The 144,179-nt window shown below is 36.3% G+C and overlaps 1 long non-coding RNA gene across 1 annotated transcript; it reads left to right on the forward strand.

The window, feature by feature from the left end:
* Positions 39,240-94,003, forward strand: LOC102159520. Its single transcript, XR_002337935.1, has 5 exons — positions 39,240-39,346; positions 86,801-86,869; positions 89,776-89,967; positions 91,215-91,437; positions 93,841-94,003. It is a non-coding gene; the product is annotated as an uncharacterized LOC102159520 (long non-coding RNA).

A 144,179-nucleotide genomic window follows, 5' to 3' on the forward strand; every position in this document is an offset into this window, starting at 1 on the left:
AAATTCATATGCTCATATCTTACACCCCTCAAATTCAAATATTGAAGCCTTAACTCTGAATATGATGAAATTTGGAGAAAGGGTTTTGGGGAGATAATTGAATTTAGTTGAGGTCAGGAGAGGGGTTCCTTCATGATGGATTAGGGCCCTAAAAGAAAAGGAAGAGACAAGAGAAATTTCTCTCCTTGAACATGCCCTAAGGAAAGGGTATGTGAACATAGAGCCAAATGCCACTCCAACCAAGAAGAGACCCCTCACCAAGAGCTAATTTTATTGGCACCTCGTGAGAAATAAACCTCTATTGCTGAAGTCACCCAGTCAATGATATTTTATTACAGTAGCCTGAGCTAAGAACTGTGCCCCCTCTTTCATAATTAAAAAAAATTTTCCAAACAATTATTGTAGTCTATGTACATACTCTCAATTTTAAGCTAGAATTTCTAATTCTTTCAACTGCTATTCATCTATAGTGGCTTCTCGCTCATATCACCAATTGCTCACATTGACTTCTACTTTACCTACTGTCTCTTCAAGACCTGCCGTAGAAGGATATGCAATAGCCTAATTGTTGTCTAACGAATATTAGTTACACGGGGGATATTGTCTTGCTTGATCTGGACATTTTATTCTTAATGGAGGCTGAGATCTCATTAGATTCACTGGCAATTATGCCACACATTTGGAGACATGTGTATCTTGCCAGACACAAGTGAGAAACAGAGTAAGACCTCCAGGTCTTTTTTACATGGAGCACTAATAAACCAGATCAAGCCTGGTCTGTATATGAATAACTGTGAATGTGTCTAACAGCAGAGTTTAATATTTATTCCTATTAAGTCACACTAAAGGAACTTCTGGAAACAATGCTTCAACCTATTGTTCCAAAACTTTTTTTCCCCTCTCAGTACACATTAATGATGATATTCACATGAGTACAAATGCCCAAGGGCACACCCATGATTATTTGAAATTTCCATCTGCCAATTTTAACACCACACTTTACTCTTCTGTGCAAAAAAAGCATATCAGAACTTGAGTGAGTAAACCAAAGGACTAAATGTGAAAAGCAATAGCCTAAAGCTTTTGGAAGATTACATAGATTAATATCTTCATGATATTAGGAGAGAAAAGAATTTCTTGCACAATGTCAGAAAGAAAGCAAGCTTAAGTAATAAAGGAGGAAGTTGAGATACTTGGCTTTGTTAAAACAAACAAACAAGTCACCAATCCCCATAAACAGAATGAAAAATATTTGCAATACATATATTTGACAAAAGATTAGTATATTCCCTTAAGTTATAAAGAATTTTTATAAATTTTTTTTTTAGGGCCGCACCAGCAGCATATGGTGGTTACTAGGCTAGGGGCCCAATTGGAGCTGTAGCTGTTGGCCTATACCAGAGCCACAGCAACATGGGACCCAAGCCACATCTTCAACCTACACCGCAGCTCACGGCAACACTGCATCCTTTACCCACTCAGCAAGGCCAGGGATCGAACCTGCAGCCTCATGGATGTTAGGTTCGTTAATCACTGATTCACAATGTGAACTCCACAAATTATTAATAAAAGTCAATCAAAAGAGAAATAGGCAAAAGACTTAAAAATATACTTCATAGAAGATAACTGATTGAAAAAAATCACATGACAAAAACAAGCAATAGTAATCAGAAAAATGTAAATTAAAACTCAATGAGCTAGCATTTGATCCCCACTAGAGTTGTAAAAGTTAAAATGACCGACAATACCAAATATGAGGAAAGAGTTGCAGTAATGAGAGTCCTCATACTCTACTGGTGGAAGTGCCAATTGATATGACCAGTTTGGAAAACATTTTGGCATAACAGTCCAATTAAACATGTTGCATGTGTTATATATTACATAGGTTAGAGGTCAAGACGCTGTAAAATAAAATCTCAGTAATGTTTGCCTTGCATGTAACAATCCCAAGTGACTTTTGAGGTTTCTCCCATCTCACTTAGTTGATCCTTTCTTAGGCCATTGTCCACATTTGCATGGTTTATAAGCTGGATTGCTGGCATCAAAGTTCCAGAGTGTGTTTGGGAAAAGGAATGAGGGCACAGAGGAGTATACATCCAATTTTTTAGGCTTAAACTAGGAAGCATATTACTTCCTTTTCACTTAAATTCCATTGGCAAGAACTTAGTCACATGGCCTCAAATAGCAGTAAGAAAGCCTGGAAATGTCTTCTCTAGTCTTCTATTTTCATGGAATAAGAATAGGGTAGTTAGTAATGAACAATTCTACCACACCCTATGACACAGAAATGCTATCCCTAGGTATGTACCTAGAGATTTATTTCTAAATACGAACCTGGAGGAGTTCCCAACGTGGCTCAGAGAAAACGAATCTAACTAGTATCCATGAAGAAACAGGTTCAATCCCGGGCCTTGCTTAGTGCGTTAAGGACCTGGAATTGCGGTGAGCTGTGGCATAGGCCAGCGGCTACAGCTCGCATTTGACTTTGAGCCTGGGAACCTCCATATGCCGCAGGTGCAGCCCTAAAAAGACTAAATAAATAAATAAATAAGAACCAGGAGACATTGTCTAAGAATATTTATAAAAGCATTGCTTTAGTAACAAAAAATATAGATTTTTTGGATTATCCATCTGCATTATGTTTTGACAATACACAGAATAAATGAATTGAGATGTACAGTGAAATCTATATAGTCACAAAAAATAAACAAGCTAAAGCTTCACATCAACATAAATGAATATCATAGCCATGCTAAAAACCTAAGCAAGTCACAGAATTCCATTTACAGGATGTTAAAAAGGGAAAAACTGAAAAATTCAATGTTTAGGGATACATAACATGGGTGGCAAATTAAAGAAAAATAAGAGAATAAAATCTCAAAAGCAGAATAATAAATAGCTGTCTTTTGTGCAAAAGGAAGTTGATGAGATTGGAAACAAGCACTCAATAGTGCAGGCATTGCTCTATTTCTTAACTAGGTGGCAATTATAAAAATTTGCCCTTTTCTGTATATTTGAACAACAAACCCTGTCCTGCAAAAGCAAATTTCAAAAGTAAATAATTTCATTTTAAGTATATAAGTAACTCATTATTTGACATGTAGTTTGCAATACATGTCAAGACTGCATAATGATCCTTTTACCCAGAGGATGGATTTCTAAAAAGAATTTCAGCCATTCTGGGATCGGACCTCAAGGAAGAAACTTGGGGATGTTGGGGGAATGAGTGCCTCTTGTCTCATATAATGCAGGCTCCATGTCTCTTCTGTTGTCTGGGAGTTCAGTACATTTGGTGCCCACCTGTATGCAAATCATACAATATGAGTTCCCATTGTGGCACAGTGGAAACAAATCTGACAAGTATCCATGAGGACACAGTTTCAGTCCCTGGGCTCGCTCAGTGGGTTAAGGATCTTGTATTGCTGTGAGCTGTGGTATAGGTCAAAGACAAGGCTTGGATCTGGCGTTGCTGTATCTGTGGTGTAAGCCAGTGGCTATAGCTCCAATTTGACCCCTAGCCTAGGAAACTCCATATGCTGAGGGTGTGGCCCTAAAAAGACAAAAAAACAAAAACAAAAACAAAAACAAACAAAAAAAACCCCAACAACAACAACAAAAACCATACAACAGAACACAAACTCCATACTAACCACAATTCTGATTTTAGCAAATAGAAGTCTGTATCAGTGCTCTCACCCTTACCAACTCCTTCAGTGTAGCACAGAGATGAGAATATAGTTCTAGAATCAAGGTATCTGTGTCAAAATCCTGGTTCTGCCCTGTAATCATATAAGATCATCTTAACATCAAGTCTCACTATTTTTAACCTATGAGATGGGAAGTTTAATAGTACCTACTTTATAGTGTAATTGTGGGTGTTAAATAATATAATGTATAATAATTTTAAACATGCATGTTATATAGTATGTGCTTAAAAATGTTAAGTTAAATACAATGATAGAAACAGTTTTTCAGTTAGCAATTGGTTAATATTGAGATGTAGAAATATAACACTGTGCCTGACCAAATATAGAGTCTTTTACAATTTGCTGCATATGTGCAAAAACTAGTTCTGACATACGATAGTCTTGGAATGTAATGGGCACTCAATAAATCTTAGCCTCCTTTCATTTTTCGGTATTTGGAAATTTTGTCTTGTTTATTTCAATATATTTTTATCCATGAATCTAGTAATTAGAGTCATGAGTTGTAATTAGGAGGCAGGATATCCTACAAGAGAAAGTCAACCTCTCTGAAGTATTGAAAATTTGTTTTGAAGTTTTTGTGTCTGGACATCAGAATCCCAAGGGATCAATGGTTTAAAATATCATATTTTAAAATCAAATAGGAGAGTTATATGTAAGCTTCTAGAATTGTAATTGTATATAATGGGAACTTAGTACCATTGAATTTTCTTTTCCTCATTTAGAATTGCATTAGATGCTGTATAAAACACTGAAACAAATCCTTAATATATCTTTGTTTTTAGAATTTGAGTCTGATTTTTAGAAATAGCTAAAATCCACTGGAAGCCAACTATGGTGCATAATATAAGTGAACACGTTGTACAATACCATTTTTGGTCGAAAAATGAGTTATGATGAAATTGATGAGATTTTTTTACATGTACAAGCTTGTAAATGAGCTCTGGAGGCCATTCCAAAACGGAGTTCTACATGTGGCTCAGGCAATGAAAATATATTTGGAATAGTTTTTAAGACTCTTACTCATCTCATCAAGTCACATTGACTTCAGCCATGACTTCAGCCATATCTGTTTTAAGAATATTGAAATAATTCTGTACTGACTACTTGAGAGCCCATGACCTAAATTCACTTGAATATGTTTCTGCCAACTTCCCAGTTGCCCCTGCCCCTACAATAGATTAATTCCTGGTAAAGCAAGGGACCTTGAACCCTGTTTAAGCACTACAACCAGTATAAACTCTGATTGGTTGATACCAGTGCCATTCAGCCTGCCAATTATTTTGAATATCATCACTGTTTGTCATGCTGTCTGATCAGCAATTTCATGGTCCTGGCAATGCTCATTTTGATGTTAAGCTTGGGTAGTTTGTAGAACATCAACAATATCTTTCTGATATAACTAGAACAGAAAATTATGAGTTCTTCTTTGGAATAACTGATCACCATCAAAATTCTTTCCTTAATAAAGTGCTACATGCATCAGATTAAGACTTCAGATGTATCCACTATCAACACATAAAGGTTTTATTTCTGTTTTCTGTACAGACAGAAAAAGATCTTAAATAGTTCTGGTTAGTTCTAACACTCTTAAAGATGCTTAAGCATAATTAATTCTGCAAAAGAAGATTCTATGAAATTCCTATGTATGATGAAAATAAGTAGAATAAATTCATAGATGCTTATAAGGCAAATAGTACAGACCAACAAATCTAGAGACATGACAGGAAAAAAATCTTTGAGAATTTGTTTAGGTATTTACAGTCCATTTATTTTCACAATTTTCAGTTGTTTCCCATCGAACTCACCTCATTGATATTTTTATTGGTCACAGAGTGGTGATTCTTTCATATTTGTCATAAATAATCCCTTCTTATTGGCACTTTTCTATTATGGTTTCATTTGACATTAATTGCAATTGCCAGCTATTGACATCATGTGATCATATATTCAAGCTGTGGCTGCACTTTATGTTCACTAATCCCAAGGAAGCTGTATTATGAAGTGAGCGCTGTATACGTGTTATGACTACAATATATCATAAAAATTTGTATGCCTTTTTTGTATGTTCTGGTATATATATTTGAAAGTAATTCTGGGGGAGTTCCCATCTTGGTGCAGTGGTTAACGAATCCGACTAGGAACCATGAGGTTGCAGGTTCGGTCCCTGCCCTTGCTCAGTGGGTTAAGGATCCGGCGTTGCCATGAGCTGTGGTGTAGGTTGCAGACGCGGCTCGGATCCCGAGTTGCTGTGGCTCTGGTGTAGGCCAGGGGCTACAGCTCCGATTCGACCCCTAGCCTGGGAATCTCCATATGCCGCGGGAGCGGCCCAAAGAAATAGCAAGAAGACAAAAAAAAAAAAAAAAAAAAAAAGAAGAAGAAAGTAATTCTGCTTTTCTTTTCTGTTTTTCTTTTTTTTCTCTCTTTTTTTTTTTTTTTTTTTGCATTTTGTAAGAAAAAGAAGGAAAAATAGAACAAAAGAATCTTAAGATTGCTGAGGTCTCCAGCACCTAACAAAGTGTTTGGAACATGAAGGGGAATGAATAGAGAATTATCTAAGTGTAGAAATCATGTGTCTTAAGTACTTCCATCAGTTACAATTTTGGAACTCTTGGCTGTGGACCCTGTGTTTGCCAAGAGCAGAGTTTAGTACAGTCAAGGCCCTTGCCCTTTCCTACTTAATTTTTAACTTGAGAGAAATGCATGGTAGATTACATGTGGGAGGTTTCTAGGCTCCGTAGTCAAAGCTTTCTCATTTTGAAAAAATGAGCCACTTTGCAAGCTTTGCAGTGAAACAGTGTGATAAAGATGTCCAAGTCCACACTGTGAGACTTTCCTAAAGTGCTGTATTTGAAAAAGCTAGAGTAGGCTAATGAAACAAAAAGGAAATGGAAATGAGAAGATGATTATAGGTGTCTTGCCAAAGGGGGTAATACCTTGATTTCTCTGTTACACAGTGATAAGGCCTAGTCAGTAAATGGTTCTCAGCCTAGCTGCATGTTGATGTACTATGTAGCACTGCATAATTTCATTCATCTCTTCTCTGAGGATATAAACTTTAATAGTTGGCTGTGGTTTATTACTTGGAAAAAATCAAATGAGAATGACATATTAGCTATTTATTGCTGCGTAAGAAATTTATCTCAATACTTCGTAAAAGCAAATATTTGTGATCACTGTTTTTGTAGATCAATAATTCAGGAGTGGATCAGTGCAGCAATTTTGGCCCATGGTCTGTTGTGAGGCCAAGTACAAGTGTTGCTGGAGCTACGATCACGTGAAGGCTTGACTGGGCCTGGAGGATGAGCTTCAGACGGCTCATTCACATGCTAGCAAGTTGGCACTTGTTGGAAGGAGGCCTCAGTTCTCTCCAGTTAGCCTTTCCTTGGTGATGCTTGAGTGTTCACATGACATGGCTGCTGGCTTTCCTTGCCGTGAGAGATCTGAGAGAGGACAAGTTGGAAGTAGTGATGTCTTTATAATGTAGCCTCAGATATCACATATTGTCACTTCTTCAATATTCTGTCAAGCAGATTAGGCTTAATCATTGTGGGAGGGAACTACATAAGGGAGGAAATTCTTGAAAGAGAGTGGAGTTTGAGGATCATCTTGGAGGCTAACAAGATGCTAAAATCTTAAATGTAAACATCGTGCACTGCAGGGCTAGGAGCTGGCTGGATCTTATTCTTAGTTCTCCATCTTTCTAAAAGTTTTTATTAATTTTTTGTCTACTAAGATTACCTCATTCAATTCACACCATAAAACTGTGAGATATATTATTGGTTCAATTTTCAGGTGAGAAAATAGAGGCCTAGAGTGATGAAGTAATTTACACTAGGGTACACAACTAGTAAATAATTGAGTTAGCATTTCAATTACTGCAACTCAAAACAAGCAAATAGGAGTTCCCACTGTGGCTTGGGTTGCTTCGGAGGCAGAGGTTCAATCCCTGGCCCAGTGCTGTGGGTTGAAGGATCCGGCGTTGCCATTGCAAAATTTGATCCTGTCCCGAGAACTTCCATAGGACATGGTTGTGGCTACAAAACACAAACCAAGCAAATAGAAGGGAATACTGTAGCTATGTAACTAATAAAAATAAAAGATGAGATACAGTTAGGTGCTTTATGATCATGTATAAGGTAATATTCAGGACAGATATTACATACATTTCTATCAAAACCAGATAAACTTCCTTAATGACTAAGCTAGAATGGCTTTGCATGCTGTAAACATGATTTCACCTGATTCCTAGGTCTTATTTTTTTTTGTTACTCATTGAATTTATTACATTTATGGTTGTATAATGATCATCACAATCCAATTTTATAGGATTTCCATCCCACAACCCCAGCGCATACCCCCACTCCCTGAACTGTATCCTTTGGAAACCGTAAGTTTTTCGAAGTATAAGTCTGTATCTGTTCTGCAAAGAAGCTCATTGTGTCCTTTTTTCAGATTCCACATGTCAGTGAAAGCATTTGATATTGGTGTCTCATTGTCTGACTGACTTCACTTAGCATGATAATTTCTAGGTCCATCCATGTTGCTAAAAATGCCATTATTTCTTTCCTTTTAATAGCTGAGTAATATTCCATTGGGTATATGTACCACTTCTTTATCCACTCCTCTGTCGATGGACATTTAGGTTGTTTCCATGTCTTGGCTATTGTAAATAGTGCTGCAATGAACACTGGAGTACATGTGTCTTTCCGAGTCATGGTTTTCTCTGGATAGATGCCCAGGAGTGGGACTGCTGGATCAAATGGTAATTCTATTTTTAGTTTTCTGAGGAATCTCCATACCGTTTTCCACAGTGGTTGTACCAATTTACATTCCCACCAATAGTGTAATAGGATTTTCTTTTTCTCCACACCCTTTCCAGCACTTATTGTTTATAGACTTTTTGATGATGGCCATTCTGCCTGGTGTAAAGCAATACCTCAGAGTAGTTTTGATTTGCATTTCACTAAAAATGAGTGATGTTGAACATTCTTCGTATGTTTTTTGGCCATCTGTATGTCTTCTTTGGAGGATTGTCTGTTTAGATCTTCTGCCCACTTTTTGATAGGTGGTTTGTTTTTTTGGTATGGAGCTTCAGAAGGTGTTTATAAATTTTGGAGATGAATCCTTTGTCAGTTGATTCATTTGCAAATATTTTCTCCCATTCTTTAGGTTGTATTTTCATTTTATTTAGGATTTCCTTTGCTGTGCAGAAGCTTTTAAGTTTGATTAGGTCCCATTTGTTTATTTACGTTTTTACTGTCATTACTCTAAGAGGTAGATCTGAGAAGATGTTGCTGTCATTTATGTCGGAGAGTGTTTGGCCTATGTTTTCCTCTAAGAGTTTTATAGCGTCTGGTCTTATATCTAGGTCTTTAATCCATTTGGAGTTTATTTTTGTGTATAGTGTTAGGAAGTATTCTAATTTCATTCTTTTACATGCAGTTCTCCAGTTTTCCCAGCACCACTTATTAAACAGGCTGTGTTTTTTCCATTGGATATCCTTGCCTCCTTTGTAATAGATGAGTTGACTGTAGGTGCGTGGGTTTAATTCTGGGCTTTCTATCATGTTCCATTGATCTATATTTCTGTCTTTGTGCCAGTACCATGCAGTTTTGACGACTGCTGCTTTGTAGTATAGTCTGAAGTCAGGGAGCCTGATTCCTCCAGCTCCATTTTTCTTTTCAGGATGTCTTTGACTATTCTGGGTCTTTTGTGCTTCCAAGCAAACTTTAAAATATTTTGTTCTAGTTCTGTGAAAAATGTCCTTGGTAATTTGATAGGGATTGCATTGAATCTATAGATTGCCCTGGGTAGTATAATCATATTGACAGTATTGATTTTTCCAGTCCACAAGCATTGTATGTCTTTCCATCTATTTGTGTCATCTTTGATTTCTTTCATCAGTGTCTTATAGTTTTCAGAGTACAGGTCTTTCGTCTCTTTAGGTAGGTTTACTCCTAGGTATTTTATTCTTTTGGATGCCATGGTAAACGGGATTGCTTCCCTCATTTCCTTTTCTGCTCTTTCATTGTTAGTATATAGAAATGCTATCAATTTCTGTGTATTGATTTTGTATCCTGCAACTTTGTCAAATTCATGGATGAGCTCTAACAGTTTTCTGATAGAGTTTTAAGGATTACCTAGGTATAGTATCATGTCATCTGCAAATAGTGATAGTTTTACTTCTTTCTTTCCAGTCTGGATTCCTTTTATCTCTTTTACTTCTCTGATTGCTGTGGCTAGGACTTCCAGAACTATGTTGAAGAGTAGTGGTGAAAGTGGACATCCTTGTCTTTTTCCTGATCTCAGTGGGAATTCTTTCAGCTTTTCACCATTGAGAATGATGTTCGCTGTGGTTTTGTAAAATGGCCTTTTTTATGTTGAGGTAAAGTCCCTCTATGCTGACTTTCTGAAGGGTTTTTATCAGAAATGGGTGTTGGATTTTGTCAAAGGCTTTTTCCATGCCTATTGAGAGGATCATATGGTTTTTATTCTTCAGTTTGTTAATGTGGTGTATCACACTGATGGATTTGTGGATATTGAAGAACCCTTGCATCCCTGGGATAAATCCCACTTGATCATGATGTACAATCCTTTCCATGTATGTGGTTTGCTAGTATTTTGTTGAGGATTTTTGCATCTATGTTCATCTGTGAAATTGGCCTGTAGTTTTCTTTTTGTGTGGTATCTTTGTCAGGTTTTGTTATCAGGGTGATGTTGGCCTCATAGAATGAGTTTGAGAGTATCCTTTCCTCTGCAATTTTTTGAAATAGTTTCAGAAGGATAGGTGTTAGCTCTTCTCTAAATGTTTGATAGAATTCACCTATGAAGCCATCTGGTCCTGGACTTTTGTTTGATGGAAGTTTTTTAATCACAGTTTCAATTTCAGTTCTTGTGATTGGTCCCTTCATCTTCTCTATTCCATCTTGGTTTAGTCTTCTAAGATTGTACCTTTCTAAGAATTTGTCCATTTCTTCTAAGTTTTCCATTTTACTGGTGTATAGTTGCATATAGTAGTCTCTTATGATCCTCTGTGTTTCTGTGGTGTCCGTTGTTACTTCTCCTTTTTCATTTCTAATTTTATTGATTTGAGCCTTCTCTCTTTTTTGCTTGATATGTCTGGCTAAGTGTTTAGCAATTTTGATGATATTTTCAAAGAATCAGCTTTTTGTTTCATTGATCTTTTCTATGGTTTTCTTCGTTTCTATTTTATTGATTTCTGCTCTGATCTTTATGATTTCTTTCCTTCTACTAACCTTAGGTCTTGTCTGTTCTTCTCTCTTGAGCTGCTTTAGATGTAAAGTTAGCTTGTTTATTTGAACTTTTTCTTGTTTCCTGAGGTGGGCTTGTATTGCTATAAACTTTCCTCTTAGAATGGCTTTTGCGGCATCCCATAGATTTTGGAGTGTGGTATCTTCGTTGTCATTTGCTGCTAGGTATTTTTTAATTTCCTCTTTGATTTCTTCAGTGATCCATTGGTTGTTTAGTAGCATGTTGTTGAGTCTCCACGTGTTTGTGTTTTTTTGCAGATTTTTTCTTGTCGTTGATCTCCAGTCGTATATCATTGTGGTCGGAAAAGATGCTTGATATGATTTCACTTTCCTTAAAGTTGCTGAGGCTTGATTTGTAGCCCAGGAGGTGATCAGTCTTAGAGAATATTCCCTGTGCACTTGAGACGAATATGTATTCTGTTGCTTTTGGATGGAATATCCTATAAATATCTATTAAGTCCATCTGGTCTAATGATTCATTCAAGGACTGTGTTTCCTTATTGATTTTCTGTCTGGTTGATCTGTCCATTGCTGTAAGTGGGTGTTAAAGTCCCCACTATTATTGTGTTATTGTCGATTTGTCCTATTAAGGTCGTTAGCAGTTGCCTTATATGTTGTGGTGAACCTATGTTGAGTGCAAAGGTATTTAAAATTGTTATACCTTCTTGGATTGATCCTTTGATCACTATATAGTGACCTTACTTGTGCCTTAAAATATTCCTCATTTTAAAGTCTATTTTGTCTGTTATGAGTATTGCTACTCCAGCTTTCTTTTGATTCCCTTTTGCATGGAATATTTTCTTCCATCCTGTCATTTTCAATTTGTGTGCATCCCTAGAAGTGAAATGGGTCTCTTGAAGACAGAATATATATGGATCTTGTTTTCATATCCATTCAGTCAGTCTATGTCTTTTGGTTGGGGCATTTAGTCCATTCACATTTAAGGTAATTATTGATATGTATGTTCTATTGCCATTTTATTAATTGCTTTGGATTTGTTTTTGTTGCTCTTTTTTCTTTCCTTCTTCTTTTGTTCTCTTCTCTTGTGGTTTGATGACTATCTTTAGTGTTGTATTTGAGTTGATTTTTCTTTGTTTGTGTATCAATTGTAGATTTTTGGCTTGCAGTTATTCTGAAGTTTTGATATAAGAGTCTATATGTATATGAGATTGTTTTACGTTTTTGGTCTTTTAATTGCAAGTGCATCTCCAGTGTCCTGCACTTGTGCCCACCTCTTCTCAAGATTTCTGATTTTGGTGAGATAATTGTGCGTAGATAATTTCATATCTTTACTGTATATATACCTTTACTGGTGAGCCTTGTCATTTGCGGTATTTTTGTTTCTGGTTGAGGCCTTTTTCTTTTCTGCCTAGAGAAGTTCCTTTAGTATTTGTTGTAAGGCTGATGTAGGGTTGCTGAATTCTGTTAGCTTTTGCTTATCTGTGAAGGTTTTGATTTCTCCTTCAAATCTGAATGAGATCCTTGCTGGGTAAAGTAATCTTGGTTTGAGGTTTTTTTTCCTTTCATCACGTTAAGTATATCATGCCACTCCCTTCTGGCCTGCAGAGTTTCTGCTGAAAAAAAATCTGCTGATAACCTTATTGGGGTTCCCTTGTATGTTATTTGTTTCTTTTCCCTAGCTGCTTTCAAGATTTTCTCTTTGTCTTTAATTTTCACCAGTTTGATTAATAAGTGTCTCAGGGTGTTCCTCCTTGGGTTTATTTTATATGGTATGCCTTGTGCTTCCTGGATTTGAGCGAGTGGTTCCTTTCCCATGTTAGGGTAGTTTTCGGCTATTACCTATTTGAATATTTTTTCTGTCTCCTTCTCTCTCTCTTTTCCTACTGGCACCCTATAATGCAGATGTTGGTGTATTTAACATTGTCCCAGAGTTCTCTGAGACTCTCTTCATTTGTTTTCAATCTTTTTTCTCTTTTCTGTTCCACATCCATAATTTCCACGAATCTGTCCTCCACCTTGCTTATTTGTTCTTCTGCCTCCTGTATTCTGCTATTAGCTGCTTCTAGTGAATTTTTTATTTCAGTGATTGTATTTTGCATCTCTTCTTGTTTCAGTTTTATATCTTGTATCTCTTTGCTCAGTGTTTCCTGTAAGTTATCCATCTTTGCCTCCAGTTTATTTCCAATGTCTTGCATCATCTTCAGCATCAACAATCTAAAGTCTTTTTCCTGGAGATTGATAATCTCCAGATCACTTAGCTGTTTTTCTGGGGCTTTTTTCTTTCTCCCTTATCTTAGTTATAGTTCTCTGTCTTTTCATTTTTATAGGTTTTTGGTGTGGTGACCTTTTTACAGATACTAGAGTTGTAGCCTCTCTTACTTCTGGTGTCTGCCCCACTGTGGCTGAAGTCAGTATGGGGGCTTGCTGTAGGCTTCCTGATGGGAGGGACTGATGCCTGCCCACTGGTAGGTGGAGCTGATTCCTATCCCTCTGGTGGGTGGGGCTTTGTCTCTGGATGGGATTAGAGATCTCGCTGTGTACCTGAGGGCTCTTTGGGCACCTGTTTACTGATGGGTGATGCTGTGATCCCACCTGGGTTGTTGTTTGCCCTGGAGCTTCTCAGTGCTGACTGATGGGTGGGGCCAGATTTTCCCAAAATGGCCATCCCATAGAAAGGTATCCTGCTAAATATTCCCAAGAGCTTTGCTTCCAATGTCCTTCCCTCACAACAAGCCACATTCACTCCTGTTTTCCCAGGATGTCCTCCAAGAACTGCAGTCAGGTTTGAACCAGATTCCTATGGAGACTTTGTTTTGTCCTGGGACCCAGTGCACCTGAAATTCTGTGTGGGCCTTCCAAGAATGGGGTCTCTGTTTCCCCCAGACCTTTGGAGCTCCTGTGCACAAGCCCCACTGGCCTTCGATGACAGATGCTCCAGGGGCTCTTTCTCCCAGTGATGGTCCCCATACATGGGATTTTGTTGTGTGGCTCAGAACTCTCACTCCTGTAGGTGAGTCTCTGTGAACCAGTTACTTTCCAGTCTGTGGGGCTTCCCACCCAGGAAGTATGGGGTTGCTTATATTGCATAATTGTCCCCCCTACCTCTTGATGTGGCCTCCTCTTTGTCTTCTGGAGTAGGATATCTTTTTGAATGTTTCTGGTCCATTTGGGTGGAGATTGCTCAGCCTTTAGTTGTAAATTTTGTTGTTTTTAGGAGAGAATTTGAGCTCCAGTCCTTCTATTCTGTCATCTTAATCCCATCTCTGATTCCTAGGTCTTAGATACCAAGTATACCTTCAAGTTATTTAAGTATAGGTACAACAGATTTAAATTAAAATTCTAGTTAATTCACTTATAATAAGACATTTAATTGCCAGAATTATTAGATGTTGACTTTGATCTGATCACCTATTATCTCTCTGTGGAGAGTTATTTAGTTAATTATATCATTTAGGATAATCTAGGTTATGCTGCTTTAACAACCTCACAATTTCAGTGTTTTGAAACAACAAAGATTTATGCTTTGCTCACACTTGTCCAGCCATTGTCAGGGAACTAGGCTGATGCAGGCTTTGAGTTACATTTTTCCAGGGCAGATCCATGACATGTGGGGTCTGAGGCCTATACTGTTTGGGTTGCTTTTTTTAAGAAATGTAATAAAAAATTACATACACAGAATTAGATATATTACTTCAAAGTGGGCCCGTGCAAATGAAGGGCCCTAAAACTGAAGTTTAAAAAAAATTAGTTTCACAATAAATTACCTTCATGCTTCAAGGATTTCCAGGTCAGGGAGGAACAAAATGGTGAATCACACATTGACCAAGTTTCAGTTTGAAAGTGACGCAGCTCAGGCACAAAGTGGTTTGGGAACCACCATTTCTACCAGATGTCCCCAAGGAGGAGAACTGGGAATATTTGGTAAACAGCAATAATAATTACTACAAAAATCAAGGAGCAGAGGCAGGAGAGATGTGATTTGAATGCATAGCCATATTACTTTTAAGCTTGATGCATCTGCTTGTCCATTTGTACAAAATGTTACCAACCTCTCAAATGGAGTGGAAATATAAGTTGACTTTCTTGGGTCTCTTTCCCAAGGATGGCAGAAAGATGGGCACTGTTTGTTCCATGTGTTTCTATTTTTTTTCTCTTCTATTAAAGTGATCAGCTCCTTTTTATATTGATACATACTTTCTTAACTATTATACTATCTTTTGTCAAGTTAAATATGATATCTACATATGCACAGATATAGTACTATAGATAAAATGCTATATATAGTATATTATATATGTGTGTATGTAGTAATATACTCTCTCTATATGTGAGAGTTGACCTTTGAACAGCGTGGGGATTAGACCCTCCCATTCTCTGCACAGTTGGAAATCTGAATGTAAGTTTAGTTAGACATCTGTAGCCATGGATGCATATTTATGGATTGTACCAAATTTAGATTGTATAGTTTTGTAGCATTTATTATTGAAAAAAATCTGTTCATAACTGGACCTTTGCAGTTCAAACTGGTGTTCAAGTGTCAAATATGTACTATACATATATAGTATGTATACAGATATATATATAGTATATACAGTATGTGTATACATATAATATATCTATATAATATATAGTTGTACATATACTATATACTATAAATACTATATATATATAGATAGGTACTTTAGACATTATAGTATTAAATAGATATGTATTATATACTATAGATACATAAATTTATATTATATTTTACCAAGATTTTTAAATGTGGTATTGCATATAACCTTCATTATATATTGATTTTCTGGTTTGTTGCAGAATCACCTTTCAAATTCTTGAAAGTGTACTGCCTAAAATGTCTTCCAGCCTTCTTATAATGATACCTATACTTCATATTAGCAAGTGTGATTGCTATGAGTAATAGTTGCAACTGTGAGGATCTAAAATAATAAGCAGAATCAGATTTAGTACAAAGAGAAGAAAAATATGTTCGTCAAAAGTTGGAACATTTTGTTTTTTATTAGATATTCCGTGGAAAAGTTGAGTACAGGATAGAATTTACAGTTAACTAATGTTTTAGAAACATGGATGAATTGGTGTTCTATTTGATAGTTCTATATCCTTATAACATTATTTAAAAGAGAAATCATTATATTTATTTGTTGTTAATCTGGAACTATGCCCCAAATTCACATAAATGTTAATCTATTGAAGCAATTATAATAGGCCATTTGCTTTCTCTACTGTAACCTCTTGTACTCAGCTCTTATCCATGTACTTTAACAAAAAGGGGGCTGTGGCTTGGATAATTTTAAAAATAATGATAATAGTAATCCTAAAATGTATTTAGTTCCTATCAATGTACTAAGAAATGATGATTTAAATTTGTGCTACTTTGGTATGATATTTCACAACATTTTTATTTTTAAAAATGTATTCTCTCCATTCTTGCAGTTGAATTGTACTGAACTTTGAGTGTTCACTACAATAAAAAGAATTTTGGCATAAATAATATTTGAAAAAATTAATGACAAAGTTGAAAATGTATTAAGTGTGCTTTCTGTTAGGCATGGTGCTGCTTACTGTGTGTAATCTCATTTCAGCTGTTCATAATAACTCTGTAAGGAAGATCTGCTTTTCCTCATTTTACCGATGAAGCTGTGATTCTAATAGGTTAATGAATTTGGGGTCACAGCTAATGAGTGATATAGTAGGCCAGCCTAATTCAGGACTGCAGTATATGATTTCATCAATTATATTATCCTTGCACTCTTCAAATCTTGAATAAATGGGTTGTCAGGAAAAGAGAAGTAATCAAGAATCTTTTATAACAAGAAAATGGTTCATCTTTAGATAATCTACCAAGGGTGGTGGATTTTATGTTTTCTAAAAAAAACAAAAAAACAAAAAAACAAAAAGAAAGAATGAAAATACAACAAACAAGTAAACGTATAAATAAAGATGAGTCCAACATAGTAATTTGTGGATGTTAGGTCATCAAGAGGACATGACCACTGGTTGACTGGAAGACTGGACCCATGCAAACAGAGGCTCCTTATCCTCTCTTCTGTCCTTGGAATACATCTTCAGCCAACTGTTTCCTGGTAGAAGCTCCTCCAAGGACATAGCCTTGAAAGAATTAGATGTTGGTGAGATCTGGCCTGAATATGTGACTGAACTCAGGTAAGGTCTCTGTATAAATTTTTAAGATTCTGGTAGGCAAGTGAAGGGAGATCTCATATGTAATTTCCTTTGCTCATTAAAAGTGCCACCCAAAGTGATCTGCTTCCTTTTTTTGTCCCTCCTTGGCCTCCATATGCAGAGGTCAAGTTGTGAACCAACAATTGGCAAGCCAGCCAGGAAATTGAAGAAATAGGTCTTGAGAAGAAATTCTGGTTTGGCCATTGACTTCTGTGTGGGGAAAAATGATTCCTATATTAGATGCCTATGGACTGCTAACTGAGTAGGAGATGCCCTGAAAACATAGGCTGGTTTAATGTGCTTATGTGATGAACACACTGTGAAGAAGAAGGGAAATGAACTGCTGCTGTTGTGGGCTAGATTTCACTGTGGTTGGTGGCCATCACCAATGCCCAACTGGAGGCTGAAACTCAAGTTAGAAAGTTGGAAGAAGAACGGAGGTTAGAGAAGGGCACTCAGGATCCACTGCTCTGCTGGCTCTGGGCTGGCAGACAAGTTGACAGAGCAGGATAATAAGTTGGAGACCTTAATTTGCCATTTTGCAAAGCTAGGAGGGTGCAAACTGCCTTGGATTAAGGTCCTAGTGCTTGTCCCAAAGCCTAATTGGGATACTTAGAGATGGTATCCCTGGGAAAGTTAGGAGAGGGAAGAGGAGGAGGTTTTGGTAACTGACAGAAAAATGGAAAAAATGCCCATTGCTATCCAACCCTTAATACACAGGAAAGGCAAAGCACAGTAACCACAACCTCAGCCAGCAGGGTGGTCCCCCCATTTGGGAAATGTTCATGATGAGAGAATATATTGCCACCAAGTTTATTGATACAGCTGACAAATTCCAGGGAAATACCTGGTTAGTGAAGCTATGGGATGTGGAGTGTAATAGCATTTCTCTGGGCAGGAGGCAGAGAAAATGAACGGCATCACCACACGCCCTACCCTCTGGCAGCATCTGTGTGGTGCTGGGGGCTTCAAGGAATATGCTCCCTTGTACATTGGACTGTTCTAGCTTCAGCGACACTTGGCCCAATGAGGGGGATCTCCCTGGGCACGTGGGTCCCTGGAAGTCTATAGAGGAGGTACAGCAAATTTTTAGGGAGCTGGGAATGAGACAGGACTTCCATGCCCCTGTCTCTGAAGGCAATGATACAGCCACATTCACTGCAAGAGTGAAAGCCAAGATACTCCACTCTGCCCACAGCACCTGGTATGGAACACTGATATCCATGCTGGGTCCAGTTGCGGGGCAAGACACTTATGACATTGGGTATTCCCCTGCTGATCTGGGGGAAACTGGCAAATCTTGGGAATGATTATGAGCTGTGGGAAAATCCTGAGATAGAGAGAGAGAGAGAGACAGAGAGAGAGAGACAGAGAGAGAGAGACAGAGAGAGAGAGACAGAGAACTCAAAAAGCCAAAAATCTATCCCGGTAGGGTCTGAAGCATCCAGTAAAAATAACATGGAAGGAATGTAGTTTGATTTCACTTCTGCTGGGACTCCACCTGACAGGTAAACTGGTAACCCAATGCTGAGTTAGTTGGCTTGTGGAAATCCTTAAAACCTGCATAATGTTTCAGAACGGCCCTACCTGCCCCTACCATTCCTGAGAGGCCTTAGGGATACAGTCCTATTTGGGGTGGTACTTCTTACAGTTCAAGTGTGAGGTGTGGGCTCACATGTATTGGACTTAGCATGTGCTTTTTATAGTGTATCCCTTGTCATTAAGTCACAAGATCAATTTTCCTTTACATGGGAGGGACAACAATGGATGTTTCATGTACTTCCCTAGGGCAATATTCCCAGCCCCACAATCTGTCATGGGATGGTAGCCTGATATGTATCTCTGTTCTCTTTCCCCTTGTTAGTAATAGTTTAGTGCTCACTGCACTAAAGATAAACTGTTAACATGTGAACAGTTGCCTCTGCTCCAGGGCTCACTTTAGACTTTGCTGGAACATCTTCAAGAGAGAGAATAGGAAGAGTTGAACTCAGAATTATCAAGGCCCAGACAAGGCTATAAAATATTTTGGAGTCATTTGGTTGAGTGAGATGCCTGATGTTCCAGGAGCTGTGACTGATAAGATGAAAACCTATCCAACCCCTAAGAACATGAAAAAGATGGAAGATACTGTGAGGATTTGGGGACTTTGGGAGACTTTATTCCTCATCTGGCATAGTGCCCCTGTTCCTTACACAGGTTGGTAAAGAAAAGGCACATGGGGGACTGAGGGTAAGAGCAGCAAAACACCTTTTTTTTTTTTTGTCTTTTTAAGGTGACTGTAGCATATGGAGGTTCCCAGGCTAGGGGTTGAATCAGAGCTGTAGCTGCTGGCCTATGCCATAGCAACAGCAGGTGCAATTCGAGTTGCATCTGCAATGCACTCCATAACTCACGGCAATGCCAGATCCTTAACCCACTGATCAAGGCCAGGGATTGAACCTGTGTCCTCATGGATGCTAGTCAGATTCGTTTCTGCTGAGCCACGACAGGGACTCTGCAAGCCGCCTTTGAAAAGCCAAACACACTAGTGAAGCAGATTAAAGATCTGGGCATCTTCCAAGCAGGGCTTGGAGTAGATGTGTCTGTGCTCTAGAAGGTGTGGGCTGGGCACTAATGGCAGAGACAACAGGAAACAGTACCCCTAGGAGTTTAGTCCCAGCTCTGGAAGGGGGCAGATACTCAATGTACTTGACAGAGCATCAGCTGCTAGCAGTGTGCACAGCGCTTCTCTGGGTAGAGGCTCTCATCAAGGAGCAGCCTATCGTGGTAAGAACTTCCCTTCTCATGAAGGTGTAGACTGAAAATAGGTTCCATTGACCTACTTCTGCCATGGATTAAACACTTATGTTGACTGAGTGGACTACTTTCAGCAGAGGATATCCTGTCCACCAGCCACCATCTCTAGAAATGTAGGTACTACTAGGCCCTTTGGGGTATGTAGATCCTCCAAATTCCCTCTCCCTAGTTCCTGTGGAGGCCACTGCAGCCTGTAGAGAGGGAGTGGGGGAAATTCCCATTGAAGCACATTATACAGAGGGTCTATTGGTGCCACCCAGCCAGCCCCAAAATGTAGTGACCATTCAGCCCAATACTGACACCATCTGGATGGAAAGAGGCACAAACTACACCAACCAGCAGGCTCAACTTGGAGGTTTGACTGATGATCACTAATGAGCCCTAGCTGTGAACTCTTTGCATTGATAGTTGGGCCGTTCTAAAGGGATTAACTGCATGGCATGGACAATGAAAAGGTGAGGAGTGGATGAAAATAAACCAGCCCTTGCAGGGTCAGGATATGTGAAAAGACATTTGGGTTCCTCTGCAAGAGCCTGAAGCAGTCGTCATTGTTTTCCCTATCTTGGATTATAAGAGGCTGGTGCCTACTGGCAGTCAGGGAGCTGATCTCTAGCATGGGTACAAGCCCTAGAAACTAACAGCCTGTCCTGTGTCTTCTAAACAATGCCCAAGGATGCCAAGGACCATCCACTGGGGTTCCCAACTGGTGACCATTTGGCTGGTTGATGGTTGATTATTTCAGGCCCCTGCCTTTGTTTTTGTTTTTTTGTGTTTTTTTAGGGGGGGTGGGCTTTGTTTTTTAGGGTCACACCTGCAATATATGGAAGTTCCCAGGCTAGGGGTCAAATTGGAGCTGTAGCTGCTGGCCTACATCACAGCCACAGCAACGCCAGATCTGAGTCTCATCTGTGACCTACACCACAGTTTATGACAATGCTGGATCCTAATCCACTGAGCAAGGTCAGAGATTGAACCCACATCCTTATGGATACTAGTCATATTCATTATGGCTGAGCCACAGTGGGAACTCTCTCAGGCCCCTCTGCTTGAATGACGGTTTTAAATTTACCTTTGTGTGTGGACACTGCATCTGGCTTAACACAAACTTGTCACCAGGCAAAGCTGGCTGCCATCTCTAGAGGATTAGAGAAGCTGAGTACCACGTACAAATACCCTTGTGGAATAAACAGTGATGAGGGTCACATTTCAAACGTCCTGATGTGCAAGACTGGACAAAGAAACATGACATTAACTGGAGATTTTTATCTCCCCTGTAACCAGTAGGGATAATCAAAAGGAAGAATGGAATATTAAAACAGCAGATTAAATTATTAACAGATAAGGAGTTCCCATCATGGCTCAGTGGTTAACAAACCCTACTAGTGTCCTTGAGAATGCAGGTTCCATTCCTGGCCTTGTTCAGTAGGTTAAGGATCCAGTGTTGCCCTGAGCTATGGTGTAGGTTGCAGACACGGCTTGGATCCTGTGTTGCTGTGGCTATTGCATAGGCCAGCAGCTACAGCTCTGATTCGACACCTAGCCTGAGAACCTCCATACGCCACCGGTGAGACCCTTAAAAAAAAAAAAATTATTAACAGATAAAACCACCCTGGCCTGGTGGACTGAAGTACTCTCCCTTTACCCCATTTCATGACTGACTATTAAGGCTTGTTGCTCCATATGCCAGACTGCATGTGCCTCTGTTGTGCTGTGACATCTGCTGCCAGCACAGCCTAACCACCTAACAAACCACCTCCACACTAGTAGAACCCTGGCTAGCAGCTCAGGGCAACTTCTGGAAGAAGGCCATGTGAGATTGCTAGCGCCGGTCACGAGGGCAGAGTGTTGGAGAAGGTCATGGAGAGGACACGACCCCGGTTGCCACCAGAGACACCAGCATTCAGAACCTCTTCACTTCTTTTCCTGTCCCTGGAATGTCCACCACCATCCCCACAGTGGGAGCCATTTTCAAGGATGCAGCCCTGAGAGAGCAAGGTGCAGTTGAGACCATTTCGACTGAATGTGTTGTTGAATCCAGGTAAGGCGTCTGTATAAACTTTTAAGATTCTGGTGGGTGAGTGTGGAGATCTACTCTCTTTTGCTGTGATTGCCGACAAGCCTCTTAAGTAAGTTCCTTTCTTGCTTATTAAACCTGCCACCTACACATCTGGAGTGGCCTGCCTCTCCTTCCATCTCTCCTTGCCTTCCATGTACAGGGGCCAATTTAGGAACTGATAGTGAAATAGAAGTTTAATCGGAATTAAAATCCTCTTTGAATTCTTATATAACTTACTATGCTACGATTACAGAAACATGATATTATGATATGGGAGTAAACATGGCAACTGTGTTTTTGAGATATCGCTTGTAATTACTGGTAGAGATAGGGATGTTAGAAGAAATCTCCAAGATTTATTGCTGCTTCATCATGCATGGAGAAACTAAATACAGATTACTCAGAGTTTGTCTAAAAGATCTATAAATTAATGTTGTGTATTGTTTATTTTTCTGTATTTCTTATATTAATGTGATGAAAAAATACCCAACAGAAGAGGAGAAAGATAAATTCAAAACCCCAAGATAAGTTTTATAAGATTAATTTCTCTCCTACCAATTCTACTATCTTATTTGGTTAAGTGCCTGCTCAGATACCTAATAAAAGAATATATCCAGACTGTAGGTTATTCAAATATTTATTTTGCAGGAATGTGCTTAATACTATTATCAATTCCCTTACTCATATTCCCAGTGTGTTTGAGATTAAACCATGAACATATATAAAAAATAGTATCAGGCTATTACTATTTCAGGAACTTTTTCAACTTTAGGCAATAATTATGTGACAGATTTTCTGGATTCCCAATTTGCAGGAGGAATGTCTTTTCAACTGCATAGAGTTACTCACATTTCATGTTATCATCTTCCTTTACTTCAGCCTATAGTCCTCTCTTAATCTAAATTCTTAAAGCAGGTTATTTGTAACATTCATTTGTGTCACATCTGATTTTTATTTAAATTCCCTAAACAGGTTTCCACATTTCAAATTATAAGAAGTTAATTGATATAAGATAATGTATATTTAGAAAAAAATAACCTTCACTGGGTCTAGCAATTAATATTTGTTGAAAGAAGAAATAAAAAACACCAAAGTTATTCAGCCAACATAAAACCTCTTTAGAACTTGTATTGCTGTTTTACACTTTAGTAGAAAAGAATAGGTACATGCATTAATTTATTAAAGATAGTTTTAACCAGAGAAATTATAGATTAAAACCCAAAAAATATTTCTTTGGCACTTCTACCTCTTACAAAGCAAACAAAAAATGGTACATGGTAAAAATAATAGTTATTAGAAGAAAAGAAGACAGCATAGAGTTGTAGCACTGGCAATTTTTGCTCAGTGTTCCATAAAGCACAAATATAGATTCTTTTAATAAAAAAGTAAAAGTGGAAAACCACAAATGTCAAAAAAATTATTTATGTCAAGTTTGAAATTTGATAGCTAGATGACTTCCTGCATATTATTAAATTAAGTCACTAGTTCATTTTCGAAAATCCATTTTCTAGGCGGTTCAACAGATGTTTACTAGTCAGTTTTAAATGGAAATGCATATTAAAATAGTTCAAATGATTAACATGCAACACAATTTGTCCGAAGATGGAAAAGATTCAATGGAGTGGCAATCTCAGTGTATTTCTTTGAAAATAGAATTTTAAAAGTGTAAAAGGCATTCAAGGAGGTTAGGAGGGAGGTGTAACATTCTGCTAGACTCTTCCTTCCTTCCTTCCCTCTGCTCTTCCTTTCTTTCTTCCTTTCCTTCTTTCTTTCTTTCTTCCTTTTCTTCTTTCTTTCTTTCTTTCCTTCCTTCCTTCCTTCCTTCCTTCCTTCCTTCTTTCTTTCTTTCTTTCTTTCTTTCTTTCTTTCTTTCTTTCTTTCTTTCTTTCTTTCTTTCTTTCTTTTTCTTTCTTTCTTTCTTTCTTTTTCTTTCTTTCTTTCTTTCTTTGTCTTTTTAGGGCTGTACCTGTAGCATATGGAGGTTCCCAGGCTAGGGGTCTAATCAGAGCTTAGCTGACGGCCTACACCAGAGCGCCAGAGCCACAGCAATGCCAGATCTGAGCAGCATCTGTGACCTATGCCACAGCTCAGGGCAACGCTGGATCCTTAACCCACTGAGCAAGGCCAGGGATCCAACCTGCATCCCCATGGCTCCTAGTCGGATTTTTTTTCTGCTGTGCCATGACAGGAACTCCCAGACACCTTTCTAAGTGTGGTTTCATGTATTCCTTCATTTATTCTATTAGATAACACCATGAGGTATTATGGTTGGAGCTAAGGAGAAAGAGGTCTCCAGAAAGATATTTAAATCACGCACCTATAGTGTGTGAGGGTAAAATAAGCTCTTCAAGGTTCTGTTTCCTGCTAACACTTCCATGCTTTTGTTTACTGTTACTATTTTCTCTGCTTGCAGTATACTCGACCTGCTGGTTCTTTGTCTGTAAACTCTTTTTCATTCTTCAAAACTCACTGATTTCACCTCCTGTCCAGTTCTCCTTCAGGAGGGCTTGCAGACAGGGTACTTACTGCACCACACTGAGTTATCTATTGAAATTACTTGTGGCAGCTTCCACTTGGCTGTTAAACTGCCGAGGGCAGGAACCTTGGCTTACTCCTTTAGTCTTAGTGGCCGTTCCCTGCAAAATGGAACTTGTGTGCTATATTTTATAGAAAGATGCAATTTCAGGGCAGAAAGAGTGTGTGGAAGGGAAAGTGGGACAGGTAGGGGGGGAAGAAAATAAGGCCATTTTCCTGAACTGGTCACTGGTTCACAGGACAATGCAGCTGGTTGCTCATTCACATGGGCTGTCTTCCAGAGCCACTGTGTGGAAACACTACACCATAGAAGAGTCACATAGGAGGAAGTAACATTGAGAGTTTGCTTCCTCCTTCCTGTCTCTTGTTTTTCACTGGTTAAAATTAGACCTTCTGGATGTTACCACTCTCTGCACTTCTGGATTGTTAAGCACAGCACTTCACCTGATCCTCAAAGTACAGTGAACAGCCATCATTTAACATTTTGATTTTTTTGCTCATTATGGATTTTGCATTAACTTGATTTTTTTAAAAAAAATATTGCATTGAAGTGTGCTTTTTCTTAATTACTGTGTCTATCTCAACCACTTAAAATTTTATACCTTTAGTGAGTACCTAGCTTGCCTTACCCTATTCCCAAACCTTCTATATAAGCACATATTCCCACAGGTCTAGGTTGTTGAACATGGTAGTAGTTTAAAGTGGACAATTATGTTTTTTTTTTTTTCTTTTTAGGACCACACCTGTAGCATGTGGAAGTTGTCAGGCTAGGGGTCATTGAATTGGAGCTGCAGCTGCTGGCCAAGTTCACAGCCATGGCAATACCAGATCTGAGCTGCATCTCTGACCTGCAACAGCTTGCAGCAATGCTGGATCCTGAACCTACTGAGCTAGGCCAGGATCGAACCCACATCTTTATGGATGATAGTCAGGTTCTTAATCCACTGAGCCACAAGGGGAACTCCTAAAGTGGACAATTTGCATATCATCCAGATGCAGAAACTCAAAGATCACAAACCTCCAGATAAAGCCAGAATCTTCCTGTCACTCTCACCACATAATCAATCAATTCATTAATTCAACAAATATGTATTAAGGTTTTTAGTGCCAGGAAAGATGATTAGCAGACAGCTATGAAAATGACAGACTGAAACTATCATGTCAAAAAATGTAATTTTTTTTTGGAGTTCCCGTCATGGCGCAGTGGTTAATGAATCTGACTAGGAACCATGAGGTTGCGGGTTCGATCCCTGGCCTTGCTCAGTGGGTTAAGGATCCGGCGTTGCCGTGAGCTGTGGTGTAGGTTGCAGATGCGGCTCGGATCCCGCTCTGGCGTAGGCTGGCAGCTACAGCTCTGATTCGACCCCTAGCCTGGGAACCTCTATATACCGCAGGAGGGGCCCAAAGAAATAGCAAAAAGACAAAAAAAAAAAAAAGTAATTTTTATTGTGATACCCTTTAATTATTTTTTTGGAAATTTGCATTGGTGCATAAGTAGTCTGTATGTCTTATGTAATTGCAGTATATGACATACCCAGAATTTTTAAAGGGGAATCAATGCCTCATGCTTAACTGTTTGCTTTCATATCAAAATTACTGTTTTATGGAAAAATATTGAAAGCAAAGTCTATAAGCATGCTCTACTGCAAAAGCATACTCAAATATCTTTCAATTAAAAAATTTGGGAGGGGCATCGACAGGAACCTGATATCCAAGTGTATAAACTATTGTAGGATCTTATGTGCTCATATTCTAAATTTTCCTTTATGCTTGATGTATAACTTCTATTAAAATTTACATTTTTTTGGTTTGGATATTTGTTTTATTCTTCACTTTTTTATTGCATGTTACATGGCAGAAAACAGGAAAAATACATTTATATACTGTTTATTATATTTCAAGGAGGAATGATGATCCAATAGTATGAGTTCAAAGAAGGGTAATGGTAATGAATTACTCTATTGCTAATCTTCCCAGGTTGAAATACAATGTCCAAACTCACTAATATACTACTTATGCACTAATGTGCTGATATAACTCACCAAGTATACCACTGTCATTCTAAGGAAAAAAAAATGATTTGAAGCAGAAATTGATTCATTACTGTAACACATAATTACTTAAACTGAAGTCCAATTGTTTTGGAGTTGGTATTGAGGACATGCTATACTAGATAATGAGCAGATGCAGACTTGAATAAGTGACTAGGAACATATGGTAAGAAGAAATTCAGAAAGATGAGCTGGATATCATTGGGAATTTTAAATGAGTTGAGAAAAAAACTGAAAAAAAAAATCCCTGAATTTTTACAATGAAGAAGGTATCAAGAGGGTATTGTGATGAGACAAATAGGAATACCTGAAACAGCAAGCTGCTTCCCCTTCTGCTAATCAGAGCCTTGGGTTCCTATGTTTTTAAAAAGCGGTAAATAAACCTGCAAGACTGGGTAGTTGATGTAGCAGTACAAGAGTGGCAAGTTTTTTCTACTTGTTTTATTTTCAGAGCAATATAGAAAAGTGAGGCATTAGAAGAAAAGGTAGCAAATGGATCGATCTCAAACTGGCCTACCACTTTGGCCTTAGGAAGGAGAAATATAGTAAGGCATTAAAATAAAAGATTGAGTGTAAATCCTCACAACAGGACAAACGTAATTGGAAAATAGATAATGACTATGCAAAAAGGTAGCAGTAATTGTGTTTGCTCTGTTACAGACACCATGATTTAGGGAAAGCTATGATAAAAGATATGCATGAGATGTTGCTTGCTAACCTGTATCTCCTGAGTATGTTGCATGTTTCCTAATTTTCTTTTGATGAGTCACTTTGTATTATAAACTATTATTTATTCTGACAATGCATGACAATTACCTGTCTATTTTCTCCTTTTATTAAGACTCTTTGAACCTTGTTGATAATCAACCCTGATTAATCAGAATAAATTAGTGAAATTAAATCTGCTCACATATATCACCCCCTGTTTTCATATTCATATTTACAGGAATCAGGGCACAAAATAAGCCTTTAAGTAATCTTCCATTTGATTGCCCTTTTAAAAATAGGACTCTGGTCAAATTAGTGGATAGGTGAAGCCTCATTAATTTTTCTATACAAATATATCCAGTTTTATGGGCTATTTCAGATATTTATTAAAGACTGTACCATTAAGTAAAAACTCTGTATTTATTGAGGATTTTTCAATATGTTTATATCTAGTATATTGTAAAACAAGGACATGTAAATAATCATAATGCAGTAAGAACAATGAATAGAAGTCTATATTAATTCATTAGCAGGATATTTGTATTAGTTGCAAACATTGTTAAGGTGGATACTCAGAATATGTATCACTGTGACTGAAAATTTCATAATTGTCATAATTTTTAATGATTTAAACTGTTCAGGAAATAACACTTATCATGATTATTTCTGTAGTTTCCTTCATCTAAAAAACAATTTAGGTAAGATATTTTTACTTTAATTGCTATGAGTTATTTCAAATTTCCCCCTATCTTCCATCATTATAGCACTTGGAGTTTAAGTTGCCACCTCCTGTTAGAGATAGGTCAATGCTTCCTCAAAACGTGACACAATGACTTTTGGTTCAAAATGTTTATGTCTTGATCATATAGAAAAGAAAGCAGGCTCTGTGTATGTATGTATGTGTCCAATATCCTTTTCTCTGTTATCTTTTCCTTTCTTCATTTAAACATATTTATGTTGCCTCCATTCAATTAAAATAACATAGAATGAAATAAAATAAGATACTTCTTTCCTGAACCCTGTTCTGTGACTTCTACTCTCTCTATCTTCACTGAAAGTTGTTAATATGAGTTTTTTGTTTTTAAGTTTGAGGGGAGCTTGAAATGTAGAAATAGTTTCTTATAATTATATTGGTTTTTAAGTAATATTTCATTCATTAAGTTTGGAAGCTTAAAAACCACATTATTTTTAAAATTTCAAGTTTAATTTCAAAAACTTATCTTTAATTCAATAAAGATTTTATGCAAAAAAATTAAAAAAAAAAACAGCAAAACACTTGAAAGCTAGCCTATGCTACCACTGCTGATGAGTTTCGTCCCTGATGTATGCAGTGCAGTGTATCCCACTCACAAGATCAGTGAGAGCTTGTCAGTGAAATGCATCCATGCTCCTCAGCATCCGTGTACTAATGCTAAGGAGTCTGAAAAATTCTTTAAGACAGAATAAATATTTTACAGTTATTTCCATTTAAATCCCAGATATCTTACCATGGCTTCAAAAGACTCCTTTTTAAAATGTGAATTTTGAAAATCATGAACACCAAGCCAAAAACCATTTATAAAAAAGTAAATTAATAGTCATCCCAGGCAAGTAATCTAGAAGCAGCTTTGTGGTTATTCAGGAGTAATAAGGTGACAAACACTATCTTGGACACTTGGAATCTTACTGTACTTTTCAAACTAAAAAACTGGAAAATTTTATATAATATATCATAAAAACTAGCACTGGAGATGTAAGTGATGATCACAGTATTCTGCTTGGATAGGACCTATAAGCAAAAGCTTAATTCATGTGGCTCAGCGAAACAATAGATAATGGCATTGGGCGTGACCAGGAAAGCTAAGGATTACTCCCTTTGAAAAGCAGGATATTGACCTAATTATTACAGGCCAAAAATAATAAAACAAATGAAACTCCCCACAACCCCCAAAACAAATAAGAAACCCAAAACTAAAAGAGGCATATCATGTCATCAGTTTCAAGTACATGTGTTTCCCTAGGCTCAGGTAGAGCAGAGGATCATTTTTGAAACAGAGACTTGTAAAGATTGCTGCAAAACCCATTCTTATTTTGTTGAAGATTGGGGTGTGTTTTTGGGGGGCATAGGCTATAGAAGCAGAAATTTTCCTCTTCTTGTAGTGATATTTACATGGTTCTCACAGCTCATTCAAATAAGAAGGAAAAGGCCCATTCTTTCTCTCATATACAGTATCCTTGGCTGTCTCTGCAAATGATCTGTCTAGTCTGGAGGGTTTGTGTTCTCACTGCTGGATGAGCTACTGTGTCAGGGTTGAAGGGGTACTCTAATTAGCCAGCCTGGGACCAGAGAGACTACCACTTAATTAATGCCTGTACCATAGAGGTGGAGAAAATATAGTTCCCCAAAGGAAGGGATAAAGGGAAACTAAAAAAGTAAAAGTTGCATTCTCCAAGGATGACCAAAATCTCTGAAAGCAACTAAAAACAAATGATTGAGTTACTGTGAGAATAGACTTTTTTTTTTTTATGCAGACAGCCCGATTTTTTTTTCAAATATTATTCCTTACCAAATATTGCTCTTGAACTATTGTACGGTTTTTCATCCAGAAAAGAGGATATTGCCATCTGCCTTATGTTCTTCACCCAAGGGGATTAGAGGCTGCATCACTGATGGGGTAAAAACAGCTCAGAGCAAGAGGTTTGAAAAGCAGTCCTGGTTGATTAGTAACCCATGGAGGGGAAACCTGAGTAAATCATCTCCAGTTAATATCTTCTGTAGTATCTGCAGTCTAGCCAAAGTTGTGTTTGATGCCAGAAACTTATGGAGAGATTCTATGAATCGATACAGGAAGTAGTGTTAAAGTTTTGAGAAGGACAGAGATAAATAAATTAGCCATTTACAAGGAATAGTATGAGTGGTATATTTAAATTTCAATTCTGAGCTTCCATGAAAGATTTGCAAAAGTGTTTCTCTACATAGGTCACTCTTCTTACAAACATACTTGTCAATATCTGTTCCTATCTTAACTTTCTTAAACTGGACTTCAGTTTTCAACAATCTACTAAAGCTATGTTGTGGTTTCCTTCTTGTTCTTCTTGTTCATTTCCTCCTTTGTCTTTGTCTTGACCCCTTTGTGATCTCTTTAGACTATTTTTCTTTTTTTTTTTTTTGTCTTTTTGCTATTTCTTGGGCTGCTCCCACGGCATATGGAGGTTCCTAGGCTAGGGGTCCAATCGGAGCTGCAGCCTCCGGCCTACACCAGAGCCACAGCAACGCGGGATCCGAGCCGCGTCTGCAACCTACACCACAGCTCACGGCAACGCTGGATCGTTAACCCACTGAGCAAGGGCAGGGATCGAACCCGCAACCTCATGGTTCCTAGTCGGATTCGTTAACCACTGCGCCACGACGGGAACTCCCGAGACTATTGCTTCTTATGGAAACTTTTCCTCCTTTATCTTTAGTATCACTATTTTTTTTTTCTTTATTTCTACAACTTTGTTTAAACCAATTCCTTTTTTTTTTTTTTTTTTTGGTGGCTCCTTGTTGTAATAGGGGTATATACATACAGATAAAGTTGTTAAAAAAGACCTAATTTTTTTTTTTTTTTAAATCCTTTTAGGGCCAAACCTGAGGCATATGGAAGTTCCCAGTCTAGGGATCGAATCAGAGCTGTAGCCGCTGGATTACGGCACAGCCATATAGCAATTCAGGATCCGAGCCATGTCTGCAACCTACACCACAGTTCACTGCAATGCCAGATCCTTGACCCACTGAGTGAGGCCAGGGATTGAACCTGCATCCTCATGGATACTAGTCAGATTCATTACCGCTGAGTCATGATGGGAACTCCAAAGACCCAACTTTTAGACCTGTTTTCTTCTTCCTTTCTGTCCATTTCTGAGACAGCTGCTTCCTCCCTCCCTCCTTCCTCTCCTTCCTCCTCCTTTCCTTCCTTCCTTCCTCCCTCTCTTTCTCTTCCATTCTCTCCCTCTCTCTCCTTCACTGCTTCCTCCCTTCTTCCATCCCTTCCTCTCTTTCTTTCTTTTCCGCTCTTAATTTCTTCTGGCCCAACCTCTCTGTGATTTTAGTGTTTTTATTTCCTTTTTCTTTTTCTTTCTTTCTTTTTTTTAATGAGAGAGTGATCTTTCTTTAAACTAATGCCCTTGAACTAACTTTGGCTTCCACATGTTTAAGTAACTTATTGGCCAATTCAATTTAAATGTTTTAGTATTACGTCATTATAAACATGCTTAAAACTAACATATTTAAATCATCTTCTTTTTTCATTTTCACTTGCCCCAATTAGATTCTCAGCTCTTAAGAAGTCTTCTATTCCAATATACAGTATTTTGCAAATAAGCAAGCTAGGAATCAGACAAACCCATTAGGCTAATCCATTGAAATGTCTCATAAAAGTCAGCGCCATCATCTTCCTCCGATGCTTATCACCTCACCACAGTCCCAACTGCTAGTTTCCTGTTCTTCCTGCATTTAGTTTCTCCTTTTCTTCCACTCACCTTACATACATTTTAGGACTCCTCTGCAAGGGGGTTAATCTCTATAACACCTAAATGTGAAAACTGACCTTTTGAAAATACTGAATTAATCATATTTCTAATTTGATTATATTTTCCAATTGTTATTTCCAATTGTTATATATTCCAATAATTTCTGAATGGATGAAAATTATAAGTCTAAGGCTCCCAAGTGGATGACAAACAACTTAAATCCATGATTTATACGAATGTGAATGTCCCTAATGTCATAATAATTGTAGACACTATAATCACTAATGCTTATTAAAGCTTCCCTATCAGCCATACTGTACATAACTTTTCTTATTTAATCATAAGAAAAACCTAATTAATAGTTTTCCAGCTTCCTCAGTTTGAAGGAACAGAGGTTCAAATAAGTTAAATAAGTTGTCCTCAACAGCAAAAAAACCAATCAATCAATGGAAAAATGGGCAAAAGACCTGAATAGACATTTCTCCAAGGAAGATATACAGATGGCCAACAAACACATGAAGAAATGCTCAACATCGCTGATTATAAGAGAAATGCAAATCAAAACTACCATGAGATACCACCTCACACCAGTCAGAATGGCCATCATTAATAAATCCACAAATAACAAGTGCTGGAGGGGCTGTGGAGAAAAGGGAACCCTCCTGCACTGCTGGTGGGAATGGAAACTGGTACAGCCACTATGGAGAACAGTTTGGAGATACCTTAGAAATCTATACATAGAACTTCCATATGACCCTGCAATCCCACTCTTGGGCATCTATCCGGACAAAGCTCTACTTAAAAGAGACACATGCACCCGCATGTTCATTGCAGCACTATTCACAATAGCCAGGACATGGAAACAACCCAAATGTCCATCAACAGATGATTGGATTCAGAAGAGGTGGTATATATACACAATGGAATACTACTCAGCCATAAAAAAGGATGACATCATGCCATTTGCAGCAACATGGATGGAACTAGAGAATCTCATACTGAGTGAAATGAGCCAGAAAGACAAAGACAAATACCATATGATATCACTTATAACTGGAATCTAATATCCAGCACAAATGAACATCTCCTCAGAAGAGAAAATCATGGACTTGGAGAAGAGACTTGTGGTTGCCTGATGGGAGGGGAGGGAGTGGGAGGGATCAGGAGCTTGGGCTTATCAGACACAACCTAGAATAGATTTACAAGGAGATCCCGCTGAATAGCATTGAGAACTATGTCTAGATACTCATGTTGCAACAGAAGAAATGGTGGGGGAAAAAACTGTAATTGTAATGTATACATGTAAGGATAACCTGACCCCCTTGCTGTACAGTGGGAAAATAAAAAAAAAAAAAAAATAAATAAATAAATAAGTTGTCAAGGACACATAATAAGTGCCGGAACCAAAAACAATACACAGGTACATTCACTTCTTAATCTTACCTACTTCATTATGCAGCTTCTCAGTCAATATTTGTGATGAATTACATGTGCCCTTCTGAGTTCTCCCTAGGGCTTGAAAGAACAGGGAGTCAAAGCAAGCCTGGGCACACCCTTCCCCATGTACTCTGAGGTGGCTAACTCCAGTGCTATGGCAGTGCCACCCTGCCTCTGGTGGTGTGCCCCAGGGAATACTTGAAGTCCTTTTCCAAGTCTGTTTGTCTGATTGGCCAATTAGACCTTTCTAGGTTTTCTTCTGGGAAGAAAGCTGAAGACATTACTATTTTGCAGGGCTCTGAGTCTAGTGTGAGAAATACATGCATCCAGAATTAGGTAGATAACATTTTGGATAAATGGATGAAATGAGTACCTATTTATATACTTATATGTCTATGTCATACTTGTTACAGTCAAATCGAAAACGTAACCTGCATTTGTGAAATTTTTACTATAGGTTTTTATAGTATTTTTACTATAGGTTTTTATAGGTTTTTACTATCTAGTATTCTGCTGAAAAGAATAAAGCCTTCCATAGGCTTTTGTTTTAAAATGTGCAAATAGATTAGGATGTTGAGAGGAAATTTAAAATGCTATAAATTACTTGGGGAATACAGAGCTTTATATGGAATTTTAAGAATACTACAAAGCTCCAGGGATGCAACTTGCAACTCTGTTACTGGTTCAGGGACATTATAGACAATGAATGAGGCCAAGTTATTGACAAAAATTGAGATTTTCTAGACATGAGAAAAATCATTTAAGATAATGATGATTAAATAGAAGAAAAATGGTGTTAGCCTTAGCAAAATAATTTATTGAGATTTTTGGCAAATTGAATGTCAGCGGGAAATTTATTTTGCATTCAAAAGACATTTTCCCCTATCTTAAGCACAATAAGTATATATTTTTCTTTTTTATTATCACATAACTACTGATACCTAATATTAAAAAGATCACAACTATTATATCAACACTTTCACATTTCTATTTCTAGTTCAATGAGTAACGAAAGTAAATAACACTGTGCTCAGTTAAATGTTAAAATTCAAAAGAAGTATAAAACATGCAAAATACTAGCACATCCAATATTTATGAGCAAAAGTGTTTGGCTGGTCTACATGACATTAGCATTTTTCAGTGATCACAGAATCTCAAGCCAAAAGAAACAAACAAAAACCGTTTAATGCAAATCAAAGGATTTCAATCAAATCTAATAAACAGTATTGGCAGGCAGGGTGTGGGAGTTGTGAAGGATACTGGAGGGCAGGGTAGGTTAAGAAATGCAACTGTTTTGAAATAGTATGGCTTAGTATCAGTTTATTTCAACCCTAACTCTCAAGTTAATGTTCTAGCTTTCATTGCTTGAGTTTACATTGTAGAGTAAGCCAGAGCTTGTTTTCAGATACCGATGTCAGGAAAAGCTGTACTAAAGAGACATAGTGAAAATGTACATGAGAATGGATTTGTAAATGCATAAAATATTTTGGTATATGTTATGTTCAATTTCAACACAAGTGTTCAAGGGTCCTCTGTAGCATAAAGATGACATAATTTACTAACTTATTGCATATCAGGAACATGCAGAATGCTTTAAGTTTTTCTTTCTGCAAGTCCAGATGACTGCGGTGAAAGGGGGATATATCCAGCCAGTTAGGGCACCAGTGTAAAGAGATGTTGGTTGAATCCAACACAATTAACTCCCTCTCCTTAGCAAGAGCTGCAGTTGTTCTTCATCCCAGGATTGTATAATGGCAACAAATGGATTTTATTACATAAAATTGGAGTGTTACTGTAATCAAAAATATATGAAACATATAGTCACAAAAATTAAGATATATATGGCAATGTCTGGTTATTAGTATTAGTATAACTATTTAATGATGAAATAACTTCCTAATATGCTCTAGGACCTTTCTAAATAGTACTTTTTATGGATAGAGAAACTGAAATTCAAGGGCAAAAAGAACTTTGCCAAAGATCAAACCACTGTTTTTTTCTTTTTTTTTAATTCATTAATGACATAGTTCTGTAGCTTTATTTTCTTGTAGCTTCCTTATCTGATTTTAGAATCAAGACTATATTAGCCTCAAAAAATGAGTTAGGCAAGCTTTTGCCCTTTTTCTGGAAAATTTGTATATTTGGGAATTAATAGTTTCTTGAAAGTTAGAACTACACCTGCAACACTATCTGGGTCTAGGCCTGGAGATTTTTGTTACAATGAGAGGGGCATCATTAACTATCATTTCAATTTTTCTTAAAACTTGTTTTATTGAAGTTTTCAATTTATTTTTGTATCAGTTTTGAGCACATTTTGATCCTAGGCTTATTTCAGGTTTAAGACAATGTTCAATTTATTATACTGATTTGGATACAAAATCATTCCTGCTCACTTGGTGAATCTAGTAGTGTTTCTGGCCAGCTCTGTCACCTCATATGATTTTGGTCCTTTTGTTTCTTTAATCTATGTTGTTCTTGCTATATCTTATGTAATCTATTCTGGCTTGATCCAAGTGAAATGTTCATTGTAATGAAATTATTTTCTCTATTTACCAATGCTTAGAATTCATTTTCTAAGATATTAGGCTTTTGACTTTAGCAGTACAGGCCATGGAGTTATCTAAATCACAGCAAACAAACAAATAAAAAAGCAATTATATATATATTCTATGTCCCTGAAAGTTTTCTTCTGGACTGCTATGTCTGCGATTTTGGGTTTGATAGATAGAAGGAAGACTGCTTATTACATTCTTTTTCTCTCTGTTTCTTTTTTCTTTCTCTTCTCCTCATCATAATACTTCCTCTCTTGTATTGTTCTCCTTTTATTATGTAGGGAACTATAGTTCCAGTTGCCTAGGTACCCTCATGTTTCTCTTCTTGAAAGTTCTGCCATGGATCATCAAGGGATTTTTCTCAACAAAAGTGTCTGCCATTATCTTTTCACTTAAGTAGGATTTTTTCCTTTCTACCATGCTGTGAAGGAGGTATGTCGACCAAGTTGCCAAACTTCTCTTGTTTTCAAGCCTTGCCGTTTTGAGAACAAGAGTCCCTAATGGCTTTAGCAAGTATCTGGGTAGTGTCAGTGAAAAAGACTGGTTAGACATGCAAGAGCTAGAAGTTAATCAACCTAAAATAATTTTGATATATACAGTAAATGGCTCAACCTCTTATGTATCCTTAGTCCTATTAAAGGGTTAAGAAAAGAGTTATGACTCAATGCTTTACACATGTATAAAAGGAGGAAGGTAGTTGGAAGGATTAGTGACAGTAAAAGAGTGTAGGAACAGATTGTGGTTGCCAAGGGGGAGGGGGAGGGGGAGGGGAAGGAAGTGGGATGGACTGGGAACTTGGGGTAGGTAGAGGCAAACTATTGCTTTTGGAGTGGATAAGCAATGGGGCCCTGCTGTATAGCACAGGGAACTATATGTAGTCACTTGTGATGGAACATGATGGAGGATAATGTAAGAAAAAGAATGTATATATATGTATGACTGGGTCACTTTGCTGTACAGTAGAAAATTGATAGAACACTGTAAACCAACTATAATGAAAAAAATAAAAATCATTAAAAAAAGAGTGTAGGAAATCTGTTCAGTATCCTGACTTCATTCATGTATTCTTTTCTAGATCTTCCATGGTTTATATTCATTTTGAGGGTTTTATAAGTTATTGGAAAAATTATCATTGAGTATATATTAGAGCTTTTGGCTTGCTCATGAGGAAGGGAGCAGGGATTGGGGCTGGTGATAAAGTCATCTTCCTTGAACACATGGCTGCATGGAAGAATGTGTTAATTCAGTGGAATTGGAACACTGAAGTGAGGAGGGTGTTGTTGGCAAATAGAGTTGGTGATGAATTACCAACATGTAGTGAAAATTGTTTCTCTCCAACACATGGTCTAAGAGATAATTCAAAGGGCATATCCAACTAAAAGTCTAACTTTATTACTTAATAATAATCATCCTTTTTTTGTTTGATTGAATTCAAGACATGGATACTTTAGTATGAGTTGAAAATGATTGCAGTCTCCATACTCTTAATCTGTCCTCCAAATTACAGCCCCTAAATCTGACCAAAGGACAAAGAAGGTTAAAACAGAGAAATGGTTGCTTTAGTTTTGCAAGTAACATTCTGAGTCCAAGGAATTATGACAAATCCTCTCAGTTGTGTTTTAGAAAGAACTGTTGATAAATTAATTTTGACTGCTCTGAGCTTAAGTTGTGCCTCTCAACCCCCATTTCTTCAAGACTTCCAGGAAGTTGAAAAAAGATAAATAAAACAAAATATAATGAAGATAATTGGCAAAGCTAGAGAGACAACACCTCAAATGGAATTCAGATGAAGTCACACATAAATGTATTAGGTTCAAATCCTTTCATAAGTAACTTATTCTTTAAAAAATTGAATTAAATCAATGCAAGTTCTGGGCACAGCCAGCCGTTCCAATCCAATATTGAAGGTAGAGTGGGGAATGCTACTTCTCATGGAATTACTTCTGTAAGGTAAATGATTGATGGAAATCATCTAATAAAGACTACACATATTCTTTCTCTAGGTTTTACAGCTTTATGACATACTCATTTGCATTCTCTAACTTCCAGGATTTTCTTAAAACTTGATCCAGTAACCTCATTGATAGAAAATTTTAAAGCTAAATAAGACATAAAATTTTTTTGAAAGAATTTCTCAGTCTCAGCATTGAGTGATTGGATCATATCTGCATTATTGTAAATAAAATTTGGACCTTTTCCTTAGGATAGACTATTTTTAATATACTTTATGCACGCCAAATTAGAAAGGCATTTTATTCTGAATATTCTCAAAGAATTCAATGCTAACCTTTCTCAACAAATTTAAAGATTGAATCTTGATATATTATCTTTCAAAATGACTGTGTACACATAATCCATTGACTACTGGCATACTATGAATAAATAAATACAGAAATTTTTTATAATTCAAAAAAATATAGAACTATGTTATTAGGAATGTAAGAGCAGTTTAAAAGTTTTTTTTTTACAAGTTTATTAATATATAGTCAGGAACTATTTATTGATTATTAGTGTGATATTGACATGAGTTATAACATTTCGGTTAACTCTGTACTTAGTCTGTATCTTCTTAAAATAAATTTGGATTTCTTAGTTTGTTTGCCAAAGGGCAAAGAACTTTTCTATCACATTGAAATGAAAGGTTTGTTTAAATAGATTCAAGAAGCAAATGCATTGGGTTTTTTTTGGCTTTTTAGGGCCGCACTCACCCTACGTCACAGCCACAGCAGCGCAGGATCTAAGCCACATCTGTGACGTACACCACAGCTCACAGCAACGCCAGATCCTTAACCCACTGAGCAAGGACAGAAATTGAACCTGTAATCTCACAGTTCCTAGTCGGATTCCTTTCCTCAGTGTCATGATGGGAATTCCAAATGCATTGTTAAAAGCACTTAAATATCTGCAAATTTCCCTCTTTGGGCTGTAGCTGTGGCCTTATTTTATTTTACTAAGTATCATTAAGTGATTTTTTTTTTTCTTTTTTTTAGGGCCAAATCTGTGGCATATGGAAGTTCCCAGGCTAAAGGTCAAATTGGAGATATAGCTACAGCCACAGCAATGCAGGATCCAAGCTGCATCTGCAACCTACACCACAGCTCACAGCAATGCCAGATCCTTAACCCACTGAGCGAGGCCAGGGATCGAACCTGCATCCTCGTGGATCCTAGTAGGGTTCTTTAACAGCTGAGCCATGAAGGGAACTCCCTCATTAAGTGAATTTTATTGGCAGGTGTGGTAGTTTGAATAATGACTTCGCTATAATGTCAACATCCTAAGTCCTGAAACCTGTGACTACATTTTGCTGCATGGCAAAGGAGAGTTGAGGCAGCAGATGGAATTAAGGTGGCTCATCAGTTAACCTGGATGGGGAGAGCCGCCTGGATTTTCCAGGTGGGCCCAATGTAATCACAAGCATCCTTATGAGTAAAAGAGGGAGCAGGAAGTCAAGGGCAGCTTCTAGAAGCTATAAAAGACAAGACAATCAGCTCTCCTCTAGAGCCTCCAGAAGGGAATGCGGCCCTGTTGAAGCCCTGATTTTTGGCTCTGGGATTCTCACTTTAAACTTCTGGCCTCCAAAACTGTAAGATGATAAATTTCCATTATTTTAAATCGCTAAGTTTTTGGCAATTTGTTATAGCAGTAATAGGAAGCTAGTATTGCAGGCATTACTCTGAGTAGCCTTAAAATTTTCTCCTGCTAATTTTAAGTATGTTCAAATAAAATATATTTTAACTTTTGATTTTTAACTTGTCCTAATAAGGTTTTATTTTGGAAATAATATAACTTTCTCTTTCATATTTCCCAGCAGTCAGGGGGCAGAGGGGACTGGTGCTAACGGTGATGGTTGTAGTCTGAAGTGAATATTTCTTTCAGATTTGGTTTAAGCAGGCTTGCAATACCTGCATTTTTTTCCTTTTTTCCATCAAGTACACTGGGCCTGGGGATATCCGAAAATAAACCTTGGCCCCAGCATTTCCTACCTGTAGTTCAGAATCCCTTTATCCACTCTGGTAACTTTGCCTTCTGTCTTGCTGACTTTTCCTAGCATTCTGTTTATGTGCTGAGCTCCTCTGATGAAAACCTCAGTGGTTCTTTGTGTTTTACTCCTGGGCACTGACTCTCATACTACCTTTAGTTCTGTAATCTGCTTCTTCAGGGTCAGTTTAATTCAAACTCAGGATCCAGGGCTATTGCTTTTCTGTAACGGAAATTTAGATAGATTCAATATTTGTCCCTCTGGGAGAAAAAAAATGCTGATAAATGCCAAGGCATGCCTAAGACTTACCTAGATACTGTTTAGGATATTTCTCTTGCTGAGACTACAACAGGCTTCTAAATTTTTAACACAGATTTGTCGGCTGTCTGAATGTTTGGCATCCAAGGCATAGGATTTCTTTCTAATAAACAAAACATAATATCACTTCTTCAGGCAATGTCAGGAAGTCTAATCAAGAGTTGACTGTGAGCCAACACTTTCCATCATCTCTGAGATATAATAACAGAGGCTAAGAATATATTAACTCTTCGTTCCTCCAGCTTTCTAATTTCAGTCTCTGTATCAAGTTATGTCAGCCAGAATAACAAACCTGAGTGATATTAGCTTAGTTCTTTCAGAAATACCTTATGGATATATAATTTAATGCTGTGCTCTAAGCTTTTATAGAGGGTTGATATAAGAAATGACCATTTGAACAACATTCTGTTATTGCTTGGAAAATCGTAGAAGACATTGTCCAATATGTAACCCAGAATATCTTAAATGAGCCTCCACATGATAAGGACCTCCAATTTTGTGTTGAGGGAAAAATCCCTTACTAGACAAACTTTTATGTTTCTTTTAATAAACAAGTAAAAGTCAAGACAAATTGCATTTACAGTGATAGTATGGAAACAAACAAATAAAACTTCATAAAATCATTCAAAATAAATTCCTTCTGTTATAGCTTAACAAAACATGTCCCAGAACCATTTCTTAAAGTCATAAACATCGATTTTGAACACAACCCCTTTTCCTAACCCATCCTTCAGGGAAATGGGACTTTGACAAAAACAAAATGGCATGTGAGGCCTCTCAGAATGAGGTTCCTTAATCCCCTGCACATAAACTGGATAGGAAGCAGTGGAGTCTCTTTGTTGAATGGTGAAGACTCTGGTTTAATTAAATGCCACATCACCCCCACTTACTAGTTGAGGCATTGTGCTATTTACTTAACCTCTCGGTTTCAAAATTTCCCATCTATCAGGTGGAAATACTTAATACCTGCCTCCTAAGATTGTGATGAAGATTAAATGAGGTAATTCAGTTGAAGTACTTACCACAGTGCCTGGTATAAAAGGTACAAGACACAGTAGCTCTGGATATTTTGTATATATCGATGTGTAGGTGATGATAATGTTGATGATGATTATGACAATGATGATAATGTCAGTGAAGGTAGACTGAGATGAGGACAACTCTCTCTTCCTTCACAATATTGTTTTGCCCCCATCTTGATGCTTCATCATTACCTTTCTCCTGAGGAAACACCTGAGCCCAGGCTGAATTCTCCCAGGTAGGAGGAATAAAAGCTTCCTCAGGGATAATTCTGGTTATCTTTTCAGGGAAAAGTGTAAAAAGTACTAGAGATTTTCCTTCTCTAATTGCAAGAATACTATTTAGACTGAATGGGCTTTTTAAAAAGCCTCGTCAGCTCCGAAAAATATGGTTGAGTTAATCTTGAGGAAACTAAAGGCTAAGCTCTATTTTGTGTTGGGGAGAAAAATAAAGAGGGGGGCTCTTTGAAGATCATGCATTTGCTAGCTCACATCATAAGGATGGGTGACCACCTAGGGATTTGGAATAAAAGAGTGTATATTGCATGGAGCAGTAGTTTACAAACTTTTTGGTCTTAGGATCCTTATAGTTAAAAATTACTTAATGTGGATTATAGTTATTGGTATTTATGGCACCAGAAAATTGTATTAAAAATATTTATTAACTTATTTAAAAACAGCATTACTTAATCCATTACATGGTGATACAAAAATTGTATTTATGAAAATAAGTATATTTTCCAAAGCAAAAAAACAGTTCTATTATTTACTTTTTTAAAAAATTTACTTAACATTTGATTTAATAGAAGATAACTGAATTCACATATCTAAAATCAGTCAGTTATGCTGTGTTTTGGTTGCAGTAAACAATGTAAATCCAAAGTTATAAGAATAGGTAGCTGGAAAAGGAAGTGTATTTTAACAGTTTGAAAAAATTTTGGATATTCTTTTTCACACTGCACCCTCCCCCCCGCACAAGTGGTCCTTTCTTAAAGATTAGCTGCAATGTGGAAGGTGAAACCATATCAATGAAATTTCAACTGATTGACATTAATATCATTCAACAATCTTGTATATTCTGCATACTTGATTTTGTAACATCATGCACTTGTCATTTGGAAAATGTTGGTGTACTGAATTATGCAGACTTCCAACTGTTGAAATATTTTAGTATACATTATTAAATAGTAACATTTTTTATTAAATAGTAACATTTGTTAATCTCATTAGAAAAGTCTTCCTACGTGGAGAAGGTGTCAAGCTCATAGAGCCAGATATAAAATTTCCCCCAAATTCTGTTTTTTCTTGCTTGAAATCTCAAATTTTATCCTTGCCAACAAATATTGTCTCTTGTTTCCTTGAAATGTTAGGGTCCCTTTGTTCATTTCTGGGAATATATCTGCCAAATGCCCAATTCTGAATAACCATAGTTGATCTGTTGATGATTCTTTCAAGTAAACCTAGAGCTCTATGATAAAAGCAACTATTTCAATTTGCTACTCCAAAAATGACACAAGAACTTTTTCTTGAGACAAACATCATGCATTAGTGTACAGCAAGACTGATTTATATTTAAAAAGTCATGCACTCAAGGGTTGGGATGAAATAAAATTAATATTTACTGATTAATAAAATTAATAATCTTTACTAATTCATTAAAGACTATCTTAAGTAAAACTGACTTTTTTAACTGTAGTGTGTAGCAGTAAAGAATATAGTGATGATTAATTTTATTTGATACTATTGCTTTGTTTTCTGCTTAGGCATTAGTAGTTTCACTTGCTTTTGAAGCATAAGAGCAAATATTAAAACAGTGAAATAGGCAAATAATATCTTTTTTTTTTTTTTTTTTTTGTCTTTTTGCTATTTCTTGGGTCGCTCCCGCGGCATATGGTATGGAGGTTCCCAGGCTAGGGGTCAAATCGGAGCTGCAGCCTCCAGCCTACACCAGAGCCACAGCAACGCGGGATCCGAGCCGAGTCTGCAACCTACACCACAGCTCACGGCAACGCCAGATCGTTAACCCACTGAGAAAGGGCAGGAACGGAACCCGCAACTTCATGGTTCCTAGTCGGATTCGTTAACCACTGCGCCACACGGGAACTCCTTATTATTTTAAATGCTATGTTTATTCTGGAAAACTTAAGTGAGCTGATAAGCTATTATGCAGAGTTGGGACTCAGAGATTTGGGATGGAGATTCACAAGAACATGGGTGAAGACTGTCTATCTCACCTGAAGCCTCAAATTTTCTACTTCTTTGTAAATCAGGGGTCAACTCTTCTAGTTTCTCATTTTAGGCACTAAGACCATGAGAACCATATAAGTTCTGAAGGCTCTTTGTGTTAATTTAATACATTTTGTTCAGTATAACTCAGTCAGTGTAGCCACTTAAGGAGATGTGTGAGTATTTACTTACCAATTATATAACTATATAGTTCTCTGGTTATATAGAGTGCTATGGGATAAATTGTGTTCCCTCAAAATTCGTACATGAATTTTTTTTTTTTTTTTTTTTTTTTTTGTGGAAAGGAAAGTTTGCTTTATTTCAAAAGTTGGCAACAGTGGTGGGAATGGTTGTCCAAAGGCTGACTCCCAACCTTGACAACCAGTGGGCAAGAGCTTTCAAAGGGCAGTTTCAGGGGTGCATAGGTAGCGGGAGGGGGCCACATGCAGAAACAGCACAGTCAGCTCTCTCATCTTGAAATGGGTCATGTGGTGGTTTGACCAGCATCATCTTGATTGGTTTAAGTACAGTTATTCTTCAGTTCCAGGGTCGGTTTGCTCCCATTTCTTTGAGGTCAATTCTTAAAATTGTGGCAGCTTAAGTCCTGGCTACAGTCTGGTCATCTTGTAGTTAACTTCTTGCACCTGGTGGGGGTTTTCAGTCTCTATGAAACAGCTTAAAGCATTCAGCTAAGAATATGATCTATAGCCCTTGAGAAGGAACTAAAAGGTCCTTGACTTTGCTTACTGACTAAACTGCTATTGTTATTTATTTGGAAATTTTATTTTTATTTTTTTAAAGAATAAAATACATATATTTAAACATAATTACATTCACACAGATTATTATATCATGGATCTTAAGAAACAGATTAAGTGACTCCCTCTAGAGAAGTGGAATGGAAAATATGCTGAGACAAATAGGAAATTTATTCTATACTTTATCCCATTTTGTATGGCTTTCATCTTTACTATTTAGTATTATCTATCACATTTCAATTTTTCTTTAAATATTAGCATTATATTAAAATTGTGTATATTATGCAATTAAAATTTATAAAGAAGAAAGCCTTATATACCATTAAATATTTTATACAGCATAATAAAAAGAATAATTTAACTGGTAAGAATAACAAAAATAATACACCCTTTGAAAATATGTAAAATATAAAATGCATAAATTGGTTAAAAAACAGTGTAACTATATAAATATGTCCTCACAATTTGTTACATCTTATCGATTCTTCAATATAGGCATTACTCTATTCTAGGTGATGTGATAAACAAGACATTATAGACCTTACATTGTACCATGGAGAAAAACGGTTATTAATAATACAGTTGTAGAACTGTATTATTTAATTATAATTATCATAAATTCTTTGGAGAGTAAATCAGAATCAGATCTAAGAAGACTTCAGCATTCCAAGAATGATGTCAAATGACCTCCTTCATGATGGATTATGCACTATTTACTATGATATACATTTATTCTCCAGAGATTCCTTGTTTGTGTATTAATTGTAGATTTTTGGTTTGCAGTTATTCTGAAATTTTTTTGTTTTTGTTTGTTTGTTTTTTTTTTTTTTGCTATTTCTTGGGCCGCTCCTGCAGCATATGGAGGTTCCCAGGCTAGGGGTCTAATCAGATCCATAGCCACCAGCCTACGCCAGAGCCACAGCAACACAGGACCCGAGCCGCGTCTGCAACCTACATCACAGCTCACGGCAACGCTGGATCCTTAACCCACTGAGCAAGGGCAGGGATCAAACCTGCAACCTCATGGTTCCTAGTGGGATTCGTTAACCACTGCGCCACGATGGGAACTCCTGAAGTTTTGATATAAGAGTCTATATGTATATGAGATTGTTTTAAGCTGTTGTTCTCTTAATTGCAAGTTCATCTCCAGTATCCTGCACTTGTACCCACCTCTTCTCATGATTTCTGATTTTGATGGTATAACTGTGCATGGATGATTTCGTATCTTTACTGTATATATACCTTTACTGGTGAGCCTTGTCATTTGTGGAATTTTTGTATCCTGTTGCTCTTTTCTTTTCTGCCTAGAGAAGTTCCTTTAGTATAAGGAACTTTAGTGTAAGGCTGGTTTAGTGTTGCTGAATTCTCTCAGCTTTTATCTGTGAAGGTTTTGATTTGTCCTTCAAATCTGAATGAGAGCCTTACTGGGTAAAGTAATCTTGGTTGGAGGTTTTCTCCTTTCATCACGTTAAGTATATCCTTCTGGCCTGCAGAGTTTCTGCTGAAAAGTCTGCCAATAACCTTATTGGGGTTCCCTTGTATGTTACTTGTTTCTTTTCCCTAGCTGCTTTCAAGATTTTCTCTGTCTTTAATTTTGGTCAGTTTGATTAGTATGTGTCTCAGGGTGTTCCTCCTTGGGTTTATTTTATATGGTACTCGTTGTGCTTCCTGGACTCGAGTGAGTGATTCCTTCCCCATGTTAGGGAAGTTTTTGGCTATTATCTCCTGGAATATTTTCTCTGTCCCCTTCTCTCTCTCTTCTCCTTCTGGCTCCCCTATAATACAGATGTTGTTGCGTTTAATGTTGTCCCAAAGTTCTCTGAGGCTCTCTTCATTTGTTTTCAATCTTTTTTCTCTTTTCTGTTCTGCATGTGTAATTTCCACTAATCTGTCCTCCACCTCGCTTATTTGTTCTTCTGCCTCCTGTATTCTGCTATTAGCTGCTTCTAGTGAATTTTTTATTTCAGTGATTGTATTTTGCATCTCTTCTTGTTTCAGTTTTATATCTTGTATCTCTTTGCTCAGTGTTTCCTGTAAGTTATCCATCTTTGCCTCCAGTTTATTTCCAATGTCTTGCATCATCTTCAGCATCAACAGTCTAAAGCTCTTTTTCCTGGAGGCTAAGAATCTCCTCATGGCTTAGCTGTTTTTCTGGGGTTTTTCCTTTCTCCCTCATCTGAGTTATAGTTTGTCTTTTCATTTTTATAGGTTTGTGGTGATCTTTTTACAGATATCAGAGTTGTAGCCTCTCTTACTTCTGGTGTCTGCCCCCCTTGTGGCTGAAGTTGTTACGGGGGCTTGCTGTAGGCTTCTTGATGGGAGGGGTTGATGCTTTCCCCCTGGTAGGTGGAGCTTACTCCTATCCCTCTGGTGGGTGGGGCTTAGTCTCTTGATGGGATTAGAGGCAGTTGTGTGCCTGAGGGTTCTTATTTAGTCTGTTTACTGAGGGGTGGGGCTGTGATCCCACCTGGGTTGTTGTTTGCCCTGGAGCTTCTCAGTGTTGTCTGATGGGTGGGGCCAGATTTTCCCAAAATGGCCACCTCCAGAGAAAGGCAGCTGCTGAATATTCTAAAGCGTTTTGCCTTCAATGTCCCTCCCTCACAACAAGCCACATTCACCCCTGTTTTCCCAGGATGTCCTCCAAGAACTGCAGTCAGGTTTGAACCAGATGCTATGAAGAGCTCCCTCTGCCCAGGGACCCAGTGCACATGAAAGTCCATGTGCACCTTTTAAGAATGGGGTCTCCGTTTCCCCCAGTCCCGTGGAGCTCCTGCACACAACCCCACTGGCCTTCCATGCCAGATGCTCCAGGGGTTCTTTCTCCCAGTGCTGGTCCCCACACGTGAGGGTTTGATGTGGGGCTCAGAACCCTCACTCCTGTAGGTGAGTTTCTGTGAACCAGTTAGTTTTCAGTTTGTGGAGCTTCCCACCCAGGAGGTATGGGGTTGTTTATATCACAAAATTGCCCCTCCTACCTCTTGATGTGGCCTCCTTTTTCTTCTGGAGTAGGGTATCTTTTTTAAGGTTTCTGGTCCATTTGGGTGGAGATTGCTCAGCCTTTAGTTGTGAATTTTGTTGTTTTTAGGAGAGAAGTTGATCTCCAGTCCTTCTATTCCACCCTCTTAATCCTCTCTCACCCATACATGAAATTCTTAACCCTTAGTGCCAGAATCTGGCTGTTTTGGGAGATAGGGTTTAAAACCTTTAAGAGGTTTTTTTGTTGTTGTTGTTTTTTTGTTTTTAGGGCTGCATCCATGGCATATGGAAGTTCACAGGCTACGGATCTAATTTGAGCTACAGCTGCCAGCCTATACCATAGTCACAGCAATGCCAGATCCGAGCCCACATGTGCGATCTACACCACTGGAGACTTAACCCACTGAGCAAGGCCAGGGATCGAACCTGCATCCTCATGGCTCCTAGTCAGATTCATATCCGCTGTGCCATGATGGGAACTCTGGGTCTTTAAGAGTTAATTAAGGAAAATAAGTCATTAGATTTGGCCCTAATCCAATACGACTGGTGTCTTTGTAAGAAGAGGAGATTAGGATGCATCCACATATGCAGGGAAGTCCACATTAAGACAGCCATCTGCAAGTACAGAGAGCACTCACAGGAAACCAGCCATGCCCACATCTTGATTTCAGACTTTTAGCTTCCAGACCCATGAGAAAATAAATTTTGGGTTAAGCTATGCAGTCTCTGATACTTTGTTATGGGAGCCCTAGAAAAAGAATACATGGACTACTAAAAGAATTTCAAGCATCAGTTCAGAAATACAGAGGGAGATCAAGATTAAACTATATTTAATCATTTTGAAAGATAATAATGGAAAGGTTGGTATTCCTAGCTAACCCTTCCACTGCCAGTTCTACTTAGGCTCTGAGGTTCAACCTTAGTCCTCATGCTCCTTATCTTGACTGTCATTTGCCAAGCACACACTCTTCAAGTAAACAGGATGTATTTTCAAATATAATTTTTCTTAAAAAATAAAACCTCACCGATACTAATAGACTCTACAGCCCAAATAGATGATATATTTCACAATGTTCAGCTGTCAATGTAGTTGTCTTGCTAGTCAAAGTGCATCTGTAGAAGTTGCCATTGTGGTGAACAGAAATGAAGCCTACTAGGAACCATGAGTTTGAGAGTTCGATCTCTGGCCTTGTCAGTGGGTTAAGGATCTGATTAAACCCCTAGCCTGGGAACCTCCATATGCTGCATGTGCCACCCTGAAAAGCAAAACAAGAAAACAAACAAAAACAAAATACATCTGCAGACCATCAAGGATCAATATCATCTGAGAATTTGTTAGAAATGCAGAGTCTTGGGCCCACTCTAAACCTACTGGACTAACATCCACATGTTAGAAAATTTCCCATGTGATTCTTATGAACAGTAAAGTCTGAGACATACTACACTAAGGGACTTTATCTAGAAACGTTATTTTCTTTTACTGGATTCAAATATTGCATAGAAAGACAAGGCTTGGAATTTCCTGAAATATGAAAGGTGTAAAGAGTTTTCCAGGCCACCTAGACTACATTTGTTTCTGAAATTATTTTTACAATATTTTGGTCATCAGACTGGCAGTATATTTTGCTTGACATACAACTGCTCTCTTCTAAGAAATTCCAGGACAAGAGATGGTCCTGCAGGAAGCAATGACATTTTTTTCTTTCAATGTCAATACTTTATGGGGAAAAGACATTTATTACTACAGTTGCCAAAAAGAGAATCTCTTATGTTCATTTTTAACAATTAACTTTGTCTCATTTCTGTTAACTTTTTAAAAGTATTCACTGAGGACATCTTCAAATCCAGTACATAGTGTGTTTAGAGTTCATATTTCCTTCTTAGATCATTGCTAAATTGTGTGCCTGTACTGAACTGCTTCATAAGGTAGCTCGTTGAGTCTAGGCTGGACTCCAGCAGTTCACTACAAAGTGGTAAACAGCTGGATGTCTTAGACATTTTTCCTACACCTTTTGCAGATCAGAATTTCAATGTATTTTCCCAGGAAATATACTGTGAAACTATAAGAGTCTGCTGAAAATCTCTCCTGTCAGTAGTAGTGTTCAATCTGGACATATATTTACTCAGTGAAAGCAGTTTTCTAATGGGAACACCACCACCAACCTGTCAAATTGGAGGAAAAAAAAAAAGTCTATCATCATAAAGTGCTATGATTGAAAATCCATTCTGAAGAAGTTGCCGGTAGTATCACTTTATTTGCAAATCCTAAAATAAGAACTACTGGCAAATGCCATCAGTGATATTTAGGCCTGCCATATGTTGTTTAATATTTTAATGACAATATTAGTTTTTGGCAATAATTTCCACTTGGGGAAGTTACATCATTTATTTACACTTTTAAGTTATTTGTATGATTGTGAGGATGAATTTAAGCTTAGACACACAGTGGCATTATATATTAGAGGTGTCCACTGCTAATCCCACATAGGATGACTTCCAAAAATCAAAATCACTGTCCTCCCCACCCTTACATGCTGCCATTTGACAAGCCAGCTGGTCTAGCTTGTTCTTGGAAACACATATCATCTTTTGCGTCCTCCCAGATGTTCTTTGTAGATATTTGCCAAAACCTTTCCAAATAAAAATGGGAGAATAAGAGAAGCATTGAAGAGCTTTCCTAGAAATTTAAGTAGATGATTTTTGTATTTCCAACACAGTTATTTCTAAGATGATATTAGGCATTTGAAGAATCACAGCTGGTATCAGTTAATGATCACTGGCATTTTTCATATTTAACGATAGTACCTTATGGGTGAGTGAACTGACCTTGGATTATATAATGTGGTTGTATAGGCTTCCAGTGGTTTTTCAGCAGTTGCATTTTCGATAGCTGTACTTCTAAAAGATAAATGTAAATACATGGCAGTAGGTTATAATTCATTATCCATTTTCTTTTTGTAAAATGACCTTCAGAAAATGTCATTAATTATGTAAAGTTACCAAACTCAAGATTTTCTAAAGAAAAATCTCAAATTAACAGTACATTTTATGACTTCATTAGAAATTTACATCAATGTGTTATTTAAAAATGTGTATAAATACAAGGCTTAAAGAAATATAATACCCATTTTTTCTTCTTTGTAAAAAGATGAGTATTGAGTTACTATTACTGTATTTGTATACCACAAAACTTACCCTTTTTAAATGTACACAACTATATACAGTTGATATTAGGAAATATTTTGAACTAAATGAAAGTAAAATGACACAAAATAGCATAAACTATAAAAGAAAAAATTAATATTGTTTTACACAAGTATAATATATAGTTATGGCAATGACAAAATTACATACATTTGAGCTGTGACAAACATATAGTTGTATATCTACCATGACACTTGTTACGGGTGATGTGTGCCTCCTCCCAAATTCATATGTGGAAGCCCTGTCCCAGTACCTCAGGATGTGACTGTATTTGGAGATTGGGCCTTTGATAGGTAACTAAAGTTAAATGCATTCATATGGCTGGGCCCTAATCCAGTATGACTAGTAGCCTTAGAAGAAGACAGAGTTTAAGGAGTTCCTGTTGTGGCTCAGCTGTAACGAACCTGACTAGTATCCATGAAGATGCACCACTCACTGGGTTAAGGATCCAGCATTGCCATGAGCTGTGCTGTAGGCCACAGATGTGGCTCAGATCCCGCTGTGGCTGTGTGTGGCTGACAGCTCAGCTCCCATTTGACCCCTAGCCTGGAACTGCCATATGCCACAGGTGCAGCCCTAAAAAGCAAAACAAAACAAAATGGAACAAAGCAAACAAACAAAAAACAGAAGACAGAGTTTAGATACACAAAGAGACACTCCCTGCACAGAGAAAAGACCATGTGAAAGATGGCAAGAGAGTGGCCTCTTGTAAACTAAGGAGAGAGGCCTCAGAGGACACCAAGCCTGCCAATATCTTGATTTTTGTCAGTGAAAAAATAACTTTCTGCTCTTAAAGCTCAGTCTGTGGTATTTTGTTGTGACAGCCCTAGTCCACCAATACAACAGTCAGGATAGAGAACCTTTGTATTAATTCTTCAAAAGTCTCTCTTGCCCCTTCTCATGCTCTCCCCTCTGTCCACTTTCATTCCATTGTAATCACTGATCTTATGACTTCAGTATGTAGGCTTTGGAGTTTGGCTGATTTAACTTGGAATAAAGCTTTAGGTATTCATCCACGTTATTGGATGTATCACTAGTCTATTTTTCATTGCTGAGTAGTATTCCATTCAGATGACTGCAGTTTGCCTATATCCATTCAGCCATTGGGTTGTTCTTTTATTTTGGCTCTTATAAATAGAGCTATCAACCCTCTCATACAGTCTTTGTGTGGACATCCATTTTTATTTATCTTGGTGTATACGTTAGCAGTATGATTGCTGGATCATGTAGTTAGTATATTTACTACTACATAAGAAATTGTCAAATTCTTCCAAAATGGCTGTCATTTTGCATTCTCCCAACAATGTGTGAGAGTTCCAGTTGCTTTACATCTTCACCAGCATTTAGCATTTTCAGTCTTTTAAATTTCATCCTTCCTAGTAGGGGGTAGTGTTATCTCACTGGAGTTTATATGATTATTTCCCTAGTGACTGAAGCTTTGGGGCATCTTTATATGTACTTATTTGCCACCTATATATATGTTCTTTGATAAAATGTCTTTTCAAATGTCTTCCCCATTGTTAACTGTTATTTTTCTTCTGATAAAGGACTTACATGCAGAATACATAAAGAATTTTCAATAGATATGAATTTTGCTTACATTTTCTCCCAGTATGTGTTTTATCTTAAAATTGTCATTTTCCCCCAAGCTTTAAGATTGTCAATTAATATATAATTGACATGCAACATCATGTAATTTTTTTTTTTCTTTTTGCTATTTCTTTGGGCTGCTCCCATGGCATATGGAGGTTCCCAGGCTAGGGGTCGAATCGGAGCGGTAGCCTCGGCCTACGCCAGAGCCACAGCAATGCAGGATCCGAGCCGCATCTGTAACCTATGCCACAGCTCACGGCAACGCCGGATCATTAACCCACTGAGCAAGGGCAGGGACCGAACCCGCAACCTCATGGTTCCTAGTCGGATTCATTAACCACTGTGCCACGACGGGAACTCCCACATCATGTAATTCTAAAGTGTACAAGTTATAATTTTATATGTGGACATACTGTGAAATGATTATCACAATAGGATTAACACATTCACATCACACATTTACCTTTTTTTCTTTGTGGTAAGAACTTTAAAAAAAAATTATCTTTTATTTATTTTTTTCTTGTTAGGGCCTTACCTGTGGCATATAAGTTCCTGGGCTGGGGGTCAAATCAGAGCTGCAGCTGCAGGCCTACACCACAGCCACAGCAACACTGGATCTGAGCCACATCTCAGCTGCAGCTTGTGGCAATGCTGGATCCTTAATCTGTTGAGGGAGGCCAGGGATCAAACCCACATCATCATGGACACTATGTTGCATCCTTAATCTGCTGAGCCACAACAAAAACTCCTGTGAGAACTTTAAGGTCTACTTTCTTAGCAAAGTTCAAGTGTACCATTAAGTATCATTAACTATAGTCACCATGCTGTAAATTATGTGTCCATAACTTATTCATTTCATAACTGCAAGTTCCTATGCCTTTAAGACCTTCATCTATTTCCCCAACCACAGACTACCCCACCTTTGGCAACTGACAATCTATTTCTATGAATTAGTCCATTTTTTTTTTTTGATTTTACATATAGGTGAGATCATACAGTATTTTTCTTTCTCTGTTTGACTTATTTCACATAGTGTAATGCCCTCAAGTTTCATCCACATTGCTGCAAATGACAGGATTTCCTTCTCTTTTATCACTGAATAACATTCCATTGTATGTAAATACATAGAGACCACATTTTTGAAATCCATTCTTTTGTTCCTGGTAACTTAGGTTGTTTCCATGCCTTGACTATTATAAATAATGCTGCAATGAACATGGGAGTGAAGATACTTTCTCAAAATGGTAATTTTATTTCAATCAGATACATACCCAGCTGTAAAATTGCTGGATCATATGGTAGTTCTATTCTTACTTCTTGAGAAAACTTCATATTGCTTTTTTACAGTGGCTGTACCAACTTACATTTCTACCAACAATGTACAAGGCTACATTTTTCTCTACATCCTTACCAGCACTTGTTATCTTGTCTTTTTGATAATAACCATTCTAACTGGTATGAACTGATATCTCATTGCAGTTTTGATTTGCACATTCCTGATGATTAGTAATTTGAGTACATTTTTATTTAACTGTTAGTAGTTTGTATATTTGCTTTGGAAAAAATGTCTGTTCAGGTCTTCTGTCCATTTTTAAATCAGATTGATTAAGTTTTGGCTGTTGAGTTGTGTGAGTTCTCTATATTTTTGGGCTATTAACCCCTTATCAGACATATGCCTTACAAATATTTTCTCCCACTTCAACAGCTTTGCTTTTCATTTTGTTGATGGCCTCCTTTGCTGTGAAGATTGTAGTTTGGTGTAGTGACACTTGTTTATTTTTGCTTTTGGTGTCAAGTCCAAAAGCTCATTTCCAAGACAAATGTTTCTTAACTCATTTCTAACACTGTTTTCTTCTAGAGGTTGTATGGTTTCAGGTTCTTAAATTTAACTCTTGAGCCTATTTTGAGTTAATTTTTATGTATGGCCTAAGCTAGAGGTTTGGCTTCATTATTTCATGTCGCTGTCTAGTTTGCCCAATACCATTTTTTGAAGAGACTATTACTTCCCCATTGTATATTTTTGGCTTCGTTGTTGTAAATTAATTGACGTTATATGCGTGGGTTTATTTCTTTGCTCTTTTATGTGCCATTGACCAAAAGTGTTTCTTTTATGCCAATATCATATTATTTTGTTATATATAGCTTTCTTATATAGTTTGAAATTAAGATGTGTAATGCCTCCCATTTTATTCTTCATTATCAAGCTTGCTTTGGCTATTTGGGGTCCTTTGTGGTTTCTTAAAATTTCAGGATTTTTTCTATTTCTATAAGAATGCCATTGGAGTTTTGATAGGGATTGCATTCAGTCTGAAGGTCACTATGGGTTACAAAGACATTTTAACAATATTAATTTTTCCAATCCATGAGCATGTTTAACTTGTGTTTTCTTCAAAATTTTTATTAATGCCTTATAATTTTTAATGTACAGATCTTTAATCTCCTTGTTTAAATTTATTCTTGTTTTTTATTCCTTTAGATGCTATTGTAAATGAAATTGTTTTTATTTATTTCTATTTCTGATATTTTTAGTGTATAGAAATGCAATTGATTTTTGATGTTTACTTTATATCCTCAACTTTACTGAATCTACTTATTAGAACTATTATTAATTCTAGTATTTAAGAGTTTTCTCTATATAATGTCACATCAGTTGTAGAAACAGAAAAAATTTATTTCTTACTTTTTGATTTGGATGCCTTTTATTTCTTTTTCTTACCTAATTTGCCTAGTTTGCCCAATACCATTTTTTGAAGAGACTATTGCTTCCCCATTGTATATTTTTGGCTTCGTTTTGGCTCTGGCTGGGACTTATAGTACTATGTCAAACAAAAGTTGCAAGAGTGGACATCCTTGTAATGTTCCTGATCTTAGAAGAAAACCTTTCAGCTTTTCACAATTGCATATGATGTTACCTCTGGGTTTGTCACAAAAGACCTTTATTATGTTGAGGTACATTGCCTGTAAACTCAGTTTGTCGAGAATTATTTTTTTTTAATCACGAATGCATGTTGCGTTTTGTTAAGTGGTGTTTTTGAATCTATTGAGATCATCATATCTTTATTTTTCATTTTGTTAATGTGGTGTATCACATCGCTTTTTTGGATATTGACCCATCTTTGCACCCCAGGGATATATCCCACTTGATCATGGTGTCTGACCCTTTTGATGTTGAATTTAATTGGCTAGTATTATGTTGAAGATTTTTGCATCTATGTTCATCAGATCTATTACCCTCTAATTTTGTTTGCTTGTAGTGTCCTTGACTGGTTTTGATATCAGATAGTGTTAATGCTGGTCTCATAAAATGAGCTTGGAAGTGTTCACTCATCTATTTTTGGAAGGATTACCATCAATTTTTAAATCTTTAGTAGAATTCATAAGTGAAACTATCTGGCCTGGATTTTTTGGTTGGAATTTTTTTGGTTACTGATTCAATCTCCTTATTAGTAATTGGTTCATTCTGATTTTTTATTAATGATTCAGTCTTGGTAGCTTGTATGTTTTAGGAATGTATCCTTTGTTTTAGGTTTTATAATTTGTTGTCATATAAATATTCATAGTATTCTCTTGATCTTTCATATTTCTGTGGTATCAGTTGTAATGTTTCCTCTTTTTATTTCTAATTTTTTTGACTCCTCTATTTATCTTGGTGAGTCAACTATAAGCTTGTATTTTTATACTCACCGTTAAAAAAAACCTGCTCTTAATTTTGTCAATATTCTCTATGTCTTTAGTTTCTTTTTCATTTATTTTCACTCTGTCCTTTGATATTTCCTTTCTTTACTAACTTTGGCATTAGTTCATTTTTCTTTTACTAGTTCCTTCACATGTGAAATTAGATTGTCTAGTTGAGATCTTTCTTTTTCTCAGTGTAGGCATTAATTTCTGTACAAATGCTCTCAGAACTACTTTTGTGGCATTCCATGTTGTAGCTCCATTTTCATTTGTCTCAAGATAATTTTTGATTTATCTTTTGATTTCTTCTTTGACCTATTGGTTGTTGAGTAGCATATGTTTTAATTTCTACTTTTTGTCAATTTTTATTTTCTTCATTTCTAATTTCATACCACTGTGGTCAAGAAAGTGCTTGATGTACTTTAAATCTTCTTAAATTTATTAAGACTTATTTTGTGCCCTAAAATATGGTGTATTCTAGAGAGTGTTCCCTATATGCTTGAGAAGGATGTGTATTCTGCTTCTTTTGACGGAAATGCTCTATAAATGTCTAGTCCATATGGTCCTAGATTTGGTTTAAGTCCATTCTTTTCCTTTTGTTTTCTGTCTAGATTATCTACCTATTATTGAAAATAGGGTAATGAAGTCCCTTGCTCATGTTATATTTCTGTTATTGCTCTCTTCAAGTCTATTCATATTTGCTTTATATATGTAGGTGCTCCTACATGGGTATATAAATATTTGCCAATGTTATATGTTCTTGTTGGATCAACCACTTTATTGATAAACAATGACTTTCTTTGTCTTTTTTTTTTTTTTTTTACAGCCTTTTGGCATAAATTCCATCTTGTCTAACATAAGCATAACTTCCTTTGCTGTTGTTGGTTCCCATTTCCATGGGATATATTTTTCATCCCTCACTTTCAATCTGTTTGTGTCCTTAAAACTGAAGTGTGTCTCTTTTAGGCAGCACTAAAATCTTATTGAATCTTATTTTATTACCCATGCACCCACTGTATGTCTTTTGATTAGAGAATTTAGTCCATTTACATTTAAAGTAAATAGAGATATTGGGAACTGAGTTTTTTTCCAGTTTCTCTGCTCTGGTTCCAGTTATACAGGCATGATGGGGTGGGTGTTCTTCTGTGCTCATTAATAATTGCTTCTATTTTGTTATAGTCCTGTGAAAATTGTGAATGCAAACCCTTTTGACTATCAGAGTCAGATAATCCAAGGGCTTGTCCCTTGGGTAGCAGTCACAAAAGCTGGGGCACCAGACATATGCTCAAGCTTCTTTTAGGGGGAGCAGGCTAGAGGGAGATGGAGGGGGAGGTGTCCAGAAGCTTCTCTCTTCTTTGGGTTGGGTCACAGTCTATCCCTAGATGTGTGCTGTATTAGAAGCTTGATGATCAGGCAGTAGCTTTTAAAGTTTGAAAATAAACGTCTGACAGGGAAGCCTGGGAGATGGGTGTTTCTGTCTACTTCCTCTGCACTGAGCCCTGGTGGGGAGGGAAGAATAGCCACTGCAAAGTCATGTCAGCCTTTTAAAAACTACTTATTTGTTTTCTCTATAGTCATATGGGTCTTATGGATGCAATCACCATTGGCTTTCAGAGCTGGTTGTGTTGGGGACTCATCCCTCAAGTGAAAGTCTTAAAATTGGGGTACTAGATGTAGCATTCAAACTCTTTGCACCTCAGGGAGAAGTTGGGAGTTGGGACTTTGCTTCTGATTTTATGGTGCTGTGCCAGAGTGGACTTTATGGCAATAGTGTGCCTCAGCCTTTCCTATCCATTTTGATGTAGGTGATGTGGATGTTTTCTCATTCACTCAATGGGAAGTCACTCAGCTAGTGTCTATATATATTTTTCAGAGGGAATTGTCCCATGGGTACCTGTAGATTCAGTTGATCCATGGGAGGAGGTGAGTTTGGGAGGCTCTTGTGTCACCATAGTTCATGGACAGATGGCAACAAGAACCCATTGCTAGCGAAACTAATAACTTTAATCTTTATTACTGGTGCAAATGTTTGGTTTTTTAAAAACAAAGTGTTTTCTTTCAAAGTGAAGAATACTACTCAAGAATTTCTATTTATGGTCAACAATTATTAAGTAGTATGTTCTAGGGATATTGTTGGATGCTTTCACAATGGATTTCTTTGATAATTTCAATGACTGAAATTTTATTTTATATTTTATATTTTGATTGCTTGTATTTGTGCAGAGAAACCCCTCCCCATACAGATAACTGCAGATATACCTAATGTGAATAATGAAAGATTGCATCATCTAGTAGCCTACTATGTGTAACTAGGAGTCATTTTCATTTTTATTTTATTATTCAAAAGATCAGTTCATAAATTAGCCTCTTTAATTTCCCTTCTAAGGTTTTGTTTCTTTAACTTCTAATATGCATAGCTTATTAAAGGTGAATAGTGAATGATTTGGAAGTCAATGATTAATGTAATTTGGATAACCTAGATTTTAATAATTTCCAGCTGAGCTATTCAATTTATTAGTGTGGGTAATTGATATCTGTTTTTCTTATTTTTTATAAAAAATAGTTTTTAGCATAAAGGTCCTATGTCAGCTGATATAATAGGTCAAATAATGACTCAGACTCAGGTTGTGTTTACAAGAAGACTGTTTTCTGGGAGTGGCTAGAAGATATATATGTTTAAAGAATTAGAAAAAGAAATTTTGTATCAGTAGTACCGGTAAGGAGTTATATAAGCTCAGGGGAAAGAAAGATAACTGGAGGGATGAGACAAAGTTTTGTGGAAGTGATAGCATTTGAGTTTCCCTTGAAACCTGGGCATCATTTGGAATGTGAAAATGGTTATGGAAGGATGGGGGTTTATTTAATAAGAAAAGAGTACTTTGTTAGCAAGGTAAGCTACAGAGCAATCTTAAGAAAAATCAAGTTGGGAAACTTTGTTGACTTAGGTTTTGGAGAATTTTGGATATTAGGCTAAATTTTTAGAATTAATATAACAGGACTAGGAGACTTTGATGCAAAGAAATAACATAATCAGAACTGAGTTTTAGGAAGGTTAACCTTGACAGAGTATGTAAAAGGGACTGGAGAGAGGAAAGATTAGAAATGACGGGACCAGATGGAATCTGTTTAAATGTTCTAGGAAAGAGGTGATCAAAGTTGGAAGATTGTAAGGATTATGAAAGAACCAAACACTAAAATATTTTGGAGATGGAGTTTGGAGGAACTGGCAATTAGTATTTAGTTAGTAGAAATATTTTTTCTTTCTTTCTTTTTTTTTTTTTTTTTTAAGAGTCACTCCCATGGCATATGGAGGTTTCCAGGCTAGGGGTCCAACTGGAGCTACAGCTTCCAGCCTACACCAGAGCCACAGCAACACCAGATCTGAGCCGCATCTGCGACTTACACCATAGCTCATGGCAATGCTGGATCCTTAACCCACTGAGCAAGGCCAAGGATTGAACCGAAACCTCATGGTTCCTAGTGGGATTCGTTTCTGCTGAGCCATGACAAGAACTCCCAGAAATATTTTTAAAGTCAGTATTTTATTGGGTGTTTTGATTAATGTATAATGAGTTGAAAGAGTCAGGGAACTTATACTAGACCACACGTGTCGACAAACTCAATTCAGAACAGAATATGGTAAGTAACTTAAGAAAAGTACGTAGAACTATAAAGATGCAAGATTGAGAACATTCATGTATTTCATCTCCCTTCAAAGTCCCATTGGATGGAAGAATATATATAAATTAAGGAAAAGAATAAGGAGGTCCCACTGTGGTTTAGTGGATTAAGAACCTGACAGTGTCCTTGAGGATATAGATTTGATCCCTGGCCTCAGTCTAGGATTGAGCATTGCTGCAAGCTGTGGCATAGGAAGGCGATGTGGCTTGGATCCTGTTTGCCATGGCCATGGTGTAGGCCTGCTGTTGCAGCTCTGATTAAACCCCTAGACTGGGAACTTTCATACACCACAGGGGTGACCATAAAAAGAAGAAAAAAAGAAAAGAAAAAGAATAAAACTCAAATAAAGGAAGCAAGAGGAGAGCAGAAATCTAAAGTATTGGAGGTGTGAACAATTAGTTCTAAGGTTCACTAATAGTCCTTAACACAGCAATATGAACAAACACTTGAGGAATATTTATAGCATGGATGAGAATGTTTAAGATAAACAACTATTCCTAGAGGAGGCAGAAGAAAACTTAAAATGATCTGAGAGATTTAAGAACGAGAATTAATACTTGTATATTTCACTAGTACAACTAGGAAAGGCTGTTACGAAAAAGCATGAAAAGGTCTTTAAAATTAAAAAAATCTGATTCTTAAGAATATGTTCTTCAAAATTAATGCAAGATTGAGTCTGACATTAGAATTAAGAAACTCTGATAGCTGGTTATGACTTGGAAAAAGCAAGGAAAACAAAAACTGCAGAATTAACTTATCAACAGTGGAAACTAGTTGGAAATGGCAGAGGGTTGTGGTTGTGGAGGGAAAGATGCAAGGCAAAGGAAGGAAGGTGTAAAGGACTGGAAGACTGCATCGTTTTAAAGCCCAGGAAGGATGGTGGAAAATCAGAGGAAGAACTAGGGTTATAATGCAGCACCATTATCACCATCTTTCATTAATTCCTTTACAGTCTTGTCAAAGGTTTTTTAATTGGCTTATCCTTTGTTGTTATTCAAAACTCTCATAGTAAACTTTGAAAATGAAACATATTTTGCTATAAAAATGTATACATTTTGCTATAAAAATGTATACATTCTGTACAGTAAATTATAATCCTGGCCATCCACAGTTGGCCATTGCTAAACCCTTTTAATGTTTTTCCTTTCTTTTGAAATTGCTTTTACTGATGTCACATTTTCCCATATTGTTAAAAACTCCTTAAAAACGTAATGTGTAGTGTCATCACAATACTCGACATACATCTCATAATTGAGATATTGACTCCTATCTTCTTAAACAACTCTTTTATCACTTTTTTTTATCAGAAAGTGGTAAAATGTTATTAGCAAAAATTGTTTAAAAATTAGGAGTTGTTTAACATTGAGATAATTGGTTGGGCTACCTCCAGTCGTTAAAAAATTTTTCTGATCCAAAGTGACATGCTAATGGACTTGGGTTTTTGATTTTTGTATCCTCTGCTTTTGCAATAAACCAATTTGGTATAGAACAAGAAAGTCAGTTCTTCCCTAACCAACCTCATATCCTAACTCTACCTGTAAAGGCATGTGATTTATTTAACAGTTATTTGATTCTTGCTAGTTGTTTGATAATATAGATGAAAGTACTGTGAATATGTGTAAAAATCCTTTTTAAAAAGTTTTATTGTAGTTGATTTACAAGGTTATGATGATTTCTGCTGTACAACAAAGTGATTCAGTTATACATATACACATCCATTCTTTTAAAATTCTTTTCCCATTAGATTATCACAGAATATTAGGTAGAGTTCCCTGTGCTATACAGCAGTTCCCCATTGGCCAATCATTCCATATACCACAGCGTACATATGCTAATCCAAAACTCCCAGTCCATCCCTACCCGAAACTTGTGTCCTTTGTTAGCCATCAATTTGTCTTGAAAATCTGTGAGTCTCTTTCTATTCTGGAAATAAGTTCATTTTAAGTATCTATTTTTTTAAGGTTTCACATATAAGTGATTTCATATGATGTTTGACTTTGACTTCACTTAGTATGATAATCTCTAGGTCCATCTATATTGCTGCAAATAGCATTATTTAATCTTTTTGTGGCTAAGTAATATTTCATTATATATATGTATACATATATTCCATTCCATTATATCTATATATCTTCTTTATCCATTCCTCTGTTGTTGAACATTTAGGTTGCTTCCATGTCTTGGCTATTGTGTAGTGCTGCAATGAACTTTGGAGTGCACATATATTTTCAAATTATGCTTTTCTCTGGATATATGCCCAAGAGTGGGGTTGCTAGATCATATGGTAGGTTTTTTTTGTTTGCTTTTTATGGCCACACCCGAGGCATATAGAGGTTTCCAGGCTAAGGGTCTAATCAGAGCTACAGCTGCTGACCTACACCAGAGCTGCAGCAACGCTAGGTTCGAGCCAAGTCTGCGACCTACACCATGGCTCATGGCAATGCCAAATCCTCAACCCACTGAGTGAAGCCAGGGATCAAACCTGCAACCTAATGATTCCTAGTTGGATTCATTTCCACTGCGCCATGACGGGAACTCCAGGGATTTTTTTCTAATGGTAGTTTTAATTTTAGTTTTTTGAGGAAGCTCTGCACTGTTGGCATAATGGTTGCAATAATTTACATTCCCACCAACAGTGCAGGAGGGTTCCCTTTTCTTTATATGCTCTCCAGCGTTTATTGTTTGTAGACTTTTTGGTTATGGCCATTCTGACTGGTGTTAAATGATGCCTCATTGTAGTTTTGATTTACACTGCTCTAATTATAAGTGATGCTGAGCATCTTTCCATGTTATCTTTGGCTATCTATCTGTCTTCTTTGGAGAAAATCTATTTAGGTCTTCTGCCCATTTTTTGATAGGGTTGGCTTTTTTTTTTGATATTGAGCTGTATGAGTTTATATTTTAGAGATTAATCACTTGTCAATCACTTCATCTGCAAATATTTGCTGCCATTCTGTGGGTTGGCTTTTTATTTTGTTTATGGTTTTCTTGTTGAGCAAAAACTTTTAAATTAAATTATGCCCTATTTGTTTATTTTTGTTTTTATTTTCATTACTCTAGGAGGTGGATCCAAAAAGATACTGCTGTGGTGCAAGTCAGAAAGTGTTCTACCTATGTTTTCTTCTAAGAGTTCTCTATGTCTGGTCTTATATTTGGGTCTTTAACCCATTTTGAGTTTATTTTTGTATATGGTATTAGAGAGTGATCTAATTTCATTCTTCAACATGCACTTGTCCAGTTTAACCCTAACCCTAACCCTCTAACCCTAAACCTAACCACATATGAAAGAGACTGTATTTTTCTTCATTGTATATTGTGGCCTCCTTTCTTGTAGATTAGTTGACCATATGTTCCTGGGTGTATTTCTGGACTTTGTATCCTGTTCTACTGATCTATATTTCTGTTGTTGTGCCAGTACCATACTATCTGGATGACTATTGCTTTATAGTATAGGCTTAAGTCAGGGAACCTGATTACTCCAGCTCCATTTTTCTTTCTCAGGATTTCTTTGGCTATTTTGAGGTTTTCTATGTTTCCAGATAAATTTAAAAATTTTTTGTTCTAGTTCTGGAAAAAAGGCCATTGTAATTTGATAGGGATTGCATTGAACCTGTAGATTGCCTTGAGTCATACAGTCATTTTGACAATATTTGTTTTTCTAATCTAAGAACATAGTATATTTTTCCATATGTTTGTGTCATTTTCGGTTTCTTTCATTAGCATTTTAAGAGTTTGCAGAGTTCAGGTCTTTTGCCTCCATATGTAGGTTTTATTCCTAGATATTCTTTTTGTTGTGTTGGTAAATGGGATTGTTTCCTTAATTCCTCATTGTCATCTTTCATTGTTAGTGTAGAGAAATGTGAGAGAGTTTTGCGTATTTTTTATTTTGTAACTTTATTAAATTCATTAATGAACTCTAGTAGTTTTCTTGTAGCCTCTTTAGGATTTTCTATGTATAGTATCATATCCTTTTCAAACAGTGACAGTTTTACTTCTTGTCCAATTGGGATTCCCTTTTTTTTTTTTTTTTTTCTTTTTCCTCTCTGATTGCTGTGGCTAGGACAACTAATATTCTTGAATTAAAATGGTGAGAGTGGACACCCCTTGTTTTGTTTTTGATCTTAGTGGAAACACTTTCAGCTTTTAACCATTGAGAATGATGTTAGCTATATGGGTTTGTCATGTATGACCTTTATTAGGTTGAGGTAGGTTCCCTCTACATCCACTTTCTGGAGTTGTTGTTGTTGTTGTTGTTTTTAATCAGAGATGGGTGTTGTATGTTGTCAAAACTTTGTCTACATCTTTTGAGGTGACCATATGGTTTTTACATGTCAGTTTTCTAATGTGGTGTATCACACTGATTGATTTCTGGATATTGAAAAATCCTTGCATCCCTGGGTTAAATCCCACTTGATCATGGTGTACGATCCTTTCAATGTATTGCTTGGTTAAGTTTGGTAGTATTTTGTTGAGGTAAAAATCCTTTTTAAACTATTAGTTTACTTGATGAGTAGATATTTGGAGAAGGGAAATTTATTCTTCAAAACTTACTATAAATTGCCTGATAATTTTCTTTAAAAATATATATAACAGTGTTCTAAAAGTAATTTGATTCCAAATCCACTAGTATTGATTATTCACATTTTTAAAATCTTTGCTAATTTTATAAGATATAGTATATATTACTGCCTTAATTTTCATATTTTTATTATAAATTCAGGTGATTTTTCATATGATTTACTCATTGAATTTCCTTTTTTGATGAATTTCCCACTTGCATTGCCCACTTTTATTCATTATCTATTAATCAATTTATGTCCTCCAGGGGGGAAAAATCAGGACACAGTTTGAAACTTTGAGTAAAAGGGTGTATGGATTGTAGTTTGCTATTTTGAAATTGCCATCCATGAGGTTAAACCAGTTTACCTGCCCCTACAGTGATAGCATTGGATCCTTAATCCTCTGCACCACAAGAGAACTCAAACTCTTGATCTTTACTTACCTGATAAGACAAAATGAATATCTCACTTCAGTTTTCATGTATTTTATTATGAATGAGATTTTAATATATTTACATATATTTAAGAGCCTTTTAATTTCTTTTTTTTTAATAAAAAATTTTCTTTTGAATGTATTTCCAGGGTTCTTTTTTCCTTTGGATTTTATTAGGCTATGTTTTGCCAAGCAGATGTTTTTTATTTTTGTGCTGTTAATTTTCCTTCCTTCCTTCCTTCCTTCCTTCCTTCCTTCCTTCCTTCCTCTTGTTTGTCTTTTTAGGGTATGGAGGTTTCCAGGCTAGGGGTCAATTTGTAGCTGCAGCTACTGGCCTATGTATGCCACAGCCACAGCAACACCAGATCTGAGCTGCATCTGTGACCTGTGCTGCAGCTTGCAGCAACACTGGATCCTTTAACCAACTGAGCAAGGCTAGGGATTGAACCCACAGCCTCATAGATACTAATCAGATTCTTAATCCATTGAGCCACAGAGGCAACTCCATATTTATTATTTTTTCTTTAATGGTCTTTGATTTTCTCATCATGCTTTACAATGTCTTTTCAAATCGAACATTAAAAAAATTATTCTTAACTTTTTAAGATTTAAACTTTGGTTATCTGAATATATTTTATGTGTAAGATATGATAGAGAATAACTTAAATTTTTTTAGATGACTACCCAGTTGTCCAAATACTGTTTAATGACTAAGTTGTCTTTTAGTCACATCTGTAAAATATTAACTTCATCTAACATACACTCAATTGAGTGTTCCGAATTATATTTTTTCATTGTTCTATTTGTTACTCAAGTATCAATGCTACATTATTGTATAAGTATAGCTTTATAATATTTTAACATGTTATGGAAATTTAATAATTTATATCATTTCTCATATGTTCATTTATCATAAAATAAGGCCTATTTTCAGATCTTATTTTAAACATTAGTTTGTAGTCTCAGGCAAGTTTTACATTGACTTAATTTAGTAGCTTTGGATTATTTGTATAATTTTCTCAGGTTAATTTTCCATCATTAACATTGTTTAAATTTTTTTATTTCTTCGTGTTTATATTACTAAATTAACTTAATATTAGCTTTGTAATTAAAAGATTCATTAAAATGTTAGGAGTAATTTTGATAATACAGGGAATTTGAGAAAAATTGATATCTTTTGAACTTAGTAATATCTTATAGGAGAAACATGTCCAGCCCTGGAACTTAATTTCCCAAACCCATCTGAATACATGAGTGAGACCTCACAAACTCTTGGCCCTGAAGTGAGTCAGGGAAATAGAAGCTATGAATACTTGCATATCAGCCACTCCTGTAGCTCTCTCCGGGCAACTGACTTGAATTTCCTGAGATACTGAAATTCTTCTATTTCTTTTAGGAACTTATTCAGAGATCAATATTTATTCCTTTATGTGAACTATAAAAGAAGTGGGGTTCTTTTGGTTGCTACTTGTGTGTTTTATTTGTTAGAAGAATTATGATTTGGTTTTTGATCTCATCAGTGATTATTTACAGTCTAGTGGGAAAACAGTGAGCCAAGCAGTTTGAAAAATAGGAGAACTCTCAGAACTTGCTCTATCATAATTTTCTTTTAATTAGTCTTTATATGTCTCAAAGGGCATTACTAAGAAGGATGTATAAGTATCTTTTTTTTTTTTTTTTTTTTTTTTTTAGGTAAAAACCACTTCAAGTTTTACTGACAAAAACAACTTTTTATTTACCTTATATTTTATAGCTTAGCTATATAGGCTGGACTCAGCTGAATGGTTCTTCTCCTGCTCATGGCTGGATTCATTGATGTATCTGAAGCCAGTTGCCAGTCAAGTAGCTCTGCTTCTGCAGGTTGACTGTTGATTGAGACAATAGTGGGCCACATGTTCCACATCATTCTGCAGCTTTAATTTTAGCTTCTTTGCATGGTACAAGTGGAAGGAGACTCCAAAATAGTAAAAGAGATTGCAAAGCTTTTTGAGGCCTTGGTTTGAAATTTTCACAGTGCCAGTTCTAACACATTCTGTGGTTTCAAGCCAATCATGTGTCTAGCTCAAATTCAAGAAGTGAGGAAATGGAGTCCACCTTTTCTGAGGAGGGGCTATAAATATTACAGCTAATTTTGAAAACTACCACAAGGACCTAAGAACTGTATTTGACAACAGAGGCCTAACTTAGAGTCATGCAAACTGAGCACAGGTCCCGAAGACTTAGTCTTTGCTGTGTATCCTCTAGTAATAACAGATTTCACCCCATGGGTGTGTAATTTCACCTCATGGCATCATTTGAGGAAAGCATTCTGTATATCTGTAGTAGGATCCAAGATTCTGCATTTCTGACAAACTTGAAAATGATGATTACACTTTAGGTTGGCAGAGTACACTTTTAGTGGCAAGCTACTACAACAGTACCACTCAGGGTATGGTTGATGGACTGACAGCATAAGTATCATCTGTAGAAAATGCAAATTTTTGATCCTCATCACAACCTAATACATCAGAATTTCTGGGTAAAGTCCTGAAGTCTATGTCTTAATGAGCTTTCCTAGGGATTCTGATATGCACTAAAGTTTGATAAGCACTGCTCTAGAAGGTCTTGGATAAAAAAATGAAGGCATGCAGTTGAGGAGGAAGAGAATCACAAGAAATCTAAATCATTGGACTTAGTACATGCAAGATTTGTTCCATCAGATATGAATCCAGGCCTTTGGAAGAATACATATAAACTACAAAGAAAATTGCCAAACACCAAGAGGTGGACGTAAATGTAATGCTTGCTCTGGAAGAAAATGATGAGTAATGATTTTTGGCGATATCTGTAGAAGAATTACCTGTGTTTTCTTTATATTTTAGCAGTAGTCTAGCTGCCCATTCTGTGTTACGTTTTGATTAATGTTCTCATAGTGAACATTGAAGGAAAGCCTCTCTTGTGTATGACTGTGAGTCTCATCAGTCAAAGCTCAGGCATGTTTTACTACTGTCAGCCATGATTTGTTTTTTTCATTTTCTTGCCACAGAATTCTGATAAATTCATTCAAAATGGTCTGGAGCGGGTAAATATATGGCAGTACCATCATAGCTTACAGTTTTTCCCAATATGACATTTCCTTAGACAAAACTTGGCACATAGAAGGTGTTCATAGTGCACTTGAGGAATTATGTGGAATTTATAGAATTCTATGCTATGCCCCATTGAAACAATCCAAAAGCCAGGTTATTTGTTGAAGAGTTTGGTTGTTTAGTTGAAAGATGTTACCCCTGTGTGGTGCAGATATGAACACCGTGGGAAAAATTAAGAAAACAATGTCAATTCTCAGATTTTTTTTATACTTTGGTATTTGTCTATGGACATGATTTCAGCAGATAAAGATAAAATTTCCCTTCAAACTATTTAAATGTGTTTTTGGGAGTTCCTGTCGTGGCTCAGCGGAAACAAATCTGACTAGCATCCATGAGGACGCAGGTTTGATAGCTGGCCTCGCTCTGTCGGTTAAGGATCTGGCATTGCTGTGAGCTGTGGTTTGGCCAGCAGCTACTACAGCTCTGATTTGACTCCTAGCCTGGAAACTTCCATATGCCATAGGTGCAGCCCTAAAAAGCCAAAAATGAATACATACATACATAAATACATAAATAAATTAATTAAATGTGTTTTTGTTAAGCCAATGGGCCACATCAAATATACATGTTCTATTTGTTGTTTCCTGTAATTATCCTCAGATAATTTACAGATAGTTTCAAAAAGAATGGTCTTTGATTAATTTCTTGTAATTTTCACCTATTCACTGACACAGTGCAAAGATTTCATGTTGTAATCTTGTTAAACTCTTGAAGGGTCTATCCATACTTTTCTCAACAGTGAAGAACATGAGGTTCATTTTTATTGGCTGTGTGACCTTAGTCATATCACTTACCCTCTCTAAGCTTTCTGGTATTTCCTCTTGATGAAAATGCCTAGGAGATTTTCCTGACTAGTCCAGATGGTGGAAAAAAAACAAGTTTTTCTTCTGAGTAATTGGTTTGTTTTAATCCTGTGATCCTACCATAACCAATTATTTAGGGGGCTGGCTAGGCAGATAGATAAGATGTAACTAACTTAACATCTCTGACTCTCACGTTTCTCATCTTTCAATGACAGTTTTGGTGTAAATATAAGGTCATTTCCTTATATTCCAATAAAACATGGATTTTTATCCAAAATTAATGTGATGTTGTTCCCCACTTTTTTAATTTGTTGAAAATTTAGGAAGTCAAACATGCAGAATTTTGCTGTCTCTATGTTGGCCACTTTTTCGTTATTTCAAAGTATCCAAGGATTCATTTTTTAGGTTATTAAATTTGGCATTGTGTAGACATTTCCTCAATTACTTTCCATTTTCTATTATAGTCTTGGAAACTGCAAGACTAACTGTGTGTAATGTCATTAACGATGTCTTTAGGAAGTGCTTAGCTGATGTTGATGCTTATTCACAATCACATCATTGTGATCGAGTCTCAGCTCTATTACATGGTGCTTATATTCCATTCTGAAATGGCTGTGGAACTAAATAAAGTACGCTATGAAGTCCTGAGAATTTACTTACTCTCTTAATAGGTTAACTTGTTAAGGTATTTCTCAAAGAATTCCATCATCTTACTGCTCTTTTGATTTGTTGATGGGCTCTTTGGAAACAGGTAAAGAGTAACACTAATAAATTCTCTACTACTCACAAGCAATATATATTATCGACCCCCTGTAGATGTGTCTAATTTCAGTGACTTCAATCATGTTACATCCCAGGCTGTACAAACAAGAAAAATATTAGTAGAAAAATTCATCAAATTTTCACATGAATACATGGCTGAATATAAAAAAAATACATACAGATATAATGGCTAAAAGATTCCATTTGATAAAAATTACCAAAATGAATCAATCAGGACATCTTAATCCTAGAAACTTTATTTCCATAAACAGGTATGTGGCTGAAGTTGGAATCTTTCCTTCTTTTATTTTTGTTCAGTAACAGAAATATATTCCAGAAAATTCCCTTAAGCATTTTATGACGTTGTACTTTTTTTTTTTTTTTTTGTCTCTTCTAGGGCTGCACCCGCAGCATATGGAGGTTCCCAGGCTAGGGGTCTAATCGGAGCTGTAGCCACCCGCCTACACCACAGCTCACAGCAATACCGGATCTTTGACCCACTGAGCGAGGCCAGGGATCAAATCCTCAACCTCATGGTTCCTAGTCAGATTTGTTAACCACTAAGCCACAACAGGAATGCCATGGTTTTCCTTTTTTTATTAAAAAAGAAAAAAACTTAATGAGAAAATCCACATGTAATAGCATGATATGACTAAATATGAGTTCCCTGGTACTCAGACATCTTATTTCTACAAATACAGCATAGTATTGAAAAGACCAACTCTCATTCCATCATCAGATGAAAGGGATAGAACTAATGAACTCTCATCCTGTAGCCTCCATCCTTGTCCTTTGTGTCAAACTTTCCCTCATTAAAGCCTGCCTTCCCTTTAGATATATTTGCTAAGGAAATAAAGTTGCAGATGGAGTTCCTGTCATGGCTCAGCGGTAATGAACTTGACTGGTATCCATAAAGTTGCGGGTTTGATCCCTGGCTTCATTCAGTGGGTTAAGGATATGGTGTTACTGTGAGCTGTGGTGTAGGTCACAAATACAGCTTGGATCCGGTGTTGCTATGGCTGTGGCATAGGAGAGCAGCTTCAGCTCCAAGTCAACCCTTAGCCTGGGAACTTCCATATGCTGCAGATGTGGCCCTAATTAAAAAAAAAAAAAAAAAAAAAAGAAAAAGAAAAAGTTGCATAAGGTAGAGAGGAAGAGGGCCTGAGACTAGACCAGAATTCTGCTGTGAATTGTCTTCCATATTGTGTATTAATACTCTGCTATAAACAAGAAAAGTGAAAATTAGCAGATATAAATCCCACACCTTCACTTTGGTAAAGTATTACTTATAATGCTTAAGAATTCAACATGGCATAGAGGTTCCCTGGTGGCCTAGCAGGTTAAGGAGCTGACATTGTCACTGCTGTGGTGCAGGTTTGATCCCTGGCCCAGGAACTTCCGCATGCCATGGGTGCTTCCAGGGAGACAAAAAGTTCAAATTTATACCATCATATGTGAATATACTGATTCTATGTGTGGTCTTCCCTTGACTCTTTTTTAAATGAGCTCATGTAGAGGAATTCTCATTTTACCATATCTTAATAGATAAAGCTGTCAATAAGGTTTAGCTTCTGCTAGACAGTAAATATTTGATTTTTTAAAAATAAGATCAAAATGTGCCTTCTGGGAGTTCCCATTGTGGCACAGCAGAAATGAATCAGACTAGGAACCATGAGGTTGTGGGATTGATCCCTGGCTTAGCTCAGTGGGTTAAGGATCCGGCGTTGCCATGAGCTATGGTGTAGGTCACAGGCGTGGCTTGGATCCTGTGTGGCTGTGGTATAGGCCGGCTGTGATTCAACCCCTAGACTGGGAACCTTCATATGCTGTGGGTGTGGCCCTAAAAAAAGAAAAACAAATTTAGAAAGTAATAAAAAATATGCCTTCTGTTTTCCATTTGATTATCTGAAAGAAGAGTATTTATCCTATGTGTTCATTCTTTAATTTGTCTCAGAAATTCTTCAGCAGAACATTAGTGTTCAAATCATATCTTCTGTAGAGTTGGATACACAAAAACCTATGATTTGAGGCAGTTAGTGAGAATCCTTAGATTTTCCCTGCTTTAGCTTTGAGGTGGGAGATGAGGCAAAGCTTAGCTCTCAATAAGATCAAGGCACTCCTGTGTTCAGGAAGATGTATTATTTAAAACATTTAGCATATTTTTAGAGAGACCCTTTGATTTAGTTCCATCTGCATCCTCTGTGCTGAGAGCACTCTGCTGGCAGTTGCAGAGTAGGCAGGAGCCTGGGAGGTCCAACATGGTACATTGCATCACAGCATGCATGTTCGACATGGGTGTTTCTTAGAACATTAAGCTGCAGCTCTGGAATTTGATATCTCAAAAGATTTTTTTTTATTAGCTTTAAACTATTGGCAGTTTTTCAGCTTGCTCTAGTTGTGTGATTGATTTAACTTGCTTATTTTAGAAATGCCTTGCTTTATTTTAGATTAAAATTTGCAAATTTTGAACATATAGTTGTTTTCATATTATACATTCAAACTTGTTATCCTTCTCATTTATAAACAAGATGACCTAAGGTCCACTTTCAGCTAACTTGAAAATCACTTGAATTTCTTTCATTTTTTTAATGCAATTCTTTTCTTCTTTCTTTCTTTCTTTTTTTTTTTTTTTTGTGCTTTTTAGGGCCACACCGTGGCAAATGGAAATCCCCGGGCTAGAGGTTGAATCAGAGCTGCAACTGCCAGCTTACACCACAGCTCACAGCAATGCTGGATCCTTAACCCACTGAATGGGGCCAGAGATTGAACCCAAATCCTCATGGATACTAGTTGGGTTCATTACCTATGAGCCACATTGGAAATTCCTATTGCAATTCTTTTGACTTTGCTTGCTGGTCTTTGAAATCATGGCTAATTTAAGTGGGATTAAGGGCTCTTTTATCTGTGAATTACAGTACTTCCTATATCTAATTTTCACCACTTGTAGAGCTACCCAGACTTCAGAATGTTGGGGTAGAAATCATCTAACCATGTTCATATAACTATAGCACCTTTAGGTGTGGGTATAGGAAATAATAGGTTAGTAGTTTAAAAATGGGGATAAGCTTTCTTTGCATATAGCAGGTCACTTTTTAGAGTGTTGCTCCTGTTAGAAACAGCTTGGCATCCTCATAAGGGTGATTGAAGAGAGTTTTAGGAAGGTACCATTTACATTTGTGCACTATTAAGGGAAGCTAATGAGGGTGGGGAAGCACGCAGGGGTCCAGCAACAACAGGAAGGTAATAGCTTCCTTGGGCCTGAAGGACAAGTGGTTATCAGAATCCAGGGAGGGGGCAGCCTGACAAAAGCCATGGCCTAGGGAAGAGGAACTAGTCTCTGCTGATGTCTCTCTTCCTGCTAGCTTCTTCTTCTTTTTTTTTTTTTTTTTTTTTTTGATTTATTTTTATTTTTTTAAATTGTTATTTCCCCAACACAATTTTTTTCCTACTGTGCAGCATGGTGACCCAGTTACACATACATGTATACATTCTTTTTTCTCACATTATCATGCTCCATCATAAATGACTAGGCATAGTTCCCTGTGCTACACAGCAGGATCTCATTGCTAATCCATTCCAAAGGCAATAGTTTGCATCCATTAACCCCAAGCTCCCAATCCATTCCACTCCCTCCCCCTTGGAAACCACAAGTCTTTTCTCCAAGTCCATGATTTGCTTTTGTTGTGGAAAGGTTCATTTATACCATATATTAGATTCCAGATAATAAGTGATATAATATGGTATTTGTCTTTCTCTTTCTGAGTTCACTCAGTATGAGAGTCTCTAGTTCCATTCATGTTGCTGCAAATGGCATTATTTTGTTCTTTTTTATGGCTGAGTAGTATTCCATTGTATATATATACAACATCTTCCTAATCCAATCATATATACAAGCAACTTATACAACTCAACAGCAAAAAAAGCCACAATCCAATTGAAAAATGGGCAAGAGACCTGAATAGGCATTTCTCCAAGGAAGATATACAGCTAGCCAACAAGCACATGAAAAAATGCTCAACATCCCTGATTATTAGAGAAATGCAAATCAAAACTTCATGAGATACCACCTCATACCAGTCAGAATGGCCATCATTAATAAGTCCACAAATAACAAATGCTGAAGGGGGTGTGGAGAAAAGGGAACCCTCCTGCACTGCTGTTGGGAATGTAAGCTGGTACAGCCACTATGGAGAACAGTATGGAGGTACCATAGAAATCTGTACATAGAACTACCATATGACCCAGCAATCCCAATCTTGGTCATATATCCAAACAAAACTTTCCTTAAAAAAGACATATGTACCCGCATGTTCATTGCAGCACTATTTACGATAGCCAAGACATAGAAACAACCCTCTCGTCTTCTTCAAGTGCTTTCCATCAACTAAATCCAACTAGAAGCCACAAACAAAGGGAACTCCCAGAGCAAAGAGAAAGATGAGGAAGGATAGAGTCTGAATCTGACAGGGCAAAATTTCCAGCATAGACTACCTTTTTTGTCCCTCGGCATCCATTCTTGATGCTTTGAATGAAAATCATATGACCCTATACAGAGCTAGATGATGTTCATTCAGTTTCCCCCAGAAATACAAATCATGAACCATCACTAGTATACTTCCTACAAAGTAGCACAAATCCCTTACTATCTATTAGCACCTTGACCGAGGTTTTTACCACTCTCGGTGACACAAATCCCAGAATATGAATTCTTACTAGTTCTATCTTTACTAGATTGTTTTCTATGCTCTAGTGCTGTTGGGTAAGGGATGACTAAGAGGGACCTAGTGAGTCCCTAAGTTCCAGCCATAGTCATCTTGTCTTCATTGTGAGGCAGCAAACCAATTTTTACTTGCTACTTGAGATCAGTCACTCACTCAGCAGGATGAGATCCTTCTCTCCCAGTCTCAGTTCCATTTGAGATCATAACTCTGTTCTTCAGGGGAATAGGCTTCTCCTAAGCACAGTAAGCACCAAAGTCACCAAGTGCATGTTGCAAGTACCAGTGCATAAATTTCTTAAGCGAGTTGTTTGATGTAATGATAAGAAAGGGCCATCCCTTCTCCATCTTTTAGTCACAGGTTATATTAATTTTGACTATTGTTGTGGCAGCATCCTCTTTGGCTACTGATTAACAACTTATTCTGCATCCTAAAGGACAATAAATCTCAGGAACCTCACAGGAAGTATCTCAGATGTTTATCAAATGAGACTACAAATGGCCATTCCATTATTTTTTCAAGTCAGTTGCTTAGTGATAAGACACAGGGTAATGTGGTACAGTTTTACGATTCTTTCACTGTAAAATAAGCTGGTCTGTCAGAGATGATATTATATGGGATGTCATAGTGAAGGAGGAGGAAGGCATTGTATAAATACACAGAGGGTCTTGCTGGCAAAATCATTAAAGGCAGTGAAAGCATCTCTAATGTGTCTATTCCTCTGATGAAAAATAATTGTCCCATCAGTGATAGAAGATGTCCAATGTGTCTGGCTAGACCCCCAGTGAATGGTGCCATATAATGGACTCAGAGTTGCCTCAGTAGTTTGATAAAGGGAAAAGGAAAGAGTTACCAGAACTTAATAGGAGCTCTAACACAGAAGTATAGCCCAGGAAATGTCAAAGAAAAATATCTACTCACACATTGCAAATTATCAATAAAACAACTGAAGAAAAAATACCCAAGCTTATCTTTTCTCTCACCTTTACCTCTCCTTCTGGCTGTACACAACCAAAAGGCTGTTTGATATAGTTCATAATGTCAGTGACCAGAATACAGAGTGTGGAGTTAGGTTGAGAAGGATGGAGAGTGGATATAAAGAGGTAAATTGAGAATTTCCCAAACTGTCACGCAGTCCATTGAGTAAGCAGAGTCAAATCTGGATGAAGCCACAAGGCTGAAAGCCTTTTACAGACTCAGTAAAGCACACTAAATTATTATGGAACATATCTAGATGTCAGGCAGCTTGACTTCAAATCCTCTTTATTAGTTGAGTAACCCTGGACAGGTTTCTTAAGCAATCTGATTTCCAGTCTTAGGATATTTTCAAAAATGGGTGCCACACATGCTCAAAATCATTATTCAATATGTAGTATTATTTTTTTTCTCATAGCCAAGGACACAGGTCCAGGAATCATGGGGTAGACATGGGAGAGTTGCCACTCAGCCCTGGTGACCCACCAGCAAAAGTTTTGCTTTCTGTCCTCACACCTCTATGCTCTGCTGGCTTAGAGGTGTTAGTTCCAAATAGAGGAGTGCTTCTTCTGGGAGATAAAATGATGAGCCCATTGAACTGGAGATTGAGGCTACCATTTGTTTACTTCAGGTTACTCATGCCTCTGAATCAACAGACAGAGAAAAGTTTTAACATTCTGGCTAGGAAAATTGCAAATCACACTGCTGCTACTGTAGTGTAGAAAGAAAGAGCATATTTGGAATACAGAAGATCCCCCAGGACTTTTTTAGTACTACCCTGCCTATAGTTAACAGAAAACCAAACCAACCCAATTCAGGTAGAACTACTAATGGCCAGACACTTCAGGAATGAAGGTTTGTGTTACTCTACCAGGCAAGGAATCGCACCCAGCTGAGGTATGTGTGTGATAAGAGCAAAGGGATTATGAAATAGATAGTAGAATAAAGTAGTTATAAATAACACTTATGACCACAAGGCTGGTTGCAGAAATGAGGATTTTAATTGTGATGCGTATTTCTTTCTTATTTTGTTATGAGTATCTTTGTGTGTATGCTACTAGGCAAATATATTTGTTTTCTTCTTTCTCTTATCCTCTTAGCCTATTAGATGTAGAAACTTTACATTATAGTTAATGTAACAATATCTTTAAGTGTTAACTTTACATCATAGTATTGAAGTTATAGAATATCAACTTCAATATTGAAAGAGAAAATTGAATATCACCCAAGGACTTTGCTTCCCCTTTGGGGAAAGGGTTAGTGCTTTCTCTGTTATACATAGGATAATTGCATCATGTGAAGAGGAAGAGTGACTTTGCTATTGTCTGGATTTGGAGATTAAGCATGGTTTAAGGAGATGTGTCTTGGTGCCAAGTTGACAAGGGGCAACCGTAAAGGTTGAGTTTTATGTGTTAACTTGGCTAGGCTATGGTACTCAGTTTGGTCAAGCACTAGTCTGAATGCATCTTTGAAGACACTTTGTAGATATGATTAACATATCCAATCAGTTAACTTTAAGGAAAGCAGATTACCTTTGATAGAGGCCAAGGGCCTCTGGTGGAACAGGAATCTCTGCTTTTTGTGCTAAGACCTTCAACTCATTGATTGAATGAGGCCCTTGGCTGAGTTTCCAATTTTCCAAGTTTCCCATTCTTGCCTGAGTTTCCAGCCTGTTAAAATACCTACCATTTTGGGCCTTGCCACCCCCATAATCGTGAACCAACTTCTTAAAATCTGTCTGTCTGTCTGTCTGTCTATCTATCTATCTGGTTCTGCTTCTATGAAGAATCATGACCCATAAAGCTGCTAAAATTACTTCCTTTCTATAGATGTTCGCATGAAATGAAATACGTAAGTGTGATGAGTCAGGTGCTTTGAAAGAAACAAATAATTTAACTCAAACTGGCTTACACAATAAATGTTAATTCATTGCTTTGCGTGCTAGGTTAGTTTTTCCAAAGTTTGCACCATCAGTACACACACTACATCAAGTGCTGTTTTAAAATATTTTTTGTTAAAGTATAGTTGATTTACAGTGTTGTGTCAATTTCTGCTGCATCGAAAAGTGATCCAATCATACATAATTATACATTATTTTTCTCATACTATCTTCCATCATGTTCTTTCCCAAGAGACTGGATATAGTTCCCTGTGCTGTACAGTAGGACTTTATTGCTTATTCATTCTAAAATGTAATAGTTTGCATCTACCTACCCAAACTCCCCATCAATCTCATGCCCTCCCCACCCACTGTTGACAACGGTAAGGCCGTTCTCTTTGCGTCTGTTTCTGTTTTGTGGATAGGTTCATTTGTGCCATTTTTTAGGGTCCACATATAAGTGGTATTTGGCTTTCTTTTTCTGACTTCACTTAATATGAGACTCTTTAGTTGTATCCATCTTGCTGCAAAAGCCATTACTTCATTCATTTTTATGGCTGAGTACTATTGCATTGTTTATATGTACCATAGATGAATGGATCAGGTGTTGTTTTTAAAATGTGATATTAACACACTTCTGTAGTGAGGTGTAGGTTTTTGTTTCTCCTCCCTGAAAGGGGGTACACATATGTAAGAGACATAAACAATAGAATGAAACAAAGGCAGTCTTGCCTGAATTTTGAAGTTAAATCATAAAAGGCAGCATAGCTTTTGTGGTGAGTGTGTGTTTGTCTGTCTCTCCTATATGTGTCTTCCTTTCCTTTGTAACCTCGCTACCACAGTGGGAGGAAGCCCATCCCACATGGGGAGACCATATTGTAGGTGTTGTAGCCAGCAGCCCCAGCTAGTTCTCCAGCTGACAGCCAGCATGAGTTTTCAAATGCGTTGGTGAATGAGCTTCGGATGACTCCAGCCCACAGCCTTCAAGTATTTCACTTGAGGATCTCTAATTATGAATTAGAGTTAAGCCATCCCACAGTGCTCTGAATTTCTGACCTGTAGAAACATAAGATATAATAAACATTATTGGTTTTTTTGAGCCAATAAATTTTAGGATTATTTGTCATGTGTTAATACATAATGAATGTACTTTGCTTTATTGAAGAAAAATCTAAAGGTAATATAAAGTTTGATCATGGATTGTCTGTGTTTCCCTGTGATTTTTTTCCCCCCTAAATTCTGGTTTCCTTTGTGTGTTGACTTTATTTACTTATGGAAAAAAAAAATAGCTATATTTGTTCCACTGCTTCACATTTGTATAATATATAGTCCAGGGCATAGAGAGAACTTTTGTTCAAGCATTCCCAGAAGAAATCCTGAGATTCAATATTATTGAGCTATCTCCAGTCACATGGATACGTCTAAAATAATTTGAGGTCTAGGCATATTGAATTTAATAATTGCCTTATCTTGGTATATTTTTCCCATCCTTGGAATCACAGAAGTCTCAGGGATTCTCAGGAAAAGAATTCTCTTGAAACAACCCCAGATTTCCACTATAAACACAGGACATAATGTTTGTTATACAAGTTCTTGTATATGATAGTTATGATTATTAGTAGTTTATCCTTAGGGTCAATTATTTTCTCATGTTATTACCTTGGAATTCATCAGCCACCAAATTTTTTCCTTACTGTTTGACTCAAGGACTTATAAACAATGCCATTATACTCCAGTCTTTTCCCCTTCAATTTCAGGGCTAACTATAAAGCTTAGTACATGTATATATCTCCATATGAGTTAGCTATAACATTCATAAGGCTATGTTTAAAATTAAGCCTTTCTACACGTTCTTTCTTGATTCTCTCCTCAGAATACTTGGCAATGTTAGATGACAGCATATGTTTAATGTTCTTAAGAGCAGAGTCATTTTAGCAAAAGTCTGGAATAGCACTTTAAATCTACAAAAGGCACACCCTGCAGAGGTCCAAGAATAGCACTTAATGAGTATAGAAGGAAGAGAATTTGGAGTGCATAACATGATGTAAGATGTAATGAGTTAGTTTTAGTGGTTAGAATACTTCCCAAATTCTTTTCTGAAGAATATCATTTAGGTGGAAAAAAAAACTTTCAGAAGCTAAATATATTTGGAAATGCAACATACTACCTTGCCCTTTAGGGAATTCAGAATGCAGATTAATGTATTAAAGGACCTAAACTGTTCTGTAGTAATGGGTTGTTTAATTTTGTTAACCCAGCTTTTCCTAAACAGGGTTAGAAAACAAAGATGGACCATTTGTTTTTAAGAGATAATGCCATTTTAAAATGGCAATTTCCAGGTTCAGCTAAGGAGGAGTAAACTGACTCTACCTCATTTCTTTCAATCCTAGGACAGAATTTATAAAGCAACTATTTAATGACTCTGAAAAGTAGATAATAGCAGGCAGAATCAGGAGAAAAATCAAACCCCCAAATGACTAATAAGAGTAGAAAATTTCCTGTTTTTTTTTTGTTTGTTTGTTTTTTGTTTTTTTTTTTTTTTTTTCCCTTATCTCTTGGCTTAGATTCTAGGCAGTCTGAATCACGGAATTTCACAGTGGGCATGAATAGGAAACATTCCAGGAAAAACCTGTTTTTCAGGCTAGAGAACCAGGAAGTAGGGCCTCTGTGGGATGGAAGGTGTGTGTGTATGTTTGTGTGTGTGTGTGTGTGTGTGTGCATGTGTGTGTGTATACATGTGCAAATATCCATACTTTTTTTCTTGGCTCTGATGTGAGGCAAATAATATTCATCAAGTTACAACTCCTGTGTTGACAGTAGTAGTGGCTGCAGCAGCTTCATTGTTTAAAACACTAGGAGAAAATACTTCTCTCTGACCAGAGGAATTTGGAAATAGATGCATATGATCTGAAGTATGTAGAGTGGATCCCAATTATTTTCACTCTCTTTTTACTCATTGCATTGTCCAGAGGATGATTCCCTTTACTCATTGCATTGTCCTGAGGATGATCCAGTTATAAGAAGTGTGAACAACATAAGAAGGCTAAATCTCACTGGATGTGCTTAGTGTAGGTGAGAGAGGAATTATGAATTTGAACATAATTTACTATAAATTATTAAAATTGTATGGCAGAAGAAAAACCAATATAGAAATGCAGTGAGTGTTAGAATGATATCAAAAGGTTTAACATTCATATCATTGAAAACTGAGGAGAGGGAAAGAAACTGATGCAATTTTTTGGACAAAATAATGATTTAAAGCATCCCAGAATAGTGAACATGAATTTACAGAATCAAGAATCTCAGTGAAACTCAAACAAGATAAACTCAAAGAAAATATCTATATACATCATAATCAAACTGATGAAACTAATGATAAAGAGAAATATTAGAAGGCACAGAGGCAAGAAGTGAGTAGAATAATATTTTTTAATGTGATTAATGAAGTTAACTGTCAACCTAGAATTCTATAACCAGCAAAAACTTCCTTTGAGAATGAAAGTGAAATGAAGTCAGTCTTAGATGAAGGAAAGCTGAGGGAATTCATTGCCAAAAGTCCTCCTCTAAAATAAATATTAAAGAATAACCTTTGGCTAAAGAAAAATGATTATGGAGGAAATCATAAAAATTTAAGAACAGAGGAAGAGCAATAGAACTAATAAATGTATGAGTAAATATAATATCCTACTTTTATCCTCTTAAATTTCTTACATTATATACAGGCATACCTCAGAGATATGGCAGGTTTCAATTCCAGACCATCACAATAAACAAGTCACATTAAGTTTTGGTTTCTCAGTGCATATAGAAGTTATCTTTTGCAGTATACCACAGTCTATTGTGTCCAATAGCACTGTCTAAAAAAATGTACATACCATAATTTAACAAATATTTTATTGCTAAAAAATGCTAGCTATTGTCAGACAATGCAGGGGTGCCACAAACCCTCAATCTGTAAAAATGCAATATCTGCAAAATAAAGTGAAGTACTATAACATAAGGGATATCTCTATGATTCCTGAAAGCAAAAATATAATGTGTTGGAATGTTTATAAATCTGGTTCATATGTGTCTGTTGTTTACTGCTGCCATAAATACAAGTTTGGCAACTTAATATAAATTTTTTTTATCTTCTATATATCAGAAGTCTGATATAAATATCATTGGACTAAAACTATAGTATTTTGTTTTATTCTTTTTTGGAAGCTGTAGAGGACCTTGCTCATTCAGGGTATTGGCAGAATTCATTTGCTTGTGGTTTTAAGGCTGAGATTCCTATTTGCTATCAGTTTATCACTATTCTTAGCTTTTAGAGGATATCTTCCTTGGATCATGGCCTCTTTCCTCCCCCTTCACAGGCAACAACAGTGAGTCACGTTCCTCTCACAACTGAAATCTTCCCTCTCTCTTTTCTATCATGTCACTCTGGCTGCAGCCAGAATACGTTCTACGCTTGCACGGGTTTATATGATTAGACTGATACCATCCAGACTATCAGGGTATGGTTAAGGTCCTTAATATTTTCTTTTATTTTAAAAAGCTGTACTGAAATATAGCTGACTTATAATGTTGTGGTAATTTTGCTGTACAACAAAGTGATTCAGTTATGCATGTACACACATTCATTCTTTTTCAGATTCTTTTCCCATTTAGACCATCACAGAATATTGGGTAGAATTCCCTGTGCTATACATCAAGATCCCTGTTGGCCAGTCATTCCATGTACCACAGTGTGCATATGCCAATCCCAAACCCCCAATCCATCCCCCTGACCTTTTGGTAGCCATCAGTTTGTTTTCAAAGTCTGTGAGTCTGTTTCTGTTCTGCAAATAAGTTTATATCCTTTTTTTAGTTTCCACATATAAGTTATACCATATGATGTTTGTCTTTCACTGTCAGACTAACCTCATTGCTAATTATTAAAGAAATACAAATCAAAATTACTCTGAGATACTACCTTACACTAACCAGAATGGCCATCATCAAAAAGTTTAGAAACAATAAATGCTGGAGAAGGTGTGGAGAAAAGGGAATCCTCTTACACTGTTGGTGAGAATGTAAATTGGTACAACCTCTATGGAAAACAGTATGGAGTTTTCTCAAAAAAACTAAAAATAGAACTACCATATAATCCAGCAATCCCAATCCTGGGCATCTATCTGGATAAAATCATAATTCGGAAAGATACATGTACCTCAATGTTTACTGCAGCACTATTTATAATAGCCAAGACATGGAAACAACCTAAATGTCCATTGACAAGAGGGATGGCTAAATAAGATGTGACACATATACACAATGGTATATTACTCAGCCATAAAAAAAAAATGAAAAAATGCCATTCACTTCAACATGGATGGACCAGGGGATTATCATACTAAGTGAAGGTCCTTAACCTTAATCACAACTGCAAAGTTATTTTTGCCATGTAAGGTAACATATTCATGAGTTGCAGGAATTAGGGCATGGACATTGTTCATGTGGGTGGAGCGTTATTCTGCTACCACAACTTAAGAAACTTCAGCAAGAAGGGAGGGAGGTTAAAGGGAACTATATGATTATAAGGTTTTTATCTTCTACTTGAAATATTAAAATGTGAATTATCAGTAGAGTATAATGAATTAATGTGTGTTACTATATATATGTATTATAGTAAAAAAAAACCTGATAAGAATGAAATGGAATATATGTATCATATACTTACTGCCTTGTAACAAGTTGCCCCAAAACATTATGGCTTAAGACAATACACCTTTATTATCTCACAGTTTCTGTGGGTCATAACATAGCCAGTGGTAGTTGTGTCTCCTACACGTTTGAAATGAAGGTGGCAGGACTGGAGTTTATTGCGAAGGCTCAGCTGGGGAAGGATCTTTTTCTTAGTTTATATAATTGTTGGCAGCATACAGTTGTTCATAGGCTGTTAGTCTGAAGGTTTCAGTAACTCACTGGATGCTAACCAGAGGTTGAATCTCAGTTCCTTGCCACATAGACTTCTGTACCATGGCAGCTTGCTTCATCAAAACATGGAAGCTGAGAAGGCAATAGTGGGAGAATTCAGAAGAATCTCGGAAGGCCTAAATCAAGATATATTCTGGGTTAGGCCCTTATCAGTAGGCTATATGAGAATGTCTACTTTCAAACTCATTTAGGTTGTTGATCAAATTCACTTCCTTGTGATTATTATTCTAAGGAGACCATTTCTTTGCTGGTTGTCAGGTGGGAGCTTTTCTCAGCCCCTTAATATGGGAATACATTCCTTCTCATGTTCTACTTCTGTCATCTAGCCTGCATGGGCATATCACATCTCCCTTGTGTTTTAATTTGTACATGCATTTAATTTATTGCATTTAAAATTTTTATAAGAGGAAGAATAATAGTGAAAAAAATTAAATTTTCTTTTACTAAGGAAAAGGTATACTGAGATCAAGTAAACTATTTTCATTTTATGTTTTGTTATTATGTGTGACATTAAAACTAACTCAAAGTAAAAGCAGCATTTGGGTTAACAGTTTAGCTTAACAGTCGAAATACTGTTTGAGGGTAAAAATCTTTTGTGGTAAAATATTAGATCTGTTGCTATATATTGTTTCATAACACAATGTATTTTTTATTTTATTTATATTATCTCTGTGTGTTTCAAATCTTGATTTCTTCATCTGATACCAGCTGGAAAAATCTCTCTGCTTTTAAAGGGGTCGTTGTGATTAGATTAAGCACAACCAGGCAATTTCCCTGTTTTAAGATCAACTGTGCCATATACCATAATTATTAGAGTGATAACTCATCATATCCATGGGTTCTGGGTATTAGGGTGCTGAATCTTGTGGGTCTTTTAGGAATCAATACCAGGAGACAGTGATGACTGGGAGTCAAGTAAGGAGTTGCCTAGCACTGAATACTAAAAGTTTTAATACAAAAGAAGGCCAGAGAAGTACAACAGAAAGCTTAAGAACAAGAAGATAAATTAAAAAAAATAATAAAATGGTATACATTAATCCAACCAGGTCAATAATTACATTAAATAAGTTATTCTGAACACATCAACTCAAAGACAGAGATTGCTGTATTGGATACAAAATAAAACAACAAACAAAAAACATTCACTTTGTTTTGTGCTCTCTATAGGAAATCCAGTTCATAAACAATGATAGATAGGATAAATAATTTTTGAAAAATATATAGCGTACAAATACTAACCAAAAAAACCCTGAATTGGTTATATTGATTAGAAAAAGCAGACTTTAGAACAAGGAATTAGTAGAGATAAAGAAGAATGTTGCATAATTAAAAACTTGTCAGTATACCAAGAAGATATAATAAAACTGTGTATTCACTTAATAACAGAACTTCAAAATATATGAAACAAAATATGATAGGGTTGAAAGAGAAAGCGACAAATCCACAAGTATACTTGGAAAACTCAATATTCCCCTCTCTACTGAAAATCCCAAGGAATCTACATAAAATTTACTAGAAATTATTAGTGTGTTTATCAGTTTTGCAGTATATGATATTAAAAATCATTTGTGTCTCTATATACCAGCAAAGAACAACTGCAAACCAAAATGTAAAAAAGTTTCATTTACATTAGTTCCAAAAAATAAAAACCATGGGAGTAAATCTAACAAAAATGTGTGTAACATCTGTATGCTGAAAACTACAAATACTTGTTAAAGACATTAAAGAAAACCAAATAACTAGGATAATAAACAATGTTTATGGATTGAAAGACACAGATGTGATGTAATTTTTCCCAAATTGACCTGTAGGTTAAAACAATCCCACCCAAAATGCCAATGCGATGTTTTGAAGATATTGAAAAATAACATAACATTTATTTGGCCAGGCAAAGAAACTAGAAATGCCAAACAAATTCTGAGAAATTAGCAAAGTTCGGGAATCTGTATTATCTGATTTTAAGATTTTCCTACCATTATAGTGCTCAGTGTGGTATTGATAAAAGCATAGACACAAGTGAATGGAACAGAATGGAGTAAAAACTAGACCCATACAAATGAGGATGAGTGAGTTTTGAAAAAGATGCAAGAACAATTCAAAAAGAAAGCGTGGTGTTGACAAGAAAGGGTGCCAGGGCATTTGGAAATCCATATACAAAAATGTATATCTAAATATATATATCATGCTATATATGCAAATATACTTAAATTTTTGCCTAAATATGAAATGTAAAAGTATAAAACTCTTTGGAAAAAAATAGAAAATTTTGAGGTTGGGCAAGTATCTTCAGATATCCAAATATATAAAGAAAAATGAGGATAAATGATCTTTACTAAAATTTTAAACTTTTACTTTGCAAAAGACAGTGTCAAGAGATTGAGAAGACTAGAGAAGTATTTGTACATCACATATCTAATAAAGGATTTGTATGCAAATTATATAAAGAGCATTTAAAAGTCAATAATAAGAAAACAAACAATTCATTATAAAAGGACAAAAGATTACGAGAGAAATTTCACCAAGGAAAAGACAAGTGAGCCCATGAAAGACACTCAAGAAAATTAGTCATTAAGGAAATGCCGATAGGAACTACAGTGAGATACTAATACATACCTATCATAATAGCTAAAATATAAAACGAGACTATCAAGTGCTAAGCAGGCGGAGAAACTCAGACTCTACCACATTGCTGGTGTGACTGGAAAAAAATTTGTATATACTTTGGAAAACAGTTTGGCAATTTTTTACAAAATTAAACCTATGCTTATACTATGACCTCGAAATCTCACTCCTGAGTATTTATCCAGAGAAATGAAGACATACATACAATAAAAATCAGTATATGAATACTTATGGCAGCATTATCCATAATTTATCAAAACCTGGGAAGAACTGACATAGTCTTTAATGAATGAGTGAATAAACAACGTATAGTACCTCCATGCAATAGAATACTATTCATCAATTTAAAAGGAACAAACTATTGAATCTCAAATACGTAAAGCTAAGTGAAGTAAGCCAGTCATCAAAGATTACATATTATATAATTTTTGTAATATTCTGGAAAAGGCCATACTGTAGGAAAAGAGAACAGATCAGTTTTTGTCAGGAATTAGGCACGGGAGAAAGATTTGAATACAAAGGGACAGAATAAAAGCATTTTTGAGAGTGAGAAAATTGCTTTGAGTCAATTGTTGCTAAAAATTATATATATTTAAAAAAACTCATAAAACTGCACACCAAAACAGTATAAACTTTGTTGTATGTAAATTAGGGAAAAATTAAACAAACATAGCTTAAAAAGTTTTAACTGTGATTACATTATAAACAAAGTTTGAAACAGATTATGTATGATTATAAAGGAAAAAAGTAACAATATTTGATTTGGGGAGCCAATGTCCTTTTTGAGAATACTTTGGAAACTATGGAAATTTTTCTTGACTATACCCTGTTAAATATTTTAGTATCTAGTATACCCTTTTAGACACTTTATTATACACATGTGTACAAACACACTGAAAATTCTAAGTTTAGGAGGTTCCCTGATATCCTATGGTTTATTTTTTTAAACTTGATCTGTGGATGACAGATTAGAACTCTTGTCCATATAATCCATTAATTAGTCTTCTATTCATACTCAGGAATTTTTAAATTTTAATTAATTTTATTTTATTATTTTTATTGAGGCATAATTAATATATCAAATTGTCGGGGCCAGCTCAGCAGGATCGGGCTGAAGAACGGGTGCTGTGGAACTTAAGGAAAAAGAGTTAACATAAAACAAGACACAGAGACATTTATCTTAAGTAGAGGTGGGAGCCGGGGGACTCAAGGTCTCAGGGACCAAGAGCACCCTACCTCAAGAAACCACCCTGCTTTTATTGTGAGATCAAGGGAGGAGTGGCTATGGGTGGATGATACAGGATTTACTATTATATAAGTTCTTTTACTATTTAAAAAGCCACTTAGGTGGTAAAGGGTTAAGCTCTTACTCTGACCTCTAGGCACATAACAGTACTTAAGCTTAAGTCACTTATGCCTTTAGGTCTTTGCTCTTAAGCTTAAGTCATTTACCAGCACTATGACTGTTTTTCCAAGAAGGAAGATGGGATAAAGTAAGACAAGAAGATGGGATAAAGTAAAGAAGGACAAGATGGAGTTTTCAAGGAAACATGTCTTGCAACATCAAATATTAGTTTCAGGTGTACAGTATAATGATTCAATATTTATATGTATTGAAATGATCACCACAAGTTGTCTAGTTAACACTCAGCACCAGTGCTCAGGAATATTGATTTTGTGGTATTCCAGGGTTCCCTTGTTCACCAACATATTTTCCCACTAGCTTATTTGATAAATATTTAAAATAGTTTTTTTTTTAATTTCACAGGTTATCAAAGATAGAATCTAAAAATAGCCAAAGTGATTGGTTGGTGAATCCTTCATTTCTTCAACAAAGGTAAGAGGATGAAAAGCCAAGGTACATGGAGCTTTATCTTGTAAAAGAACTTTCATACTTTATCTTGTAAGAGAACTTTTCACACATATTGATGCAAATGAGAAAAACTTTAAAGATTTCATAAATTTGATTTGGGTGAGCTCTGTTTACATTTCTCTGGACCACGATAATAAAAGCTTTGAACACACACATAATATATCTTCAAACAAGCTCAAATAGAGGGAAGTCTACTTTTATGTGTTACGTGAAGGGCTTGTTTGCTTTTTAATAAAGCTGGCACAATTTTCATATAAAAGAAATGTACTGCAAAGAGTTTACATATAAAGTATCATTGGAGATAATTTCGCATTAGCAGAGACTCATAGGAAGATTTAAAGTTTTATTTTTGGAATTTAAATCTTACCTTTTTCTCTCTACTTGTATTTGTAGGACTTCCTTGAAAAGAGAAATGTAGAGAAATGAAAGTAAATAATCCCACAAATCCATCTAGTTGCATCTAAAATTCCATGTATTTAATTTCATTACTAGGAACTATTAGTCTAGTTTATATAATTCTCTCAACTGTTCCTCTAATTTCTAAAAGAAAAATGATATATATTAAATGTTGTGTAGTCTATATTATATGTAGTATATGCACATGCATGCATTTCTCTATGTAGATTTAGTCACTCTCATAGGTTTGCGGCTAAATACATTGTGTGATCTCTTAACATTTTTGAAATGGCTGCAGTCCTGAGGGGGTGAACATGTTTCATAATACTGGGCAGCTTCTGTATAGTCAGTTGACAGAAAAGATAAAAAATTATCCCAGATTTCCAGAGGAAAGGTAAGATGGATGGATGTAGCTGATCAGGGCGTATTCTGGTGACTTTCAATGTACAAGACAATATAAACAATGAGATCATACTTGGTGACTGAAAAATAAAGTGAAATGCTTTGACATCCATCTAAGAGAGAGAAACAGAAAGGTTCCAAGGCAACATTGTAGCTTAATGATGAAATTTCCTGCTGGTCATGGTTCCTCTTAATATCATTTTCTTTTCTAAAATTCTATATGAGTTTTATGTAAATTAATATATACATGTACAAAAGTAGTATATTTTTAAAATGGGAAATTTTTTTCACATTTTTATTTCCATGCATGTGTTTTCCAATTTAGATTAGAATCTTCATCTCTCTGGTGGTTTTCCTTTGAAAGATTTAGTTGCTTTATTTCCTACCTTTCATTAATATTTATTAAATGACTACTGTGTGCAAATAAACTATAGTTACTATATCTAAGAATTGAATAATTTAATAGGGAAAATATTTGTCTTTCCTTTAAAACTTCTTTTTCCTTCAAAATTATGTTTTCCTTATTTTCTTAATCTGAAGTTACCAAATCCTAGTCTCTTTATGGAGAGAGAATATTTTCTCAAGCTTTTAGAGGACAGTAGTTTCAATACTTTTCCTTTGTGATTATGAAGTAGAGATTGCTTGCATGATATTATCACATCAAGAGTCTAAGACACTGGAGGGTTGCCACCAAAATTGGGGGCAGAACTGCTTAAAGATATTACTGCCTTACTATGTTAAATGATGCTGCATGATTGTGGATTCTAGGAAGAAATAGGGTCACACCTGATAGAGTTGTGTGAAGTAACTTACCTATAAAGCAAAGGAGCTGGAAAGAAAATGAATGATTCTAGTAAAGATATAATATTATTCTATTTTTATTGGTTCCTTTACTTAATAAATCTTGTAGTACTTAATCTGGACCAGTGTTTCTTAATCCTGTCTTCACATTAACGTTACTTGGGCATCTTTAAAAAAAAAATTCAAATGCCGAGGTTCCATACTACATTTATTTATGGCAGAATCTCAGAACGGAGGTGATGGTAAGTCTTGGGAATCTATAATTTTATAAAGTTTTCTATATATTCTAATATGTAGAATCATATTGGGGTTGAGAGCAACTGGCTTAATTTTGGGATACCCAAGATTAATGAGACTTTTTGAATATTTTAATAATAGAAAATATTGCTTCATTTATATTTCTTTATATAGATTCTTGTGTTTTGTTTTAGAAGATTTGTTTTCCTGGGTAACATTTCATAAAGCAAATTGTAAGGTGAAACTGCTGCTGTGTGCATCCGGAATTCTGAGCAGGGAATATTGTTACTCTTAGCTACGTAATTTGTTATTTTTTAAAAGGGTTAATGCAAAAAACACTGAGGCTTTGTTTTCCATTTGAGTAAAATGTTCTTACTTATTGTGAAGCTTCCTCACAAGCATATTAGACTGAAGGAGATTATAAATATTAAGTTTACTAAATTTTTTGAAGGTTGTATATTTTTGCATATTCAGAAGCTTTTCTGGTTTTGATGATATTGCCTTTATTATCTTTTGTCATTTTAAAATGTTTGGTTAAAATGTTTAAAAAATTGAAAGCTTGTGTTTTCTGTTTTTAATCTTAAAATGTCTACTATGTGTTTGAAAATACCATTGGGTCATAGAGGAAGATCTCATGATCATAAAGTTTTTTTAAATCAGATTGACTTATACTCACTGATTTCTGAAGCATCAATTCTAAGAATGTGGCAGCTCTCCATAATCTTTTTCTGGGGAAGCTTATCTATTCAATTGCCTGAGCTGGCAGCATTTTTCTACTCTTTCTAAAAAGAAAATGAAGAATGCTTTTGACTCTGTCAATAAAGAATGGGATGAATTTCAGCTAGAAATCAAAGTCAATGCATAGTTCATGTTATTAATTACCTGAGACTTGAAGAATTCTTTTTGTTTTGTCATTCTTGAGTGTGTATGTTCATGAATTTTACTTACATTAATATGTTGAATTCAGAGCAGTATATTTTGTTCATTACTATTATAAATGATATTTATCATAATTATTCTATTTACACTTTTAGCCCAATCTGATTTGGATTTTTTAGGACGTCATTTTTATTTTAAAATAAAACAAACAGATGATCACATTTATAGATTTATAGTAAACATCTTAGTGTTTGCTGCAAAGTATTTATGCTAATTCAGCTTCTCAATTTGAAACACGTCTCAGCCGTCTATCACAACTCCTGTGTTTCATTATCATACACATGCAGGTAAGGATTCTGTTTTCTTTTTACTTATGGTTGTGGCTCAGAGTGCTGAATCTCATGATATAAAGCAAAAACTCTATAAACACGAACTGTGTTCTTATCTCCAATGTGTTCTTTGAAAAGAGAAAGGACGACACTAGAGTTTAATGTATAATTCAAAACAATCTCTTTACTTCCCTTCAATTCCATATCAAAAATTTAAATAAGTATTAATTTTATGTAAAGGAAATATTTTCTTGAAGTATTAACCAAGACACTGGGTTATGAGCAATAGAAACTCAACTCAAAGTAGCTTAAGTAAAAGAGCATCTCTCTTACAGCTGTAGAAAAAAGCCTGAAGAGGTTGTGGTTGAGAATATATACCAAAGCTTAAACTAGTTTATCAAGGGAAGTGAAATATTCTAATTGACAATAATTGCTCACAAGTCAACAATGTTTTGGGGTGGATAGGTGGATGAAGATCAGCTTTCTTTTCCAAGCGCATTAAATGTATTATCTTTTCCTAAGATAAGATCTGAGAGACAGCCTATAACTTAAGTAGTAAGAAGTGATGTTGGACAGGAAGAAAATTTTATGACTTAAATTTACCATTTAATTTTTATCCTAAGACCTATTACAAATTGTCAGAAATCACTGGCGTCTTATTCTATTTACAGAAGAAATTACAGAAAGAATTCAACAATTCTAAAGAAACTAGACTTTATGTTTCAAATGGACCAGATCCAAATCATGATAATTTTACAAAAACTCATAAGTAGAGAACAAAATACTGAATATTTGATAAAATGGAATGTAAAAACATTACAGATAATGGTGACTTATTCTGTCCCTGTTTTCTTATTCTTAGTTTATCTCCTATTCTTATTATTTATCACTCATGTTTTCCCCCCCCTCCCTAACAGTGTTCTTTGTGCTATTATATTTGAAAAGAATCATTTAGTAGGGAGTGTAAACTAGGCTTTTAAAAATAAAGGTTAATAATATATAGGTTGCAGATGATCCTTTTAGGTTGCCTCTGATTTTTCTAGTTAATTATTGTCAGCTTCGTTAGTCCTATGAACTGTCAACACTATGGGCTTATGTTTTAAAAGACGTAAAAATAGAGGCTTGCATGAAGTATGATCTAAAAAAATTTGCTTTAATGAAAAAATAATTTAGGAAAATAGAAATTTAAGTTGATTAGATCATCAAACATATGTAACTGTAATAATACTCTGAAAGACCCTTTATTTTATTTTTTATTTTTGAAGGACTCTTTAAATATGGACTTAAATGATGATGACAGAACAATCTTCTGAAAATTACTGAACCTACTCTTTAATGAAAATTCTAGAGAATGTGCTATGACAGTATAACAAATGACATAAAATATAATATTCATTGTATTCTGAATGTTATGTGGAGGAGCCTGGCATCAGTCTCTATAATTCTTTCCCTCAAAGGAAGTGGTGTTACTATTTCTCGACTATTGAGGTTGGTAGAAGTGTTAACCCTAATGATCTTGTCTAGATTCTCTTTTGGCTTATTCTCTTCTCTGTGGAGACTTGTCTTCTAATTTTAGGACCCTTGTTACTGAAACCGATATCTTTTAGTCTTTAATTAACTTAGCAATAGCTGTGTGACATTATAGCTCTAACACTCAAAGATGAGTGGTCTGTATCTAAATGCTTGGGGATGGCTTCTTTCCTGTTCTGGATTCAAAAAGTTTGTGCGTAGGTATGTATATGTGCCATGAATAAAGATGATTAAAAAAGTCCCTTTAGCAGCAATGGGTCTGCCTTGAAAGCAGCTTCTCTATTTGCATAGTGCCTTGATACTTTGTGTTTAACATCATTAGATATCCCCCAGGCAAAAGTGACTTGGAAGACTGCTATTTAATTATTAATATTCCAAATCCACATGTGCTTCTAACACTTTATGCCTTATTAATCTTTCTGGCCCAACATTGCCCTTCTCCCTTAGGCCCTTGTCAAGCCATTCTTTACAAAGTATGTGGAGGATGAATACAAGCATTAGGAAAAAAGAGCTGGATTTTTAGTGGATCCTCCAATAGGTTCACCAGGTGTCATGTGTCCCTTAAAATAATGTACAAAATTACTAATTATATACATTAAGGATCAATTCAGGGAATTCGTGTCATGGCTCAGTGGAAACGAATCTGACTAGCATTAATGAGGACACAGGTTTGATCCCTGGCCTTGCTCAGTGGTTTAAGGATACAGTATTGTGGTGAGCTGTGGTGTAGGTCTCAAATGTGGCTCAGATCCCGTGTTGGTGTGACTGTGGTGTAGGCCAGTGGCTATAGCTCTGATTCAACCCCTAGCCTGGGAACTTCCATATGCTGTGGATGTGGCCCTAAAAAGACCAAAAAAAAAAAAAAAAAAAAAAAAGAATCAATTCAAAGAAACTTCAATGGACCTTTGACCCATAAAAAATTAGCTGTCCCTCAAAAATGTCTCTATTTCTAAAGTTGAATTCTTTGAATTAGTCCTATATTCGTTGATTAGAAAGTGCCTTGAGCTAAGCACACTAAGAAGTCAATTTCCTGAACTCATTCTTTAGTTAACTGTATTAATAACTATTATTTTCCTCCCTTTCTGTCAAAATTTCTCAGTATATATTGTATGGATGACAGTTTCTCTTTTTGTATCTTAAAAAAAGAAGTCCATTACATACACTGAAGATGTATCTTGTCATATTTCTATCTTAATATTATTAATGTTCTTACATTTTACCTCAGATTTGAATGTAGATGAGTTTGTGACTTTTAGTTATTTTTGACTGTGTTGTGATATTCTAGAGCTTTCCCTATACTATGAGTCTGTCTTGATCTAAAGCAAATCTTATTTCATTTTTTAAAAATTAGGTTATTCTTTTTAACTAACATGGGAGTCTCCACATGTTGCTAAAAAGAAATCATACTCAATTCCCATGAAAACATTTTCTTCTATTAAAACAGTGTTACTTACATAGCACTCAGTTAAGTGCTTCTCTCCTCTCATTCATTATTCATAATGTTCCCAGTTGTTAAAGGGTATGATATGCTTGGGTTTCACCTTAGGGAAATGGTCCCATAGAAAAATGAAACCAAGGGTCCAGGATAAATGAACTCAATAGCCAAATTGGAATGACAGTGTAGACTTTGCCTTACATCTCAGATGTCTCCAAATTCTCTACCATCTCTATTCTTGCAGACGTTATCCTCTTTTTTTTTTATTTTTTATTTATTTTATTTATTTTTTTATTTTATTTTTTTTAATTTTTTTTTGTCTTTTGTTGTTGTTGTTGCTATTTCTTGGGCCGCTCCCGCAGCATATGGAGGTTCCCAGGCTAGGGGTCCAATCGGAGCTGTAGCCACCGGCCTACGCCAGAGCCACAGCAACGCGGGATCCGAGCCGCGTCTGCAACCTACACCACAGCTCACGGCAACGCCGGATCGTTAACCCACTGAGCAAGGGCAGGGACGGAACCCGCAACCTCATGGTTCCTAGTCGGATTCGTTAACCACTGCGCCACGACGGGAACTCCGTTATCCTCTTTTTTTAAAGATTATATGAAATTTGATTTCATTAAAAAAGCAGATAACTACTCCCCACCCAACAAAAAAGAAAACCAACTTCTTCAGCCTAAGTTTGTGAGATGATTGCATTACATTTACTGGGAATTTAGGGATAGTTATTCAGGCTACATCCGCCGACATAAAAGAATTTCAGTTTGGGTCTGAATTTAAAAGTCAGTTCAAATAATTGGTTAGTAACCATATCTAACCAATCAATGGTGTCTGTTGTATAAGGTGATCAATTCGGTGTTATGTGTGTAATTATTTAAGATAAAAACTAAAGTTTAAAACAGTGTAATTTTTCCCTATGCTCTTAGCATCAAGCCATTTGGAATGAAAAGCTCTGGATTGAAATCATGAATAGAACCATTATTATAGCTGTGTGACCTCAGGTAAATCATAGTACTCACTGTTTTTTGCTAAATCTGTGGTTAGAAATAATCTGCCTTGTATAAAAATCAAAAGAAAGAACACACGATGGAACTGCTTTGCAAAATGAAGTACTTTACAAATTTTATTGGTCATTATTATTTTTTTCTCAAGATAAACTATTTTACAGGTGCTGATAGACCTTAACTAATTTTTCTCAGAAGATAGTACCACAATGTCTAGAGTTTTAGCAATGATGAAACTAGCATTACTAAAGAAGCTGAAAAGGACAAAGTATCTATGCATTTTCCAATTTATAAAAATTCTATTGTCACTAATTTTCTAATGTTTCTGTCCTTGCAACAGTAGGCTTGTGCTAACTTTCAAAGCTATGTTAATTTGTTCTTATACGTCAGCTTCAATATTGTTTCCTTCTGACTGTGATCTCATGTGAACAAAATAATTTAGTAGCAAAATTTTATACTGGTAATAATAATAACAAACAGAAAGATGCCTCTGATTTCCCAGGCATGCGTTGTTTCAGTCTATTTGTTTTGAATTTACATATTTTATACGAACACACACATAGGTTGTATATAAATATGAATATTTATATATTTATAAATTTGAGACTAGTTCAAATGGAAAAAACTTTTTTATAGGTATTTTGGTAGCTGTAATTCAGCCAGATTAGAAGTCCTGCTTCAGGAGTTCCGTCAGTGGTTAACGAATCTGACTAGGAGCCATGAGGTTGCAGGTTCGATCCCTGGCCTCGCTCAGTGGGTTAAGGATCTGGCGTTGCCATGAGCTGTGGTGTAGGTCTCAAAACGCTTCTCGGATCCCAAGTTGCTGTGGCTCTGGCGTAGGCCAGTGGCTACAGCTGTAATTAGACCCCTAGCCTGAGAACGTCCATATCCCGCAGGTGCGGCCCTAAAAGACAAATAAATAAATAAATAAATAAATAAATAAATAAATGGAAGTCCTGCTTCAACTGTGGAACAGTTTACAGGATGAAATCCTTCATTCTTTTCTTGGATAAAGTTCTTGTCACAGTCAAAGTGGTTAGAGCCTGTAGAATTCACTTCTCTTCTCCTTCTTGATCTGGATCTGGATCTGGGACCAGGATTATTCTAGGGAATTATTTCATCCTTACAAATGCACAAAAATGTCCAGGATTAGGGAAAATATTCTTTTGTCTCACTTAATAAGGAGAAAAAGCTTCAAAAGTCTAATTTTGTTTTTCCATTATTTACTTTTTCCTTTTTAATTACTTCCTTATGACTGGGAAAATCAAGCTGTTAAATTCAATCTGGTTTCCTTAATTATAAGGAGTGAATTTTTCTATGAGCAGATTAAGTGATTTTAAATGATTTAAATGAGTGTTACTCTCCTGACTTTATTATGGACTTGATGTTCACTTTTCAGATTTTAAACATTACAGTTTTGGTAGGAATTAAGGCTTAAAATGTGATGGTGGATTTTTGAATTCAGCGAACTCAGTATAAGTATAGTTTCCCACTTTCTAAAAAGAATAGGTAATTGACAACCTACTGAAATGCAAATGAAAATTATTTTAGTTTTCATATAAATTATAGGGTATATGAGTTATATTGGTTTATAGGTAGGGAGATAATCTTTTGATAACATAATATAGAATATTGGTCATACTCTATTCCCCTGGTGAATAAACTCACAGCTATGTACATCACCTCACAACTATATATGTATTGTGTGTGTGTGTATGTATGTGTGTATTTATATATGTTATTGTATATATACATATATGTATCCTATTTATAAATCTAGTGTTCTAAATAATAGGTACTAGGTATTTTTTTCTAGGTAATAGGTGTTTTTTCTTGAAAGAAGAAAAAAGAAAAAAAATTTCTAAAATTATGTATGTGTGTATGTAGTCTTTAGTTGACAATATCTTGCTTTTCAATTTATGTTTGAATTTCCTTTTATGTAGTTCCCATTTGTGGCACAGCAGAAATGAATCTGATTAGGAACCATGGGTTGTGAGTTCGATTCCTGGCCGCACTCAGTGGGTTAAGGATCTGGTGTTGCTGTGAGATGTGGTGTAGGTTGAAGACATAGCTCTGATCCTGCGTTGCTGTGGCTGTGGCATAGGCCAGCAGCTGTAGCTCTGATTTGACCCCTAGCCTAGGAACCTCCATAAGCCGTGGGTGCAGCCCTAAAAATAAAAACAAAAAAATAAATAAATAAAAATAAAAATTTTAAAAATAAATAAATTTCCTTTTCTAGCGGTAATAATGCTCAACTTGCTATTTCAGGCTCTTATCATTGATTTCTTTCTTTCTTTTGTTCTTCAGATTTCCATAAAGAATATGGTAGGTTTTTTTTTTTTTTTCCCTATGACTAGGATAATTTTTCCTGGTCTGGAAAAATGCAAGACTGTGAAGTATAAGGCAAGAACCCACTTGTGTTTATATAATCCTGTAGCCAGAAAGAGCAAAACCTTTAGAAACAAGTATTCAATCTGACAAAGACACTCCCTGATCCAAATCGGTGCATATACCTGGAATGGTAAATGAATTGACTTTTATTTTCTATCAACATGCAGCATACCAAAGCCTCATCATCAGCCGTGAGTCATGAAAGTAGATTATTCCTTTATCCCCCAGTGATAAATGTGGTTACACAAGAATGTTAATATAAGGACGTCTTTTTCTTATCAGGTGGTGATAATTGGGGAAGAAAAAAGAAATCTAAGTCTATTTAGTAATGGGAACCACATTCTAAGGCAAAGTAATTGCATATAATTATCCCTTTCTTTTTAGTTTCCAAATTTGATTTTATGTAAATCAGGTGATTGTCGAACAAAGACTTTCATGATAAAAGTTAAGGAATCTTTAGTGTTCCTTCTAGAATAACATACCAAGGATAATATACTTTAGTCTTGAATTTTAACCTATTCTTTTTGGTTGACTACTGTGCCTTGGGCAACTTTTAACACTTTGCTATCTCAATTAACCCTTTAAGTGAAAGAGATAATTAGAATTTTCAAATAGACATTAAATAAGAAATACTTTACTGCTGGTTTGAAGTGTTATTTCTTCTTACTAACTTCTAATATAAGATTAGCTTTCAGAAATACTTCCATGTCTGTGTCAAAATTTCACTTCTCAGCTTCCCAGAACGTTCTGGTATAAATCTGATTATAAGTACTCTGTACCAATTGCATCAGGTGTCTGAGTCTTGGTTCACAAAATATGATTACTGTAGACAGAGAGCTTAGAGATATCCATCACATAGTGAAAAAGTGTCTGAGTCCTGGAAAGCAGGCTGGCCTCTACTGTAATCAAGGCCAACATCACTTTTCTCTCTCGATCAGTCTAGGCCCAACTAGGTAGAGATTTGAAAACTTGTTCTTATTCACATTTATATGCAAAAATACATGCTTATTTATGTAGAAATTGTATGTAATTTACACATTTTAATAACATCTTAAGTTATATTTCATGTACTGTAAATTCTATTCTTTTAAACTGTATAATGAAGTGGTTTTTGATATATTGGCAAAATTGTGTAATCATCACTATCCATTGCTGGAACATTGTTTCACCCCTAAAGAAAGTCCTCTATACACATTACCAGTCACTCTATTCCTGCTTTTATCTAAGCCCCAACAACCACTAATCTACTTTCTTTCCCTGTAGATGTGCCTGTTCTGGATGTTTCGTATAAATAAAAACACATAATATGTGGCCTATGGTTTCTGACTTCTGTCACTATAATGTTTTTAATATTCATCTGTGTTGTGGTATATATCAGCATTTTATCCCTTTAAATGGCTTGATAACATTCCATTACATAAATATACTGAGTTTTATTTATCAGTTCATCAATTGATAGGCATTTGAGTTGTTTTCACTTTTTGGCTATTATAAATGCTATTATGAACATTTGTGTATGTGCTTTTTAATTTAGTTTTGGCTGCACCCATGGCATGTGGAAATTCCAGGGCCAGAGATCAAACCTGTGCCACAATAGTGTCCTGAGCCACAGCAGTGACAACACCAGGTCCTTAACCTGCTGGGCCACTAGGGAATTCCTGCATATGCTTTCGTATAAACATGTTTTTAGTTCTCTTGGGTATATACCTAGGTGTGGAATTGCTAGGTCATATGCTAATTCTGTGTTTAAACTTTTGAGGAAACTGCCAAATCTGCTGTAACATTTTACATTCTTACTAGCAATGTCTGAGGAGTTAAGTATACTGAATAATATACTTAAATATTTAAGTATATTTAATAATATATTTAAAAATTCTTTTAAAATATTGAGGAAAACGCCCATGTAAATAATGAAACTTTGTGATATTTTTACCTGAATATACTTGCAATTATTAGTATGGTATGTTTCTTAGAAAAGCATTTTAAAATTGTGTACAATTAGTCTACTAATCAACTTTCATCCTACATGTTCAGATTATAGCAGAGACATTAACATGCCCCCTTTTTTATTTTTAACTTTTTAGGGCTGCACTTGTGGCATATGGAAGTTCCCAGGCTAGGGGTTCAGTTGGAGCTGCAGCTGCCGGTCTATGCCACAGCCATAGCAATGGGGCATTTGAGCTGCATCTGTGACCTCCACCACAGCTCATGGTGATGCCGGATCCTTAGCCCACTGAGCAAGGCCAAGGATCAAACATGTGTCCTCATAGATACTAGTCAGGTTCATTACTGCTGAGTCATGGTGGGAACTCTAAGACATTAACATATAAATCCAAATACAAGAATATAAAATTTCCAGAGTATAAATCTCTGCTGATCCAAATTGATGAAAATAATCCTATTCTATAGGTATATGTTGACCAGGAAATGAAAGAAATTTTGGGAATTTTTCTCAGAATGAATGATTCCAGGAGAAAGTCTAGTGATGATGTACTTCTGAAGTCATTAGAAAAGAAGTTAACTATGCATATACTTGCAGAAGTTCACTGAGATTTATTCCCAAAGATACTCATTGTTGCTTTGTGTGTAATATTAACACCACCAGCAGCAATAAAAAACAAAGTTTCTTTTAATAGGGTACAGATGGATGAAGTTATATATCCATACAGTTTCACACAAAATAGTCCTCAAAAATATTGAGTTAGGTCACTATATACATAGATGGAAAGACCTCTAAAATAGATTTTAGTAAGTATAGAGAAAAGGATGCTCAACATGAAATCTTCATATGTAAAACTGTAATTGAATGTACACATGTATTTGAGTATAGCAATGTCCAATATTGTTGGAAACTATAAAGGACAATTGCTCCTGAGGAAAAGGATGAGGGAGTATGAGAAAAAAGAGGTTTTCCTTTTCATTTTGAGCCTTTTGGATACAGTAGGAACTTTCTATCCTATATAAATGCTATTAGTTTTGTTTCCCTCAATAAATATCAACAGGATTATCTTGGTAGTTAGATTATAAAAAGTTGCACTAAAAGACAGATTTATGTACAATAAAAGGATGAGATAAAGGCTGATGTAAAGCTGGCATAAGCACAGCAATTACTTATGAAAAGATCACATAACAGTGCCCTGCCGGGTATGTCTCATCATAGTGCTATCTAATTAAAATAGAGCTAAACAACTTGGCAATGGCAGTGGTAAAGTTCAAGGATTGCTGGGAGTTGCAGCTTCTTATTGGAGTCAGCTTGAATTCTCAGAACCTAGCCTGCCTCCTGCCTGGCTTGTGTTTCAATAGCCTATGCTGATATCCAGGGGAGTGATTTAGAAATTGTGCGTCCTAATTGCAGTCAGGCAAAGCCAGGCACTCTGTTAAAACATGGTTTTTAATGTTCTCTGAGGGTTTTCAAATAGAAGATGTGAAAGAGGAAAATGGCACTCTAGTGGAGGATTCTGTGCCAGAAAATTGTGCTCCCCTGCTGTCCCACGGTTAATCTGACTCTAAAGCATTAATCATTCAGTGTGAGAGTTAGCCCAGTCTGATTCTGTGGCCAACATCCTCAATCCAGAGTTGAGCCAGTCAACTGAACTGATGGAATTGGGTGCTCTGGGGACTCTGCCTAAACCCAAGCTAGGTTAGAAGTCCTAGGGTGTCCTAGGAGTAGATACAGCTACATTAACATTATGGTTTTATGAAGATAAATAAGGAGACATTGGAACCAAATTTCTTGGTGTCTTTGCCCCTTGCACCTATTTCCTACTCTTTGCTCTCTTGTAATCTCTCTGATGTTAATGCCCTAGGGCAGTGGTGCTCCACGGGGTAATTTCACACCTCTCTTCCCAGAACTATTGCCAGTGTCTGGAAACAGTTTGGATTGTAACGACCGAGGGCTGCTAACTGGCATCTAGTGGGTAGAGACTCAAGATTCTGCTAAAATCCTAAATCTGTAGCACAGAGAACTACACCACAATAAAGAATTATCCTGTTTGAAAGGTTAATTGTGCCGCAGCTGAGATACCCTGAATTAGTGGAGTTTCAAAGAATCTTCTGAACATCTTTCCTGAATTTGAGTAGGAAATCTCTACTGAATTTAGGTCCCTTTTTATTTTTTTTGCTTTTGTGGGGTGGGGGTGGGGGTAGAGGGTAGTCTCTAAAGTGTAATCTCATTGGCCAAATCTTTGGTAACTCACAGAAAGTTTCTTTTCCCTGGGCTGCTGTGGCTGTCAACTCAGAGGGAATCTTGTGGGCTCTGAGCAGAGCTCAGTCAGGACTTGACAGGGACCATCCATCCACAGAAGAGCAGCAGGGAAGGAGGAGAGCAGTGTACCCTCACCTGATGCTTCAGAACCTACTGTGCTTTTCTAGATTCCTCTACCCCAGTCTCTTGAATTCAATCTTTCCTTTCTTCCTGTTTTTTAAAAAGTATTTAATACACTTTTTTCCTTCTTTCTTGTGGGCTCTCTTCTCCTCATTTGTCTTTCCTATCATTCAATTTTTCCTTCTCCTTTGTCTGCCCCTTTTTGTCCTTTTTCCCTTTGACTTTCTCATATATTACTTCTCCCTTTTTAGATGTTTTCTTATGTCTTATCTGTTAATATCTCTCCAATTGTAATATCTCTTCTTGGTTCTTTCTTTCTTCTTCCCTTTCTTGTTCTTTCTCTTTCTGTCTTTTCTGTTTCACTTTTCGATTCACATATTGATAGAACCAAGGCAGAAACTAAAGGAGTTGTGCTGATTGAATACAAATTTAAGCTCTTATTTTATAGTCTCCTCACTAAGAGAGAAAAACTCAATTTGCATTTCTTTAAATTTTATAAGATCCTTAAAATCTATTGTATGTATCATTGGGCTCACTCCCTCCAGCATGACACATGGTGTCTTGTATAGGATGCACATATGGGTGTATTACCATGAAAACATCTATTGAATTTAATTACATGCAGTTCTTCATGTACTGATTTCCAGCCCCTTCCAAACTTTTTATCTCTTAATTTAAATGCAAAAACATACACACACACACAACTACACATACACACACAACCATGCATGCATGCACATACACGTATAGACACACACAACATGTGTACCACATACCCTGAGATGCTAAAGAGGTGAATTAATAATGAGCTGTTTGACCCTATTCAGACTTGATAAAATCACTATAGGGAGGAAATCCTTTTACTGCCTTAAGTTGTGACAGAGATGATAGCTGACCATTTCTCTTTTGCATCAGGCTACCATCGGATACATATTTCTTAAGCTTGCCTTAGCTCTGATCTCAAATCCTGGATGAATTTACAGGCTTAAACCTCTCAGCACTCATTGGTCTCAAACAGTTTTGTGTGGTTTACAAGTCCCCACATCCATAGAATGTATTTAAAGGTTTGAAGTACAGTACACCTTCTCTGTAAGGGGGAGGCAAACAGTGATTTGAAAGGTAACTCTCTGGCAGGTGTGTGTCTCTCAGACTGTGATTACTTTGGAAGTGGCCAAAATGTCTAGAGTGTACTGTGCACACCACACTCGGTGACACACATGAGTTTGTGCCTCAAGTGCTATGGTTGACACCTTATTGGTTGAAATGCATTATGTTTATATTAGATTATGCCTCAGCCATCAGTTTAAAAGTCAGACTACATCGTACTCTTTAATTTTCATAATGCCATGCAGACCTCAATGCCTAGAAAGCAGGTGATTTTTTGAGATGGCTGTTGAAGCTACAGAGATATCATGTGAAAAATATCCCTGACAGTATGTACTTAACCTAGCCCTAGTTTAAGCAGCACTAAACTATGTTGTCACTCTTGAGCTTTTAGGTAGTTAAACTTACTAGGGTTAGAGCATCTAAAAATAAATGGGGGAAAATGTCATGGAGAGATGACCTTTAGAAAGAAATGTTCAATGTCTGAGACCTAAAGTAACTGACAGAGCGCATGAGCCATAGGGGTCTGACAAGAAAGCATTAAAAGGCATCCCTGCTGGATGGGGAATGGCTTTCATTTTTTTTTTTTTTTTCCATTGCTAATTGATGACTTTCACTATTGTTTTAAAAGAAATTTTCTTATGGCCAGAGAGAATTTGAAGGGCTGCTATTCATGTATAGACAGAATCCAACAGCAGATATATTCAGAATATGAGGTACAGCGTGAAGGTAACAAGAACCACTTTCTTTTAAATCTATATCTCACCCAGAAAATTTATGTTATGAAAATATGCAGCCTATTTTTGACACAGTTCTCTTTTAAAACTTTACTTCAGATGCTTTCCAGCCTGCACTAAATGTTCCACAATATAAAGCTTCTTTTCCTTCTACCCTCCTACCCCAGGCCCCCTTTGGAACACTAATGGCAGTTTTTGTTCCACTTTAGATAATGAACAGGATGAGCTACAGGTTTCAAGAGGATTTGTGCTATCAGTTGACATAAACAATGAAAGGGAACCTGGACTCAATCCCTGTTTCCTTTTAACCATTTCCTGAGAGGGGTACCATGTAGCCATTAACACAGATACGAACAGAAATGCTCGCTCTGAATATTTTAGATACTTTAAATAAGTATATTTCAAAGCAAGTGATGTGTTTCCCTTTACAGGGATTTTTTAAAAAGCAGCTTGGCTATTAATCTGGTTCACCTAGAATACTGGCTCTTCTTACCCAAATAGAGACAATATAGACTGTTTGTATGGCAGGCATACATACTGCACACATAACCTCTTGGGAGCAGACCAGACAGACTCAGCAGCCCTGTTCCTCACACAGATTTTCTGCCCATCACCACTCCAAAATGGGCAAAAGAATTGCTCAAAGGTCTCTGACTACAATCTCCCTCAGTGTTGAAAAGGGACGGAAAGAGTGCTCATACCTGGTCCTTCATGGGATGCTGGTGGTAGGTATCCTGCTATTTTCCCAGGGACTTATTCCTTCACCAGTCTGCCGTTTACTCCTTTTTTTTTAAATCACTGATAAAATGATAAAAATTATCATTATCATTTAAAAATCTTTTTTATCATATCAAAAATTAAAAAAAATTTAACTTGAAGTTACAAAGAAGAAAATAACTAGTACTCACATTCCCACCTCCCAGTAATAACTTGTGCTTTTGAAAGAAATATTGATATATTGTTTTTGTCAAAATAATTTATGCTCACAGTAGAGAATTTAAACAATACAGAGAAGTACAAAATAACATTAAGAAAAAAAAGAGCAAAGCCCACTATTTAGATATAATCCTCATTACTGTAGGCAAACATTACTCTAAACAGAGCCCAAATAAATAACACAAAAATAATTTTACAGCTATTGGATTGTGCTATAGATGTCTTCAAAAATAAAAGGACATTAATTTTACTTTTATTGAAATCAATGGAGAAAGAGACTGAAGTGAAATTAAAGGATCCAGTGAATCTCAAATAAATTTATCTTTAACAAAAGATTTTTTAAAAAAACTTTCTTTTAAGTAAAAACTTCTAAGAATACTTAAGACTTGGTGTCATTATATTTCTTAAAACAACATTTTTGCAATTTTAAATAATTGAAGTTCTGCTGTGAAAGAGAAGAATTTAGAACTTTCAAAACGCCTCAGCTTTCTTACCCTTATATCCTGGTTCTTGTCACTTATAAAATTGGTTTTGAATTTTCTAGAATTATAAAATTCACATTGACTTTTTAAAAAATTCAGTGAATTTTATTATATTTATAGATGTACAACCATCATCACTGTCCAATTTTACAACATTTCCATCTCAAACTCCCAGTCCCCCTGCCCCACCACAACCTATCTCCTTTGGTAACAATAAGTTTTTCAAAGTCTGCGAGTCCATTTCTGTTCTGCAAATAACTTGATTGCATCCTTTTTTAAAATTCCGCAAATAAGTGATAGCATATGCTGTTTGCGTCTCACTATGTGACTTATTTTACTTAGCGTGATAATTTCTATGTCCATCCATGTTGCTGCAAATGCCATTATTTCATTCTTTTTTGGCTGAGTAACATTCCATTGTGTATATGTACAACATCTTCTTTATCTCTTCTGTCGATGGACATTTTAAGTTGCTTCCATGTCTTGGCTACTGTGACTAATGCTGCAATAACAAGTGGGGTACCTGTATCTTTTTGAGTTCTGGTTTTCTCTGGATAGATGCCCAGGATTGGGATTGCTGGATCAAATGGTACTTCTGTTTTTTGCAGCCATATTTCTCTTGGTTGTTTGGTCATTTTATGTCTAAATGGGTGACCTTCATGCACATGACACTGTTATTTGATTATTTTCCCCACTCTATCCCCATCATCTAGAGTAGTGCTGGGAACATTGTAAGCACTCAATATTCATTTAATTGAATTACAGTTATCTTTTTTTTTTTTTTTTTTTTTTTGTCTTTTGTCTTTTTGTCTTTTGTTGTTGTTGTTGTTGCTATTTCTTGGGCAGCTCTCGCGGCATATGGAGTTCCCAGGCTAGGGGTTGAATCGGAGCTGTAGCCACCGGCCTATGCCAGAGGCACAGCAACGCAAGATCCGAGCCGTGTCTGCAACCTACACCACAGCTCACGGCAACGCCGGATCGTTAACCACTGAGCAAGGCAGGACCGAACCCGCAACCTCATGTCCTAGTCGGATTCGTTAACCACTGCGCCACGACGGGAACTCCTGAATTACAGTTATCTTAATCGTATTTATTGAATGAATACCTGACTATTTTTTTTGAGAATGAATTCAGTATTCGCATCTAACTCTTGATATCTCTGTTTCTCAGGTGTGTATATTAGTTCAAATCTGAACTGTCTGAGTTCTTTTGTTTTCTCCCAACAAGGACTATGAGTAGCATATTCCTGGAATATTTTTCATGTTTGATAATGACTTTGTGGCGTTTAATACTGAATGCTACCTTGTGTGGGTATAGTGGCTCACAGCTTCTGTCCTTAGGACTTTGCTTCTATCAGTACATTCTGCTCTGGTTTTGAATGTGAGTGTGGATGTCAGCAACCTGACTTTGTTTTCTCTTTTCTTCTTTTTTTTTTTTCCGGGTAGGTAATATTCTTTTTTGCTGTCTTGGTATGTATTTAAAGGCATTCTCCATCTTACTTGCTATATATTTTTTGTCTATTAGGGCCTTTAAAATATTAATCATAGTTATTTTATATTCCCTATCTGAGGGTTCCAACTCTGGTATCTTATCTAAATCTCGTTGTATTGATACTTTTGGGTCAAGGGATATATTGTCTTGCTTATTCATATATCTAGTAATTATTTGTCCTTGGCCTCTATGTAGAACAGTAGAGATTGAGCTAAATAGTTTTTATCTCCAGAAATGGATATACCTCTCTTTCTGTGAGGGCTTTAGAGTGGGTGTTTGACCTGATCTGGTCTGGCATTGGGCTGGGTTGGAAGTTTATGGTTTCCTAGTTTATCCTCAATAGGCAGCAAATCCCCCAAGTGATTGCTTATGGTAGGTTGGGGCTGATATGACAGAGAGTTCCTCTCAGTGCTTGCTCCTCCCTCAGCTCTGGGTCATGTTTTTTTTCGCACAGCACCTCCAGGGAGGTCATCTTCATGCTCTTGGTGCAATATTCTATCATTATTAGTCTGGTGGTGGTGGGAAGTTGCATTTATTATTCTGATTTAACCTTTATTGTAGGCAGGCACTGTATCCCTGGGTATTAGTGCTATGGCCTTTTTAGTGCTCTTGTCCTTATCCCAGCTGTCATTCTTGGTACAGGATGCATTTCTCCTCCTCCCCCCAGATTTTTTCCCTCTTTCTTTCCCTTAGTTGCAGGGTCTCTGCCAGTGCACTACAAATGACAGATTTTGTCCCCCTTCCCCTACAAATGAATTCTTTTGTTCCACATGCATGATGGCTAGAAGGGTCTCAGTAGAGATTTGTACTGCCCTTTATGCCTACATTATGAAGAACATCTTCTCAGGAGTCTCAACAAGTGGAGCGCATTGAGCAAAAGTCAGCAAGAGAATGCAAACTCCTACATCTGCAGCCTGATGGGCTCCCATAATTCCTTAGTAGCCCACATTCACTCCACTAATTTCTTGACTGTTCCGGCTGAATTCTAACTGGTGTTGGGCTGTGTCTGCTCAGATAAGCAAATGTTTACATAGAGTCTATTCCTGCAGGATCCTGTATCTTTGCAACTGTTATTATCCTTCCTTCTCCTCCAAGCAGAAATCAGAACCCCACCTTCACATGTAAAAAACATTTTTTTCTATTCTTGAAATTCAGTTGCTCGGTGTAACATGTTTTGGTGTGATCATTTTCTTTATTTTCCTGTTTGCTCTTATAATCTCTAGTCTTTCCTCTTTTTTCCCTAAGGAATTGCATCATTTAGTAAATCGGTTACTTACTTACTCATTTTGTGTGTGGATTTCTTACTATGGAAACAGCAATTAGCATTATAGTAGTACATCTTTATCTTTTTAATTTTTTTTTGTCTTTTTGCCTTTTCTAGGGTCACTCCCATGGCATATGGAGGTTCCCAGGCTAGGAGTCTAATCAGAGCTATAGCTGCCAGCCTACGCCAGAACCACAGCAACGTGGGAGCCAAGCTGTGTCTGTAACCTACACCACAGCTCACGGCAATGCCGCATCCTTAACCCACTGAGCAAGGCCAGGGATTGAACCTGAAACCTCATGGTTCCTAGTCGGATTCGTTAACCACTGAGCCACAACAGGAACTCCATCTTTTTAATTTTTTAATTTAAAAAATTTTTTTGGCTGCACCCACTTCATATGGGAATGCCTAGGCCAGGAATCAAACCTGCACCACAGCAGTGACCCAAGCCACTGCAGTGGCAATGCTAGATCCCTAATCCACTGCACCACAGAAGAACTCCCACATCTTCGTCTTTTTTAATCATTTGCTTTTCTTTAATTTCTTAAAATTTGTTTTCTTCTAATTTGATGATAACAATATTTCCTCAGTCTCAGTTATTCAAATTCTAAGGCTCTCTATTCTGCTGTTTTCTTTGTTCTAATCTAACTTGTCAGTTGTGTAGAGATGGTTTTTAGTCTTCAATTTTTTTCTCCTTAGGTCTTAAGCCACCCTTTCTATCATATTCTTTTGTTTTATTATCCATCTTTCCATTTTTGTTTTACTGAGTCAGTGAGTTTATTAAGTTTTTATATAACATGGAGCAATTGTGAGGAATTCCTGTCTTTCCCATAAGATTAACTTTGTTCTAGTCTGGGTTCTTTACCTTTTCTTGATAACATTTTTTTTCTCTTTTTAAAAGTGTGATGTATTTTTATAGAATATTGCCATGCTTTTTCCAGAATCCAGAGACCACATATACCTGCCTGCCTATTGAGCATAAACCACTTGTATATCTATAGGTAACATTATAACTTTCCCTGAACTGAAATCCTCATCTTCCTCCAGACTGCAATAACCAATACCTACATTCTTTCTATATAGCATATTTTGGTTAAGAGCACTATCATTTATCTACTTTGTCAATGCAGAAACCTAGAGGTCATTCATGAATGTTCCTTTTTCTTCATCTCCAAGAAGCTTTTGCTGTTATTCAGGCAAGAGATGTTGGGGTCTGATCTTAGGCAGCAGTAGTGTGGATATACAAGAAATGTAACTTTGGGAAGATTTGTGACTTATTGTTGCATGACCTTGGTCAGTTAATTTAAATACTCTTAGTTTTATTTTCCTTATTTTAAAATGGGGGTGACATTAATCCATATCTCATATTATGGTGAAGTGTAAATTAGATGATAACTCTGGGGTTTTCACAGTGCCCTTTGTGTAGAGACCAAGACCTAGTAAAGTGCCTCATAAAGGATAGTTGTTCTTACTACACATTAAAAAAATGTTTTTTCTTCATTTTTGGCCATCCCGGGCATATGGAGCTCTTGGGCCAGGGATCAGATCTGAGCTGCAATCTCAACCCAAGATGAAACTGTGGCAACACTGGATTCCCAACCCATTGTGCTGGGCTGGGGATTGAATCCATGTCCCAGTGCTCCCAAGATGCCACCAATCCCATTGTGCCACAGCAGGAGCTCTGAAAAAAATTTTTATTAGAGTATAGTTACAATGTTTTGCCAATTTCTGCTCTATAGCAAAGCGATCCAGTTATACATATATATACATTCCTTTCTTACATAATCTTCCACCATGGTCTATCCCAAGAGACTAGATATAATTCCCTGTGCTATACAGTAGGAATTCATTGCTTATCCATTCTAAATATAATAGTTTGCATCTACTAACTCCACACTCCCAGCCCATCCCATTCTCTCCCCCCTCTGCCTTGGCAACCACAAGTCTGCTCTCTGTGTCTGTGAGTCTGTTTTTGTTTTGTAGCTAGGTTCATTTGTGCCATATTTTAGATTCCACATATAAATGATATCATATGGTATTTGTCTTTCTCTTTCTTACTTACTTCACTTGGTATGACAATCTCTAGTTGCATTTTAAGTGGATTGATACACCAAAAGTTACACAGCTTGTAATGGCAGATAAGGAATTTGAAATGAGGCCACCTGAGTTTCAGCATGAAACTTTTTTTTTTCTTGTCATGCACCCTGTTTCTAAGGTAGACTGGGGGCGGGGGCAGCAGACCAAAGGGTAGATGAGTGCCAACCCAGAGATTAGTACTTGTGGGTTGGGCTTATAGAGCTTTTTTCTTTGTCATAACTCATAGGAGGATCCTTTCACATGCACTATTGAACTTTTTCTGATCAAGATATCTGAGTTTTTATTTATCTTTTGTCTTCTCCTGATGCCATGCTTTCCACTCTAAGAAAGCATGCTCAAAATACATTCCTTTTACCTTCATCCATATTGATAAATCAGGGAAGCCAAGGCTTATTGTAGACACAAATTTTATTTGTCCCCCCCCCCCCCCAGATTAGTGGGCAGACCCTCAAGTGCACAGTGCTATCATGCCCGGGAAGCCGCTAGAATCATAGATCATTTGGCAGATAGAATGTGAAACATGCAATGTTTACGAAGATCTATGTTGTACAATCATATGAGATCGATTGCATATATAATGTTCATCAGTGTGGCGTCATCTGGGAAAGCATCTGCTGAATTTTGTTTGCCAGCTTGAGGAGAAGATATTGCCAAAAGGCTGGCAAAGGCATTTACGTTCTCATTGTATGAAGAAAATTTATACTTTTGACTGTGACTCCTGGAGTGGAGTGAAGCAGCTTCTCACCTAAGCACATTGCCACATCCACCATTCTATACTCTGCTGAAGATGTGCCATATGCCACCAAATCCTCAAGGGGTTTGATAGCAGAGAGCTTTATACAAATGGAATCATTTTCTTTAATGCAAAAACACAGCTGGAAAATATTCTTCTTAAGCAATAAGAGCATCAAAGTGTGCATATTACACATACACCTAAGGACATGAGTCTATAGCTGTGATATTTGCTGTGATTTTTAGTGGACCACACATATCTGTTGTTAAAAGGAGAGTTTATAAGATAAAGACTATGCTAGTCTTTTACCTGTTCATCTTTCCTGTAAATTACATGCATATAAACTAAATTATTCATTATAAAAGTGCATCTCTGGAAATGTATTTTTAAAGAAACTTATCAAAGCAGAAATTCTCAAACTCAGATGGAACCATTGCTTATTATAAATTGCTAAATTATGGCTTCTATTTCATCCATATTATGTAAAGAAAAAATTCCCATCTCCTTATGGTTTTCAGTACCAAATAGAAACTAAATATTCTTTTTTGTCTGGGAAGGCTCTTTGGCTGTTTTTACCTTGAAAGACCAAGTTCGATCAACTTGAAACAAGACAGGATCTGAGATAGCAATCTCATATTTTGTCTCTGTGTCAACACCTTCTCTATGTGGAAAGCACCATGAGCTAGTGAAATATTCCTTAAAGCATATTATAACTCAGTATGTTCCACGAGAATAGTAACTTTTGTTTATTTATTAGCAGCAGTGTATTTGAACAACATAATAAACCAGTGCTTATTTATAGCCTCACAATAGGTGTCTGATCAGATGAGCTCAAGAAGATTCCATATGTTCATCTTAGTACAAGTGTACTTTTTCTTTACCTCATAGGATTTTTCAAAGCCCATTGAAATAAGCTCCTTTATAACCATTCCTGTGTTCCTTTCCCAGTCAGGGACTCGCTTTTGAGCTTCTGAACATTTTCAATACTACTTCATTCTTTATATAAAAATTTAGAGGAACTTGCTTTTTCCTCAGCTCTTACTGCTTTAACAGAAACAATGTTTTCCCATTGTCTTTCCTCTACTCAGTGATGCCTCTAACCATATTTTCATCATGAAATCTACAATCAAGTTTCTTATTTCCCTTAATAGTATGAACTCAATTTAGAAACTTCTTGGGTCATAGATAATTAGGCAAATGTTTCCTCCTGATTTATCATTGTGTTATAAATTTCTTGTCACGAGCCAATAACTCATAGCGTAATCTTAGTCTGAATTACTCTACCAGTGTTTTCATTGTATTCATCTTTCTTGTTACTGGTGTCTATAATAATACAAGGTGATGTCTTGTCATAATTAGTGTCATCTCTTCTATAATAAACTTAGGCTTTATAGAATTTGACTTCATTTCTGACAGTTTTATAGAAAGATAGATTATTTGGCATAATACTACGTGATAAAGTTCTTGTCTTGTTCCCATATATATCTCATTTTAATTGATTACTATTTAATTAAATATGTTTAGAAGTTAAGAATTTTAAAATTGGGGTACATATGTAAAAGATTGGCATGTGGAATGAAAGATTTTGAGTAAGAGGCTAATTAAATGACTGGAAAATACCAGATATTCCATCTCCAGTTTATCAAAACATAAGTGCTTTAGGGAAACTTGGAGATTCAAAAATTTTATTGTCAATGTGACAAGGTCAGCAGATGCCCAATAAATAATTTAATATTTTAAAGAGTTGTAACCTTTTGGTCAATTTTTATAGAAAAGTTAAATTGTAAGCTACTTGATAGCAACTAGTAAATTACATTTTAAAGCATATTCAATGATAATTGAGTAGTCTAAAAGCAGAAAATTACCACTAATATAAGGGATTAACCTCTTAACTTCCTGCCCCAAGGTCATTATTTGCATGATCTATTATGCAAATTGCAAATGTACTTATTTTTTAATGTATATGAAAGTACTTAGATAAGGTGCTTAAAAAACAATGCCAGATTAGGTATTATATATATGTGTGTGTGTGTATGATGCAAACAAAAAGAAATCCCAAATTAATTAATACCCACTAGGAAAGAAAGCTGTCTAGTTTGTAGTGTGTTCATTCAGATTGGTTTGGTCTAGAAAAAGTTACTAAAAATGAAGTTTTCATTTCCATCCCACTAACTACAATGCATCTTCTTTGTTGTTTTATGTAGCTATGGTTTCACCTAGAATGAAAATGAATTTACAAGCAATTGTAGAAGTCAAGGCTTTGAATTTAGAGAGCTTATGAGATAGCCTTTTATAGGTATAAGAACACATGTCAGCCTTCCATTATAGAAATAATAGTACTTAAAATGTATACCATATGGTTATATTGCCAATGAGTACATTAATACCAAAAAATTGTGACATCGTCAGGCAGAATCAGTGTGATTAGGATTGTGGAGGAACCTGAAACCCGTGGAGAAGCTGCTGTTGCTGATGTTCCCTTTAGCCTCTGTACAAATTAAGTTTTTCTTCACCAAGCACTCTTAACATCACTACCCACTGCAAGCCAAAAATAAACAGTTAAGAGACTATTGTTTTCTCTACTCTCTAAGCAAAAATGAGCAGTTATTATTATTATTTCCATAAAGTCTAGTTCTAAAACTGAATTTTTTTCATATTGTCCACTCTGTATAAATCTGTGAGCCATCCGAAGAAAAGGCAAGGAATGAATACAGTGACAGGTTACTATGGGTGACCTTATTAAGCAGTCATCCATTCTGACCTTGTTATTATTGTATAATGAACTGTGATATGCAAAAAGAAAATATGATGGTTCTTTTTTTAAGGAACTTACAATCTATTAATTTTGGGTAGTAAGTCTACTTATATGAGCAACTTTCATTTCAGTAGCAGCATCTAGGCAGCAAACCAGAAAATTGCAAACTCTAAATGAGTAATCCTATGAAAATATTATATAGGAATTCATAAGAGCAAAGGGTACAAATAATGGTAGAAGACATCACGGATGTGTAATTGGTGATTGGCCAAATAAGGTATCATTTACTGGTTATCCAAGGGCAGGGGCTGACAAACTCTAGTCCATGGGCCAAAATTGGCTCTGTCTCTATTTTTGTAAATACAGTTTCTTTGAAACAAAACCATATTCATTCATTAATGTTTCTCTTTGTCTGTGGCTGCTTTCATGCTACTACAGCAGACTTGAGTACTTGGATCAGAGATCTTTTGGTCTGCAAAGCCTATAATATTGACCCTTTTTCAGAAAAAAAAAATGACTGATCCCTTTCTTAGGGGAATAAAATATTAAAATAGAAAATAGGATTAGTTAGGTGTAAATTTAGGTTAAAGAAAGGATCATTTCTAGACATAATGGCTTTGAATAACAATGGGATATCTAGGTGGAAACATAATGGATAGTTACTGGCGCTGTAGAATTTATAAAAATGTACCAGGCAGAGCCTACTGTTTTGATTATCTTCCACTGGAAGTGCTGTCGTTAATGTTTTGTGATACAAGATACATATTCTGGGAGTTCCTGTTATAGCCCAATGGTGATGAACCCGACTACCATCCATGAGGATGTGGGTTTGATCCCTGGTCTCACTCAGTGGGTTAAGGACCTGGCATTGCTGTGAACTATGGTATAGGTTGCAAGCACATCTCAGATCCCGTGCTGCTTTGGCTGTGGTATAGGCCATGGGTGTAGCCCTAATGAGACAAAAACAAAAAACAAAAAAACAAAACAAGGATATATAATCTGATTTTCTAATCATAAAAAAAGAAAAAGTCTAAGGTCTTTGAAGTGGTCTTCAGAATATATTACAGAATACTGAAAACAGCTCAGATTATGGGAGGTTAAGGAATGAGAGTTGAGAAAAATATGTTCAGGAAGTTGGTTGTAAATGGATAGAAAGAAATATGAGTGTAACTTGAGGGGCAAAGGAGTCACATACAGATTTATTTCAAGATAAGGGATCCAGACAAATGAATATTTCAAGGCAGACAGAAGAAGTCACTGAAGTAAAAATGATGAAATATTTTTGTGAGAGGAAAGAATACATGTGTGTGGGAAATACCAAAGGAATTGGTGGTGGATGGGATTTAGCGACACAGACGGAGGGGTATATTAGAACTCCTTTGGTTACAAGTGACTGAAACCCAATTTGAACTAACCATGACTCACGGCACCAAACTCAACTTTTCCTCCCCACCATCTTTGCTTCTATCTATGTGTCAGTTTCAGTCTTTGAAACTAATTCTGCTTTAAAAATGTAACAGGCCAGGAGCTTCTAGCTGCTTTGGGGACCAGATGTTTGCAAAGTCTCATCCTAAGAGGATAGGTTCTATTTGGGAAAATGACAAGAAAATTCTGTTTGGCTCAACTTTGATTCACCTATGAGGATTCCAGAATAAACACCTAGGCTTTATCCCCTGACCATAAGGATATTGTACCTTCTTTGTCTCAACTTCAATCACGCGTTCACCTCTCTCTTCCCCTCTCGACTAATCACTGTTGCTAGGACAATGAGGCAAATGATTGACTCATCTTGGATCAGAATCCTTAGGTATATTACTGTGTCCAGGATAATGGCAGAGCTCCAATTCAAAGTCTCCTTAGAACAAAGAGAGAATCCAAAATCTTTCTTAGAACAAGGTCAATAAAACCATTTGGTTTGTTAAGGGTGTTATGATCTGGTGCCACTGTGATCTGTGACTCCACAATCACAGCTGCTAGTCACTAATATGTACCTCTTTGGTGGGACTGGTTGGGCCTGAGGTCTATACGGCTGGTTGTGATATCTGTCATAATTGGTTAGAACAGTGTCTTAAATACTTATCTTTAAGAGGATAGTCTTAGGGAGTTCCCTTTGTGGCTTAGTAGTTAAACTAGCCTGACTAGGATCCAAGAGGATGCAGGTTTGATCCCTGGCCTTGCTCAGTGGGTTAAGGATCCAGCGTTGCCAGGAGCTGTGTTCTAGGTTGGGGATGTTGCTTGGATCCCGCATTGCTGTGGCTGTGGGACAGCAGCTGTAGCTCCAATTTGAACTCTAGCCTAGGAACTTCCATATGTCATGGGTGTGGCCTTAAAAAGCAAAAAAAAAAAAAAAAAAAGAGGATAGTTTTAGAAATAAATTCTGTAATCTTTTACCCTGAGATAGGAAGGAAGGAGAAAAGAATGACTGACTATTGAGACAAAGCTTTAAAATTGTAGAGGACATAAAGTGACGAACATCACTAGATTGGACTAACTGGCAAGTCAATTTTAAAGATAATTACAACACTATAAATTAATTAAGACTCACACTCGGCAGTTGCTGCCTTAAGCACTTTACACACTGTATTTCACTTAAAACTCACCAGAACTCTTGAGGTAAGTATTATTATTATTTTAGTCAAAGGAATGGAATTTGAAAAGCTTTTGTGTCAGGTTGCTCTCAAATAGTGGTGCTGGAATAAACCTGAGCTCTTACCTCTGTGTTCTGATTTTCCTAAAAGCAGAAAGGAAATCAGTTTGGTGTTCCCATGTGGCTCAGCAGGTTAAGAACCCTTCTCTTATCCATGAGGATGCGGGTTCAATCCCTGGCCACACTCAGCTTGAATCCTGTGTTGTAGCTGCGGTGTAGGCCAGCAGCTGCAGCTCTGATTTGACCCCTAGTCTGGGAACTTCCATGTGCCAAAGGTGCAGCCATATAAAGAAAAAAAAAAAAAAAAAAAAAGAGAAGAGTTGATTGTATTTCATTTGTTCCTTCCTCTAAATCTTCTCTTTTCATTTTTTAAAATAAGTTTTTTATTTCTGGATAGACTTCTAAAAATAGGGGCAAAGATAACACCAGAGATTTATGTTCTCTTTACTCAATTTCCCCTAAGTTAATATCTTAGAAAACCATGGTACTTTTGTAAGCAAGAAATAATCATTACTATATTATTATTAACTAAACTGTAGACTTGATTTGAATTTTACCGTTTTCCCACTAATACCCTTTTTCTCTTCCAAGATCCAGCACAGGACATCATATTGTATTTCATTCCCCTTCATTTTTGTTCTTTTTCCTTTCTCTTGTGCATGCACCCCTGTTAATTCTGCTCCAACTTTCACATATTCCAATTGTATCATTTTTTTCCTTTTCCAGTTTTCCTTTCCTTTTCTTTCCTCATTGTTTTATTTATCTGATTATTTCCTGCCAGATGATACAATTATAAAAAGGAAATATTTTAAAGGGTATTGAACTTAGCTCAGGCTGTATCATAGTGGCCTGGCAAAGAGTCATTTAACATGGAGTTGTTGTTTTATTATAATAAATTAAGAAAAAATGGCTATCAAATCTGAATCTGTTCAACTCTCTTCAGAACCAGGGCCTTGAGTGTCCTTGCACTTGCAGTCACTGGTTGAAATCCAAGTCCCCCCAAAATAAAATGTATATTAAAATAAAAGCCTATTTAGAAACCAACTTTTAGAATGCTACAGGACTTTTAATGAAACTCTATATGCTTGAAGATATTAACACCTGTGTTTCTATAGATTGGCTGTTGGACTAGAGTATGTTTGTTTTGGTCTTTGGCTCTGAAGATGGAGCAGGATGCTGCAGGGCCAAGGTAGAGTCTTCAAACCAAAGCAACAAGCATGCAACCCAAATTCTGAGCATAATGCAAAGGTAGGAAATATAGTGTCTGTATCAGTAAACAGATATAAAATATACTGCACCAGAGTTCCTATAGTGGCTCAGTGGTTAATGAACCCGACTAGTAACCATGAGGTTGCAGGTTTGATCCCTAGCCTCGGTCAGTGGGTTAAGGATCCAGCGTTGCCGTGAGCTGTGGTATAGTTTGCAGACATGGCTCAGATTCCACGTTGCTGTGGCTGTGGCGTAGGCAGGCAGCTGTAGCTCTGATTGGACCCCTAGCCTGGGAACCTCCATATGCTGCCGGTGTGGCCCTAAAAAGACAAAAAGACAAAAAAAAAAAAAAAAAAAGTAAAAAATAAAATAAAATATACTGCATGGGATCAGCTTGCAGATGAAAGACAATTTTTGCTGGAAATGTTTTTCAATTTGTCAAGGTTGAGGAAGGTGTCTTAATGTGAGAGTGATTGTAGAAAGAGGTGAGGAGTGGACAAAACTGTGAAGGGAGAGATATCTTCTAGAATCAAAACTCAGATAAAGATAAAAATGAAAATAAGGCCTAGCAGGTAGAAAAAAAGAAAAACTATATTGGACATTACAGAGACTTATTTTTTAGAGGTGGTTTTTCTTTTTAAAATTTTTATGGAAATACAGTTGATGTGCAATGTTGTTAGTTTCAGGTGTACAGCAAAGTGATGCAGTTATATACACACACACAAACACACACAAACTTGTATTCTTTTTTAGACTCTTCTCCATTACAGGTTATAGAATATATTGAGTATAGTTCCCTGTGCTATACAGTAGGCCCTTGTTGGTTAGCTATTTTTATACATTAGTGATAGGGGTGGAGTAGGCACATGTACTAGTTGTAGAAGCCCCAATAAGGGACCATCAATGGAGAGGGAAACCTAGGGAACTTTGGGAGATCACTGTAAGTTAATAATTTCTCAAAAAAGACATCTGAGCAAGGCAGGCTTGCTTGACTAGTGGAGGTGTGAGATTTGTCTCAGGTCATTGGGTGGGGAATAGGATGAGGCTGCATTCAGGTTCAGACCAAGGGCAGGAATTTAAGGACTACCTTTCTGCTGATTTGAATACTTGATACCAAGGAGGAGGTACTCCCAGAAAGGAAGTGGCAAGTCTTTTCCCAACCCCACTCCCCTTGGATGATAAAACTGTAGCCCACCTAGTCCTCAGGGCAGAGCCTCCTTGCCTACCTGCTTGCATCTCTCACAAGTGTCCTATCTTAAAAAAATCTATTTCTTGCCTATTTATTATTTTGTCTCTCCCTAAATTCCCTCTGCTCAGAGACATGAAAAACCTGAACCTCAGTAAGTCCAGACACCAGGTGAGGGATTCTAATTGAAAACTGTGGGTTTAAGTCCCAATCTCGGTTTTAGGCTGGGTTCGAGTCCTGGCATGTGGGTTCAAGTCCCAATCTAGGTTTTGGGCTGGGTTCGAGTCCCAGCGTGTGAGTACAAGTCCAAATCTGGGTCTGGCTAGGTTCAGGCCATTAGTGCTGTCAGTTTCATTAGTGCATATCAATTTTATATTTCATTATGATTCATGTGAAAACTGAAGAAAAGTGATCCTGTAAACTATAAAAAGTAACTATCACTATTTTAAAAAGGAGGAAAAATTTTCAAGCGATGTTATTTTCCCTTAAAGACAGTGGCAGAATCGCAGCTTGTTTAAGGTGACATACATAAGTGATGATGCAGCTCCCGATGGGCCTCAGGGACATGCTGCACTGTAATTAGATTGGCACCTTCTCAAAGTCGCTTTCTCGCTTGCTCGCACTCTGAATCTTTTAATTCTGTTAGCTTATAAGCGGGTCTAGAAAAACTGACATGCATTAAAAACTTCCTCATCCTGTGAGCCTTGCAATTTAATATGCATGAAAATTACCCCTATCTTTTGCTTGTTTTGTTTCATTTTTTTTCCAAGACACTGATTTTTCTTTGTTTACACTGACAATACCCACAAACTGCCCTACCATTGAGTCTACCATGTTTATTAATTTTATTAATGGTTTTCCGCAACAGTGTGGATGCTGCTGTCCTAGAAAGTGCACACTTCACTTGGTGTGATGTATTTCAAGCAATATGAGTGCTCAGCAGAAAGGGAACTTTTTTCCTTCCAGTTTGACTGAGATATAATTGACATATAGCATTGTTTAAGTTTAGGGTGTGTAGCAAAATGATTTAATTTACCTACAGCATGGAATGAGTACCCCAGTAAGTTTAGTGAACATCCATCATCTCACATAAATACAATGTAAAAGAAGATGTATTTTCCTTGTATGAGAATCCTTAAGATTTCCCCTCTTGACAATTTTCATTTATAGCATACAGTAGTGTTACTTATATTTATCATGTTGCATATCACAACCCTAGTACTTATTTATCTTGTACCTGGAAATTTTTCTCTTTTGACCACCTTCATCTGATTCTCTCCACCCCACCAATGCTTTCCATAACTCATCTCTTTTCCTCTGTTTGTTTTTCGAAGTCTAATTGACCTACAATACTATGTTAGTTTCATTTACACAACATAGTGATTGTGTATTTCTACACATTGCAAAATGATCACTGTCATAGAGAACTTTTAAGGACACAAGGTGAGGGGTGGGCAACAACAGAAGACAGAGAGACAACAGAAAACTCTCAGATAGGCTGAACATTAACACATAAGATCTAAAGGCAAGCAAAACTGTGAAGAAGAAAAAAAGGGGAAGTCATTCACTGTGTTGAACCTTACATTACTCTCTTATGCAAGGAAAGGGTATGGAATGGCACAAGACTTCTAGTAAGTGAGAAAAGGTTTTGCATCTGACCCAGATGTTGTTAAATGGAAATTGTCAGTGGAGCCACTGGGGAATGAGAGTGTGTGGTACCTGTTGGCAGTATCTGAAGAGAAGCAGCTTTTATTATGCAAAAAAGAGCTGCACGTGGCCAGTCAGGCTTGTAGCTCTCATTCTAGGTAAACCTATTCATCGTGTTAGCAACCTTCAGCATTTGTTGGGCCAGTCTCTAGGGGAAATGACATGCCTAGGGCTAGGGATCAAGACACAGGTAGTAGGAATTGAGCCTCAAAACTCACCTGAGCTTAGAGAAAAGTTCATAGTAGGAGTTCTAAAAATATCAATAGCAACATCTTGGTAACCAGTTGCAGAATGGCATAACAAGAAATATGGTTGTTCTTTGTCCACTGTTCCTAGAAAAAGGCTTCTAAAACTTTTGGAATTCCATGAGGATAAGAGAGTCCTTGTTATTCGTAAGGAGCCCCTTTTGATCACATCTGAATTTATGCTAATGAGGTAGCTTAGAGTGGATCTTCTTGACAGCCTCAGGACAGAGCTAGCTGTCCCATCCACTGACCTCTGGGAGTGGGAAGGGATAGCTGGAGACCAAACTCTATAAAAACCTTTGAACAACCACATTCAATGAGCTTCTACATTGGTAAACACATTGAGGTGTTGTATGGTGAGCTCTGTACACCACTGCCTCCACCCTCCTTGCCTTTCCCTGTGCATCTCTTCTGTTTGGCTGTTTCTGAGTTGTATCCTTTACCATAAACTGATAAACATAAGTAAAGTGACTTCCTCAGTTCAGTGAGCCATTCTAATCAGTTATCAAACTTAGGAAGAGGGTCACAGTCCTGATTTATAGCTGGTTGGTGAGAGGTGCAGGTGACAACCTGGGATTTATGACTGGGGTCTGAAGTGGAGCTGAGCCCTTCACCTATAAGGGCTGCACTAACTTCCTGTGGGCAGTGTCAGAATTTAATTATAGGATACCCAGTTCATATCCAGGGGATCAGATAACTGGTTGTTGGTGCTGGAAATTATTCCAGTCTAGGTTCTGCTCCCCTGCCCCTCGACTATCTACCAAATACCAAAACATAGGAGGTATTAAGACTTTGATACCCAGCAGGATGTCTCACCTGAGAACTTTCTAGAAATGTAAAAATCTAAGGCCCCACCTCCGATTTACTGCTTCAAACTCAGCGTTTTCCCAAGATCCTCAGGTAATACCTGGGCACATTAAAGCTTGAGAATCACTCTGGGAGAAACTTTACAAAATTCATCTTAAGACTTATTACCCAAATTAAGAGTCCAAATTTATCCCTAGAATGAATGCTAAGCAGGTTTGTCTCTTAGAGATTCCAAAGTAAAATTGAATTCACTTGTGAGACTTGCAGAGTTTGGTCTATATCCTCATTACTCAAAAAAGCACAAGCTGTTAACATTTGAGAGTGCTCACTCAGTATTCTGATCCTGTACTTAGTGTAATATTCAGAGGTAGGGCATAGGCTGGGCAGTATAGGCTGCTCTATCCCTGTCCTTTAATATCTTTATGTAGGCAACATTATGGGAAAACTATGGGTTGTGCATAGAATCATGGGAGCAGTTGAAGGGAAGGTAGCTGAAATGAGAGGGGAACAGAGAAGATACATTATTTTGTTTTGGAGACAGTAATGGGTTTAAGAGCAAAGTATGTAAGTCTGAGACTGCAGATTATATTTTAATACTAGCTGGCAGAGCCATTGTTTCCCTCAGTGACAGGCAAGAATCACTGCCACTTTCATAGCACCTAGTGAGTATGAATTGGTGGGTGGGAGGGAGGAGATGCTCTTACAGAGTAAACAACCTGAATGATTTGTTTGTTCGTTTAATCTCTGTCTCCTTTGCAGACCACAGTGGTTATATCTATTCTCCATCCAAGCTGAACATTTAGATTTACAAGAAACTGATTTCTTACAGCACTTAGTAGCTTTTAAAGTAAGAATTCTCTGCTACTTCCTCAAAGATCTTGTGTCTATAGATTTAATGTGTTTTTTTTTTTTTTTTTGCATTTCCAAAGTCTTTTGTGTCAATTCTTCTTTCCCAATAATGAGAACATTTACACATATATATGCAGAAGGCAGTAACAAAACCTCACTCTTAGCTTCAGGTACAAGCACTGGGGGAGTTGGTGGGAGAATATTGTATGGAAGGAAGGAGGACAAGATGAAATTAGAAATGAAATGAAGTGAAGAGACAAGTAATGAAAAGGGGTGAGGATATTTAGCTGTACTAGCTGAGGGGGGAAAAAAACTGCTACAAAAATTGGTACATGTTCCCAAGTTTCCAGTATTAACTATCTCATATCTTAATGTGCAAAGATTTGCATACCTACTTTTGCTACCATTCTTTTTTTTTTTTTAACCTCCCTTCTTTTTAGGGCCATACCTGCGGTATATGGAAGTTCCTGGGCTAGGGGTCAAATAGGAGCTGCAGCTGCTGGCCTATACCACAGCCACAGAAACACCAGATCTGAGCAACATCTGCTAACTATGCCACTGCTTGTGTCAACTCTGGATCCTTAACCCTCTGCATAAGGCCAGGGACCAGACCCATATCCTCGTGGACTATCTGTCAGATTCTTAGTCTGCAGCACCATAACAGGAACACTCCTGCTGCCATTCTTCTTCTTTTTTTAAATCTTTTATTTATATGTATATTTTTTTCTACTGTAAAGCATGGTGACCCAGTTACACTTACATGTATACATGCTTTTTTTCTCACATTGCATGTTCCATCATAAGTGACTAGACGGAGTTCCCAGTGCCACACAGAGGGATAATCGATAGAGCACATAGTGATTTTTACACTGTAACATAGATAAAAGAATATTCTAGGTCTAATTCCCCTGACTCACCACTCTGTTTTGAAAGAATAAGCTGAGTATCACTACAAAAGCGGTTTTTTGGGAGGGGTTTATCACACACTTTTGTTCTAACTGGGCTCAAGCCTATAATTTGGACCTGTTTCATGGTGCCATTAAAGAACGCACAAAAATAGGCCCAAACTGAGAGAGAATTTGACTAGTCAGCAAACTATGATAAGCTCAGATCTTCACATTTATGAAATGAAACCATTTTCTGCATCCCATCTGCCCTGATAGAGTGTCATAAATTTGGATTATATGTCAATTATCTAAATTTACTTCTCTGTACTTTCTCCTTTGAATATGAATGTGAATTTTAATTTAAAGCTTTCTTATGCACAAAACTTCCCATCAGAACTATGTTTTAACCATCATCTCGGGCTATTTCATACTTGCCAAACATCTTCTCTTTCCAAGGTCATCTGTTTCACTACATCACTGGAAATGAAGTGGGACGTATGGTTCTGTTTAATCAAATTTCATGCTCTACTGCCTCCGTCTTATGGCCTCTCTGCTAATTGATCAAGTTTTCAATTAAAGTCTTCCATCTTTGTTTTAATTCTTTGTTAAGGTTTTGATTCCATTAGATGATTTCCTGAGATCTGAGCTGCTCAAAGCACTGTTATCCATCCCCGTTATCTATCTGCCCAGTGTGGTTTTCTGCATTGAGGAAACATGATTGGTTCTCTTTTTCTCTCTGACTTCACCCCATTTCTCACAGTTAAATTCCTCCTTGGACTGACTTTGTCGACTAGATTCAGAATCTTTAAAATTTTGATTTATTTGTTCAAGAGGAGATTCGTTTATGTGTTATCAGGGAAAAAAAAAAAAAACAACGAAAAACCTTTGTACACTTTTCAGCTATCTTATTCAGTAGCAATTAAGCAAATTGGCAGTATAGTCTCCTAAGCAGCAGCTAAAAAATGACTGTAGTTAATAAATGGCCAGCTCGTAACATTCTTTTTTACGTGGGGTGCTTCCGTGTGAGGTCTTTCTAATGAGCTGTAACACTCCATGATTACCAAATCCATTTACTGTTTCTATAGATAAGTTAAGGTGCTAATACAACAAATACATGTAACACTGCATCTCTCAGATTACACTGAGTCCTCCCTTTTATACTTGATAAGCAAAGTGTAATCCCCAAAGCTATAGTAAATCAAATCTGCCTTGAAATTCACTAATAAATGGATGGCATATTAAAATATAAATTATTAAAATCAACATATTTAACAAAAAATCCCAGGAAAATATGCTGATGAGATCAATGTAAATAAGCTTTATTTATGAGGGCTTTTCTCATTGCAAAATAATTCTTAATTTCAAAATGTGGGATTTTAACTTTAATATTTTTAACACTGTGGGAGAAATTCAGACAGCATTTTCACAGAAGCCTTTTTGCAAAGCGTGACAGGCGGTATTAAGGGTTTAGTGTTTAGAAGTTTTACAATATGAAATTCTCACTTTATGGTAATCCACAAATAAGGTGCAAAAGCCCATAAAATATATTTCTTTTATCTGCTTAAGATGCACAGAGCAGGCATACTTTCTCACCTGGTTACCTGTATCTTAAGAGCAGAACTCAGGCTTAGATTGTGTCAGTGGCTCTTGGCATTCGCTCTAGGGCTTGCTGTTCATCCTGCAAGCAGTGGTTTCTGGAGCATATAATATTTTGCTTCTGCAAATATGTTTTAAAATTCAGAACCTAGTAATAATGTTAACAAGATTGTTTATATTTTAGAGTTTCTTTATTTCCATTCACTTCTTAATAAAGATATACATAGTTACATGGTTCAAAATGCCACCGAGCAATTTTTACAGTTTGTCTAGGATGTGTAGTATATTGTGCCCCTTGAAAGTTGAGAAACTAAGAACTCCAACTTGTGAAATAATTTTTAACTACATTTGAGTGTGTTGAATCAACAAAACCCAATCCCATATCAATGTGCATTTAAGGTTATTTTCTGGGAAGGGGCATAGAAATGTAATTAAGAAAGAAGTTGCTCAAATTATTCTGATTCTTCCCTATATTTTACATAGATAACACCTTAGAAAATTAAAAAAACCTTACACGAACATTTTGCCAAGAGTCTAACTGCCAGTTTTACATGAATATTCTAGAGTATCCAGATATAAAACTCCTCAACTGTCTCAGTGGTTGCTTGTCTTAACAAAAATCATTTTGCTTTAAAAATTTATGATGTATTGTTGCTGATCAAATTGAACTATACCATATCATAAATTCAAAACCAATTTTATCTAAGAATACACACTATCGGTTAAAAATGCATTTTCCCTTACTTTCCCTTGTTTTAGGGCTGAGGCTTCTCACCTTGAGGGTGTCAGAGAATTACTTGAGGAGACAACAGGCCTCCAGATTCAAATTCAGTTGATCTGCAGTGGATTCAGTAATCTGCAGTAATCCCTTTTCTCCTCCAAGCCATTCTAATGTAGTTAAATCTTTTCTTTTAAATTTTATTTTATTTTTATCAGAGTATAGCTGATGTACAGTGCTGAGTCAATTCCCACTGCACAGCATAGTGGCCCAGTCATACACATTCTTTCTCTCATACCATCCTCCACCATGCTCTATTCCAAGAGACTGGATATAGTTCCCTGTGCTGTACAGTAGGACCTCATTGCCCATCCATTCCAAATGCAATAGCTTGCATCCACCAACCCCAAACTCTCTGTCCATCCCACTTCCTCCCCCGCCCTTCATCCCTGACAACCACAAGTCTGCTCTCCATGTCCATGAGTCTGCCTCTGCTTCTGTCCTGTAGAAGGTTCATTTGTGCCATATTTTAAATTCCTCATATAAGTGATATCATATGGTATTTGACTTTCTCTTTCTAACTTATTTCATTTAATATGAGAATCTCTAGTTCCATTCATGTTGCTGCAAATGATAATGAAGTTAATTCTTAAAAATATCTTCAGAGCACACTGTGAAGAACATGTTTTGAACAGGTTGATACTCCATCTTCTTATAAAGACCTTACACTTTACCTGTTTGCTGCAAGGTATCAGAACCTCAAACGTTTTAGTTGTTTTTTATGGATTGCATGGTGAAAACCCACAGAATACTGTCTCTCTTTTTCATCATAGTTCAATTTAGTATTTGTTAATAAAAATCTAGAAAGGCAATCTAGCCTGCATATTTTTATTTGAAAAATATCTTAAGACAGCTATCTTCTCTAATTTTTATTTAAGTGAATCTGCTTTGAGGGGCAAAATGATCTGTTTTCTGGGTTGAGGTGATTTCTTGCAGTGATCCTTATCAAATAAACTCTTACAGCTTGGAGTGAACACATTGACTTTTTCATTATTTAGTCTCATCAAAGGAACAAATATTCCTCATAAGACATTTAATTTTAGTTGTAACTGTGTTTTTATTTCACTAAAGCAGGCTCTTTTCCTATGTGTTTCAGTTGGAACTAAAGTGACAAAATTGGAGATCAGTTATGTTAAATCTGCATTTATGACGTGGTCCTTGTATCTTGTATTTCATTGTCAGTTGTTGAGGTAGCAAATACTACCTCTTTCAATGTCCATGGGCGACACCGGGTCATTGGAACCCCAAGATGATTAACTGGAGGGTAGAAATGAGAATGGCGGTTGATAGACGATCCTGACTTAATGTCCAGGCAGTACTGAGCTGCATTTAGTAACAGCTGGGAAATTCCAGATTCTTATTCCCAATAAAATTCTTGATTCTGAAAGTGCAATACATTCATGTTATTATTCTGTTCCTTTGCTGCTATTTACAGGTCTATTAGAGTAGGTCCAGATTGCTCTGTGCATTCAAGTACATGGCCATTTGTAGTCCTTATCTGTACAAGATCTCATGGGAGCATCTCTACAGTACTTATTTTGGATGAGACCACCTTTTGAATAACATTTCTTAATAGTCTTTCTGGTTAGTTATGTTCTTCTAAAGAGATTTTAGATCTGGGATGATAGGGCACATCAAGGGAAAGTTGGTGATAAATCCATATGTACCCCTTTCTCCCAATCTAGGACAGCCAACATGATTTCCCTAATTTTAGCCCTAGGCATAGCAACACAAGTCACCAAATCCCAGGTTGAGTTTTGCTTCACAGTGGAAAGGGGTGAGGCATGAATTTTAAAAGGAATATGAAGCTTATTTTCTTAAGCGCTTCCCAAGAGAAGGTAGGCCCAACCTTCATTTCCTTCTTAGTGGTTCCAACTCACTGAACTTCTGCAGGAAGAGAGCAAGACTAAGGCAAAAAGAAAATATAAACATCAGATCAGAAGATTCTCTGAATAGCGTTTTCTGCCTTTTTTGTTTCTTCCTTTATATGGCCTCACTGGGCTAGGGGTCGAATCAGAGCTGCAGCTACAGGTCTACTCCACAGCCACAGCAAGACTGGATCCAAGCTATATCTACAACCCACTGAGCAAGGGCAGGTATTGACTCTGCTTCCTCACAGAGACTATGTCAGGTTCTTAACCTGCTGAGCCACAGTAGGAACTCTGATTTTCTGCCTTTTTAAGGATGGTGGTTTATTTCCTCCTGTAGTTTCTTGTTTGAAGTGATTTGGGAGAAAGATATTAAATAGAAACTCTCGTCAGAAGTGGTTTTGGGAAAAACCAAAGAGATTAAAAGCTGCATTACTTTACATTAGTATATGCAAAATCAACATGTCTTATAATACAGTGAAATTAGTTATGGACTGGGAATTGGAAGTGAGGCCAAGGCTGGCTGTGTGGGAACAGAGTAGGGCAGGTCAACTTATTCCAGCAAGCCTCTCTTGCTTATCTATAAGAATGTACCTGCATGATCTTTCAGTGTTCTTATCCTCAAAATTCTAAGATTTCAAATAGGGACTGATTATGTTACTTCTACTTCTGGAGTTGGTAAATGTTTCTCCAGGAGACATGCTCCTTAGCATGTTTGCTCTGAGGGGACAGCCCTAAAGCAGGGTACATGCATAAATTTCAGCTGGTTTTGGAGCCAGGAGATCTCGTGCAAATTTAATGGATGAGTGCTTGTATGTATTTTCTGGGAATCACAGGACTTTGGTTTTTATTTATTTATTTATTTTTAATTAGTCTTTCAAATGAGTTTATGACCCCAAACAATTGCCCTAAGGAAGGGAAATATAAGAGAAACTACTTGTTTCTGGGAGAAACTTACAGATAAGGCTGGAGGGAGCTGTAGGAGGCTCATACTTTCTACTTCCTTTCTTGGATATGTCAGTATTTCAAATAATGACTTAATGGGAGATATTGTTATTTTCATGGAATTTTAAAATACATTTTGCCAGAAAGTAAGAAAGTATAAAAAATGAAACACACAAAAATAAAACAAATCCCACAATTATGGCTGTGTGTCAATAAGACCCAGAAAACAACTGCAAGATCTCCCAATAGCCAAAGTTGAAACCATTTGAGCAACAAAACAAAGTAGTTTTGGATTGTAACCCAAAGTATAAAATAAATATCCACAAGTTCCATGCAGACTAAATAAATGATTGAGTAAATAAACACATTGGGAAGAATAGGCAGATAGTCCATGCAGAAGAATTCCAGCTAATTTACATACATGTTTGTTCTGGAGGAGGTAAAGAATATCTCACTACTCCTTAAGTGTAGACCATGCAGAGAGATTTCCAGAGTGGAGAAGTTTGAAAGGTTGGGAAAAAATAGCGACTTTACAATGGAGAAACCTGATGATACTCTTTCATGTTAGATATTCAAGGTTAATATCATCAGTGATAAATCATATTGATGATTTGTACCCTTGATATGATGTGATGAGAATGATAATTTACCTCTATGGCCTTCCTCCCAAAACATATTTTCCTTGTCTAATTAGAAGAAAAATATCAGACAAATCCTAATCGAGGGACATTTTCCAAAATACCTGGCAAATCATCTTCAAAACTCTCAGGATCATTACAAAATATGGAAAGTCTGAGAAACTGTCACAGCCAAGAAAAGGAGACATGACAACTAAATGTATATAGTGTCATGGAAGAGAGAAAAGACACTATGGAAAAACTCAGATGATCTGAATAAAGTATGGATCTTAGTTAAAAAATATATGTATATTTTGTAGATTGTTTGTAAGTGTGTGAACACATCCTGCAACTGTAATGAAGTTTATTGGGAATGTGATATTGCAGTCACTAAGAGCAGACTTTAGTGCTTATTTCTAGGGTTCAAATCTAGGCTCCACCAATAATTATAAGTTGTGTAGCTTTCAGTAGTTATTTAACATCTCTGATCCTCACTTTTTCAACTCCAAGAGCAGTGCATATAAAGTCCTTAGGACAGTATCTGGCCCACAGAAACATAATCATTATTAATTGGAAAAATGAAATGATGTAGAAAGATGAGCTTACGTATTAGCTTATACAGCTATACTTGTATTTAGTGGTAATTGTTATAGCTAACACTTGTTTAGTATTTTTTGTAATTTATAACACTATGGCATTTACATTAACTCTTTGAAGCCTCACAACATCACAATGAGCTGTTTGATAAACTATGATCCCCATTTTACAGATGGGGAAACTGGTTCAAAGAAATTGAACTTGGATACGGTAGATAAATGCCAGAACTGGGATACAACATACTCTAATTTCAAAGCCCATGTTATTTCAACAGTATAAGGCTGTCTCTTAGGCATTTTCTATTTGCAAACTCTGCAGAAACTTTAAATTAAAAAAAAGTCCTGAAGATATTGCTCCAAAGTTTTGTTCTCAACGTTTTATTGCATTATTTCTCACAGTATCCTAAGGAGACAGAAGAATAAACATTGAAGTCTATATTTTGCAGAAGAAAAGGCAAGGCCCTAGGATTTTTCTTCTTTTCATATCAGGAATTTGTTAGGTTCTTGGAGAAAATCCACTTTAAACCAAACTAACTTTTAGTTTTCGCTCCAATATGATAGTACGTGCTAGATGTTGTGGGCAATACAATAATGAATACATGAAGATTATTGCATTCAAGGATTTGGCTGTCTATTGTCTATGCCTTCTTTTCATCTAAACCTAAATTAGGCAATATAGTCCTCATACAGGCATTTCAGGCCTAAAGTTTAATATATCACAGCATGAGCATATTTTTACAACCAGTTGTACAGGATATAACCATGAAAATTTTGCACTTTACAAAAGACAAACCCAGATTATACAGTGAAAAAATTATTTGTTATTAAAAATAAAAATTAGGTTGCAAAAATTTAGGTTTTCTGGAATTGTGTACATTAACATATATGTATAAATTCAATAAAAATATGCATGTGTGCAGAAACATAGTCCTATAGGCAAGTGAATATGGATATTTTGCAGGGAGAGGTAAAGGGATAATGAAAGCCCAAGCTGGCAATAAGTCATAAGTTTATTATTTTCTACTGTATAACAAATTGCTCCAAAACTTAATGGCTTGAAACAGCACATATACCCCAGTTTCTGTGGATAAGGAATCTAAGGACTTCTGGCTCAAGGCTTTTCAGGAGATATCAGTAATACATCTGATATTAATGATCATGGCTGGGACCATGGTGTTAATCTGAAGGCTCAAATCATGGAGGCTCTGCTTCCAAGATCATTCACAGGATTGTTTGCAAAATTCAGTTCCTCACCGGTGGTTGGATCAAAACCTTAGATCCTCACCGGCAGTTGGCCAGAGGCTTCCCTTGGTTCCTTGACATTGGGTCTCTCCATAGGGCAGTCACAACGTGTCAGTGGACTCCCCTCAGAGCAGGAGAGCAAGTGAGGACACCTCAGAGCAAGAGAGCAAGTAAGTTTTTTATAACTTACTCCTGGAAGTGACATGCCAGCTTGACATGAAAGGCTCATGTGGGAGCTTTAGAGACAAATATTAGATTTAGAGGGAGGAGTTTAGAGGCCCTGAAAACAATAGTAAATTTAATTTACTAAATACTTACTTTTCAGCTAGGTTTTACTATTGACCCAGAAAATAGTTCCCCTTCCTTAAAGCACTTTAAAGACTTTGGATTCCTTTATAGATTATATAATATCTCATGAATTGGTTCTCTACAGTGTTTATTCTCTCCTATTATTTTAAACAAGCTGCTTATTAAGGACTTACTGTGTGCCAGGTATTGTGCCACATGCCAAAAATATTTAGATAGAAAAGTCAAGGGCTGTATTTTTGTGGCATTCAGTCTAGGGAATTAAAGGAAAACAAAGGTAACATGCTTTAATGGGTAATATCTAAAGCATGGCATTAATAGCATAATACTTGCAAAGAAAGGATAATACCACAAGTTGATGTAAATATCAATTTACTTTTCCTTTTCATTATTGCATCCCTTTCTCCCAAACTCTGTACATTCACATGCACCAGATATACTTCTTCCTTTTGAATTATTTCACAGCATATTTTCTTATATGTTGTTCCATTTATTTAGTCGCTAAAAGGAAAGAAAATAATGCATGCCACATGCAGCAACCTTCTCTATATCATTTGGATAAAATGTTACAACTCTGTGATTAGCAGGATTTTGTTTTCTTTTCTGAGGCAAATGATAAATCTCAAGGGGTAAAACATCTGGCTGGTAGCTTGGAGTAGAGCTGGCGACAGGGTCTCTGCAGTGTGGGAAATGTGGGATAGGGAGGTAGTGCCCTTAAGAAAAGAAGCCCTCTCTCTGAACTTAAACATATCCTGAGGGTTGGCAGAATAGTGAGAATCCTGCTGAGGACTAAGGTTTAATGGAGTGAAGGAAGGCAGGCCCAGTCTGAGGATTGCTTTTCTGTGGTTATATCACATAATTTTTTTCTTGGTACTGCTGTTTCCTTTGCTGCTCTCTTGCTTGACTGCACATATGACATGCTTGCTACTGATCTAAGTGCTTTACTTAACATTATCTCAATGTAATACTCATAACAACCTTATAGGGAAGGCATGACTGTTATCTTCATTTTACCAAAGGGGAAATAAAGTGAATATAGGTCTAACTGTTGTACATCTGATAAATGATGTGGCAGTCTGATTCTAGTGACCTTGCCTGTTGGTGACTTTATTTGTTGAATATAACTCCACTCTTTTCCTAAAATTCCTTATTATTCTTTCTTTATTAAAATTGAGAATTAATAGAACTGCCCCAAACATCCATACTTACCAAATCACCTGCTTGTTTTGATAACTTTATTTTTTTCTCTTCAAAAATAGTTGTCATTGATTTCGAAAATACATGTAAGAGGAGGGAAACAAAAATCACTCATAACCCCTCCGTCCAAGGGTAAACCTGTTACCACCACTGAACCACATATGAACGCATGTAGCTGACATCCACTGCACCTCTGTTATGTGGTAAATCTTACAGATACAGAATGTTGTTATGTATATTTCAAGTTTCAAGTAGTCACAGATACTCACTTAGGCTAATTCCATTGATGATGTTTCTTGAATGAATGTAGAACACCCCTTGTGGATAAAGCTTTCCTCCCAGCTTACTTTGGGTCAGGTAAATTTATCCTAGATGTGCTCAAATAGGCTTTGTTCAAGCCTGTTGATCCAGTATAATTATTGGCAGCATCCTTTTTCACTATTAAAATTTTCCCAGTTTGGATGATAAATCATATGATTATCTTGTTCATAGGCTACTGGCAAGCCAGTAGAGGACTGTCAAGTTAACTTAGTCAGTAATAGATCCAAGAGATAGAAAAATAAACAAAACTGCTACACCAAGATTCTCCTAATTAGATAGATAACAAGGAAACAAATAATGTAAAAAATTCTACCTGAATAACATGATAAGTAGAATAGAGTTAACCATTATTGGGAGAGAACATAGGAGCAGGATATGAAAATGCTCCTTTTCACATGTACTAGGATTTTTTCAAAAAGATAGCTTTCTGAAACAAAAAAAAAAAAAAAAATTCCCAAGCAATTTTAAAAAGCTGATCTCCTACAGATTGCATTTTAGGCTACAATACATTAAAATAGAAACAAATAATGAGAGTGGAATTAAAATGTGCCAAATGCATAAAAACTTTTTAAAAAGTGTTCAAAAGCGCCTAGGTCAGGGAAGGGATCCAGAATGTAATAACAAGAAAATGCAATGAAAATATAAATACAATGTATAAAAAAGTATGGAATGTTGCCAAAATAGCACTTAGGAGAAAATTTATCACTCAAAATACCTCTATTTGTGTGGAAGAAAAGGGAAAAACAATGAACTAAGTCTCTACCTTAAGTGTTTAGGAAAAGAATAAAGCAACATGCCAAAAGAAACCAGGAAAAAAGGTAAAGACAAGTAGAAATATGTGGGAACAATAATAGAAAAGGGATCCAACTCACAATAAAGCAAACATTCAATAGGATTTAAGAGCTGAAAAGGATGGATAACCAACCAATGTTCATTGGGAGAATATCATAATAAAAAGAGAGGTAAACTCTATCTGAATATGAAGACAATAATATTCCAGATACGTCAGGTATTCCCAACTTTCATTATAGGTTTGATGTAGTCTCAGTGAAAGCATGATTTCTTTATAAGCTGATCGAAATAATTTCTAAGAATGCATCTGAGAGCACTAGTAGGTCAAAATAGCAAAGATTTTTCTGAAAAAGAGAACCTAAAGTTACTCTCATATATTAAAGTCCAGAGTAAAACAATAAAAACAAGGTTTTCCACATTTTGTGGAAATAAAATAAGCTTTGAATATATTAGAAATTTGTATGTAAATTTTTATGTTATCGAAAAATGACTATTGACTAGAATTTTGGAATGGTCACTTTGTAAGCAGAGGTGATAGGAAACATCAAAATGGAAAAGAGCCACAGTTTATATTATAATTTTTAGCTTCTGTACAAAGGAAGGATTGTAACTAAATTAAAAGAACAAATGCAGAAGCAGTTTTGGAAAAAGCAAAAACATTTTTAAATCAGTCCCGGAGTTCCCATTGTGGTGCAGTGGTTAACGAATCTGACTAGGAACCATGAGGTTGCGGGTCTGATCCCTGGCCTTGCTCAGTGGGTTAAGGATCTGGCGTTGCTGTGAGCTGTGGTGTAGGTCGCAGACGCGGGTCGGATCCCCTGTTGCTGTGGCTCTGGCGTAGGCCAGGGGCTACAGCTCATATTAGACTCAGCCTGGGAACCTCCATATGTCGCAGGAGCGGCCCAAGAAATGGCAAAAGGACAAAAAAAAAAAATTAAGTCAGTCCCATATAAAATGTTCATTTAACATTTTAAGAAAAATTTTAACAACATAGAAAATAATTAGAGGATATTTAAAAATAGTTACTAGGTTCAACAGATACTTATTGAAATCCTAGGTTCTCAGGATACTTAAAAAAATATTATCACTGCCCTCAAGGAGCTTGCAGCTGCTAATCACATAAACATATGGTAAAGAAATGCAAATTAGAAGGCTATTAAACAATTTTGTACCTACTTAACTGGTATAATTAAGGCTAAATATAAATCCTTAGTTTAGACGATTTTTTCAAAAACTAATTCATTCACGTTGCAGATATCAATTCTCAAAACCCATGTACTTTTTTTGTATTTTAAAAAATTTATCATAATCCATGTTAACTTTTGAAATATTAAGAAATTTTTATTAATGAAAACATCACATACAACATCCAGAAATAACTATAGTTGATATTTTAAAGTCTTCTCAACTTAATTTCTATGCATTCTTATTTATTTACCTATAAAATAGGATTATACAACAATATTATTTGTAATCTCTTAGTATTTAATTATATAGTATATGTATTTTCCATATTAATTGTATATTTTCCAGTTAAATTTTCACATTTCAAATTCCATTGTAAAGATTTACTACAACATATTTGACTAATTCCCTTGTACTGGCTTTCTGTTTCCAGTTTTTTTCACTATTATCTATTTTATTCACTTGATAAATAATTATTGCATTAAATCATGTCTTAGGTTCTGTGGACAGGTTGATGAGCACAGTTAATACGGTCCCTTTTTCCACGGGGCTTATATTTTGATTGCTGTTCTCTTTGGGGTCCAGCTTGATAAGGCATGCCAACACTGGGACTACATCTTTCCTCTGCAGTATTCCATCTTCTGAAGGGGATACCCCAACCATCCCCTATAACACACTGTTAGACCCTGCTCCCTAGCTGATCCCTGCTGCACTCCTCACCACAGACAACAACAACAAAAAATATGACCCATGTTAGAAATAATTGTTCTTTTTTTCCAGCTTAGATTTGAATTCTATCTATTTTGAATAGGTTCCTATCTTTAGGATACTGTTAAGACCAAATTCAGTATCTTCTTTTTATCCTTGATCATCACTCAAAATATGAATTTCTCCAGGCATCCAGATGATTCCTACATGTATTTCTCAAATGCTCAGTGATGCCTTTCTCTTAACTTTCTCTCTCTGCATCTTCTCAAACTTTCTTACAATGCGCCATGAAATTCTTTCTTATTTCCTATATCCACAAACATTTTTCCATATTAAATCTTTATTTCCTCTAAAGAAATAACCACTAGCATCTTATGGGCTGCTCATTTTCTTCAGTACCCAACTACCTTAAGGTTGGCTGAGAAATTGGTATTTGTGGGGTAATTAGCATGTATTATTTTACATTTTCTTTTATCTATCCTTCCCTAGGTGGTTGTTCTAATTTATTTAATTTGTATATTTGTATTCTTCCAAAAATATGCTTTTTGTGTGCACCAATTTTTAATATAGGCATACCTTTTTTGTTTGTTCATTTTGGTTGTTTGTTTTTCCAAATTAAATATTTGTGGCAACCTTGTATTGACCAAGTCTGTAAGTGAATTTTTTTCAACAATATTTGCTCACTTCATGTCTCTATACCACATTTTGATAATTCTCGCAATATTTCAGACTTTCTCATTATTCTTTTTGATATGGTGATTTGTAATTAGTGATCTTTTTTGTTTTTTTGCTTTTGGGCCTCACCCATGGCATATGGAAATTCCCAGGTTAGGAATTGAATTGGAGCTACAGATGCCAGCCTAGACCACAGCCAAAGCAATGCAGGATCCAAGCTGCTGTCTGTGACCTACACCACAGTTCATGGCAATGGATCTTAACCCACTGAACAAGGCAAGTGATCAAACCCACATACTCATGGATACTAATTGGATTTGTAACCAGCTGAGCTAATGGGAATTCCCTGATTATTGATATCTGATGTTACTATTATAATTATTTTGGAGCACCTGAACTGCTTGTAAAGAAGATGGCAAACAATAAAATTTTGTGTAATCTGATTGCCCCACTGGCCAGCCATTCTCTTCTCTCACCCTCTCCTTGAGCTTGCCTATTCCATGAGATAAAACATTATTGACATTAGGCCAGTTAGTAACCCTACAAGGGCTTCTAAGGGTTCAAGTGAAATGAAGATTTGAATGTATCTCACTTTAAATCAAAACAGAAATGATCGAGATTCATGAAGAAGTCATGTCCAAAGTCAAGATAGGCTGAAAATCAGGCCTCTTGTGCCAAACAGTTAGCCAAATGATGAATGCAAAGGAAAAGTTCTTGAAGAAAATTAAAATGCTTGGCCAGTGAACACATGAATGATAAGAAAGCAAAACAGCCCTACTGCTGATATGGAGAAAGTTTTAGTGGTCTAGATAGAAGATCAAACCAGCTACAATATTCCCTTAAGCCAAAGCCTAGTCCAGAGCAAGGCCCTGACTCTCTTTAATTCTATGAAGGCTGAGAGGGGTGAGGAAGTTGAATAAGAAAATTTGAAGCTAGCAGAGACTGGTTAAGGAACTTTAAGGAAAGAAGGCATTTCCATAACATCAAAATGCAAGATTAAGCAACAGGTGCTGATTTAGAAGCTGTAGCAAGTTATCCAGAAGATCTAGCTGAGATAATTCATGAAGGTAGCTTCACTAAACAACAACATTTCAGTGTAGATGAAACAGCCTTCTTTTGGAAGAAGATGCCATCTAGGACTTTGATAGCTAGAAAGGAGAAGTCAATGCCTGGCTTCAAAGCTTCAAAGGTCAGGCTGACTCTCTTATTAGTGGCTAATGCAGCTAGTAGTTTTAAGTGGAAGCCAGTGCTCATTTACCATTCTGAAAATCCTAATGCCTTCAAGATTATGCTAAATCAACTCTGGAACAACAAAGCCTGGATGTTGGCTGGCTGAAATAAGATTTACTGAATATTTTAAGCCAGTTGTTGGCTATTGAGAACTACTGCTCAGGGGAAAAAAAAAAAAAGGTTCCTTTCAAAATATTATTGCTTATTAAAAGTGTGCCTGGTCATCCAAGAACTGTGATGGAGATATACAATGGAATTAATATTGTTTTCCTACCTATTAACATTTCCATTCTGCAGCCTGTGGATCAAGTCATGTCAACTTTCAAGTAATAATAAGAAATATATTTTGTAAGCCTATAGCTGCCATAGATCGTGATTCTTCTGATGGATCTGGGCAAAGTAAATTGAATACCCTCTTGAAAGGATTTACCATTCTAGATGTCATTAAGTACATTTGTGATTCATGGAAGAAGTCAAAATATCAACAGGAGTTTGGGAGAAGTTGATTCCTACCCTCATGAATGACTTTTGATAGGTTAAAAAAATTAAGTAGAGGAAGTAACTACAGATGTGGTAGAAATTAATAGCAAGAGAATTAGAGTTAGAAGTGGAACCTGGAAATATGGCTGATTTGCTGCAATCTTATAATAAAGTTTAACCTATGAGGAGTTGCAATGTATGAGCAGAGAAAGTGGTTTCTGGAGGTGGAATCAACTCCTGGTAAAGATGCCGTGAAGATCGTTGAAATGACAATAAAGAATATAGAATATGACGTAAACTTAGTTGGTGAAACATGTCAGGGTTTAAGAGAATTGACTCCAATTTTGAAAGAAGTTCTAAAATGCTAAATGCTCTAATGTTCTGAAATGGTAAAATGCTATCAAAAAGCATTTAATGCTATAGCAAATTTTTTTTTGTGAATGGAAGAGTCAATGTGGCCAACTTCATTTTTGTCTTATTTTAAGAAATTGCTACAGCCACCCAATCTTCAGCAGGCACCATACTGATAAGTCATAGTCATTAACAGTGAAGCAAGACACTCCACCAGCAAAAAGATTAGGACTCACTGAAGGTTCAGATGGGTGGTTAGCATTTTTTAGCAATAAAGTATTTTTAAATTTATATATATATATATATATATATATATATATATATATATGCATAGTGCTGTTGCACACTGAATAGACTATAATATAGCACAAAAATAACTTTTATTTGCACTGAGAAACCAAAAGAGGAGTCTGAGACTCCTCTTGCAGGAGACTAGGAGGAAAATGGAACTTGCATCTAGCCTCCTGGCATTCCAGTCCAGCCTCTCAGTGGGAACTTGTCGGTGCAGGATCGAGAGATGGTGCACAGTCTTGAGACTTCTCTTTTAGGAAGGAGAGAGTGGAACTTGCACCCAACGTCCTGGCATTCCAGGCCACTCCCCCAGGGAAGAGGAATGGGTAGATCTCAGCAGACTTCATGGATTCGCAGGACTGAGAGTAGATGTACAATCCTGAAAGTTCTTCAGGAAGAAGGAAGATAGATGGAGCTCATGCCCAGCTCCCCAGCATTTCAGTGCACTCCCCTTGGGGAAGGGGAGTAGCTTTGAGCAGCCAGCATGATTCTGTAGGACTGGGAGAAGATGTACAATCCTGAGATGTCTCTTTTAGGAGGCAGGGAAAGAAGTGAAGTTTGCTTCCAATGTCATGGCATTTCAGTGTATTGCTCTAGGGAAAAGGGCTCAGTGGCGCTGAGCAGCCAGCACAACTGTGCAGGATGGGGTAAGACATATAACCTAGACTCTTCTCCATAAAAAGGAAGGGAAAGAGTTGGAGCTTACACCTAATTTTCTGGCATTTTATGAATGAAAGAAAATATTTGCAAGTCATAAATCTGATAAAGGTCTAATATCCAAAATATATAGATAACTCATACAAGTCAATAGCCAAAAAAGCAATCCAATTAAAAACAGAGGCAGCAAAGACATTCTTCCAGAGAAGACATTTAAATGGCCAACATGTATATGAAAAGGTGCTGAAATCACTAATCACTAGGGAAATGCAAATCAAACCATAATGAGATATTACCTCATATCTGATAGAACTGTTATTATTAAAAGGTCAAGAGATGACAAGTATTGCTGAGGGTGTGGAGAAAAGAGAAGCCTTGTGCATTGTTGGTGGGAATGTAAATTGGTGCAGATACTATGGAAAACAGTATGGAGTTTCCTCAAAAAATTATAAATAGAACTGCCATGTGATCTAGCTAGTCTACTTCTGGGTATAAATCTGAAGAAAACAAAATCACTCTCTCTAAAAACTATCTGCACCCCCCTTTTCATTGCATCATTGTTTTCTGTAGTCAAGAAAGGGAAACAAGCCAGGTGTTCATCAAAAGATGAATGAATAAAGAAAATGTGTGTTACACTTTATATATATGTGTGTGTGCATATATAATTGAATATTAGTCATAAAAGGGAAATATTGCCATTTGTGACAACATCGATGAATCTTGTAGATACGCTAAATAAAGTAAGGCAAAGAAAGACAAATACTCTATGATCTCACTTATTGCAAAATATAAAAAAGCTCAACAGATTAGTGGTTGCCAGAGAGAGGGGGTGCAGATTGGGTGAAATGTGGGAAAGTTGTCAAAAGGGACAAACTTCAAGTTATAAAATAAATAAATTCTGGGGATTGTAGCATGGTGAGTCAAATTAACACCATTGTATCTTGCATTTGAAAGTGGCTAAGAGAGTAGATCTTAAAAGTTCTCATTACAAGAAAAAAAAAAAAAGAATGAAACTAGTCAAATAGAAAATTTCCTTATACAGTAAGGAAATTCTCCTTCTTTGAGGGAGACCTGCAGGCTACATCTTATTCACAATGTTCTAGAATTTGTAAAAATGCTTTAGCAAAATATTTGAACTATTATCTCTGGAGAAACTTCCCTATAGCAGTGCTTCAGGCCAAAATCTAGTAGAATTGGCATTCCTGTTTGTCAAGAAGCCCTTTTTTGTCCATATTGAGGCTGGCGATAGAAAGCTGGATACTAATGGCTAATATGATTATTTTCCTGTGATCAGCTTAGAAAAAAATTTAATAATAAGAAGAAATAAATAATTTCATGTTAGCTTGAATATGACTTCCTATTCTCTGCATATTTATATGCAGGAATCTCAGAGGCTTTGGGGAGGAATGTGTGCCTGCCTGTGCGCACCCAAATGGCAGACATTCCTTAAATGTCTGTGAACACTGACCCTTTCCCACTCTGTCTCCTATTCCTAAGCCACCCAATGTCCTTGTTTCTAGATTTGCCCACTAGTACCACAAACCTTATAATTAAATGTGCATACAGATCATCTTGTTAAAATGCAGTTTTGGTTACAGCAGTCTGGTGTGGTACCTGAAATTCTGCCTTTCCAACAAACTCCCAGGTAATATTTCTTGCTTGCGATCTACAGACCAAATTTTGGGCAGCAAAACTCTACAGTAGGTGTCAGCAGACATACTGTAAAGTCCCAGATAGTAAAATCTTAGGCTTTATGGACCACTTTGTCTCTGTCCAGCTGTTCAATTCTGCTATTGTAACATGAAAATAGTAAGGCAGCATGTAAATTAATAGGTGTGGTTTAGTTCCAATAAAATTTTGTGTACCCTGACATATGAATTTCATAGAATTTTCAAATGTTAGGAAATTTTCTTCTTTTGACTTTCCCCCCTAACTTTTAAAAGTGTAAAATCCATTCTTACCCAAGCGCTACACAAAAGCAGTCAGCAGGTGTGTCAAATGCCCTTACTTAAACCAGTTATTGAAAGGGGGTGAGGGTTTCATGATTGGCTCAGTCTAAGAAATATATGGTTACCAAAGGGGATAGGTGTGGCGGTGGGGGGAGGTGGACTGGGGGTTTGGGACTGGCATATGGTATGAGGTATAAGGAATGATTGGTCAACAGGGACCTGCTGTATAGCCCAGAGAATGCTACTCAGTATTCTGTGATGGTCTATATGGGAAAAAAATCTGAAAAAGAATGGATGTGTACATGTATAACTGAATCACTCTGTTGTATACAGAAATTATCACAACATTATAAATTAACAATACTTCAATGAAACTTAAAGAAATGAAGAAAAAAGATTTATCCCTGGAGTAGGCGACAGGGCCAGTTTCCGTTGAATTTTAAAAGGTGAGAAAAGAAAAAAAAATATTTTATCAACTTCTCTGACTTTGTTCAAGTCTTCTCAGATATTATCCTTAAAACAATACCATAAATCATCAGTTGGTTTTTATATCAATATATGGCCTGGGATAAAGCCACAAGATTTTTTTACCCTCTTATGCACGAGTATGTGCTAGAATGCATGATAATATTTCTGTGAAAAGAAAGAAAAAACCTGACCATTTTTTAAATGCTTGTTAATGTGAAAACAAGGTGATAAAATAGTATTCTATATATTTGATAGAAAGTTTATTGCAGTAAGCTTTATTTATGCTGGTCCCACCAGGTGAAACAATCTGGTTAAGAAAGTTGATTTATCAGAGTGGATCTGCTAGGATTAATTCACAGCAAAACAACAACAAAAAGTGATTGTAAACTGCCCAGCATGTATTATTAAAACCCTCTCCACACACACATGCACACATTCTATTGCAGGAAAGTAACTTTTCTGTAAGAGACTTAGCTGACCTGAATGTGAGTTATTTTTCACATCGACTCAGAAGATAAGAGAGAATAGGCTAATAAAGCGGTTCAGCATCCTTAATGCTGACTGGGTGACTGTGGAGCTGTCAGGCATCCTGAGGACCAGCTTGCTTTCAGCCTCCTTAAAGTGGAGAGGACTCTGGTGGTGTTATGATAGTATTATTTAGCTTAAACCAAGTGCTAAATGTGTGAATTTGTCAGACAAAGACTGCCACCAGAGATGAAAGAATATGATATTTTAGAAATAATATATTCTGCCTTTGTGAATAGCACAGAATTTCATGACTGAGTCTTTGTAAACATTTTCTAAAGACATAAATAAACCGTTTGTGACTTCAAATTACAACCATTTTGAAAAAGCGGAAAGCTGTTTCAGAAAGGAAGTGCCAAATGTATTGCAAGTCAGTACAAAAAGAAATGCTTGTCGGTTGAATATGTTTCACAGAACTTTATAGTTAGTAGTTTTTTCAGGTATAAAATAATAGCCTGATGTTTTTGTACATTTTATTTTGATGGCTGGTTATCTATGGAGTCAACAGAAAATCAAATAAGGCTTGGGAAAGCTGTAAGTTTTCAGACACTCTTCTATGAGATGACTGCAAATAAATAAATAAATTTTAAGTGAAATGATTTGAGAATTGTGGACAGAGGTTAGCTAATTTTCCTTCTTGCTATAGGAATTAAAAAACAACCTATGAGTCCCTTGTTTTAATCTCATTTGCATTATACAAAGTGATATATTATTATCTGTTAGGCAAGTAAATTGTGTATATATATATATATATATATATATACACAATTTATATTCCCATTTTTCTCTTATATGATACATACCTTGAAAAAAATCTGTTAACAAATTTGATGTAGGCCCAGAGTGTCTACAGGCTGCATCAATAAGATGCGATCTTTCTAGGTTTGTGCCATGAATCTTTAGTTAGATTATTTTTTTTGTAAATTGCTATTTGTTAAAATGAAACTAAAATGGATGTTTAAGATTTATTCTACTTGACTTTCTTCATGAACTATAGAAAATAATGGCTTATATGCCTTGAGAGGAAAGGATACTTTTCTCTGACTCTGTATTGTAATACCTTCTTTATGGGACTTTTGCCAGATCAAGGAGTTTTAAAGAGATTCACTTTAAGGGCTATTGTTTAGGAGTTCCTGTTGTGGTGCAGTGGAAATGAATCTGACTAGTAACCATGAGTTTGAGGGTTCAATCCCTGGCTTCACTCAGTGGGTTAAGGATCTGGCGTTGCTGTGAGCTGTGGTGTAAGTCGCAGGCATGCCTTTGTTGCTGTGGCTATGGTTTAGGTGGCAGCTGTATTGCCGATTCGACCCCTAGCCTGGGAATCTCCATATGATGTGGGTGAAGCCCTAAAAAGCAAAAAAAAAAAAAAAAAAAAAAAGCTGTTGTTTAAGTCTCTGTAATACCCATTTTTTTTTCCTACCAGTGAGAAGGAAAACATGATGGTGAGAAGAAGATTATTAGCAAATTAGTCACCTTGAAAAATGAATGACCATTTTTGTAATCTGGGGTGGACCATATTAGTACAAATTAGCATCCATGCCATGGATCTTCTGAGACAGAAGAATAGAAAAATTTAGTGTGTGTCTAGAAAAATTTAGTGTGTGGTTGGTTACCTTATGCATCGTTACTGTGGTATATCAGAATTAGAATCAAAGTGAGATGGAGGGTCTCAATGGAGTTAACCCCCAAGACAGGGATGTGAAGCAGTAAAGGACCAAAGGATTAAATAAGGTAGAAATGTCCTTTTTCTCAGTCTCTGGTAAACTTTCCTCACTCTCCCACCTTTGCCCTCCCCGACTTGTACTCCACAGTCTGCTGAAGTAAAGCCATCCATCATTTCTTGCATGTCTGCTTTCCAAATCTATCCATAGGTGACCAGGATATCTTCTTTTTGTGAACGGCAGCACTATTAGGCTAGAAGAGCAGATGGGTAGCTCGGTTTGAACAAAATGTCAAGCTAACTGTGGAGCTTGACCCCATCACCTCTGAAAATGACGAGTCTTAAATTCAGCTGCTACAGTTCTTCAGCTGAAGTTAGCCTAAGATCTCTATTTTTGTAGTCAAATTTAAAGCAAAGAAAAGCAATGATAGAAAAGTTACTCTGACTCTGAGCCTACTTGGCATGGAGCTCTAAATTGATTCTCTATCTGCTTTACAGCTGCCTATGAATACCTTCCTGGCAAAGTTCTTACATCTCCTTAAACAAGACATACAAATGATGGTCCAGAAACCATCATTTTTTGCCACTAATTAACCCTCCTCTCCAAGTTCTACATTTGTGCCAACAACACTATTATCCTCCCCATTCCCTAAGTGATGTTATTCCTTCTTTCACTCAATTACATGCATATTTTCCAAAAGCCTGGACAGTCATCCTTTTCAAGAAATTTTAGATTTATACCTTTCCTCCCCTTTCTCACTGTTAGTACTGAGATGCAGGCTTCGAACTCACAGGCACCAAACCCTTCTACCTGGTATTTGTCTCTAGTCCCTTTTGATTTGATCACATTTGCTCATAGAATAGGGACAACATCTAATATTTGATGATGTTAAAAGCTTGAGCAACAAGAGATATCCCATGAGTTTTATTACAGGGTTTTATGAGAGATCATATGTTGACAATAGGCAAGTTAAGTAATGCTATGTGCCCCAGTATCTTTTTCTGTTACCTGAGGTTAATGAGCTGTCTCAGAGAGTTTCTATAAGGACTTAAAGAAACTTTTTAACAGTATTTAACATATGAGAAGCACAACATGTGTTGTTGCTTTTATTGTGTGTTATGAAAACAAATCCACTTTTATGCTGATTGATTTACAGTCTAGAAGTTTACTGCCAATTATTGGATATAATTTTTTTTTTTAGTCTGATGTATAGACCTTCTATTATATCATCTTTCCTTGCCTAATTATTCTTAATCTTTCCCCTTAGCTACCAGTAAACACTCAGTTGCAGTCTCTGTTCTTCCCTAGAAACAAAATACCCAAACTGAATTTTGTGAATGTTATCCCTTGTTTAGAAAATCAACTCCCTTCTTTTATAACTGAGATTTGCCTCAACTACTTCACACAGTATTCTTGGATGAATCCACCTCAAATTCCACCACTTAAAAAATTAAATATACAACTTGTGCTCCAGTTCCTTCTGCTGATTTAGAGATTTGTGATAGCATTGCTCTCTAGCTTTTGCATTCATACAGATCTCAAATAGGTTATAAGTTTCCCGAGAGTAGGAACTAGGCCTTCTGCCTTTTTTTTTTTAATTGTTTTTTTTTTTTTTTTTTTTTTGGTAATTCTGCAGTTCCTGGAATAGTAGACAGTAAGTGATTAATAAATACTTGTCTAATTTAGTTGACTAATAGTTTGAAATTTTCTATCTTGATTCTTTTGTATATACATTCTTGGAAAAAGTCCAAGGCAAAGGAGAAATAAAATTTCAATTCACTTTGTCTTGACTTTTTTAAAGCTTAAAATAGCTAATTAAAAATAAAATTCCCTACATAAAAAACCTGGCAAACTAAAGGGAACAGTGTTTGTCAAGAAAAGAAGATTTTAAAATACATTTTTAAACTTGTGAAAGGACCATTTTGCTCTATAGTTCTCAACCACTTGCCTGATCTACTCTTTTCTCCCCAAT

The sequence above is a fragment of the Sus scrofa genome, chromosome 13, assembly GCF_000003025.6.
Source record: "Sus scrofa isolate TJ Tabasco breed Duroc chromosome 13, Sscrofa11.1, whole genome shotgun sequence".
Classification (NCBI taxonomy): domain Eukaryota; kingdom Metazoa; phylum Chordata; class Mammalia; order Artiodactyla; family Suidae; genus Sus; species Sus scrofa.